The following is a 113,987-nucleotide window of genomic DNA, read 5'->3' on the forward strand; positions in this document are numbered from 1 at the left end:
AAAAGTGTAAATGATAGCATAATTTGAGGACAATGGAGATACACAGGTTATCTTGCAATTGAACAGTTACAATTGTTACCAAATTCTGTGGATGAACATGAGACAGTTCAGTATCCAGAGCTTGGGTCCTTCTACAGGACAGATGGGATGGAGAAGCAAACAATAAAACATTTCAAGTAGTTGTATGTGAATTTGAATGCGCTCAATGAGCACATCTGCTACAACTGTCACTACTTTATTTTTTAACAGCCATACTTTTTTTTTTTTAAAATCCAAAGTGGATGTTTTTCAAAAAAAACTCATGCTCTTGTTCAAACAGAAATTAATACAGGAATGTCCTATGGCCTGTGTTGTACATTAGTCAAAACTAGATGATCCCAACTGGGATTACAATTCATGAGTCATATATGCTGCACCTGACTTTCAGTCAAGGTGTTGCCTAATAGATGTCTGTTTGGCTTTCTCTCTCTTTGTGGCACTTAATGAACACTGTGCTCACAGAAGGCTGATTCAACCCAGGTTATTCTTGGGAGCTGATGACCCTTTTTCATCATCTCCCCCTCCTAGGCTGAGAGTGGAAGAACATAAGAACACCCTTATTCATGTTCAAAAGATGATTTAGAATATGTAGCTAGCCCTTTGCTTTTCTACATTTCTAAATAATTTATTATGTGCCACCCTGCCATGGATTGCACACGGGTCAGATTCTGAGGAGACAAGCCACAATAGTGTCAAAGCCTGTTAACGGTATGAAGATGCTATGGTGTGAAATAAGGGCATTGTATGGCAGACAAATTCAGGTAACTGTACTAGAAGATTTAACTACTAGGCCAATGCAAATATTTGATAATGAACTCCTCAGTGTAGCAGACAAACATACAACAAGATCTAATGGGTGGAAGTCAAAACTGGACAAATTCAGAGCAGAAAGAACATGTAAATGTTTAGCAATGATGGTAATTAACCCTTTGCTTATCGTAGATTCAACATCATTGGAAATTTTAAAATAGAGATTGGATGTTTTTCTAAAAGATCTGCTCTGGCTCAAACAGGAGTTATTTCAGGGCAATTCTAAGGTCTGTGATACACCAGTCACACTAGATGATCCCTTCTGGCCTTCAAATTTATGGCCCAGATCCTCCAAGGTATTTTGGCACCTAACTGCCACTGAAATCAATGTCAGCGAGGCACCTAAATACTTGGAAAGCTAATTAATAGCCCGTGGGTTCCCTACTTTTCCAATAGGGCAGCTGAGAGATAAAGGGCAATGCTGGAGTTTGAAGCTTGTAGTTTAGGAGTAGGATCATGGTTTTCCATAGAGCTAGCTGAGTAAACATGGCACACACACTACAATGGGCTTGGGAATGATGTCAAAAGGCTTCCATCACTAAGGCCTGGTCTCCACTACACGTTTAAACCAATTTTAGCAGCGTTAAACCGATTTAACGCTGCACCCGTCCACACAATGAGGTCCTTTATATTGATATAAAGGGCTCTTTAAACCGGTTTCTGTACTCCTCCCCGACGAGAGGAGTAGCGCTGAAATCAGTATTACCATATTGGATTAGGGTTATTGTGGCCGCAAATCGACGGTATTGGCCTCTGGGCGGTATCCCACAGTGCATCACTGTGACCGCTCTGGAAAGCAATCTGAACTCGGATGCACTGGCCAGGTAGACAGGAAAAGCCTCGCGAACTTTTGAATTTCATTTCCTGTTTGCCCAGCGTGGAGCTCTGATCAGCACGGGTGGTGATGCAGTCCCAAATCCAAAAAGAGCTCCAGTATGGACCATACAGGCGATACTGGATCTGATTGCTGTATGGGGAGACAAATCTGTTCTATCAGAGCTCCGTTACAAAAGACGAAATGAGAAAGCATTTGAAAAAATCTCCAGGCTATGATACAGAGTACACAGCACAGTGCTGTGTGACAAGCATAATGGAAAGCCAAAGAATCAAATGGACGCTCATGGAGGAAGGGAGGGGGTACTGAGGACTCCAGCTATCCCACAGTCCCCGCAGTCTCTGAAAAGCATTTGCATTCTTGGCTGAGCTCTCAATGCCTGTAGGGTCAAACACATTGTCCGGGGTGTTTCAGGGTATATGTCATCAATTTACTCCCCCTCCCCCCCATGAAAGAAAAGGCAAAAAAATCATTTCTTGACTTTTTTATATGTCACCCTATATCTACTGCATGCTGCTGGTAGATGCGGTGCTGGGGAAATGAATAGCAGCATCCTCTCCCCTTCCCTCCCCAGTGGCAGACGGTACCGTACAAAAGGACTGATAGCTGTCCTCATCATCCTGTGAGTGCTCCTGGCTGGCCTCAGGTAAGGTCAGCCGGAGGCGCCTGGGTAAAAATAGGAGTGACTCCTGGTCACTCCTGGTAGATGGTACAGAACGGCTGGTAACCGTCCTCATCATAGCAACTGGGGGCTGAGTTCCATCAGCCCCCTCCTTTCATGTTTAAAGAAAAGATTCCGTACTGCCTGGACTATCATAGCAGCTGGAGGCTGCCTCCTCCTCATTTTCATCTCACTAAAAAGTCAGTTTTTCTTATTCCTGCACTCTTTCTTTATTACTTCATCACACAAATGGGGGGACATTGCCACGGTAGCCCAGGAAGGTTGGGGGAGGAGGGAAGCAATGAGTGGGGTTGTTCCAGGGACACCCCCTAGAATGGCATGTAGCTCATCATTTCTGTGGGATCTGACACAGAGCAGCTGTGCTCTCTGGTTCTCTGATACACTGGTTCTCTAGTACACTTGCCCCATATTATAGGCAGGACTGACTCTATTTTTAGATACAACATAAAGGAGGGAATGACCCCCTGGGTCATTCCCATTTTTGTCCTTGCGCCCCCGGCCGACCTCAGCAAAGGTCAGCCAGGAGCACCCATGACAGCAGCAGACAGTACAGAACAACTGATAACTGTCATCTCATCGCCAATTTACAATGGCACAGCAGACAGTACAGAACGACTGGTAACCACCTCTGCTACCTTGGAAAGGCAAATGAATGCTGCTGCGTAGCGCTGCAGTACCGTCTCTGTTGCAGTACACATACGGTGACAGTGACAAAAGGCAAAATGGGCTCCGTGGTTGCCATGCTATGGCGTCTGCCAGGGCAATCCAGGGAAAAAGGGCACAAAATGATTGTCTGCCATTGCTTTCACGGAGGAAGGAATGAGTGACGACATTTACCCAGAATCACCAGCGACACTGTTTTTGCACCATCATGCATTGGGATCTCAACCCAGAATTCCAATGGGCGGGGGCGACTGTGGGAACTATAGGATAGCTACGGGATAGCTACCCACAGTGCAACGCTCCAGAAATCAACACTAGCCTCGGTACAGGGACACACACCACCGAATTATTGTGCTGTGTGGCTGCGTGCACTCGACTTTATACAATGTTTTACAAAACCAGTTTATGTAAAATTGGAATAATCCTGTAGTGTAGACATACCCTTACTGACTGCTCCTTGTCCTAGTACAACAGTAATAATGGTGGTGATTGGGATCTGAATATTGCATTGTAGGTGAGAGGATGTTGAGTAGTAATGAACGAAGTGTCACCGAGGCCTACCATCTTCCAGTCCTATGAACAACCACGAACACAGGTCCATCTCCTGCTTCAGTTCCAGCACTGTATCTGTATCACAATGAGCATGATGGCTCCCTTTAATAAATGGTATAAAGTATTTTGGGATGTCCTCTCGCAAAGAGATGGAGAGGTAGTAACACTGGCTAATCCCATAATACGTGAGTGGAATGCTTGTCATGCCAGTAAAATGTAAAAAAGGAGAGAGCTTTCAGCCATCTGTCAGAGGTAGGTAAACCTGCCCAGCATAGGATTGCAGTGAGTTTGGGGTTTTATTCCATGGCTATTTGTCTTTAGTGTCCATTACATTAGTGTTCAATTGAGGTACAGTCCCCAGCCCTGGCATATTTTGCTGGTCTGTTCCCACTTTAAAATTGAACATTGATTCTGTAAGAAAAAGGAAGAGAGATGAAGTTACCTATAACAATATCACATAATGTCCCTTATATTTAATTTAATTATAAAAGCAGTAAGCCAGAAGGCGGGCTTATGTTCATAGTCACTGCCTGAAGAACTTTCATGCTGAAACTGTATCTGTCAAAACATGTAAGGGTCTGACAGGTGGCAGGACTCAGTACACTCTATAAGCAGTTGCCATCTCTTAGACAAATCAAATATTTGTGAGAAACTCTTCAGCCTGCTTGGAAATCAGATGTAGAAGCTTAATCCATATGAACCTTTGGCTGTCTCACCCAGCTTGGGCTTGTAACAAAACAAAAACAAAAAACCAATCACCATTTATTTTTTTTAATTAAAAAAAAAAACAACACGAAAAAGCCCAACAACATAGCTGGTGATAATCAGCCTTTTATTTCTATACTATGGAACAATGCAGTGAAAATACGAGGTTTTTTTGGAGGCAGTTAGAAACACTATTTTCCAGCATTGGTCTGTCCGCATGGTGTTTTTTTTGTTTAAGTTTGACCAAATAGTTCTAAATGTGTGTGTATATTATATATATATATTCTATGACATCAGTCTGTATAACATCTTCTAGTACCCTGTACTACTCTGTGTATATCAGAGTCCACAGAAGTGATTTCTATGAAAAAGGACACACTACCACCATTTTTACACAACATAGTATAAATTAAATAGAACAGTTTAGAGCAATGATACTCAGCCTGAAGCTCATGAGCCACAACTGGTTTTTTAATGTGTCTCCTGTGGCTCTTTGCAGCATAATATTAAAACACTGTGTGATTTCATTACTAACCACTCAGGATGCTTTTACTATGTTATTAACCAATTGCAGCTGATAAAATATTTGGTCAGTCATTTTGCTTGAGAATCTCTCTCTCTCTCCCATACATACACAAAATGAAACAATGATTTCATACTACTGTGGCTCTTTTAGGTAATATTAATTTCGAATTTGGCTCCTGAACCACTAAGGTCTGAGTATCACTGGTTTAAAGTAATAGTGAAAGTTAGTGGCATATATAGCCCACCCAGGGGTAATGCCATAACGTGGTGTGGTCTCCCCAACATGTTTCAGTCTTTTTTAACCACCAGAAGCCACTTAGCTAAATTGTAAAAGTACTTTCATTTTAACTGTCTTATAACATGAGCTGCATAAAAAGAAGGCTGGGCTGCAGGTTGAAAAGAAATTGTACAGTGACTGGCTGTTGATTACATTTTAAAAATATGCATCACAGAATTTATCTTCCCAATTTAAGTCCTTGAAGACATAGTGAACCATTATGCCAATGAATTAATATAACTATGCACAAATGAAACATTTACAAGATGCTACACATCAGTCTAAAGCAGTAGGGAACATCTGACATTGCATTACCTGATACAGGGTAAAGATCATGAAGAGATTGGATTGTAATGCACATGCACAAGGGGGCAACCTTGCCCTGGTTACTTCCCAACTTGAAAATATAATTGTGCAGCCTAAATATTCTGTTTTATTACAGAACATGCACACTAGGCAGAACTATTTTATTTCAGAATCAAAATATTAAATACTGAAAACTTACTGGGTTTCCATTGCTTTTATCATTCTTTCCTTTTATCATCCTTCACACTTCCTTTCCTTTCTTCTGTTATATATCCTAGTGTTCTTCCCTCTGCTTCTCTACACTTTTCCAGTCTCCCCCTTCAAAGAATGTTTTTTCCTCCTTTGTGTACTTACTTTCAATTTCTTTCCCTTGGCTTCTCATCTCAATCTATTCCCCATTTCTTTCCTTTCCCCTCATCTTCTCTAAACCCCCACATCCCAAAACCCACTTATTCTCCACACTCCCAAACCACCCTTTCTATCTCTATGACACTCCACTGCCCCAGGTCCATTCCCCTAGTACTAATCCTCCCACGGCCTCCAGTCTTTTCACCTCTCCACTGCTACTTGTCTCAATGTTCAGTGGGGTGCAGTGAGGGGAACAGGCATGCACATGGAGTGAATCCAATGACCTCTCTATTTTCCTGGTAAGAGAGAAGAGAAGGGTTACTCTTCACAGCACATTCATTCCTAAGTAAAGTTAGTTTTCTCTTGCTTTGTGTGCCTACAAGGGTTAGCTTGGGGCAGGTGAGCGGGGGAGAGGAGGAAGCCTGCGATCCTTGCTGTTCCTGGAGCACTCTGCCTCTCCAGGGAGTTCTTACTCCTATTGGTGTTCCATTTCCAGACAGGGTAGATGTGAGCCAAGGACACTGTCATGTAGAGATGCATCATGTGCCTTTTAAAAGACTACAGTTTTATTAGCCCCTTACTAAAAAACAAAACCTGTCTGTCTGATATTTCAAGAAGGCGGGGCGGGAGGGGGCCAGGGGAGAGAAGGTACATGCAAGCAGCATCTCTGTTGCCCACTAGAGGCCTACGAACTATAAAGATCACCACTATGCTGTAGCATATACTACTCCAAAGACATTAATCCCCTTCCCCCCCACAAAAAAGGTAAAATGTATCACAAGATAAATGCACAAGAAATGCATCAGTCACAGGAAGTCAAAAGCTAGGATGGAAGCTGACACCACACAAGCCTTACAAAGGACAAAATGCACCCAGGCCTTTCACAAGCCATGGCTTCAGTGAGGAATACATGAGAAGTGAAGATAACATGTCACATCTACGAAGAAAATTGCACTGCCTTCTCTGAGGAACTTGGGAACTTATGCTCTAGGACTTGGGAGATGGTTGCCATGCTTGTGCTAACTTCTGAGTGACAATGATCAAAGTAGAAGTATGAAGAGAGAATGCCAGAGAAGATTGGCTAGAACTTCTACCACTTTCTTGCATGCTTATAGCTGCAACATCTCCATCCCCAATACAGTTATAAATCTGGGGATAAGGCGTCACTAGTTCTTTGCTGAAAGGTTCTGCTCAATCACTATAAGCAAGGGTTAAATCATTTAGCACGCCTTCTCAAACTTCTACATCGCATGGACTCGACTCTATTACCGAGTATCTTGTAGGCCGCCTGCCCATTTATGACAACATAACATTCCTCTGGCAATTACAATTGGCAACATATAAAATTAAAAGTAAACTTGCACCTGACAATAGACTATAGCAACTGAAAATGGAGAAGCCAACATCATGTGACCAGTCAGCTCACACTCAGACCATCAGCGGATCACAGACCATACTTTTGGAAACGTGTTCTAAATCCTCCCTCCCGACAAAGCAATTTTCTTCATATTAAGAAATCCATGGGGAGGAGGAAAAAAAAAAAAAGAAAAAAAAAGAGAACCCAAGTGGGCTTTCCCCTCTAGTCATAAGGAAGATAAGGAAGTCACAATGTATTGCTAAGAAAAATAGTGATCCCCCATCTCCACTCATTTACCACAGATATTGCCTGCTAAATAGTAGGGAGTTCCAAGCTACCTTTTAGTTTAATATAGCTGAAGTGATACCATCTCTGAACTTTCCACAGGGTCACTCAGTAACCCCTTCTCTGTATGTGAGGAAGACAGAGCTGAGGACTCAAAAAATAAAATATATCCCAGATCCCTGAAGCTAGCAGTGCTAATCCTTTGCAGGAACTGAGATGGTGGCTGAGCATAGTGCCCATTTGGTACAACACAGTATGTTAGTATTTATTTCTGCACTCCCCAAGCTAAAAATAATGAGGACATGCTGAAAGGCAGGTGACAAAAAAATACCCTCCTCAGCTGAGGTCTTTAGCAGTAGTGCCAGGCTCACAGGAGGTACAAAAGGGCTCCAGCATCTGGTTACTCTAAACAGTAGTCCCATGAGGAAGTAGAACCTTCAGTACCTGTCCCCTACTCTTGGAGAAGGCCAGAGGAGAAGGGACTATGCCAGGGGGCCTTTAGAAAGTATTAGTCTATCATCCATTCTACAATACCAGTCAACCGTCTGTGCCCCACCTGTCCAACCATTTATAGAACTTGCTCCATTTCTCTGGCAATGTCAGGTTGGAAAGGAGGACATGATCGGCCAGCACGGGTGGAGAAGACTAAGTGAGGCACCTGGACAAAGGATTTTTTTTTTTTAAATGGGGGGAAAGGTGGTTTAGGGGGAAATGTAAAAAAAAAAAAAAAAAAAAAAAAAGTAACTAATGTGAGATTTTGTTTCTCTGTTGCCTGTTTAGTTAATTCAGACTGTAAACTTTTCAGGACGGGGAACATATTTTTCCATGTATATAGAGCTAGGCCCAGATTTTTTATTGACACTAGCCAGTGCAGGGAAGACAGATAAATCTGAGACAATGAGGTACAAAAAAAAAAAAAAAAGAGAAAAGAAAAAAGAAAAGAAAAATCTCAAAGTAGGTGAAACATCTAGGTCCATAGTTCACAGGAGCAGAATCTCTTTCCAATTCCTTTCTGCCTTTTCTTCTTTTTCCCTCTTAATATGGGAAGAGACATCAAAAGCAGGAAATGTAGTCAGTGGTGAGGGTTAAGCTATATACTACCAGAGATATAAACCCAAGTACACTGTTGAGAATGGATGGAATATGAATTTAACCCTACTGTCAAGCAGCTGTTAGTGTTTTAGCTTCCAAGTAGATATTCATAAGTTAGTGGAAGTATCTTCTTGGAATGGGAGCAAGGGGAGACAGCAGCAAGGCAGGAATAGGATTTTGACTGGATTCATAGTACTACCATCTGCACGCACTAGCAGCTGAGTCACTGACTGTTTTTAGGGAGGCCTTAACTGTAGTGATTCATGCGTATGTAGTGTTTTGGCCCCACAGAACTTCCCAGGATGATTTTTCATGGAAATGAGCCAACAGTCCTGTTTCAAGCATAATTTCCAATAATTACAAATAGCAAGTGTAAAGTCAACATGAATTATCTGTATTTCTGTCTGATCACGCAACACATCACAATCTCCTGTGTGCTAAGAAATCTCAAACTCACCTGCCAGTTTCTCACAGCGGGCTTCAACATGTAATGTGACAGCTTCCTCAATCCTTATTTTCAGTGTAGAGATGCCACTACCACACTGCAGTGAAAGTAGGATCTTCCAATTTGTCACATGGCTAAATCATGTAATGCAGATGCCTATGTTTTGTTTTACGAGTCTCTGAATAACTACCATCCTACCAGTTTTAAATCAGACAAGTTGTTAAATCTTTGCAGAATGAAAATAAATGTGTTTAATGTGTCAGTTGTAATTTATGATCATTTTCTGAAACCCCACACATGCAACCATGTTTATCTATTAAAATGCCAGCCATACGTTATACATTAACTAAAACCATTCTGTAACTTTATTGATATATTTTGTGGAGTTCACATATTTTTGTACAGCAAACATAACACTGTAGCTGCAGAACTATTGTTTAATAGCAGCAAGGTATATTTTATAATCTGGGTATGTGGACAATAAATAGTCTGTTTCTTTGGATGTGAATGTTTAAAATGAAGTTCTGCTGCAGCTTCATAATGTGATTGCTATTTTACAGAGCTTATACACAAAAATATATATGCAATCTTTTTGTCTATATTTTATACAAATACAACAGTAGTTTGTGAATACATTTTAAAGTACATATACATGATAAGCAATTCAATTTCTCATATCACAGGATAGCAATTTTAAATGCAAGAAACATATACAAATTCAGTCTGGAATGCAGGGGTGGTTTTCTTTGTTTGTTTTTTTGCTTTCTATTTTTGACTCAATCTTTATCATTAAAACATTTTAGCATACAAGTCCAAACATTTTTTTCCCCACTAGCCAAAAATACAATTTCAGCAATCCAAGTCAGGTTCAGGTGCGTCATCCATTCCCCAATATAGTTTTCCCAGTTTTTGTCTCAATTCAAAGGGCTCTTAGCAACATACAGCATGTTCTTCACTCCACACCATAGAAAAAGCCCACATTTCATTTTAATTAACAGTCATTCTCTAGTTTTGTGAACAAAAGTCGGGCTTGTCTGGGTATACATTTGCATGTCCAAGATTTTCCTTTTGCAAGTGCATATGAATACATTGTGGTGTTGTACAAAGTTCATTAATGACAAATTAAGTCACAGTATAAAAATATATTGTATACCTACAGGTCTAGTATAGTCCTTTTTCTAGGGGTAAAAATACATCTGAATGAGACAGAAAGGTTTGTAGCACCATGAGAGGAGTTGTATCCCGAGTTACATTAGCAGCATGATCCAATATAACAATATTGCAGGAGTGTTTCTGAGAAGATAAACATTCATTCTGGTTCAACTGTACCACTGAAGCTTATACTGAAAAGTGTTTACATATGATTAGCAATAGTTCTGTGTCACTTCCAGGGCTAGATAACTGCTATCAAAAAACACTGCCTTCCAACAAAGTAAGACACCCTTATTGTATAAGGGCTTTGGGACTTTCCAGATATACTTTTGAACTAGAATGCATTACTTTATTTTGACTTTCTGTGTAATGTTAAATAGGTGGTAGTTTTAATTGTACACTAGGAGGATTGCAGGATGGGTAGCTGAGTGTCTACACAGTTTATAGCAAAGTACATTTCATAGGCCTTCTATAGACTGAAAAGTATGTAGAATGAGCTGCTAAACCAGTGTATGAGACAAGCAGACATAACCAAGGGTGCAGCCCTGCTTCCCTTTAATTTAATGGTGTAAGATCAGGCCCTATGTTTACTTCAGACAGCAGCATAGCTAAGATAGGATATTTTAAAATTCGATGACAGTTTACCATCCAAAACTCCAGAGTGCACAGTTTATAATTGGTGAGGAACGCATGACTAATTTTTTTTTATTGGTGTTAAAAATGGCAGTAGAAGACAGTGTAGTTTGAAACATGTAAACCTAGTAAAAAACCATTGTAAAAGCCTTAAGAAAGACACACTGGTTTTGTGCAATATAGCAAATTGATAAGAAAACACTGTAAAAATGTACCTGTTTAAAATTACGTCTACCATTTTGTACACAAAGCATTATACCAAAGTCCTACATATATGTAATCTAATGGCACTTGAAACAAGTTATAATAAGTTTTTATAATAAAAAGCATAACCTGTAAGAAATTTTCTTAAAAGGTTTAGGGTTTCTTTTTGAAAGTGCTATATCTTGTAATATGTGTAACATAGAGGTTGAACAAGCTTTATTTTAAAAAATATTGGCCTATAATACATGTATAGCTCACTAGGCAAATGATCCTGAAAATATGTACTCTTAACATTCATTATTAGCTTAATAAGCAATCAGCTCTGGCTCATGTTTCAGTCAGTATATGGTTTTTAAAAACCGCTACTGTGAAATTAACAATAAATCACTCTATTCCACAATTTACTACTAAATAAAGCACAAGCAACAAGTACACAAAAATATATGTATTTAAAAAAAAGACATACTAGAAGTTTAAAAGTTGCACAAAGAGTGGTGCATGATCAGCCAGCCTCCCTCCCTCCCCTCCCCTGAAAAAATAAAAATCAACTCAGTAACAAGAAAGTAGGGTTTAAAAAACTGACATTTTAATAGTGGCCAATAATAATTCTGCCTAAAATATACTCTAAAGCACTAATGTGTTAATATTGCTTACAGTGTCAATCTGCTTCCACATATTCATACATCCTAGTTCAGTAGCAAACATACATCATGTAGCCACCAACTGAAGCCCTGACTGAATGAGGTTCAATATCTTGTCTGAGGTCCCTATTTCTGAAGTGAAATGTCAATCCCTTTTTACAAAGCTAAGGCACTACCATTAGTAGTAAAGATTCTGGTTATATACTAAGAAAAAGGATGCTGGCAAAAAAAAAATTTCAATCAAGTCTAATCAGAACTAAAACTGATAAACAAATGGCACTTTTTCTAAATGCTAGATACACACCACTTCCATCCCCTTAAGTAATGGGATAGGTCTGTCAGAATGTTCTGTGTTGGCAGTTAAGATTAAACTAATTTGCAACACTAACAAGTGGCCTTCCCTGCTGCCAGACTAACAATTCACTGTAGTTCTGAAATTGGTGATATGCATATTCATTTTCCAACAGCTGCGTATATTGACAAACACAGCCTAATGGAATTGTCTGTCTCCAATTGCCTTTTCTGGGTGACAAATGTGGCTATGAAGGGTATGATTCTGTGAGATTCTGTGCACCCAAAACTTTTCAGAAGTTGAAGATGCTCAGTTCCACATACAATATGGCCCATTAAGGGAATGGAGTCCATTTATCTTCAGCTCAAACTGGTTAAACAAGATCCAGAATAAAGTAACTTCTTTCCACTTGCTTTTTATCTTATGCTTGCTGGTTTAAACTAGTATTAAAGTGTTTCTGTTCTGTTTATTTTGTGCTCTTTTCACACAAACTTTTTCTTTCCTTAAAATGCTTGGGGTGGAGGGAGGAGGAAGCAATACTGAACACATCATTCAACAAAAGATGTAGGTAAGCAATCTGTTTCATAGAAACTAAAGGAAGCAGTCATGAAGCAGAGCTAAAGTCCACTTTGAGATAATATGCTCCTAAACTCAACATCTAGGAGTAGTTTGCAGAATTTGAAAAGGTATTATCCTTATTAATACATCCTTATTTTAATGCCTTTGGAACAAAAACACATTTATAAAAACATTATCTTTCAGTAATAAAATTTAAATACATATAAGTATAAAATAGTAAAACTACACCTGCATATTGCTCCTAGAGAAAAAAAAGTAGGAGCTAATGATAAAGTATTGGGAGCAAAAGCTCCTTCAATGGGAGCAACTTTTGTTTCTGTGAAGTATATTTATTTTAACCACTTAAAACCTCGTAAGCATCCTCACTACTGAGTGATACTAATGTATTTCATTTTTATTTTTTAATTCCTTATCCAAAAATGACAAGGAAAATGAATATTAGTATTGCGTTAAAGCAAATCTAGCTTGCATTTACACATCACAGTTATTTCTCTTTTGGTTATTAGGGGTATATCAGATTAGGTAAAAGTGGTGTAAGCAATATGCTTTTACTTCACTCCTAAGAGTCCTGTCTTTAAACCTTGGCAATGGGCAAAAAGTCCCCAGCCAAGTACCCAGGTGTAGTAAGTGTGATTAACATTTAACTTGTCGCTTAGGAGGACATAACACACCACGTCACACAACTGAAAAGATCCACTCCACTTTAAAAAATGAAAATTGATATCTGCAAATTTACATTCACACTCTGACTGCAGACTCACATTGAACTGACACTAGATATAAAACTTCTGGCTGGACTTGACCCACACTTTGGCTGTGGCAGCTGGGAAAGACTGATGCCTACAGATGTGAATATAAAATCTGAAGACTCCTATGCAGTACTTTTTCTATACTACTCAAAAGAAAAACAGCAAGTTAAGAATTAAATAAAAAATTGTGACAAAATATTCTGCACTACTAAATTACAACACTCCTATATTTCAGGGTCAGCCATTAATTTTGCCTCTTTTCCCTTCACCAGCGTCACAAGAACACAACACAGTTCCAATTTTAACTTGACACATTGGCCAATTAAGCAAGAATAATTTTGTCGATGAGTAATTAAGTTAAATTGCTTCTCATCCAATCTTGATACAGGGAGCAACAATTTAAGCCAGAAAATAGTAAGTTCTTAATACCTTTCATAATGACTTTAAGTCAAAATGAAAAGTATGTACACATTTCCAACAAGGAAGTTTGAATTCTATATTAATTTAAAAAAATATTTCAGATTATGGACCAGATAAGATACTACCATTTAGTTCATTTGAAGATCTTCAGGAAGCTGTGTGTAAAATTAAAAACTAGGATTCTATTACAAAATGCACAAAATGTAAAATGGTCAAGCTACCATTTACTTGACAAAACAGAATGACTGATACATTTGAAAAAAGTTTTAAACAAGGGGTGTCTGTCAAAGTTTAGTAGGAATTGCTTTCTTTTTTTTTTAAATCAGTGTGTCAATTAGCAGTGAAAATTCAAACAATACATTGAGACATTTTTAAAAAACCAAAGTAAACACAGTTGAGAATAAAACACTTTCAAAACATGTAAAAGTTAATTTAAATTTCTTACTGGCTTCATGAGATTGGTACTGTACAAAAGCAAAGGATTTGTAATGTCTTATAGTAGGCACTAAGTTAAAAATGATTACCTAAGGCATTTCTACAAATAGACAGTAATAAGCCAGCTTTGTACATCCTATTGGAAAGCTTGATGAAAACGTGGTAGGGTGGTGGTTGTGCTTAGACTACTTGCGAAAGCTGCTGACAATGAGTGCAGGGACCCAAGACCTATACTATTGCTAGGATCGTGAGGATCCTGTGTTTGTGGTGGAAGTTGAGCCATTGAAGAATGTGCCTCCTCCTGTGTATAACTCATTCCAAGATTTCCCACTGAAACAGAAGGGTTATAGGGAGGGCCATTTACTGGTATGAAGCTGAACAACTGAGAAAAGTCCAACGGTTGGGTATTTAGAGATTCACTAATGGAAACAGAGCTTTTAGAAAGGGAAACCTCCCCAGATCCATCATCTAGTGGCCCTACTTGAGGATCCAACCCTAATTTAGATGAAGATGCTTGAGAATCCTGGGATGAAGACGGTATACCACTTTGCAACTCCATTAAGTAACTTTCAATTTCCCCTTTCAATGGCTGTTCTTTTTCAGGCATAGAAATTGCATATGAGGTAGAACTGAGTGGATATTTCAAAGATAGTTGGTGAGATGGGTGGACAGACTCCATATCTATTGGACAAGGCATTCCCAAAGGTAATGATGTGGTGACCATTTGGTGTGCAGACGCAGAACTCTGCATGGACTGAATTTGAGTGTTGTAGAGATTCAATTGCAAAGTGTTTGTAAATGGCTTTGATGTCAGCTCACTGGAAGGTAAAGACATCACTGGAAGCAGCTCATCCTTTATAGGCACAGAAACATTGCAGGTAAAGGGATCTAGAAGGTCCATTGGCTCTGTTTTGACCTTCAAAAGTTCTTGGTTGTGACTTTTCTTCATATGGCGTGTTAGGTGATCTTTCCGCCCGAATCTCTGTGCACAATACTGACAGAGGAAGTCCTTTCTTCCAGTGTGCACTACCATGTGTCTACGGACATCCTTTCGGGTGTAGAACCGACGATCACAGTGTTCACACTGGTGCTTTTTCTCCTTTACTCCACCCGATGACTTGCCTGCATGAGTTTTTAGGTGCTCCAGCAGCACTCCCGTGCTTTCAAATGTCTGCAAACATACCTTACAGGTGAGGTCACCGCTTGTTGCGGCATGCAAAGCCAGGTGACGCTTAAACCCAAGCTTGGTATTGTAGTTCTTTCCACACTCTTCACACTTAAAGGCCTCTTTGTTGGGATTGTGTGTATGTAGGTGATTCTTTAGGTGATCTTTTCGGTGAAACATTTTCTCACAATAATTACACTTGTGGGTTTTCTCAGGAGAATGAGTAGCCATATGCCTTTAAACACAGATATATTCTGTAAGTAATTATTTTGATCAAAAAGTACAAGTGTTAATGTTTTTAATGGCAGCTAAATACTACACTAACGTTTCTTCACAACAGAATCTTTTTTTGCTGACAGCAGGACACTACAAAGATAGTTTGACAAATTTAAATATAGAAAAACATGAACATTACATTTAAATTGACACTTTAGTTTTTGGTGGTTTTAGCTACTGGAACACGGATATGGGCAAGTATGAAAGTACTTGTGTAAATGTCCATAGCCAAAATTTTCTCAGTCCATACACTTTTCTTGTTGCAACTCCTAATACAAATGAAAATTCTATTCTCATTTATAAAAACAAACCCAAAGACATTAACTGGTAAACTTACATACTGTAATTTAGAATTTTATAAACAAACCAATGTCTACTTTAATTAACATTTCCTCTCTGTAAATCAGCTGAAGAATGCGTACACAAATATATACTTTTACAAGGCTTAAAATGGCCAACATAAAATAGATAATATAATCTGAAAGATAAATAGAGTTTAATACCTTAGTAATTTGTACTTAGAAACAAAGGCCTTGGTGCAGTCTTGTTGTGTGCACTTGTAGGGCCTCTCTCCTGTGTGAGAGTATGAGTGAACCTTTAATTTCTCAACACTGTTAAAGGCCTTGTCACACAGTTGGCAAGGAAAGTTTTTTCTTGGTTTGGTTTCACCACGCTTACGTTTCCCTGAAGGGACTTTCTGGGTATCTCTTACTTCTGACAAATCACCAGGAATGACAGTGGCCATCGCAGCCTAAACCAGGCCTTCTTGTTGGACACTTGGGAATTGCCCAACTCCACTAAATGATTTAGCTTTAGATGGCTTCTCAAGTTTCATGTGGTCGTAAAAGAAAGCAAAAGGGGACTGGAAAAAAAAATAAGAAACAACTAGTTTGTAACTAAACTTAATTTTGAAGTTTACTTGCTATGTGATGCTTCTGAATAAAATTTAATAAAATTAGGTTCAGCTGGTCTAATGTAATACCTGTTGGCTTCTTGATGCTATTTGCCACAATTCTTAAAATGCATTGCTCAGGATGAACAGATCCACATGTGCCCCGACACTACACGTTGTAACTTTTCCTTAGGGCACTGATGGAGAATATCAATGTTTCAGAAAGATTACAGAAGGCATCAAAAATAACTTTACTCAAAACTACACAGATAAAGCTGACTTTTGGCAGCTGCAGATTTCGCAAGGGATTAAACTGTACTTGTGTATATATAAATAAAGTATACACGTTCCAGTTAATGCCTAGTGAAATTTTCCTGCAACTGTATACTGTACTAAGTCAAAATTGATATGGATAAAGATATCTATAAATTAGGCTTTTTCAGCTCAACACTGGAAATATCCATCCTCCCCAAATAATTCCTACATCATAAAATAGAGAAAATGTTGAGAGAGTTAGATTAGATCAAGATGGAAACACTTATTCATTCATTCTAGAAGGATCACAATCTAGCTTGAGGTATTAAGATCTGTGAAATACATGAGAAACCCACTCAGGAGGAGGTCTATCCCATTGAAATTGTCTGTTGGAAAGAGTAGCTCTGAATTCTTAATCTGGTAATACACGGTAGCAACTGATTTTTGGTGATCTCACAGTGTTTTACAATCTTTTATTGCCAAAAGTACTACAGCACTATTTTAAACATCAAAACTCAACTGCGATTTGAAATACCAAAGGATCCAGTGTGACATAGATCAAAAGCTGGATCTACAACAGCATAGTAAAAGGCAGCATGAGAGAACCAGAATGAATGACAGAGTTCAATATAAAAGGTAGGCAGGATCTGAAGGAGTTGAATTTGGCATTTCTATTGCAATGAGTAATTTCCAGTTTTTGAAAATCCAATGCACAAGTACCATCAGCTCAGGAATTCTGGCTGAGCAACTGTTCTAGATGCAGTTTTGCCACAGACACCAGAGGTCGATGCCAGTAGCCTGAGCTGATGGTTTTGAAGTGCAGCTAGCTCTCTGTTGGCATTGGAGGGCACTATTCCCAAGCTTGCTGCCTCTTTCAGTATCTCAGCTCCCTGCTGTGTGCTTCTGCATGCTTGTAGCTTAAAAGAAGCAGCTGTTGGGACAGGTGGGGAAGAGCAGCCAGGAGTCAGGCAAAGAGCACCAGGCAACAGCTGCTCCACGCTAATGCCCCCTCCCCTAGTGAACAAAATGAACTGTCCCTAGCTGGCGGTGAAGGGAGGATAGCTAGCTTCCAAGGCAGCCTGTCCCCTGGATCAGCTGTCCTCTCCTCCCCATTGCCACTGGGCTTCCATTTAGGGGACAATGAGGTAGCAAACATTGCTTGGAAAGAGGACTTGAGAACAATCCCCAAGTTAAATGGGGTTACAGCTTGAAGAGAAAAGCAGAAGGACCTTGCAAAAAAGTGTACAGGACATACCACTTAGGAGAGCCGGAGAGAGTGTGAAGGAAAGTCTCTCTCCTGTTGGTCAGGAGGAAAAGAAAGAAACTGTCCTCCTTAAAATGTGTGTTCATTTTATGTACATTTCAGATTGAATTTTAAACCAAAAATGCATTGAGTGTGTCTGCATATGCCTCCTCTCTTAAAGGGTAAAAACATGAATTGACAGACCAAGAAGGTGGTATTCTATTTTTTAAATCTCATATTTTTGCTGTTGTGCTTTTTTAATTTGAAGGATTAGCAACACTGCAACCTTAAACCATCAGACTGAAAGTTTATTATAAAGCTGTATCAGTGGTTATCTACAGCATTATTTTTTTTAAGTTAACCAGTAACAGAAGAGAAGTGTCTTCAAGAATGGTGATTCTTCAAGAGTTGCCTCCATACATTCACACTCATGAGATAGGAGCATGGGGAACCAATTCCTGAGTGGGAACGTACGTAGGCATCAAAGAAGAAGCTTAGTTTCAGCCCTCCTCCCCTATCAAGTGATGAAATGAATCAGTCAATTGGAAACTTAAGGCCAAATTCTTCTTCACTTACATAAGGGTAAAAGCCCAGACCAATTTTTCCATGACTTAACTGAGTTATTTCTGATTTATACTGATATGAGAGGAGGTTCTGGCCCAGCAACTTTAAAGTTAAGTTAAATTTGTGGACAAAGAGATTTACCAAAGTCCCTTTTAATCAGAATTTGAGAAATAAAATTAAACTAACTTCACTGTAATTGAAGTCACTGATCCTCTATATGTACTATATTTCTCCCTCCCTTCAAAGCCTCCAGTTCTCTAATCTCTGTTTCAAAAATAAATCACAGAAAGCTGAAAAGGATCAAGCAGAGTTAATAATGTTTAATTTTCCTACGATCCAAACGAATTAAGATGATTTTGAATTCATTGTGCTAAAAACGTACCCAATATGCATTGTTAAAACAAATTAAGAGTGAATTTGACCCTATGATTAGGATAGTGATTTGTTTAAAAATGTTGTTCTGATTGCTATTCAGAGGGTATTTACAATAGTTAATGAAGAACTTCAGAATTATCTTTCAATATAAAAAAAAATTTCACTTTTCACTTGTGGATGTATAGATTGAGCAATGAAGACAAAGTTTAAAAACACTGATGCTCAAATATTACATTTTCCAAAGACCAGCTGAACGAATTTTATATATGAGTAAAAACGCCTGTTTGTGACTCAACATATCACTCAAAATTCTCACTCTCATTGGTGCTTTCACAACTGTAGGATGAATGATGATATACACTATCAAAATCTACTGCATTACATACATCATACATTTTATATAATTTTAAAAGAGGTGCATACTTAAAAATGAATTATGGTAGCCTTTGTTTTAATGCACACCTGATGGTTGCCCAGTAAAGTCCTCAGATTTTGGTCTTAACCAGTTCCGCTGACTCTTCTTGGAGGAAACCAGAATCCAGTACTTCCCATTTTTGCTGGCCTGAAAAACAAGGAAGAATGAATGAATAAGACTTTAGTGAAACCAATATATTCAGAAAGGCGGAGGGGCGGGAAGAGGGACGAAAGGGGAGCACGGGGTACAGGAAGGGAAAATTAAAGAGGTAGAGAAATAGCCCAAGTATAGAATTGGATCTAATGCTGATTAAAATTGAATGGATTTATTGCATAACAAGTATCAATTAATGACTAAGATTTACACAAGTCCACTTACAGAACTTCAGTTAGTTCTGCATTTGGTAGTAACAATAAAAAGAAAAGATTACATATCAGCAAAGGATTTATCTAAAAAGTAAAAGACTACTATGTATGAATGATTTGGAAATTAAGGCTGGGCCCAATATTTGAGGGATTTATTTAAAGTCCTCACATAGTACTAATCTTAAAAAAAAAAAAAAAAAAAAAAAAAAAAGCAGCTATCTGAGAAAGGACTTCTGGTGAGCCCAACAAATCATACAGGAAATATCATCTGCTTAGAAGTTAATCTGCAAAGGGAGGAAAAAAATAACTCATTCTCTTTTTTGCTTCTTTATGGTGTATATAAATAAGCTATGACTTTTTTTCCTACGGATGTCAAGCAATTAAAAATATTAATTGCAATTAAATGCACAATTTAATGCATTATTGTTCAATAATAGAATACCATTTTATTAAATATTTTGGATGTTTTCTACATTTTCAAAGATATTTATTTCAATTACAACAGAATATGAAGTGTACAGCGCTCATTTTATATTTATTTTTATTACAAATATTTGCACTGTAAAAAACAAAAAAAATATTTTTCAAATCATCTAATACAAGTACTGTAGTGCAAGTCTCTATCATGAAAGTTGAACTCACAAATGTAGAATTATGTACCAAAAAACCTGTATTCAAAAGTAAAACAATATAAAACTTTAGTGACTACAAGTCCAATCAGTCCTACTTCTTGTTCAGCTAATCACTCAAACAAGTTTGTTTACATTTGCAGAAGATAATGCTGCCTGCTTCTTCTTACAATGTCACCTGAAAGTGAGAACAGGTGTTTGCATGGCACTGTTGTAGCTAGCATCACAAGATATTTACATGCCAGATGCGCTTAAGAGTCATGTCCCTTGATTTTTCAACCCCATGCCAGAGGATGTGTCCATGCTGATGACGGGTTCTGCTCAATAACGATCCAAAGCAGTGGGGTCCAACGCATGTTAATTTTCTTCATCTGAGTCAGATGCCACCAGCAGAAGGTTGATTTTCTTTTTTGGCGGTTTGGATTCTGTAGTTTCCACATTGGGGTATTGCTCTTTTAAGACTTCTGGAAGCATGCTCCACACCTCATCCCTCTTAGGTTTCAGAAGGCACTTCAGATTCTTCAATCTTGCGTTGAATGCTGTAGCTATCTTTAGAAATTTCACATTGATATCTTCTTTGCATTTTGTGAAATTTGCAGTGAAAGTGTTCTTAAAAACAGACATGCTGGGTCACCTGAGACTGCTATAACATGAACTATATGGCAGAATGTGGGTAAAACAGGGCAGGAGACATACAATTCTCACCCAAGGAGTTCAATCATAAATTTAATTAACATATTTTTTTAATGAGCGTCATCAGCAAGGAAGCATGTCCTCTGGAACGATGGCGAAAGCATGAAGAGGCATATGAATCTTCAGTGCATCTGGCACGTAAATATCTTGCATCAGCAGCTACATCAGTGTCATGTGAATGCCTGTTCTCACTTTCAGGTGACGTAGGCAGCATTATCTCCCATAAATGTAAACAAACCTGTTTCTCTTAGTGATTGGTTGAATAAGAAGTAGGACTGAGAGGACTTGTAGGGTCTAAAGTTTTACATGGTTTTGTTTTTGAGTACAGTTATGTAACAAAAAAATCTAAATTCATAAATTGCACTTTCATGATAAAGAGATTGCACTACGGTACTTGAATGGGGTGAACTGAAAAATACTATTTCTTTTGCTTATTTTTACAATGCAAATATTTGTAATAAAAATAAATACAAAGTGAGCACTGTACACTTAGTATTCTGTGTTATAATTGAAATCAATATATTTGAAAATGTAGAAAAAACATTCAAAAATATTTAATAAATTTCTATTGGTATTCTATTCTTTAACAGTGTAATTAATTTTTTTAATTGAGATTAATTTTAGTTAATTGTCTGAATTAACTGTGATTAATCGACAGCCTTAGTTTTTTCCTTATAAATATCAAATCTCTCTTCCTGTTTCTTACTGCAAGGCTTCCTGAATGATAATGATGTATTGCAGTCAATCCCTAACTGTAAGGACGAGGTATTTAATCTCTTCATCTGTTTTAGTTAAGTAAGTATAAAGCCACATGTTTTCTGTGGCACACTGGCCCTGAAAATTCTGTGACAGGAACCCCAGGAATTATGTAGCACTGTCTCATACCAAACCTTCTCCCTCTGTACTACCTTGTCCACTCCAGTACAGTATTCTTTATTCAGGTATCCAACTCAACTTCACACAACCTCAGCTTTCACTGTACTGCAAAGTTTCGTATGGAAAATGCATAACTGCATTAAAAAGTACTGGGGGGAGGGGGGGCAGGGCAGAGGAGAGACTGAAGGTTGCTGACACCCAGAAAGGAATATTTGGGGCGTTTCATATCCAGGAAGGTGGGAAAAGCATTTTGGTATGAAAAGGGCAGCTGAAACTTTTGATACAAGGGAGGGAATACAGCTCTTCTTTCCCACTCTTTCAAGCACAGGTTACTTTAAACGTGGCGAGCAAAATTTAAATTCTTCATTTCCAATCCATGTAGACCTTTACAACCAGCTACTCTAACTTTACCCTGTATCAACATCTGACATTACCACAAACCAGGAAGAGAGTACATCAGAGGGAAGAATAGCTCAGTGGTTTGAGCATTGGCCTACTAAACCCAGGATTGTGAGTTCAATCCTTGAGGGAACCACTTAGGGATCTGGGGCAAAAAATCAGTACTTGGTCCTGGTAGTGAAGGCAGGGAGCTGGACTCGATGACTTTTCGAGGTCCCTTCCAGTTCTATGAGATAGGTGTATCTCCAATTATTATGAAAAAAATTATAATCTACTAAAATGAGCAGCAGTGAAATAGTTAACATTTAAGATAGCTTCCTCACTGAAGTGAATGGGGCAGCTCTCTGCTATCAGAGCTATTGTTTCAAGCTGTCTGCAGACAAAAGCAGATATAATTGTATAGATTTACAGAGAAAATAAAATGCACTTATGAAAGTTGTTGGTACACCCTCACCTTAAGTATTGTGCTCAATTCTGGTTACTCATCTAAAAAAGTCCCAGCAGAAATAGATAGGGTTCAGAGATGGGCAGGGATAGACAAAAATTATCAGAGGCATGGGAAGGACTACCACACCAGGAGAGAGTGAGAAGACTATAACTGATTAAATACATCTGTCATGTCCTGATTTATTAAAGTAGTGAATGGTATCGAGAAGGTAAGTCAGGTGCACTTATTTACCCACTCTCTAAAGAACAAGAGCAAGGCAATGTTCCTCCAACAAGAGGAATATTTTTAAATTAGGGCTGTCAATTAATCGCAGTTAACTCACAAAAATGGATTGCGATTAATTGCAGTTTTAATTGCACTGTTAAACAGAATACCAATTGAAATTTATTAAGTATTTGGGATGTTTTTCTACATTTTCAAATATATTGATTTCAATTATAACACAGAATACAAAGTGTTCTCACTTGATATTATTTTTATTACAAATATTTGCACTGTAAAAATGATAAACAAAAGAAATAGTATTTTTCAATTCACCTCATTCAAGTACCATACTGCGATATCTTTATCATGAAAGCTTTGATTCTAGATCACAGTGACAAGGCAAATTCATGGAGAACAATTATGCTGCAACATGCATAGCTGCACAGACACATTACAGTAAGGGCTTTGTCGGAGTGTTAAACAAAAACCCTGATAATAAAATTAACTTATCTCAAAATTTACCAGATTTTACTTTCTTGGCACTGTGATGCTATAATCCTACTAGTTCTCCAATTTTTGAGAATCTTCCCAGGCAGAAAAGACTTGAATTTCTAATATTTGTATTAAAAAAAAAAAAAAAAGATACAAATCCCTGTCTGCCCTTTACAGGTAACTTAACAGTTTGAAAACTAATTGCATTTTAAAAACATTTTTAAATGACTTGAACTCCAAAAATCTAGCCCAAGACAACTGAATTATTTGATTGAAGTATCAGACAAGATTCCTCAATAGGGCTTGCAGCCTAAATTATTATTTCCATAGGAATTTGAATTATGTTACAACAAATAATTAGTTTCACCATTTCTTTTAAAAACATTTATTTATTTTAATATAATTAGTGAGGGTTAGGTCTCCTGAATTTATGAAGGGATCTAAAGGAGATGAAAGAACCTACCAGTTTGCAAACTAGACTTCAGCAAGGGAAAGATCCAGGAAACATTAATTAATTAGAGGTATAATAAGGATGTAATTAATTATACAAATAATGGAATTATAGTGACATGCCATATTTGAAATATTTTTAATGGTCTGAGGAACAAAAGGAACCACTAGTTAAACAGGTTGACATATTTTACTTGAACATCAGGATTCCTAGATATGCTAAAACCTTGCTTTTGTGGATTAAATACTAGTTAAAAAAAAAAAGATAGGTGAAACTGAGGTAAAATGGCAACATACATATGGGTTGGAGAAAAGAAAACAAAATCCAAGCACATGGGGAGGTGAGTGGTATATGAAATTCATTGTAGAACAATTAAAAGATCTGAGTGAAGAATGAAAATATATTCAATGATCCTAACAAAAAAAACAGGAGAATGACCTATAAATAGTGAGAGATCAAATTTATGCTTCAGGCAAACTACTTAATAGGTAACATTCCTCTTCCAATTAGGGAATATATAAACATAGGTATCAAAAGTAAAACAGAGAAAATCATTCTAGAATTATATCAGGAAGTAGTGAGAGCATGTTAGCAAGTACATTACTGGATGCACAATTATGGTTGTGCTATTGTTAGTATAATATCAAGTTAGAGAAAGTACAAAATACAGGGATTTTAGAATTTCATTAATTCAAAATTACAGAATTTAAGCCTTTATTACTTGGCAAAACAGAAATTCACAGTGGACAGAAACAGGTTGAAGTGCACAAAGTTTAGAAAGAATAGTAGCTGTGTCTCTTTCAAGCTAATGACAAGTAGCAAGAGAGCACCTCTCTAAGCTAAGGAAAAAGCTGGATTCAAAGTGGCAAGTAGAATTTTTTTTTTCCACAGAGTTGGTAACATGTAGCTCGGGCTACCAAAGTTAGAATAGAAATAATCTTACAACTGGTAGTAAAGCAAGCATTTGCCTCCAAAATCCTAAAGTTTTCTATCCTAGCCATGAAAGTATTGGCAAGTTTAAAAAAAAAAAAAAAAAAGATACTAAGCTTGTTAAACTACAGAGCACCATCTTTTTTATATTAGAAAATAACTCATTTTTACACTATGTTATAACAGCGTAACAATGAATACTAGCAGAATGGTGTACATCACCTTTTCTGAACACAAAGAACATAAAAATTTTGCTATGCATATCTTATTTAGTTTGTGGACATGTAAGAAATGAACTTACCAAACTACCATGAGCTAATATGTTGTTATTGAAAAAGCCATAATATTGAAATCTCTTTGTGTGCTTTCAATGTTTAAAATGGACCTAAGTAATTTGAAATCTTCAGAGCTCAGTTTGGGTTACTAGATATCCCAAATTATATACTGAATTAAAGGAAATGAGTTGATTATGGTTAACCAATCTGATCCCTGCAGCGTGTTATGTGGTTTTTTTTTGTTTGTTTCTAGGATTTCTCTGGCACCACAGGGATGCTTTTCTGAGAATTTTGCAAAGACTATGGTGCAAACAATTTTGGAGCTGTAAACTGAACTCCTGTCAATGTGCCTAAAGCCTATATACAAGTGAATTTTTATATTTCAAGATCAAAATAAAAATAATTTGCACAAATTCATGTTTAATATGGTGGAACTTTAATTCTATAACAAAGGCAAAGAAACTGCTACTGCATGTTATTTGCATGTATGAAAATGTCACTTTACATACAGAACACATGATAGGCAATGGTGAGTTTTGTATATGCATAAATTAGCATAACCAGAGTGCATAGTAGTAATATCAGAATCAAATTCATTTATGTAATTGATATCATTTTCCATTTATTATCTTTCACAAAATGTAATACAATCTTCTCAAAATCTCTTCAGATTCTAATAGCCATAAGCTATTCATTTCAAAAGAAATTTTATGTACCTGTATGTTTGAAGTTTACTGTTTAACAAGTATAATTAGGTTGCAGAGCAAGGCAAAGTGGTATAATAGGTTAGCAATAACTTTTCACTTCTTGTGAAGCGGTGTTCTACTCCTGATCTGGTGCTGAATGCATTCAGCAGTCAAAGTCAAATGACATTTTGGTTGTCAGGTTCTAGTCCATTGGTAGAAAGTGAAAATGAAATTGATTAACTCATGCTAATCTTTCATTCATGCACTTTATGGCATATAGCAATAGTGTTCTTTTGCTTTTTGTTTTGTTTTTATTAAATAATTCAGCACAACTGACATGTCTCTTCTAGAGGCACCCAGAGCTGGAATTGCATGGAAAAATGCAGCTCCCAGTCCTATCACTTCTCTCTGTTATTTTGAACTGCATTCACACTATGTGCTGAAAAGTAGAACGTACCAATGAGTTTAGCAATTTCACTTTGCAAGTCTGCTGTGCAGGCAACACAAAGGAACTGGCTATGCTGGAAAAGCTAGCAGGATGCCAAAAGGCAGGGCCAGTTTTTAAGTAGCATGGTCTGAAGAATTAAGCATGGGACTGGGAATGAGAAAGTCTTGAATTCTAATTGCAACTCTGCCAATGATTCACCATGTGGGCAAGTCACATAATCTTTCTGTCTCAATTTCTCCAACTGTGAAATGGGGATAATATTTACCTTCCTGCTTAACAGGGACTAGCTAGTGTGAGGATTAGCTATTTAATGACCACAAAGTACTATATAAATGCTAACTAGTAGTATTGAACAAGGCAAGCACAGTACAATGCCCTACATGGGAGAGGTAGACAGAAAAAGTTCCCATAGATTTGGGACAACTGTACAATTCACAAGTGATAGAAATAACGCTAACAAATAGAAATTAGTTTTACAACCCATGTATTGAATGTACATGATACATATAAATACAACAGTCAAAAAAAATGTATTAAGGGCCCAGTTCTGCCCTACGTCAGATGGCAACTGACTACTTCTCTGACTTCACTAAGACTTGATGTACGCTTAAAACTTACACTGACGGTGCTACAGTGCTCAGACTGTGAAAAATCCACAGCCTGAGCACTGTAGCTATGCCCATTCAGAGTGCTGTAGCTACGCCAACATACACCCCAGCGTAGACACAGATAGGCTGATGGAAGAATGGTTTGCTGATCTAGCTACTGGCCCTTTGGGAAGTGGAGTTCCTACAGCAATGGAAAGCCCCTTCCATTGCTGCTGTTTGCGTCTACCCTACGGGGCTATGGCAGCATAGCTATGGAATTGAAGCTATGCCCCCATAATGCAGACATGGCCTATGACTGCTTGGGGTGAAAACTGGGGCAGGATTTGGAGAATAGCCTTGTATTTTAGTATGTTTTCTCACTGAAGCTATTCCCGTTAGAACACTGCGGGAGAAAGGGTGTATGCGTGTCTAAGATTTTCAGTTGCTATGCAGCAGTAAATGTCCTAGAAAACACTCCACTCTCCAAGAACCTGCTATTCTACCCAAATAGGAAATAACTTTATAGAAAATTGATGATTTATATTAAAGAAAAATTTTCACTTACATTTATTCAAGATGGCCATTGCTACTACTGCGGAGCTCTGATGCTGGCTGAGTATATCAAGTGACCCTATGAGCTAAAATACAGAAGCCTTAGGAGAGCATAACTAAAGATGCAGCACACTTAGGACAATTCCCCACCCCCGCCCTCACCCCACACATTTTGAAAGAGTTCTCATGGCTTTTGTTGTTTTAAATCTCAAGTAATATTCAATTAATAGTTTAATTATTTTTTCTATTAAACTTTCGTGGTTTGAATGGGGATTAAAGGGTAGGGCTTGTAAAGAGGCTCAGGTTTCTGCTGCATGCTAAATTGCCTTTTAAAAAGGTGAACAAACCACAAAGCTGGTATCAGCAAGCCTTTCTGAACAACTCAGAATACAGTAAAATTTTGGCGCAATTCAGTCAAACACATAAGTAAACCATCATCCCTATTTTCAAGCAACCACCACTCTCTTCAGCTGCTAGTTATATCACCTGTGCACCCGTTTTGAAGTCTGTGAAGAAACAAAAAAACTACCAGTTGCCCTAGTGCATCTGAAGGGCCTGGGAATACATAAGACACTGCACTGCTGAGAAGAGAACACAAATTTGGGTTTTAAACAAACAAATGACAAATGATGGATATTTTTCACGCAGCATTTCTTTCTTTGGAAAAAGCCTTCATCCCAGCACGCAACCTGAATAAATGAACTGTGCTGTGGAAAAGCTATGTAGGAGGTGAAGGAAGTAGAGTCACTCACACTCCCAGACTTTTGGATCCACTTCATGACCACTGCTGCAGATTGAGGGCTACTGTAGCCACAGCTTCCTGCTGTGCTTCCTCTGTTCCACCAAGTTGGGGAGCAGGATGGTGGAGGGATCCACATATATTAACAGATCCACTAGTCCCTGTCACAGCCCCACCTCCTAAATCCCTCCATGACTGAGCACAGAGAGCCATCGCTAAGAAGTGCTGCATGGCACACAGTTGATTCTGGCTCCCTGCCCTTTCCTGAGAAGCTACATCCAGTCTGGCTGCACCCAGGCTGCATCCTTGTTAGGAATCCATTCCTGCTTAAGCCTGAACCAGGAACCGTGGGCTCCTAATGTGACATTGCTACCTATTTCAGCCATTACAAAATCTTGACTGTTCATCATTAGCCATGGCACCGGTATGCTCTTCAAAGTTTTCCACCACTTTAATACAGAGATCAATGCAATAGCCCTCAATCTTGAATTGCAAAAGCCTATTTCCAAGGCTAGAAGCCACTTGTACATCCAGTATTTTTTTTTGTTTTATTTTGCTATTAGCTTTTATAACTCTGGGATAAACACTGAAGTTATAATGCTTTTATATAATTCAGTGGTGTGCCTTCACCTAAAATACAGTGTGCATTTATAGTCACACCATCTCCAACAGGCTCTAGCAGAAACAGAAGAGACTGAAAGCCAGGCAATAGAATGAGGTGGTGCATAAAAAAGAACAGTTCATGTTAAGAGACTGAAAAGATTGGGACTGTTTATATTAGCTAGGAGACATGATAACAGTATAGACCAAAACCAAAGAGTCACTCAATGAAATTAAAATTCAGCAAATTTAAAATAATAATAAAAAAAACTTGTTCACACTAAACAAAATAAGCCTGTGAGTTTTACCACCACAGGATATCATTATGATCAAAAGCTTATTGGGATTCAAAAAAGATTGGACATTTACATAGATAACTAGACTATCCAGAATTATAACAGTAAGGATTGTTTTAAAAACAAGTTTTTTAAAAGGGCTATAAACTCTCATGCTTCAGGACATAAACCAAATAAATGTGGGTAGGGAGGGAACTTTCCCTTGGGAAGGTTATCCCGTAACAGCCTATTGCAGGGTTTTTTGTATCTTCCTCTGAAGCATCTGGAACTGGCCACTATCAAGATAGGATGCTAGACTAGATGAAACACCAGTCTGGATTCCTGTGTCATATAATATCAACAAGCCAAATCGAAGGAGTAATACCATGTAAACGTATGCATGGAACCCCAAGTAGCAGCCTCGTATCTCCCTGGAGTTCCTTTTGAGACATGTAGTTGAACCTGCCTTGGATATAGTTGAATACGTTTTAAGACCTCAGGCACTGGGACACTTGCCAGATGACAACAAATATGTATACATAATCTCATCTATTTAATCTTTCAGTGGAAACACTCTGCCCTCTAGATGTATCCTTGTAAGCTATGAACAGCACACGTGTTTTACAGAAGACTTACTCCTGTCCAAGTAATAACTGAGAACTCTTCTAGCATCCGAACAATGCAAACTAGCTTCTCCCAAAATGAAGACTGAATGAAGATTGAAAATATAGATAAATTACTTACTAAACACACTTGAAGAGTTGCACAGAACCATCTTATTCTTATGGAACAGCTGGGTGGAGGCGGGGGCATGGGAGCTTGGATCGTGCACTCTTCACACTTATGTGATAACTATCAAGAATGCAGCCTTTTTAAAGCAATTGTAATGAAATGAATACAGGAAATCAAAAACTGAATCAGACCAGTGGTCCATCTAGGCCCATATCCTAGCCAACAGTGATCAGTACTGGGGAGGAAAGCATAAGAAATTCTTGAGTGGACCATTGTGGGATAATCCATAATGAGATGGCAATGTTTTTGCGGATAAGAAAATTGTCTAGGATTAGAGAATACTGTGACAAAATGCAGAGGGATTTAACAAAATTAATTGAATAGGTGGCAAGATGGCAGATGAAATTCAGTGTCTATAAAATGCAAGGAAAGAAATAATCTGAACTATTCTCATACCCATTCATGAGTTCTATATAAACTTTAGCCAGCGTGACAAAGTTCCTCCTCTACCTTGGTGGGTCCTGCGCTTATTGGCGGATTTGTTCGCCTCACAGCCTCACCCTGTGGGTCGGGAAATAGCCCAGAGACCTTCCCTTCTGGTAGAAGCCACAGTCCAGGTCAATTCCTCCTGTGCTTGATCAGGAGTAGGGAGGTTTGGGGGGAACCCGGGCCTGCTCTCTACTCTGGGTTCCAGCCCAGGGCCTTGTGGACTGCAGCTGTCCGGAGTGCCTCCTGGTATAGTTCCGCGACAGCTACAACTCCCTGGGCTACTTCCCCATGGCCTCCTCCCAACACCTTCTTTGTCCTCACCACCAGACCTTCCCTCCTGATGTCTGATAACACTTGTACTTCTAAGTCCTCCAGCAGTATGCCTACTCACTCTCAGCTTCTTGTACGCCTCTTGCTCCCAGTTCCTTGCACGCACTTCCTCTCCTCTGGTTCCCTTTGGCCTGACTGGAGTGAGCCCTTCTACAGCATCAGAGGGGCCTTAGAGTCAGGTGCTTAACAGCCTCACCTTACTCTTAGCAGGTTAATTGGAGTCAGGTGTTCTCATTAGCCTGGAGCAGCCCCTGCTCTGGTCACTCAGGGAACAGAAAACTGCTTATCCAGTGGCCAGTATATCTCCCTTCTACTACTCTGCTGTTCCCAACTGGCCTGGGTCTATCACACCAGTCAGAAGAAAAAACTCCAGGGTGCAATTGTGGACAGGTCAGTTAAAACATATGCTCAATATTCAGTGGCAGTCAGAAGAACAATCAACGTTAAAATGTACGAAGACTGTGAACAAAATAAGTCTATATAGAAATCTATAATGCAGCCTTGCTTGTAATACTATTCAGTTATGGTCACTCCATCTCAAAAAGAAACATCAGAAATAGAAGGGGTCCAGAAACAAGCAGTGACAATTAGAAGAATACACAGATTTCTGGATAAAATATTCTCCATCAGCACTACATTTCTGCCCCACACAGGTCCACCTAACTATTAAAACCACCTAGAAAATTAATACAACATACTTTTGTTCTGAAGCAAGGAACATTAAAGGCCTAAAAGTACATACCCTCTTCTCCTTCAACCATACCATTACCACAACTATAGTACACACATTACAGACCACATCCTGCAAACTTAATTCTGCCGCCAACAGATACCAATCTTTAATCCAGTTAAGTTCCTTTCACCAACACAACACCAAACATCCACAACTATTGTGGAAAAAAACCAATCTTATAAAGGGATGCATGCAAAAGAGGCAGAGATAAGGTTATCAGAAGGAAATGAAGAGAAAGTTCAGTGTTTATAGGAGGAAAAGAAACAGAGGTCTGATGATCTCAAGGTTATCTTTCTGAATGGTTTGTCTTTTCATTGTACATATGGGCCCTCAAATGGAATGTCCTTCAGAGAGGCCTCTCTCTTAAATGAGACCCCAGAACCCATCAGTCACATTGTTCACCTGCCACATCCGCAGGTTTAGTCAATCGCAGCTCTCACAATCGTTGCTCCAGGACAATGGGGGCGGCGGGAAGCAGCGGCCAGCATATCCCTCACCCCACGCTGCTTTCTGCAGCCCCCATTGACCTGGGACGGCAAACCATGGCCTGTGGGAGCTGCGACTGGCTGAACCTGCGGATGCGGCAGGTAAACAAACCGGCCCAGCCCACCAGGGTGCTTACCCTGGGGAGCAGCGTGCCAGAGGTTGCTGATCCCTAGTATATGGCATATCTATTCTTAGAGGCAGAGATGCCAATGAAAGTTCATGGCAAACCGATGCATCAGGCACAATCGGGGATCCAAGTATAGGATGTGAATGGCATATTCAAAGGCCCTCTCAGGGATAGAATAGATGGGGTCTGTCCTCTTGGAAGTAGATATGACTTCAGCAGAGTTTAGTCAAAAATACTCTACAGGTTCTAAGATGCTTCTATTATTTGGAATGGTCACCTGCCTACATTGTTTTGGTTACTGTGAGACTCTAGATCAAGCATCTTTGAAAGCTGTCCCAAGATTTCCTCCTTGAAGCTTCTGACAGCATTAGATAGGTAAGTTACACACTGCCTCATCCTGGATGGTTAAAGGTGATGAACCCTCAGAAGACTCTTGCATTGCACCCCTCTCCTCTTCAGCCTCCCATAAATCTGATCAAAGCCTAGAGAAGAAAACACCTGGGAAGACAAATCTGGTGGAAGGCAACTCTTTCGGTTATGAGAATCTGACTGAAGTCTCTTTTGTGATTTCTCAGGAGGCCAGTGTCTAAGCTTCTGACCTCAGGATTATTGTGCTCACATTGACCAATATGGACAGCAGTCCCTGTTGACATGGGAGATGAAAAACAGAGACACCTCTCGCCCCTCTCCAGGATCAGAAGATTGCTAGGCAGTTACATGGGTCTATTGCAAGACCAGAATACAGACCATCATCCTGACCAGAGAAAGCAAGTCAGGAGGCATAAGCTGCACCTGGCATCTCCAGGTAGTAAAGGACCCTAGAAAGATCTTCAGTGTCTATCATCCAGGCAGTTCTTGACACAAAATCTAGTCTTCCTTCAGAAGAGGACCCACAGTCAAAGTTTGGATTGTAGAAGTCTCCCTGTTCAGAGTAACAGAAGATGAGGAAGATAAGAGCCAGATACATTATATTAAGGAGAGCGTTGCTTCACCATCTGTTAGGACACCTCTGGGACAAGACCAGAAGAAAATATCAACGCCAAAGAACCCAGTGCTGAAGGCTGACACCTAGGCCTCAAGAATGGTTGAGTCCAAGGAGAGCAATACTGTGACATCTCCCACACTAATGAATTGGTTTTGGTCTTTTTTAATACTGTGGAGCAATCCAGCATTGACAGATATGGCACAGATGATCACTGGATCCTCTGCTCTCAGAATGGCAACAAAGCCAAAGAGGTTCCACATCTGATATTAAAGCTCTCTTTGCAAAAGTCCATGTTGAGGCAGCCTCAGTATAGACCGCCTGATCACCAGTACTGGACTTCAGCGCAAAGCTGCTCATGACCAACTCACCTCCTCACCTTAACAACTGCTATTTAAACATCAAGAAATCCCTTAACACTGACATCACCAATCAGCACTACAGCTAGCCAACTAGGACTTAGGCCACATCTACACTACAAACTTACATGGGTATTACTACGTCTTTCAGGAGTGTGAAAAATCCACACCTCGGAGCTATGCAGTTATACCAATCTAACCCACAGCATAGACAGAGCTCTGTTGACGGGAGAGCGTCTCCCATCGACATAGCTATCACCTCTCAGGGAGGTGGATTAAAGTACACCAATGAGAGAAGCTCTCCACTGGCATAACAGCATCTTCATTGAAGTGCTGCAGCTGTACAGCATTTTAAGCAGAGTTTTAAGTGTAAACCTGCCCTTAGACTCTTTAGAATCCCTATATGTTGATCACATCAAGGGTTTAGCACTGGACTGGAATGAAGGAGTCTTTAAAGCTTCCTTAAACAAAGGCTTCTTGAGGCACCTTTGTTTGGGGAGTTGTAAGGACCCATAGGGATTATATCCCTCACCACAGTAGATCAAGCACTGGATTTACTCACCTGTCACCAACATTATAGCTTCAGATGATGCACTGATCTTAGCAGTGGACATCCCAGCTGCTGAGAGCTAACCAACAAGGCCAAACTAAGTCCACATCAGCACAAAGTGTATGTTGTCTAAAATAAAAACAAAACAAAAAACGATAAACCAACTACATCAACTGCTAAGCCTAGAAAACCCTAACAGATGCCCAAGAGATAATGGCAACGGAGAGTCCTCAGTTCCAGCTTGCTGCTTCTAAGGCTGTAAGAAAAGACCAAAAGCTTCCATGTTTCTATACTGAAGGCAGGCAACTACAGAGCATGGATCTCAATACAGGGAATTCTCAAAGGTATTAAGCTTTCATTAAAATAAATAATAAAAAAGATATCTAGATGAAGAAAAGCTTCCAAAACATGAACCAAGTGTAAAAAGATGCAGTAGTGTCTTCTGTCTGCAGACAACTTAGGCCAGTGCCTTTACTGCTGCTCATAGTCTAGCCAAGTAGCAGCAATGCAATGAAATTAACAACTCGTCAGTTTCACAGATGTTACGGAAAGCCTAGGTGTTTGTGAAACCCTCAGTCACTTCAATTTCTTGTTGTTTCTGCAAACTACAGCAGATGTGCTAGAGTTATTCACAGGGGAAGGAGACCCAAAAACAGGTTTGAGAAGAGGAAGAATTCCCCTATAGCCGCTAGAAGTGCATGGCAAGTGGAGAAAACTCCTTGTTCCTTCCAGGAGCCAAAGCAATAAGTGATATTTGACCAACTTCAAACATCTAGTAACCAGAGTGATAGAAGAGACAGAGCTCCCAGGCAAGAACCAGGGACAAGCACACTGTTAAAAAGCCAGCACTTTCTCCATTCACAAGACACCATGGTAGCAGAGAAGGGAGACAGGGAGCTCATTAGTTATGATTCCTGAACTTCACTGATCCTGGAAACCACCACCTAATATTTCCCATCTTTTCTATCTACTTAAGCTAGGAGTTCGAAAAATATTTTTCTTTTAACATATTCATAGTTAGGACATTAACGAAGTAAAATTATATTCCATAGCAATAGTTCATTAGGACTAACTACAAAAAAGTGAAGTCCTTAAAAATAAACACCTTGAGGCTAAAAGTTACTAAAGTCTCACCTTGATTATGGTAATCTGCTAATCAGTATACATCTTTCTCAAACTGACAAAATCTCACTGAAATAAATACCAACAAATTCAGAAATTAATACATTAAGAACCGCTTACTTATAACACTCAAACAATATCCAACGTGAGAAAAGGCATAATGAACAATTTGAAAAAGAAATATTTTTAGTTAAAAAACCCAAACAAAAAAGTTACCCACCACAAAAATTTTGTAAAGACCCAGTTTGTTCTACAACAGAGCCTTTATCCATAATTACAAACGTATTTGCATGGTGTCTGATTCAAGACAAACATTTTTGCATGATAATAAAAAAACAAAAAACAGTGTTATTGTTTTTTAATTAGCCTAAAGCTGGAAATAAACTGAAGCTTTACAGCCAAATGACACAAATTCCTGACTTAAACAATGAAAGATTTTTACACTGAGAATGTGTAGTTTAGTTATGCCTGGAAAATGTTTTATGTCCTATTTGTGCCTATAGGCTGCAAAGAGTTTTTCTGAAGAAACATCATTCAAAATGAACATCAACTGAAAACTTTTATCAATCTTAATATGCCTTTGAGAATCAGTATATTACCATTTTAACCCTATGCTTCTAAAATGAAAGGGACACTGTGTCAAATGCAGCACTCAGAATGGTTCATTTAACACCTTGATCTCACTGGACATTTCACTGCCAAATGGAAGCAATCCACTAACAGCATCTTCATGCAAATTGATGTGACATACTGGGAAGAAATCTGCTGCTAACCTCCTCACAAGCTCCGTGATGACAAAAAAGTGAAGGTGTTCTTCTGGGGTGGGAACAAGTGTCATTGGAAGCCTTTCCCATGCATGTGGGTGTGATGAGAAGAATGCACTCCACTAGTGGTCTCCACACAAATATTAGGGCTGCAGAAGATGGAAATGGATAGCTGGCAGTCTTCTCAAGTGAAGTGGACTAACAGTAGCCAGCCTGAGGTACATGAAATGGATAGCAAAGGGATTCAACATGTGGCCATCTCAGACACCAATGTTATCAAACCATATTAGGTCCCAAAATTCAAAGAAAACGGTTTTGATTTTTAAAAATTTCCTATTATAAGACATTCCAGGCTTTCATCAATCCAGTAAAAAAGAGTGGTGTGAAATGCACTGCGCTTCATCTTGCCTCCTAAGCGGATTGATAAGCCCTGACAAAATAGCTTGTTAAATTTTAACTAAAAGCAGGACAATAATTCTTATACACCTCTACTTCAATATAACAATATAATGTCCTCAGGAGCCACAAAAATCTTACCACATTATAGGAGACATTGCGTTATATCGAACTTGCTTTGATCCGCCAGAGTGCACAGCCCACCCACCCCCTCCCGGAGTGCTGCTTCACCGCATTATATCTGAATTTGGGTTATATTGGGGAAGAGGTGTACTATCTTACACAGAATTTCACACTCAATAATATTGATTCCACCTGCCACAGGCTCAGAAATATCAACCCACTCTATTACAGGCTTATTAAGATTGCCTGGCACTTCCCATTATAAGACCCTATTTTTAGTTTCTTTTAACTGTTAAACTGTATGGTTGAAATCTTCCAAAAAATTAAGCCTGAAGGCATACACCCAGCATGGCCAATTTCAGCCAAAGCAGTTCAGACATTTCCAAGAACGAGGCTACAGAAAAAAATGTTAAAATTCTGGTGCCTTTTCTTTGAAAAGCTCTTAGCATTCCTATGCTTGGTGTAGGGAATTGAAATTTGGCAGAGCATGGTCTTTGCACCAGTGATGTAATCTGATATAACCCCCTGGCAATATGCTCAATTTGATCTAGTGATAAACCTTTCAAAAGTTACAGTTCACCCATGATCAGTAGAGACTTCTTAGATTTTAAGATCTGAATTCCCTGAAGATTCTGTCTCCCCTCAGGCTGTTCCAGCCTGGGGATGAGCAAGACTTTCCCAGCAATTGCAGGTGTCTGCTATAGGTAGGGCCCTACCGAATTCACAGCCATTCTGGTCTATTTCACAGTTATAGGATTTTTAAAAATCAGAAATTTCATGATTTCAGTTATTTAAATCTGAGATTTCATGGTGTGGTAATTGTAGGGGACCTGACCCAAAAAGGAGTTGTGGGGAGGTGGTAAGGTTATTGGGGGGTGTTGGGGGGGGTGTTGTGGTACTGCTATCCTTACTTCTGTGCTGCTGCTGGCGACAGCTCTGCCTTCAGAATTGGGCACCTGGAAAGCAGTGGCTGGGAACCCAGCTTTGAAGGCAGAACCACCACCAGCAGCAGCACAGAAGTAAGGATGGCATAGTATAGCATTGCCACCTTAACTTCTGCACTGCTGCCTGCAGATCTGGGCCCTCAGTCAGCAGCTGCCACTCTCTGGCCACCAGCTCTGAAGACAGCAGCACAGATGTAAGAGTGGCATGGTATGGTATTGCCACCCTTACTTCTGTGCTGCTGCTGGTGGGGTGCTGCCTTCAGAGCTGGACACTAAGCCAACTTCCACCACTCTCCAGCAATCCAGCTCTGACAGTAGCGCAGAAGGGAGGCTGGCAATACCACAAACCCCACCTAATAAACTTGTGATCCCCCTGCAACTCCCTTTTGGGTCAGGACCCCCAATTTGAGAAACGCTGGTCTTCCCTCATGAAATCTGTATAATATAAGGTAAAAGCACATGACCAGATTTCATAGGGGAGACCAGACTTCATGGCCCATGACACGTTTTTCATGGCCTTGAATTTGGTAGGGCCCTAGCTCTGGGCCATGCCAAGCCTCAGCTCACAAAATGAGAGCTGGGACACACCCCAGAGTGATGCAAGTCTCAGAGCTGTAAAGTGGCAGTGTAGACAGTACACCAGCACGGGGAGCGGTAGCTACTCCCCTCATGGAGATGGGTTTTTTAATAGCACTGTGAGCTCTCCCCCAGCACTGGTGCCGCGACTACACAGCCATGTTAAAGCGCTGCCGAGGCAGCACTTTAACACTGGTAGTGAAAACATACCCTAAGTGACTGAGCACTCCTCAACTCCTAATGATTTTAGTGGGAGCCACTTTCCAGATAAAGCCCTTACCATTGTATTCTTAAACACAAGATGTTTTCAGTCAGAAACCTGAAAGAATGAAACCAACTAGGAACATATATTCATAAAAGCAAAGGGGGAGGTTGTGTTAAAATACAGAAGACTAGTGTTGATATCAAGAATCATAATGGACAAAAACAGACATTTACTTTAGGACTTTTCTTTTGTTTAAAGATCCTTTATTTTATTCAGAATTCAGTTAACTGGTTTTAGATGTTTTCTTTTTGATTTAAGTTGTTTAATATCTTGTCCTAACAGGTAACAATGTCTAAAGTTCACCGGCAAACAATAATGGTAACAATAGCTTTAATTCCTATGCCCCAATTTATTGTGGGTGATTATATAATGTGTTAAACCTTTATAACTAGACATTAATAAAATTTGCATCACTAACTAAATCAAGTTAGTTCCATCAGTGCAAACTCTTAATGCAGATGGACTGCTCTTGCACAGAGGGGGGGCATATATCACCACCGCTTAATCTGGCAGTCAATTATGTAGCTCCACAAGTGCAATTAAAAAAATATTTTAAGGCCTAACTTCTACATGCTTTGGTGATGTAGGCTATAGAAATTAAGAGTTAACAGATAAATGTGCCATGAACTTAAGTGATAAAATTATAATGCAAATGTACATTTTAAAAATAAAAAATGAAGTCTCAAAATAGCATTTACTTTTCCATGATAGAGGAACTGAAAATGTCTGAATTCAGTAATAGAGGCTGGACGTGATCTGCTTTGCCTTCATTCCGCACTAGAGAAGGCATTATCGGAGGCCACTGAAGGTCTTTGTAGATCAGAGATTGGCAACCTTTGGCACGTGGCCTGTCAGGGAAAGCCGCTGGTAAGCCAGAACGGTTTACCTGCAGCATCTGCAGGTTCGACCGATCGCAGCCCCCACTGGCCGCAGTTTGCCGTCCCAGGCCAATGGGGGCTGCTGGTTGCCCTTCCTGCAGCCCCCATTGGCCTAGGATGGCTAACTGCACCAGTGGAAGCTGCAACTGGTTGAACCTGCAGACGTTGCAGACAAACAAACCATCCCGGCCCACCTGCAGATTTCCTTGATGGGCCGCATGCCAAAGGTTGCCAATCTCTGCTGTAGACCATATTTTACCCACTGGTGGCATTTTTACTTCAGCCACATCCAAGCTAGTCAGTCTGCCTCTGAATGGAACAGATTGCTAGTCTCTCACTTTTGGGGGGTGAGAAGCAGGACAGAAGAGGAAGAAGAGGGGGAGATGCTACTAGTTAGATTACCTCAGCACTTCCCTAAGTGCTAGATGTGCCCCCCCTACCAAATGTTGTACAAAAGATAAGCTGGGGTATTCTTAAAATATATAAATTAAGACAGGTAGGCCTTAAACAACACATGGTACAGTTGGGGGAAAGGGGAGGATTGTGTGTGGAATTTGTTTCATTTTCCTGAAGAGAGGCTCACCTTTCAAAACATTTGGAAAACACTGCATTGTTTGAAGCAGCTTGGTTGACTGAATATTTCAGTCCCTGTTCTTTTCTAATATTTGCCAACATGTGAGAGGTGAGGTATAGCATATCATGCACAGAGTTATATGTTGCAAAAAATAATTTAAAAAGTAAAATCATAATACGGTGGATTTGCATACAACACAAAAACAGCTCCTTCCTTGGGGACACTTTCTCTGGGGATTTCTTCTTGACCCTCCGTAAAACTGGGTTGCCTTCTGATAGAAAGATATTCCTAGCATGCCTTTCTGGGAATATCCCTTACATTTAGAAGGCATAGCTGCAGCTTGAAAGCAGCCTTTTTGCAACTATCTGTTTGTTTCACTTCACCCTCTTCCAGTTGATAAGTACTCTTGAAGAAATGACATTTTTTGAGAATGCGCCACATAGAAAAAAATATTTTTTCTTCAAAATGCTCCTAGATTTGTTGAACTTATGGGCCCAGTCATCCTGTCAGTTGACCTCAACAGTTGTTGTTCAAGCATAACTGATGGAATTATCAGATCCCTTAATTAAAAAATTCCTGTCAAAATGCAATAGAAATTTGATTCCTAAAAACCAGAAGTGCCATTCACTTGAACCTTCAGGCTCAGTCTTGCCCTGCACAGTGCATGTGCACTAGGATGTTTTTATAAGAGGATAGGATGCAGAAAGCCCAGGGGAAAGGACAGACAATCAAGCTAGCTGGTGAACCAAAGCTCCAGGGAAATATGTTCTGTTGCCTAATGGGAACAGTGAAATCCCAGTCAACTACTGCACAAGCTCTGATCTGCAGCACACCCTCGATGGGGTTCAGGCTGTTTCAAGAATCATCTGTTCACACCCTACTGTATATCTTCCCTCATAGCCTGGGGTTTGACAACTTGGATGTTATCTTTTTTCTAGAAGTGACTGAATTCTCACTTCTGACGTTGCTTGTCTCAGCAGACCATTCTAGTTCTTCACATCAAAGTTTCCTTCCAGAAAATTTTTTGTTCTGAATCCTGTCCTGGTGTCAGATGGGAGGAATGATGGTTTAGCTGTGTATTAGTCAGGGATAGCTGATTTTATTTATTTATTAAATTTTTGGTAGTTTCAGTAATTGTCAAGCAGTACAATTACTATACAAGTACTGTAAGTACTTTATTACCCTTATCTTTCTTCCCCATGTTTGTTGCATCTAGTCTCACGATTACACTGTAGTGTGACGTGTGCGTGTTTTTGTACAGCATCTGGCACAATGGATCCTGATGGGGGCCTGCAGGCACTATCATATTAAAATAATAAAGGATTCAAGCCATAAAGCAAAGGAGAATAGGTGTATCCATATTTACCACACCCACCAATGTGGTATTTGAGTGTCACTTACACTGGAGAACACCATTCGAGACTATTTAGTCCAAAAAAGAGGATACGTCCTTCTGATTAAGAAACCTGAAGTTTCAAAAGTATTATTAAATAAGTCATTTGAGAGTAAACAATGAGTTAAGAAGTTATTTTTTCCAATTTTAGTGGGATTTTCCATATGAACGTGCAACAGGGATCACCACACACGATTTATCTGATTGTTTGCATGATGTTCTTGGCAATTACTCTATACAGTAAATTGGGTGGAATATTAGCTCAGAAGGCTCACAGGACTTGGAACTAGGTGAAATGATTTTGTGGCCCATACTCATAAGAAATGGCAGTAAAAAGTCCAGACAGCGAGCAAATAAAATAAGAATGCTTATTACCTTCAGGTACAAATGATGAAGCACACGCAAGGCTAAAAATTAACATTGATGTAAAGGCACTTCACACTTTTCTGAGCCATGATGTGCACAAGGTGACACAGGCAGCCCACAGGGTGGGGGGGTGGGAGGGGTGGCACAGGGAAGAAAAAAAAAAAGACAGTTGTTGCTCTCGAATTAATGCTGCAACACCCTTGTGCAAGCTCACTGTGACAGAAGCACTATTACTTCCAAAAGCCAAACAGGATTTTCCTGGTCTCCATATTTGGATTCAGAGCTGAAAAATATTCTCTCCAGTGGCACTCTCTGGACATGCTGGGACCAATAGCAACCAGGTGATCACTTTACATTTGCTGTAATCAAAATGTCATACCACGATTGGGAACAGCTTGCTGATGTCTGCTTCACTGCTGCTCTCAGTAGGTAGACTAAATGGTTAACGCTTTCTACTAGATGGTTTACATCATCATCTGCCATCTCTTTGATGATGGCTGTTTTTGTGTGTGCATATTCATATTTTCTGGCAATTTCAAAATTAGGAAACGCAATCTTATCTTAGATTTTCTGAAAACTGACCGTCACAACTGGCAAGTTACGCCTGATGAGGAATCCTGTTACCAACATTCTGGTACAGAGCATGCTGTTGTCAACTTCCATGGTGAAGAACTGCTTTATATCTGTGCTCTCCTAGCTGCTGTTTTTGCAGTTTCAACATGCTTTTTCATGCCAACGTGAATTTTCGCATAGTTATGACCAGCATGTACAACAGTTTCTCATGGGACAAAGCTGACAGTACACATAATCACTGCCCTTTATTGACAGCTTAATCACATTTGGTTGTATAGTTCATTTTTGAAATTCTGAAACCTTTTTGAGTGTTTTTTTTGGCATATTTGGCTCATTTTTATCACTCGCCCAGTCGTGTGGTTTTACTGCCACTTCTTATGAGTGTGGGCCACAAAATCATTCCACCTAGTTCCAAGTCCTGTGAGCCTTCTGAGCTAATATTCCACCCAATTTACTGTATAGAGTAATTTCCAAGAACACCATGCAAACAATCAGATAAATCGTGTGTGGTGATCCCTGTTGCACGTTCATATGGAAATTCCCACTAAACAGTGGTGGTTACGCTTTGGGGCAAGTAGGGTGTAGAAACAAAATCTTGCCTACTTGCCCGCATGGCACTACTCTCACCAGAGATGCAATCCAAATTATCCCCATTGCACTCCTCACCCCAAACAGAGTGAAGGGGAGGATTGGTCTCAGGAAAGCTGCCTTGCTAGGACGTCTGGTGGAATCTCCAGTGAGGTTTTCAAAAACAGGTTAGACAAACACCCGTCAGGGACAGTCTAGTTATTACTTATTCTGCCTTGAGTGCAGGCGGCTGGACTAGATCAGTGGCTCTCAACGTGGGGCCAGGGGTCCCCTGGGGGGCTGCAAGCAGGTGTCAGGGGGGTCACCAAGCAGGGCCAGCATTAGATTTGCTGGGGCCCAGGACAGAAAGCTGAAGCCCCACTGCATGGGGCTGAAGCTCAACCCTGAGCAACTTAGCTTCACGGGACTCTATGCCGCATGGGACCCTGGGTAACTGCCCTGCTTGCTGCCCCCTAAGGCTGGCTCTGGCTTTTATAAGCAGCAAAACGGTGTGGAAGAAGTGGGCCATGGAGTTTTTATAGCATGGCGGGGGGGAAGGGACACTCAGAGAAAAAAGTTGAGAACCCCTGGACTAGATGACCTACTGAGGTCCCTTACAGTCCTACACATCTATGATTCTAAGGAGGGAGCCTTAGAGGCGTGCGTGCGGCTCCCCCAACCTTCCTGTCAAAGGCCAAGCCCCCGCACTGCACCCTAAACCCCAAACTGAAAGAAGGGGAGGATCGGTCCTAGGAAAGCAGCCCTGCCATGCTACCTAGGTTCCTTAATTACCTTGGCCAGCCCCAGGCCCAGACCTGCTTCCCGGGATGATCCTCCTCTTCTCCCTCCAGTGTCCCATTCCCTCTCTCCTCCTCTATTACAACTGCCTCCTTCTGCCCTTCTGGCTTTTCCTCCCACACAGACTGCACAGCAGCAGATCTGATAGTAGGCAAGCCACAACGATTCTGAATTGAGTTTGGGGCACAGGATTCACCACCCAAGTCACAGGTGGCGTGTTGTGCTCTAACTGCCCAGGGTGCATCCTGCTGGCAAGCTCTACAAGGTATCTAGAACACATTAACATAATCCAGCAATTGCACACAGGCAGCTAAAGTGCAACACTCAGCCTAGGTGATGGATCTGGCACATCATTAAACTCCATTCAAAACAGCCACTGCTTGCCTCCTGTCAGACTTCTCACTGCGCTGTCTGTGTATCTGCCATAGGGCTGGTGGTGAAGAATGGCCCCTGCAACACTATTTGCTGTGTTCATCGGACCTGGGTCATGGGGAATGATACAAAAGTCATAGATTTAAGACCTGAATTCATAATTATATATAAAAATTGGGAAGACAACAGAAAATTCAACAGGGCTAGTATCGCCACTATTCCTAACCTGCCGCCTCCTATCCATACTAAAGTCTTAGCCCGTTTCTCTGACATCTCCTTGTGGAGGTCTAGCCGTTAGCTCAAGCTCAGCATGACTAAAACAGAGCTCTTAATCTCCTCAACTAGCCATTCCTCGTTCACTCTGAACCTCATCATCATTATACCTATCACTCTGGCCCATAACCTTGGCATCATCTTGGACTCTGACCTAGTTCTCACATCCAGACTCTGGATTCTTTATGCATAGAATTTTTAAAATATGACCTCTCCTCTCCACATAGCTAAAACTCTCGCCCAGGCTCTCATCTCGTATCTTGATTATTGCAACATCCTTTTCTCTAGCCTTGACAAATGCAATCTTGCCCTGTTCATATCCTTTCAGAATGCTGCTGCAGATATCATTTTCCTAGCACATCACTTTGAACATGTCACCTCTCTCTCTGCATTCCTCCAGTGGCTCTCTCTTCTCTATTGCATCAAATATAAATTGCTTGTCTTCACTTTCAGGGCCCCTTCGTGACCGATCATCCATCATTCACTATCAAGATATCTACTCCCACTTTGATTGGCCCATGATTAACTCATGCAATTATTTTAAAAAATTAATTGCTATTAATCGCACTGTTAAACAATAGAATACTAATTGAAATGTGCTAAATATTTTTGATATTTTTCTATATTTTCAAATATATTGATTTCTATTGCAACACAGAATAAAGTCTACAGTGCTCACTTTATATTATTTCTATTACAAATATTTGCACTGATAAAATTAACAAAAGAAAGTATTTTTCAATTCATCTCATACAAGTACCATAGTGCAATCTCTTTATCGTGAAAGCATAACTTACAAATGTAGATATTTTTGTGTTACATAACTGCACTCAAAAACAAAACAAATGTAAAATTTTAAAGCCTACAAGTCCACTCAGTCCTACTTCTTGTTCAGCCACTTACTAAGACAAATAAGTTTGTTTACATTTACGGGAGACACTGCTGACGACTTGTTATTTACAATCTCACCTGAAAGTCAGAACAGGAGTTTGCATGGCACTTTTGTAGCCGGTGTTGCAAGGTATTTACGTTCCAGATATGTTAAACAATCATATGCCCCTTCATGCTTTGGGCACCATTCCAGAGGACATGCTTCCATGCTGATGATGTTCGTTTACAAAAAAATAATGAATTAAATTTGTGACCTAACTCCTTGGGGAAGAATTGTATGTCTCCTGTTCTGTTTTATCCACATTCTGCCACATATTTCATGTTATAGAAGTCTCGGATGATGACCCAGCACATGTTCATTTTAAGAATACTTTCACAGCAGATTTGACAAAATGCAAAGAAGGTACCAATGTGAGATTTCTAAGGATAGATACAGCACTTGACCCAAGGTTTAAGAATCTGAAGTGCCTTCCAAAATCTGAGAGGACTGAGGTATGGAGCATGCTTTCAGATATCTTGAGAGCAACACTCTGATGTAGAAACTACAGAACCTGAACCACCAAAAAAGAAAATCAACCTTCTGCTGGTGGCATTTGACTCAGATGATGAAAATGAACATGCTTCGGTCCGCTCTGCTTTGGATCATTATCAAGCAGAACCCATCGTCAGTTTGGACGCATGTCTTCTGAAATGGTGGTTGAAGCATGAAGGGAAATGTGAATCTTTAGCACATCCGGCACCTAAATATCCTGGGGTTCGCATGGCACTGTTATAGCCAGCATCGCTGTTCTGACTTTCAAGTCACATTGTAAACAAGACGTGGGCAGCATTATCTCCCACAAATTGTAACCAAACTTGTTTATCTGAGTAATTGGCTGAAGTAGAACAGAGTGGATTGTAGGTTCTAAACTTTTACATTGTTTTATTTTTGAATGCAGTTATTTTTTGTACATAATTCTACATTTGTAATTTAACCTTTCATTATAAAGAGATTGCACTGCAGTACTTGTATTATGTGAATTGAAATATACTATTTTGTTTTTTATAGAGCAAATATTTGCAATCAAAAATAAAGTGGGCACTGTACACTTTGTATTCTGTGTTGTAATTGAAATCAATGTCTGAAAATGTAGAAAACATCCAAAAATATTTAAATAAATGGTATTCTATTGTTTAATCACACAATTGCGATTATATTTTTAATTGCTTGACAGTCCTAGTTACACCATTAGACTGCAACAAAAGCAGCTGTACTGCTCCTACAAAAACCCCAAAACAGTACTGCATAGTGTTTAGCACTTTTTACACACACACACACACACACACACACCCCTACTTCTCTTTTACATAGCACTCCTATGACAGGTAGCACTCTGGAGCTAAGCAGAACAGAAATCAGGGCCCTAATGTTTTTCTTCTGAGAGGTAGGAGATAATTATACTCTCTATCTGAGCAGAGGAAAGAAAAAATGAGATAAGCAAACTCTCACAGGAAAAAGATATACATTAAACACAAAGGTAATAATGGAAAAAAGAAATGGAAACGGTGAATAATATGTATAGAGAGAGAATATAAAGGATGAATTGAGGAATAAATGGAAATTTACAAAATCAAATATTTCAGAGAAATATTGAAGACATTGTTTCTTAATGATTATATCTATGTAAAAGGATGAAAAGAGAGATCAAGAGGAGGAGAGGTTTTTTAAAACAAAAATTCAAAAATCAATGGATGATGTTTTGAAAGGGCATTTTAGGCACTGACGAAGTTTTTGGACGGTTTTACCCTATTTTATCATTTTCCCTGCTTAGTATATTAAAGGTATGTATGCAACGGTCAAGGAGGAAAAGGTAATAGGTCTTGGAATAAAGCATGAAAGAATAATAATGTATGGAAAAGAAGTCGTCATTAAATAAGGAAGAAAAAGAGGGAGAAACTCTCAGAAGCAGCGATTAAGTAGCAAAGAAAGAAAAGCGACCTGTTCAATCCACATTAAAAAAAAAAAAACACAAAACAAAACAAAAACTAATTTGTCTTCCTGGTGTTCCCTCACTAAAATATGTTTATTACAGACTTGAACTGTTGCCTGTCATGTCTTGTTTAAATATAAACTTTTTCAGTAAGTAGACTCTTGTCTTTAAAGCACAGTTCTGCTCTGAAAATGGAGACTAAAAATAGCATTGAAGCCTCCCATTCATGTCCTGTTTTCTGTCTCAAACTTAGTCAAGTAACAAGTAAAATTATGGGTTTTCCCCCTGAGCTGCTAGCTTTTTTTTTTTTGTTTCTTGTGCTGTTTTTTAACTGCAAACTCACCCTGGACTGTGACAATCAAGCTATGTCTTGACTGAAATTAGTTCTGGTGAGGTGTACAGCAATGGATTAAGACCATTATTACTTGTACAGACATATGTAACAATATGGCAATTTGAGAATAAACCCACAAATACTAAATTAAAAATCTATACTTAGTTGCAAAAATATTAGATATAAAGGGCAAGATATTGAGAAGTATTTAACAGTTTTCCTAGGAAACAAGTTTCTTAATAAAAATGATTTTTTAAACTATGATATTTTAAGGCAAGGAAATCTTGAGGAATCTCTGTAAAGATAATACATGTTATACTAGCATGGATTAATGTGTCAGGTAACTTTGAGGACACATTAACCTCTTAAATTCATACAGATTGGGAAGCCATCATGAACAATACTTCTGCAAAGTAGCAAGTGAACAAGTAAAAAGAATCTGTTTATTTTGCCAATTTTTGGATCATTTTAATAATATTTCACGATTTAAACATACTGTAAAGTTTTTTAAAAAAAAAAAACCAATCAAGTCTTACTATTAAGAAATCTAATTCGCTACAGCGGTCGGAAGTCTTTCCTGGTTGGCAGAGAGACTGCTATTTGCATGAATTAGCGTCTGCAAATAAGCAATAGTCTGCTTTAATTTTATATAAGATTACTGAGAGTGTTTGAGAGATGACAAGAGTCCGAAAGAAGCTCCTGAGAGAAGTGAGTCAGTCTTAAGTTTCCTAACACCTCCTGCACCTCAACAAAAACAAAGTAACCAACAAGCCAACCAGACAGATAAACCTTTAGCTACCATTCTAAGTGTATCCAATATCATGCTTTTATTGAGTAAATGCACTTTGGTTATTTTTGGGGAAAGCTTTGATTTAGCATTTATCCTGTCTGCTTAGTAAGGGAATGTGCATACAGTAGTTCTCTGTAATCTTGCTGCAGAGCTGATAATTGAGATAACTCCACTTGCTGCTTTAGGGAGCTACATATACACCACTTACTAATATTAGGGTTTGTCTTCAATGAAGTTAGTTCAAGGTATAACTTAAGTGTTGCCCTTAACCCAATCCTGTCCACACACAAATATCTCTAACTCAAGCTAGCTGGACGATAAAGGAGCATAGGCTGAAGTTTAAGCGCAGATGACACTTAAGCTAGTAATGCAGTTGGGTCACGGCTAATCTCTACTGTTAATTCAATGACACTGTGCTGCTTGAGTGTTATTTTGCAGTATGGCCAGTCTCATTTTAGCTAACCTAACTAGAAAGGAGTTAATTTTAGTGTAGATTACTGCAGAATTAGCTTGAGTTAAGAGATAGTCTTAGAAGAATCAAACATCCTACTTGCTAGAAAGGTTAGCTGCACAGCTTTGAAACAGAACAGCTTAATGCAATGGCTTTCCCATCAAGGCTTAAAATTGTAAATGTTCAAAATGTGTATTGGTAATAGTCTTAGGCCAGGTCTACCCTAAGAATATACATTGGTAAAACTACACCACTTGTGTGGCTTTTTCACACCCCCTGAGCGATGTACTTATACTGACCTAACTCCCCAGTTTAGAAGAGTGCTATGTGAACGGAAAGGCTTCACTACCTCTTGCAGAGATGGATTACGCTCTCCCATTGGCGTAATACTATCGTCACTGAAGCACTACTGCTGCACAGCTGTATGTGTAGACAAGTCCTATTTCAACAGCCTATTTAAAGACATCTGTCTTTTGCTATTCTTCTACTATACAACCATGATATTGGTTTATAAAATGACTAAAGTTAAAAATATTTAAATTATCTATATCCCTCTCAACACAATTTAATAAGTATTTTCATATATAACTGATACAAGATTACAGCAAAATACTTCTTAGAACAACATTTCTTAGCTTGTCATTTTCTCAGTATAGGAACTGCGGCTCTACCTTTAAATGTTTATCAATACTTCTACCTCATCTCCCAGGTTTTCCCCAACCCTCACAGTTCTGTGATTCCTAACTGAGTGGCAAATGATTGTGGATGAAGGTGATCACTAATTCAACACACTCATGCTGTGAATGTACGTGCAGCTCTGAAATAAAACAATAATGTAACATTGTTGAGGTGGTTTTTTTTGGTTTTTTTGTTTTTTTACTTATTAGCAAAATTTGTAAGGCTTATTTGAAATTTTCTTCAGTTTAAAAATTCACTGCTCTTATTTCAAAAGGAGTGAGGTACATTAGTATGCTGTATGTGTCAAATTCATCCTTTGTGTAATTCTGCTGGTTTCTGTGAAGTTACAATAGGGCTGAGTTTGGCTCGACAAGCTCCTCAGACCTCTTAGCAATAGCACATCATTGGGGATAATATGACAGCTCACCAATTAGGCAGCAGGAAGACTTCCAGGTTTACTCTGGGGGAATTCTGCACCACTGTGCAATGCAGAACTGGAACAGAAATTAATGTTTTTTGCAAAATTTCTGCCCCCCCTGAAATGGGCTGCAGAGCTGCTGACTGCCACTAGGGGGCAGTGGACCCCGCAGAGCCCAGCTCACAAACAGAAGACACTGCCAGGGGAAGGGGGAGGGAGCTGGAGGGTTCCTGGCAGCTGCACTTCCCAGCACGCCCTCAAGGAACGAGAGGGTGGCGCCACGCAGGTAACTCCATACAAGCCCAGGACCCAGCATCAGGCTGTTTCTCCCCCTGGATCCCTGGGCTCGGAGGGTGGGGGGGGGGAGGGAGAGAGAGGGGGAAGGGGTGTGAGTATCTGGGCTGGGGGCCCCACAGATGGGCTATGAGAGGGAGGGGTGCAGGAATCTGGCCTGGAGGCACCCCGCCGCTGGGCTCTGAGTGGTAGGGGGTAAGGGGTGCAAGTGAGTGTTTGAACTGGGGGAGAGGGGGACCGTAGCTGGGCTCTGGAGGGGAGGAGCTGTAGGTATCTGGCCCTCCTGCTGGGCTTCGGGGGGGAGGGGGTATAGAAACAGGAAGTGGGTTGTCATAGGGGTTTCATTAACACTCTAATCCTGGAGGAATTTTTTTGTGTCTGTGTTGTTACAAACATAGTTGCTGATAGGTATTCTGAAATATATTACCAAAATAATTGACACTGGTGTGATTATGTAGTGTTATTTTGACAAATAAAATATGCAGAATTTTGCAGAATTTTAAAATATTGTGTGCAGAATTTTTTATTTTTTGGCACAGAATTCCCCCAGGAGTAAAGTTATGTACTTTAACCTGTGATTTAGTATGACTAAATCCTACAGACACCCTACTACTACTATCAAGTAGTAATAACTAATTGAACATTTCTCAAATATTCTGCCTTTTGCTGTTAGAGGATAATTTAGAATGAAAACTGTTCTTGCTAAGCTCCTTCAATAGACTTTGCAATCTAAATTAATTTAGGTACATGCTAATGTCCTTGTATTAAACAGCTTAATATCTTGCAGGTTCTAGTTTAAAGGGACTGTCATCTTAAAACAGAAAGGCACACCAACCTCATTTTTTAAATTTACTGTTGTTACAAGTAACTTAAATTACTGAAGTCAAAAGAGGAGGAAAATATCTAATTTTGTACTTTATGCATTTCTCAGAATTTTGTGCATAGTCTGTTTCACTGTTTCCCCATGATGTTTGTTGAGGGTATTTTATACAGCAACAGAAGACATTTTTACAAAAAATTAAAAAGAGGAATACGTGATTGAAAGAAACAAAAATATGGAAGATGATCTCTGAGCAGGATCAGTAACTCTACTTTAGATGAGCATCCAAAACTAATATTTCTGGAAAAATTTTAATATACAATATAAGACATTTGGTTTCAGGAATATAACTCATTTAAAATAAAACAAACACTTCACTGCTCATCTGAGAGAAGGTACAAATAGTGGGCAGAATCTGAGTGTCTACCAGCAGCAAGTTGCTATTTACAAATTTAGCTTTTAAAAAATACTGGTTTTAATAACAATTTTGTTTGCAATATCCAGAATGCCTTAATGTAAGTCAAACTACGCTGAGCTATACATTTCATACAATTCCTGGAAATACTGTTTAATTGGCACTACCACTCACTGCACCCTGTTGAGACCCTGTAACACAATTCTATCCCCATACAGTTCAAATGTTATAAGTCTATTTCTGTAATAATTTGAAACCACTCAGACAAACCGTTGTAAGAGACAATTGCCTCAGTTTAAAAACATTCCACACAGAATGATGTATGGTTTAATAGATTAGCACATTAGACTTAAAAGCATAATCTTTGATGTGGCTATTTTAAAGTGGTTTTAGCAAAAGTATAAAATATTAATCCTGTTTTCCAATAAACATAACTTTTGATCTGCTGAATCAATCATGCTACATACAATAATTAGAGAGGGAGGACAATGTAATTAAATTCATTTGGGGAAATAAGACATTAGCACAATGCTGTATAAACTAAAAATGATGCAATCACAGAACAACATTCCAGCAAAGGCAAATACACTGAGTACAGTAATTTTAACAAACAGAAGTTTTTATTTTATGTCCAATCCATAGTATTGTGCAATCAATTCAAGCTATACAATACATATATTAGAATTTGCTTAGAAAAATACTGAAGAGTATATATAGTGTATTTGTTAAGTGTTTCTAACTTTAATAACGCCACTCAATATTTCCTTTTTATTCTGAAATTTGAAAAAAAATCTAAAATGATTTCAAAAACAATATTAAACTTAAGTATTCATAAAATACAGCATTAACACATGGCTAGACAAGGTTGCTGTAGCAATATGTAGCTTCAGAATTCAGCAAGTATTTTTTAATTAATTAAATTACTCTTTTTAAATAAAACAATTTCAGGGATATATTTGCTAAGGGAATTATGCTGTTTTGGTTTAATTGTGATGGTTTTCCTACTGAAAACTCATATACTTTTTCTTATTTACAAAACCACCACATTCCTAAGAGCAGTTCCCTACCCATCACTGGTGCCCTCCTAAGTCATGCCTGGCATTATACCAAAGCTGTTTGGTGCAAATGGCAGGAGGTGACCCAAGTTCTCTGTGATAAAAAGATGCCAGTAATTTGACCCACCCTAATGTACAGAACGGAGAGAGATGGACAGCCACAAAAAAGAAATCAGTATGCCCTCCACCACAGAAATGAAGATGTTCAGATGATCAAACGGTTGGACACTCCAATATAGAAAACAAAATGAGATTGGGAGGGCCTGCTGCGGCTCGCCCCAATTGAGGTCAAGTTGAGGAAGGCGAGGCTACACTGGTATGGATATGTCCAGTGGAGACCTCGAAGTTATATTGGTAAGATGGCCTTTACAAGCACTGTGGACAGAAGATAACCAAGGGGGAGGCCAAAGACTCAGTACATGGACTGGATATCAGCAGACCTTAGAGACACTAATTTGCATGGTAGCCAGGCATACAATTATGAGTTTTGGAAGAACGCTATAAAAGTCACCACTGAACAGGGAAGTGGCAAGAAAGAAGAGTCCCTTGCTCATCACTGTGGAAAGAGGTAATCTGTTAAATTATTTACTAAACAAGTTGAGGTGTTATGTTGTTGGAAGCACATGACACCAGTGTTCCTTGATTTGCCCTGGCTGATGATTAGGTTCACAATGTAGTCTGAAGTACTGGTATTGACCCATAAAGCCCTAAATGACTTGGTTCTTGCCTACTTGAGACAAGACTTCTCTTCTCATGTCAACAATCAGAAGACATGCAAATTGGAGTCCCTTTGGTATAAAGAGAAGGGGAGCTGTCATTAGAGTGTTCACTATTTTGAAACTAGTCCTTGGACTGAAAAAGCATGAAACTGTTGATCTGCAGGGCATACTGTAATGACTATGAATTTACTTAGAATTTGGGAATGAAAAGGGGAGAGGGCTTGTGAGGTAGGGGAGTACTGGTTGGTTTTAATTGTAGTTGGATTTTTTTGGCTTGCAATGAAGAACAGCTGCTGGCTTTACTGCTTGAGGGGACGAGGGGAAGCTACGTATTTTTTGTCTACATGTTCTGTAGATCAGACCATATATTATTCTTGCCACTGCACCCTGTAAGCAGTCACAAGAAACAAAACAGTTTAAGCTACTAACAAGCCTATCGAATGCAGAACAACATATGAAATAGACTCATATCTAAAGGCAATAACCTCAGTTCCCTGGGCAAAAGGGCAGGACAACTGGGCTAAAGAACTGGGCACGGTTATACTGTGCATGGCTGCACACAAGAGGCTGTGGATATATTTTGTTCTCTGTCTTCCAATATAAATATCTCAGTTGACATGAAGTCATAGCATGCATTTACAAATATGTATAGCACATTAAAACTAAGAGAGATGCAAACATCTTTTTGTCTTTAGTTCCTTTAATTTCTTGCAAAGGCCTCTGATTCAGAAAGGCTGGATATACATGTTCTGGGGAGTCACTTTGTGCAAATAAAGTGCCTTTAAAGCTTTTTTTTTGGGAGGTGGGGGAGAAAAAGTTGGGAGCCACCTATTTACCATGTGGTGGGAGGGAAGATTTCACAAGTTAGCTAAGCCCTACATTCTGCAATGCACATTTCCCACAACTGTCATGAGAGCTGAATATAATTAAGTTTAAGTACTACTTAAGGAGCTAGTTTTAGAGTATTCCACTTCTACTCAAAGAGATGACTGTCTTATTCTTTACTAAAAAAACATAAATAAAGTTATCAACCCTTTCACTAAAAGGACAGCTTGATAGAAATGATTATTTCATCATATTCAGGCACAGCTTAACAACAGTCTTAACCTGAAACTCTGGACATAAAAGCCTCTGTTAATTCAGAGAATAAAGAGATTTATCACTAAAATAGGTTATCTAACATAATGAGTTAATTCCTTCAGAAAACATGTACATATATCGGAAGAAAGCTTAATACTGTATAATCTATATCAACGAAGAGGTGTCCATCTGCTTGTCATTCACCCCATGAGGAACAAAAAATACAATCCTAAAGTTATTACTGAGACAAAACTCTTAGTGACATCAACTTGCCCAAGCAGGGTTTGTGGACTTTGACCCAAGCTAACTGAATATATTGAGAGCTTTATGGCTGTAACTAACAGTGTGATTGAAGTAGTAAAAACTGCTGGGCCTCATTTTTCTCAAAATGTCTATCCCTACCATATTAAATAGCTAGAGTGCCCCTCCCATCAAGTGTCATGAAAAAAATCCAACCTCTTTTTATATTCAAGATTTTTTAAACTTCCATGAAAATATCTTAAAAATAGAAGAGACTCATAAATATGCCAAACAACCCCTACTTCTTTTGCAAACAACTGAACTAGTAAACTCTTCAGTTAAAGATTACTCAAAAATCAACTTTCCTTTCAGCATATAAATTTAACCAAGAGAATCACGTTAGATTTACATGAACACACTGACTTTTTAGTATCATCTGTATCTACTTGTTATTCAAGATATATTTAGCTTACTTTCTCTCTTTAAAAAAAGTATTGTAGAGTGGTCCAGTTTAAAAAGGTAGAAAAATTGATTACATTTCAGGGAAACAAGTTACCTATACAAATGATACTTACCAAGTAATGTGTTTCACAGTGCATCTTTTTTTAAAACCACAATCTATTTTTCTGTTTGCTTTCTACAGCAGTTGGTACCAATGAGTATGCTCAAGCATTTCCTATGGGAAATGATAATACATCATATTTGATTGCAAAGAATACTCCAAGACTGCAAGAACTCACAACTCTTTCTCAGAGGCTAGTATCAATGTTCATCCAGTTTGGGCTTCCTTCCATCACCCAAATACCAGTGACAGTTAGTCTTTCATTTTAGCTTACCATCCAATTTCTATATTTGTAATAGTATCAGCACGAGTGATGTCACGCGTAGGAAGAAACTAACAGAGAATAGAAGTCAAGACCACTTTTTGACTTTGATTTCAGGACCACAGAGAAACATACATGAACTTATTTTACAAAGTAACATCTTCAAAAATTATTATAAGGAAGCAATTACATTTGAAAAGCATAAAGAAAGTGTAACACTAGATTATTATTTTATATGCTCTTTATGGCAGTTTCTACAGTCATGAACTTTACATCATAAAGAACAATCTGAACAACTAGATTAACATAATATGCTTATTGATAACATTTTAAGTAACAAATCACGAAGTTTTATCACTTAGGAATAACTTTCCTCTCAATTTAATTGTATTGGTATGCTTATACTTGTATTTAAACACCATTTAAAACATTATGTAGTAATATCATGCACTCATATGTGCAACAATATTTTTATTACTCTTTCTGAAACTGAAAAGTAGCCCATAATATATTAATTAGAATGGTTTAGTCTATACATAATTCCAGTATTAAGACACTAAAGAAAATTATGTCAAATCACTAAGAAAAATCCACCAGATTCAAATTAAACTGGCACCTATTGCGATCAGCCATGTTTGAGCTGTTTTTTAAGCTCCATGGTTCAGATTTTCTTAAAGTCTCCTGGATGAGATCAATTAAATCTGCATTAACTATAATATCTTCCAGTGAACAAAATCAGCTTTGACAATATCTGTATTTGGCTTTCAGACAAAGTGACTAAATTCTAAGGGCTTTTTCATGTATTTTGTTCTCATCTGGCTTAATATTCATTTTGTTTAAAATACTTTTTGGAGGAAATGGACGATAGTAATTGATAATATTCAGCAATCAGAGTATATGAACCCCTTTGTAGTATACCATTTGACTAAACACACAAGAATAGCTGCGAGTTGTAGAAGTTAATTTTTTCAACTTTAGATATTGAGTATGAAAATGTAAATCCATACTTACAAGTGATGAATAGTGTGCTCGCTAGAGATTAAATAATTTTATTAAATGTACAATTAATATAAATAAAAATTCCTAAAGTGATACTAAGAATTTTAAGAAACAATAAAAATTTACCAAGTCTTAAACATATTTTATTATTAAATATACAGTCAAAGTTTATTAGTAAACTGCCAGTACTCCTTAACTTCTGGGATAGATTTTTTTTTCTTTTTTTTTTTTTTTTTTTTTTAAATGGCCCTTTTCAAAAGGTCTGTCTTAGTAGTCTGGAATAGTTTCCTATATTACACATAACTCAACTCCTGCAACATCCTCCCTAACAGATCAGAAAAGTCTCATTTTTAAAGAAATTGGTAACAGTCATGATGAATACGTATACCACACTAACCACTGGCTTATTAAAAGTAGTATTGTAAAATCTCACTAATTTGCATACAAGAAATGGTCTTTGCACTTCTCAAAGGCTTAATAGCATGATGTTGTAGTGATGTCTCATTAATTCAGACTTGAATGCTTTCTCAAAATATGTTACAGAACATTTACTAATAAGTTAGATACACCACAGCATGCACTTGTCAAATCAACAAACAAGATGAGCTTTGTGATGAGTTATCCTTGCTTTTTGTTTGCTTACTTTATGATTTGCACAATTCAGTAACTGGGAATGGGATCCCTGGTCAATGTGAATAAGCAAGATTCTACTACGCAAATTTTATTAATGAAAAATTTTAAAGTTGTTGACAGTCTAAAAATATTAAATTTGACCCCACATTAAAAGACATAAGACTGTGTATGTATTACATACACAGAGTAGAACTTTCCATTAATTTTTTTTAAATTGTAGTATATGAGATAGTAAAGATTTGAAAAGACATTTTTTGAAAATCCTAGGTCACTATTAGCATGCAAACTACACAACTAGATGACCTGTTTTTACAGAAACATGAAATTATTTTTAGTTACCCTAACATTACTCAAAACAAGTATGACAAAATTCCCATTAAACACTTTCTAATCTGATTTCTAGGGGTATTCTCCTCAGAGAGGCATTTGGCATGTTAAGTGCAAAAGAAGATTATAACAATTCAATTTACTGTAACAGACACCTTTTGTATTTTCCAAGTTCCTTTACATATTCATTTCTTTCTATGGTCACATTAAACTTTGCTCTTCTAGTTCCCATTTAACTTCTTACAATTCAATAAAGTTAGTTTACTTCATAGTTTTGAATGACTGTTCTATGCATTATTAACTACCTTGGGTACATTCACTTGTTTTTCCTATTCTAGTCTTCGTTTTTATGCTATATTACTTTGACAACTCTCGCCATCACTTTTTAAAAAAGAAAATCACGAACATCGGATCATACTCTCCCCTCATTTATATCTATGCAACTCCACTGAAATCAGCAGGATTTCATGGAGCAGCTGAGAACAGAATTTTATCCATTTACTTTTTATTAAAATATACTGGAAAAATTTATTCAGATTCTAAACAGATAAGTGTACTTTAAAGGTAATAAGAGATATTAGGAAAGCTTACAAAACAAATTAATTTATCCTATTAACAGGAGTATAATTGCATAAGCTCTCTCACTTCTCAATGATCAAGTATGCACACATACTTCATATGTAGTCATCTCAGATTCCCCTCACTCACTGTAGGCAGTTTTAATACCATGATCCAGCAGACAAGTTGTCCAGGGACTATTTAAATATTAACAATTTTAATATATTCTGTGAGAATGCCTCATCTTTGTAAGTAGTGTCATATCACGATTTTGGGTTTTTTACAGTATTACTGCATGTCTTGTCAACTTTTTTTTAAAATACGAAATTGTACTTGGAGTTTCTGCGAATATGCCCTAAAAGGATGAGAATGACAGGTGTACACTTTGAGGGTGGAGGGAAGAAAAGAATCCAATTAGCAGATTAATATATTTGAAAACAGAAATTAACATGGCATCATTATGATCAAGTCTATTCATTATTAGGTTCTCATAGTTGCAGATTTCTAATTATTGTAATGCAAAACAATTAGAACTCTTTTCATATTAAGTGTAGTTATGTTTGATGTTCTGTGGACAACTGGTCATTTAAAATCCATGATTAATTGCAATCTATTCAACTGCAGATAATAGATAATTATGTTCCCCATTACATTAAAATAATTTAAAGTATAGGAACCTGCATGAGCAAGTCTAATGAGTTATAAGTAATATGTTTTAAGTTCAAGCCCCAAGTTTGCACAATTTATAAATCAATAAACATTTGACTAAGTCCTAGATGTGATTTTTGATTAACAGAAAAAGCACACATTATTTTATTAGCAAGATATTTTACTAGCTAAATGCAGCAATCTTCTGCCATATGTTAGAACTCCAAAATACTTACTTCACAACTGATCAATATAAAATGTTACTTTGTTCTCATATTTGAATTATTTTGAAATAGTTCCCTAAAGCTACCTAAACATTTGGTAATTGGTTAAAGATGGTCAGCAGTTCACTGGGCTGATAGAAATATGCAATATCAAAAGTAAAGAAAGTTAAAAGTTCACTATTCTATTTCAAGAGGATATTCTCACCAAGTATTCTGTCACCTCAGAAGATGCAGTTGCTAGTTCCTTTTAACACTACAATGCATCTGAGGATGATTTAAGCACTGTTACATGTTTTACATTTTCCAGAATATTATCCTTTGGTAAACAAATTAACTTGTTTAGGACACCTTCCTAACAATATTTCTCTAATCATGAAAGCTAGTTTTTAAGATCTAACATGCTACAGTTATCAGATAAAAACCTTAGGTTTTAGATTCTGAAATAAAACAAGTCTTTCAGTAAAATCATTTAAAACTATTACAATACTGGTTAATACAGAACTTAAGTAGTCACCCACTTTATCACATTCATTTTATAAAACATCTGCACTGCACTGAAAGGCGGAGACTTAAGGGCACCATTTTGGCTCAATAGCTCTGGAGATGGATGACCATTTAAAGTAGTTGCACTTTGGATGCAGTGAATTTTTGTATTACATAACGTGAAAAACTTGAAAAAAATTGTAATTTAAATTTCAAAGATCTATGCTCAAGGAAACTCATTTTTCAGGCTAATTTACTAAATAAAGAGTGCATGCCAAGAACCATACTTAGATAAAGCATGCAAGAAAAGTTTAATGTATGAGAATCTATATTCTCGCATTTGTTGAACAATTTTAGAATCAGTGTAGCTAGTAAAAACTATGCAAACATTATCTGATTGGATAGATAAATGCCTACAAAAGCTTGTAATGCATTTAGAACATTCTAGTTTACCTACAGAAACTAGAACAACTTTACCAACAACAAACAGCCCATGAACATTTATTTCCTTAGGTACTTAAAGGACAAATTTTCAAATGATTTATCATGTATCAAGTCAGAGCTATAGATATTAGAAAAAGGAGAATCTAAATTCTAAAAGCTTCAGTTCCCTGAAACATTACTTTTATTTCTATCAAATATCACCTCATCACTCTAAGAATAATTCAGTATTCTACAAAATGAGAAAAACTAGGGATATAAAGAATACTATCAAGTAACATTTACCATATAATCAAGTAGAATAATAGAATATAGATAAAACTCAAATTAGAAAGTGTCTGAATATCTTCCCCCACTGAATTTTATACTATACTTGGGTGGACTAGATTCACTTCACAATAAGCAGCAGTGAGTTAAGAAAGATACTCAGCAACTGTTACACCACACTTGATGTTATGAACAATGCCTATATCTATATCCAGGATTACAAAAAGTAAATGATAATTTAACTTCCCAAATAAATGAAATGTCTTACATTAAATACTTCCAATTATCATCAATGCAGCATTAGTTTAAATTTTTTAAAAAAAAAAATCTTGTTTTCAATATAATAAAGTTACTTCTGTATAACTAAAGAACTAAAAAATTGCACTACACTAAACAAACATAAGACACTTCAAGAATTTTGTCAAATTTCTGTTTTTTTCAAGTCAGTATAACTTTAATCAACAAAAAAGGAAAAGGTTTATGGAAAAATAATTGGAGAGGCCCTTCTAAATTTGAATTCTTTTGTAAATATATGAACATTCTCTAAAACATGGAAAGACAGTTTTGTAAAAATGTACAATTTCATTCCTTCATGCTAACAGATTAATCCTTTCCCCTTAATGAGCTTTTTTCTTGCCTAAGAATAGTTGGTGTGATTTAATTTTCAAAGCTGTGAGTCACTGGAAAACTTTGTGATTTCTTCCAAATCTGTAACCACAAGCCTATCCCAGTCAACAATAGTTTTATAGTCACATTTACAATAAAGGTACAGATTACTTGTAAGCAAAGGCTATTGAACACAGTGGGCTATAACAACTTATATTTAATGTCTGTGCGGTAAAAGCAGCCATTTGCTGAAAAGGCTTCCCTACAAATTCAGCCCTTCTCCTATCTCTGGAAGTGGATTCCTTGGTATTTAAGTTTTAATTTAGAATTAAATATAAAGGCTACACAAACAAAGCAATTGTAATGAAAAAATTAATTTCTGATAAAGATATCTAATTAGTATATTAAGAAGTTATGCTAAGAATTTTAAAAGTTAGATGTCTTACTGAGAACTAAAATACACACAAGATAACAGACATAGACAAGTAGAACAATTCACATCATAGTAGTTAAATATTTACAAATTAAATATACAGCAGGAATCTATACCAATTACCATACTGATGTTAAATGTATACATATGGAGCTTGAGTGTCATTAAGATTCTGTAAAAAACTGAAGGTAACTTTTCAAGAGATGTTATAATTACACAACTAAGGTGTACATGTAAAAAGTCCCTAGTCTGGCCAATTAAAAGCAAACAGATACTGCACTATTTTCAAAACCTTTTGGAACTGTTCACAGGTTTTAAATACAGAAGAAGCTTTGCATTGCTTTTCAACAGACAGTTATATGTCCCCCATAAAGCTGAAATTACTCAAAGTTAAAATTATGCACTTAATAACTTTTTACAGGATGGCTATGAAATTTTGTTACATAATAGCCTTTAGTCTCCTTTCAAGGAATGGAGAAGTAGAAGTAGTATACTATTTTTATATTAATAATGTTAGACTTTTTAATTTCTGCAACATCCATTCCAAAATAGTTTCCAAAACACAGCATTTTAACTAATGCATTAAGAAAACTCTCCTGAAGACTTGCTACAACAAAAGAAATGCTTGGATCCAAACGAATCTGCAAGTTTATCCCTATTATGTGGCATTAATTTATCATACACAAGTCACTTTAATGTCTTTATCTAAAAAAAACCAGAACCACCCCTTTGCTTTAGGCAGAGGTTCTACATAGGTGATAGCTATAAGAAAAGAGAAGCTGTCTCTTTAAAATGCCCTGCTCTGTCCCTGGTCCCACGTGGAACCAACATCAGCAGCACTTTCGCATTAACTTCAATGTGATGCAAGATGAGGCATCATTTTATATAAATAAAACGAGAAGGCTGCTGAATACATTCTTTATGGGACACAAACAGGTGAACTAAGCATGCCAGTGAAATCACCAGGCATCTCCAGAAGAGGTGCCCTTACTCTGCGCCCTCTACGCCAGAAGAGGTGCCCTTACTTTCTCTCTATGAGGAAATGTTCCAATCCAACGCTACACTGAAGAATCCAGTTTAAACAGAGGATGGAGTCACAAGTAAAATTTGAATTTCAAATGCAACGAAAATGTACTTTATAAACCGGAAAGGTTTACCCTTTGCTTCAGACATCCTAATTAGATCAGGAAAGTGACACTACAAAGGCATTACATTCCGGCCAAAAAATAAGAAAAAAGAGAAACCAACCGCACACAAAGAGCATTAAAAAGGAAGTTATAGAGGAGCAAATATAGCATTTATCTTATCTAAAAATCACTCCACATTACCCCAAAGTTATGTTTCTGCACTACCATCTCCCCCTACCTCTCACATCTGAATGGGATTTTCACGTTTTCTTATTGTCGGTGGCGAGTTATAAGAGGCTTTTGCCTTTCCAAAGAATTCATCAACAAAAAAAATAATAAATATTAACTCCTTGCTCCCTGAAACGTTAAAAGGGGCATGCGAGGACACGGGGTTTATTCCGTTACCCTTAGGAAGAAAAGGGGGATCAGCCCCGCTTTTTAAGTATTTTTCGGAATTTTTTTCTAATTTTTATTTTGTTATATGCCTCAGTTCTCCCTCCATTTTGGTTGTTTATGATACTGACAACAAGCTGTCCCTGCTCTCTCTCTCCGGATCTCTCCTGCTTTCAGTTAACAAACCCCTCTCCCCAATGCAACACCACTCAGCACTAACTTGGATACACACTTTCCTCTAAACATATTCGAATGAGGGAAGTAAAAAGCTCCTGGGCGACTCGAAGGGGGGAGAACAGATAAATTATTTTCTTTATTATGAAAGGAAAAACTTTAGTCTTCCCCCCACAAAAAGAAAAAACCCGAAGGAAAGGGGGGCTGAGTTCCCCAAAGTGACTCCAGATCCCCCCAAAAGATTGAGCTGCCTACTTCCTAGGACAAACTCTGGAGAGTGGGGTCCAAGCAGGAATTTTTTGTGCAAAATGCGCCTGGTTTGATAGTTTGGGTGAATTTATATTAATTTTTCCCTCATTTTTGGGCAACACGGTTTCTAATGTCTTCCGCTCCCTCTCGCTGCTGTCACTCTATTCGCAGCAAAGACCCTGGAGAAGGAGGGGGGGTGATAGAAGATGGTGGGGGACTTCTGCAAAAAACTTTTCAGAACTCCCCAACGAAGCTAAGGGGTGGGGGAGAACCCTTCTCCCTCCTTAAGTTCCCCAGGCAAACTTCTCTCCCTCTTTAACTACTACGGTGCAGGAGGGAAGAAGAGGGGGGAGGTGGACTAAACTCCTAGGATATATTTTTATAAAATACATTTTCCGGCTATCTATTTTAATCCCCTACTTTCTGCCTTGGGGTCCCCAGAATAATGGTGGGGGCAGCTCAGAGATGAGAGGGGGCGCGATTAACACAAACTTTTCCTTGCCGCTGCTTGCTGCTCCTCTCTCCGCTCCCCCCTCCTCCTTCTCCTCCTCCCCCTTCATAATTTAAATAACCCTGATATTTCCCTGCTAAACCCCGGCGCCTGCCCCCCAAACCCGCAGCAGACTCACCGCGGGAGCCTCAGCATCCCCTCTGCGCCCCGTTTCCACCCTTTACAGTGTTCTCCGATTTTTCTGTAATTTTTTCCCCATATTTCGGGCTGGACGCGGCGGGCCTGGAAATTGTTTGCTTTCCCCTCTTTCCAGCAGCCATTGTAGTGTATGCGCTGCGGTGCAGCCCAGCCTGCCGCACACGCCGCGCCCACACCGCCCGCCGCCCACACGCGCCGCGGGTTGGCCGCCCACCCCCGTCACTCAGGGCTCCGGCCGCGCCCCGCTGGAGGCGCCTGCGGCCCGCGCTGCCCGCCTGGTTGGTGGAAGGTGACGCCGCTCAGGCCGGCGGGGGGTGGGGCCGAGCGGGGATTGGCGGCCGGGCCGCGGGCTCGGCGCTGTCACTCAAGCTGGCCGGGGAGCCGGGAGTGGGCGGCGGTGGTGTCAGTCGGGGGGGAGCCGCGGGGCCGGGAGCGAGCTAGGCTGCGCCCCTACATAACTGCTGCAGCCTGAGCCGCCGCTGACGTCTTTCGAATTGGAGATGGAGCTCGCGCGCCTGCTTAGCCGCCTGTGAGGTAAGTGCAGGGCTAGGGCGCCGCGGGCCGGTCTCCCCCGCCGGGACATCCGCGTCCGGGTGTCCTGCGCCGCCTCCCCCCCGCAGCCTGGCCCGGGCGGCTGCTGGGACCCGCCGCTCCGGGAGCGGGGTTTTGCCCTCCCGCCTCAGCGGGGGGAACAGGAGCGGGGCCCGCTCGCTTCCCCTCGGTGGCTGCCCTGGCGACAGGGGGCGCCCCCGGCAGCTGGGCCCGGGCGGGGAGGCGAGTGAGCCTGGGCCCGAGTTCAGGCCTCGCTGTCAGTGAAACGGGGCGGGGGGGTGTCCGCTGGCCGCAGCCCCTCCACTGCGAGCAGCGCCCTGCCCCCCCCCCCCAGCGGCGCCGGCCCTCTGCCGGCGAAACGGGGGAGCAAGTGTGTAAAAGACCCCCGGGTGCCCAGCGTGTGTTGCGTGTCCCCGGGGCCTCCCGAGACCCGCCAGGTGCCCGGAGCGCAGCGCCCGAGAAAGTGACTTGCCCGTAAGCAGATTTTTGGAGGCACCTTCCTGTCCCCGCTTTGAGACGGGGGAGGGGCAGCCCCCAACCCACTCTCAGCCCCCTATTGTAACCACCTTCTCTGCTCTCACAGATCCAGGTGTTAATTCAGCGCTCCTCCTCAACGACAGTTTTAGGGCTTGACTGTACTAGTTTCTGCTGAAACACTTGGCAGTAGTGGGAACCCTGGAAAATAGCTTGATAGCTCTTGAACTGAAAGTCTGCCCTAGGGCTAAACTGTACTAGGAACAAATATTTTCTGTCTGTGCTATTATTTACAACTGTTCATTAGTTTAGTAAAATATAATTAAAAACTGTAGTATAAACAAACCCTTGATGTGGTTGTGGTTGACCCTGTATTCGTAAAGCAGGAGAGTCAGTCTGTGAATGTGTAAATATCGGGGGGGGGGGGGGGGTGAGAGGAAAGATTACTTCCTGTTACCTTAACTAAATCAAATATTAGTAGCATTTGCATGTGACCTACCTGCCTGTCCGGCTAGATAGTAGATTATGCTCCTAATGTTGTTGAAGCACTTCATAGAAAATTCAGTTCAGGAGCCATCAGATTATTTTCCACGGTGTCCTTACCTGTGAAGTATTTTTGTAGTAGTGCTTAGTAATTTTGCAAATAGACAAGCATATTTAAGTGTTTGCACATTCTAAACCAAATTACTAAACAACTTCATAAGAACAAAACCTACTTTTTAAACATCAGGTTGACAAACAGTACACTTTCTACATTTCATTGTCAATTAGACTCGACAGGTTGACAGGCACTGGAAATATCTCCGCTTTAAATCAGCTATTAGTCATTTGTATACTGACTGACATTCATAGTGTAAACTCTAGACAAAATCTGCTTCCAGTAAGTGACCTTTGGCCTCTTCATTGGAAGGTCACTTTCATGGAGATTGCTCACATATTTTTGAGACTATGTGTCCTTATTGATCCTGCTTTTCTAAAATAAATGCAACGCACCAGTTAAAAGTAATACTTGGGCAAACCTCTGAAATTTCATGTTAATAGCAATTATGTAGATAGGATGTACCATATGTACCTGTTCATAGGCTGGATATTTTTGGTGTAAAAAGTGACGCATCAAAGAGTGGGGATCGGCTTATAAATGGGTCTGCACCAAAATTTGATTATTTTAAACTCTATGGAGTCATTGAATATCTAATACATTGTCATTTTGTTTACTTGGAGCACCTGCAGGCATGGAGCCCCTCAGCTCCCTGTGGCCGCAGTTCACTGTTCCTAGCCAAGGGGAACTGCGGGAGCCACTTCCCGCAGCTCCCCTTGGCTAGGAACAGTGAACTGCGGCCACAGGGAGTTGAGGGGCTCCATGCCTGCAGGTGCTCCAAGTAAACAAAATATCCCAACCCACCAGCGGCTTACTTTGACAGCTGGGAGCCAAAGTTTGCCAACACCTGAAATACAGGGTCGGCTTACAAGTTTTGCTGTTTTTACCTAACCGTCTTAGGGGGTCGGATTATAAATGAATGGGCTAATGAATGAGTATATATGATAAGGTTCTTTTGGCCTTTTCTGCAATCCCTGGTAATCTTAAAAACTAGCATTAGTGTTAGTATACATCCATTTTATTTTTAAACCCTGTGTGATTGAAAACACTTGCTCAAGCTAAGAAACAAAATATTTAGTTCCAGATAGCAAAGTTACAATACAGCTAAAATGTCAAGCTCACTGTGATAACAGTTGCTTAAAAAAACTTCCAGTATGTGAATTAATATTTTTAACTTATATGCTGTCTTCCCTCAGCACTAACATCTGAGAGTTCAAACAAACTAGGAAACCAAATTCTGCTCTCAGAAGCACCTGGGCTACCTAGTTTTCAGAGAGGCTGCCCAAGTGTAACTAAGGGCAGAATTTGGCCTGCAATTGAAACTTAATAGTTCAGTTTATTTACAAAAAGTAATAGAATCCCATTACCTCCTATGTATTGGCTCTGAAGTGGTAAGAACACTACAAAGGACTAAATAGATTTGTTACTGATGTAAGCCGAGTTAGTACAGGGTGCTGTTTTTACTATAGATACTCTTAAATGACATTTGTATTTCTAAGCTTGTCTTTAACAGCAGCTTTTTGCAGAAAAATATTTGAGATCAAGTAGGAAGCTGTGTCAATCTGAAACTAGTTTTCTACTCTATTTCACACTGGTTTAGCAATTAGAAACTAGTTTCAATATTCGTATGTAAGCATTGTTTAAAAATTTGATTTTTTTTTTAATGTGGGTTAAGTAGGATATAAGTGGACATTTCCCAAAGGAACCATTTTTGTGTGTCAGACATGTCACTAATTGGTAATATAGTAGTAGGTCTAGATGTTTCTGTACTCAAAGCCTAGTTTATATTATGGCCCTGATTCTTGTAAACTGGCCAAGAAGCGCTTGACCCAAGCTAGGAGGGGTTTGCATGTGCACATTACTCCTTTTCAATTCTGTGCCCTCTGGGTGCTGGTCACCAGTTAAAATTAGAGCAGTTTGAGAGCTCTCTAAATATGCAGTGGCTGTTAAAAGTCCCCAGGGCCTTTTGTAGTATCTGGGAAGTTTGGGGGTGTAGGACTGTGAGATGTACTCCTTTGCTCAGCCTAATCCATACGCTAATAGTCAGGAGTTGGCATAGGAGCTACTATGTAGCTAGGAAAATGGAATTCTAATGGCTTGCTAAACTGGTCTGAGTTGCTTTGTACTATCAGGGTAGCATGAAGCATCCTAATACAGTAGAAAACCAAACAAGTTTCTATATTCCTGTCTCTTCTAAATTATATGTTTAAAAAAATCTCTTCCAGATCTTGCATGTATGTACTGTGGTAGAGGTTTCTGTGTTAAACCACTTAAAATGGAAATTCAAACTGAGACTCTTAACATTAATGGCACTCATGGGTCAAATATAAAAAAATTCTTTCTTTCCTGCTTCTAGCTGCAGTAAGACATTTTAGGATGTCCAGAAATGTGCAGCGACTTAGAGACCACGATACAAATCCATGTCTAGCGGTAAGATTGGTCAGTTATGATTTAGTCTGAAGATGCATTACTGTAGGGGTATGAAAACTACCGAAATAGTTCCTTGTAAATGCAAGTAGTTTATAATGCTTCATCTTCCTTCTGAAGGGGTGTGTGTGGGTATAAACATCAGAAATATTTGGACCTTTTTAAGTTGAAAATATTAAGTTCAGAAACTAATAGCTCTTCATGATTGGATGGGGTACGCTTCTGGTTATCAGGTTTGGAATTCTGATTGTGGTTTCAAGGACAGACTTAAATCCTTGTAGCTTGGATTTGGTCCCCTCTCTTTTAATTACTTTTTTTTTTTTGAGGTATTTTGCAGTTTACTGTGTTGGATACCTTTTTGAAAGAACCAAACAGAACTTCTGTGTTCTGCAAACAGATGACTTGATTTCCTCCTCCTTTCCCCCCCAATGTCCCACCAGGTGCTGAGCAGCCACAACTCCTAGTTAAAGTCTTTGCTTTCAGATTCCTTGGCCCTTCTTGTAAGAGCAGGAGTTTGCCCTCGTATCCTTGATGCAAAGTTTCTCATATTTCCCCAACTATTGTTTGTAGCACTCAGACAACTTGGCTGCCTCCCTTAATCTTAATTTATAAAATACTTGGGGATTTTTTTAGAATGAAATAATACACTAAAAATGTATAAATATATTTATCCACACCAGCTCTAAGTGTGACATGTCTTCCATATTAAAGGAAACAGATGCCTCTAGACAATGTATGGATGACAATAACTACAGAAAGGATATGTGTGCCTCTTATTTTTTAAAGTACAAAAACTGCAGAAAATTTTGGGTAAGTAGGCTTGAGCAAAATTATCAATCAAACAGAATATTTTTGTTTAACAAAACAGTCCATTGGCTTTATCCTGGTAACTAATGCCTAACACTAATCAAACTTTGCACTGATTATACCAGTTTATACTGTCAATACTCTGACATGTATTGAGGGTCTAGTATTTTCATTTTAATAATGCTAAAACAGTAATGAGAGAACAAAAGTAATTTTAGTTTTTCCTCAGTGTAATTTTAAGAACAATGACTATACTAAGTAATTTTCAGAAGTTAAAGTAATGCATATGTGCAAATCTTAAACTGCTATATTTCTCCTTTTTTTTACAAATCTGAGTGGGTCTACTCAAATGTTTTTTGCAGCGTTAAATACGCCAAGTGTCCTTCTGAATCCTCAGAATTTAGTACTGGTACTATATCCTGACCCAAATCTCATCGATATATTAGAACAAAAATTTTAAACCATGTAATCAGAGTTTTCCTTCCTATGTTAACTTCCCTCACCATTCTATTCACTTTGGCCTGGTCTACACTTTGGGGGGAATCGAGCTAAGTTTAGTCACGTAGCTGAAGTCAAGGTACTTAGATTGACTGACTTACTGTGTTGTCTTCACTACAGTGAGTCATCTACTGCTGCTGCTCCTCCGTTGACTCTGCCTGCGCCTTTCGCTGAGCTGGAGTACAGGAGTTGATGGGAGAGTGCTTGGAGATCAATTTAGCGCATCTAGACTAGACGCGATAAATCAATCCCCACTGGATTAATTGCTGTCTGCTGATGCGGCTGGTAGTGAAGACATACTCTTTCTCTTCCCTGACATTGTTCTCCTATACTTCATTTTGCTTCCTATTAATATATCTTAACTTCTTTTTTTTTTTTAATTCCCCCTCATGGGATGTTCTGCTGCTGCCACTTACGTTTCCTTCTAACTCCAGCTTTTTCTTGTTCAGACAAAACCTTCTGCAGTGGGAATAGCAGCAGAGAAATCGCTCCTCCTATGCTCTGCTAGCAACACCCTTTAGCTAATGACTTTCAATAATACTTGTCTGCAAACAGTTTTTTGGTGGGTTGCACTATTATGCAGTTAATCTGACATTGCCAGGAGAATACTGTAGTTCTTTAAAAGTGTTTGCTTTTGCTGTCTGCTGAAACGATAAGGTGGATTATCTGATGTTACTTAACTAATACCAGTGCATTTAACTGAAGTTATCCACTAATCAGATTTTAAGTACCTAGTTTCCACTATAATGTACTTCTGAGAAGTACATTCACTATGAGCTAAATCAGAGGCAGAGACTTCTGAGAAATCAGTGTGTTCTCATACTCGCTTTCTTCTGTTTACAGCATGCCATTATGATACAAAGGAGGAGAGATGATGTGAAACCAAATATGCCTACAGCAGACGAGAGAGAGAATATATTGAAGTCAATAGGAGGAACACCATACTGATCACATAATCTTTATTGTTTACTATTTAATATTATGTACATATGAAGATTTGTCAGCTAGGCATTAAATTTTTTTAACCTTGCCTCTGTTTATTTAATCATAAGATGTTGCCAACTGAGAGAGAACATTACCTTAGATTGTAAAGCCCGTTGAGGGACATGGTGCGGCAGGGACAGCTTTTCTTCTGTTTGTACAGTACCTAGCACAACGGGGTCCTGGTCAGAGTAGGTTTTCTAGGTGCTACCATAATGCAGATAAATAGTAATTACTATGTGCCTAAAAGGGTCACTACAAACATGTACAAAGATGGCGTCAAGGCAGTTACAGAAGTAATTCTTAAGCTTCCACTTAATGCTGAATACTGCATAACTGGCCTTGATATTTGATGACAACTTCACAACAAGTTTTCGCATAGACACACATCTGTGGCAGGGGACAGAGCAGCTGCCTAGAGTGAGAATTACAGAGGAAGAGGAACTAAGAAGACTAGTTTGATACAACTTAATTAATAACTACTATTATTGTTTTGCATAATGGTTAAAGTAGCAGACTTTTTTCTGGGTTTTTTCTTATTTATGTACAAATACCAACGTTGACATGAGTCACACTTGTCACTGCTCTAATTGAAGGCATCTGCCAATACAGTTACTGAAGTTACAACTTAAATACACCCTACTATTGGAAAAAAAATACATAAATGGATTTCAGTGGAAACTAAATTCCAGTTAAAGCAAAAAATAAATCAGGTTTGTACAGTGGCCATCTGCTTCTCTAGGGAAAGGCTTGTGAGGGAAGACGTTGAACTCCATTGCTCTTAATAACGTGCTTTCTGACTAGCTGTTTACCTTTAATGAAATACTTTTTTATACCGCCACCAGTAGTGGATAGTAGTAGATATTAACAAATAACTGACTAAAAATGCTTAACCTACAATTATTGTAAGATAAGATATTAAATCTATTTTGGGCATTTAATAGCACTGTGAGGCCACGTCCAGACTAGGAATTAAAATCGATTTTAGATACGTAACTTCAGCTACGTGAATAACGTAGCTGAAGTCGAATTTCTAAAATCGAGGTACTCACCAGTCTGGACGGCGCGGCATCGATGTCCGCGGCTCTCCATGTCGATTCCGGAACTCCGTTCGGATTGATGGAGTTCCGGAATCGATGTAAGCGCGCTCGGGGATCGATACACCGCGTCCAGACTAGACGCGATATATCGATCCCCGAGCAATCGATTTTAACCCGCCGATGCCGCGGGTTAGTCTGGACGTGCGCTGAGTAACCAGTTCCTCCTCTCTATGGAACCTTCAAACAGGACCAGAAGCACTTTAAAAAAAAAAAAATCTATGAAGCCACAACTTGAGTAGGTATAGTACATAAAAGCACCTGCCTAATCAACCACCTTCTCTTACCACATTAAGTAAATCCCCCAGTGTTGGATTTAAAGTGTGAGCCATGATCCCATTCTGTCAGAGGGAGCAACTTCTACAATGTGGAATCATTCATTAAGGCTCTTGTTGCAATGGACTTAGCAAGAATATCTTGGCTGACTTCCACCCATGCTGCATATGTGTTCCAGTTGATAGGATGGATGCTTTTGTCTGTAATGTAGTGGACTAGTGTATCCTGGCAACACTTCGTGGTCTCCAGCTTCTCCCTGCAATTGGCTGCTGTTTCTCAGAGCTCTTCTTCATCCTGGCTTTCTTCACATTTGCACGGTTAGTGCCTGTCTGATATGTCACACTCAAAGGCACAAAAAAAATGGATTGGTGACCCTTGCCTTGTCTTTGCTAAGCATTGCTCTTACTGTGTGTATTTCCTTATCACTTCATGTTCCTGGATGCTGCTTGTTCCTTCCCTGCATTTGTCTGTCTGGGGATGGAAAATAACGGATGTGATTGAACTAACTAGTCTGCAGCTCTTAATACCTTTCTCGCTGCCTTTTCTTTTAGTGCTATTTACCACATGTTCCGCTGCACTTTGCTGCCTCCTCACTCCCTGGTATCCCAAATCCACAGTTGTTTGCTGTTACTAAGTTGTAGAGCATTTCTGCTGAGAGTCCAAGCTCCCATACAGCCTTTCTGCCCTATAAGCTTGCCTTTTTTTAACCTGATAACGCTGTTCCCTTTCTAAACAAGTCTACTCCTGCATCTCTTCCCCACCTTTGACTCAAACTTCACCATTTTTCACAATAGTTTTTAGGATAGAAGTGACCCTATCCAGAGAGTTCTCCCAGTTGTAGTCTACCACCACCTCCAACTACATTTTAGTGTCCTTCCCACTTACTAACCTATTTTTCCCTGCTTGTTACCAAGTTTGTATCCAAAGAGGATACAAGGACATATTTCTGGGGGCCTATGTGGCCTCTCCAATTGTTGGACCATTTCCCTCTTGTCTTCAGTGTGCTTGTGCATGTTGCATACGTGCTTTAATACTCACTATCTTTCCCTCTCTTGGTTTACTTGAGAGCTGGGTTCTGGTCCCTTTGCTAGTCACACTTAACATTAGCACTCTGCCTCATGAGGCAAGGGCCTTGGGTTGGTACTAATCTTCCTGTTTGTCCACAGTTTTGAAAGAGTTGACTGCTCCTCTTGGCTTTGTCACGTAAGCTGCCCTGGTCCACTAAGCTCTTAACCCATTTCTTCAGTGTTTAACTCATCTTCCAGTGTGACCACTAGCATTTTGTCATGGCTTCTCCACTCTGTCTCTTTGGGCAAGATGTAACTGCTCTTATGGCTTCAGCTACTACTCTCTGCACTTCCCTCTTCCAGTCAGTGCAGTCTTGTGGTTTGAATTGCCTCTTTGCTGTCATCCACTATGTTTTACTAGAATTTTATAGTCAACATAGTCTTTCCTCAAAGAAAGACCAGGACACTTTTCTCACCTATGTCACACAACTTTCTTCCTCATTCCTATAGCTTAAACCCCTTTCACTAAATTATGATGATCTCTTACCTCTTCTCTGCCATCCTGCCTCAGTTAATACAAAACCTTGCTACCCATCTTACTCTTCTTTAAATGCCATTATTGATTTCTTCTTGCCTTTTGCATGAAGTTCAGCTTTCTCATAGTTGCCTTTACCCCCCCCCGACTTTAAAAAAAAAAAAAAAAAGCTTGAAGTTTGGATCTTCAGTAGCTGTTTGTTTCCTACCATGCGCACAAAGCTTGACAACTGAATTTAAAAAAATCAGACATAAGAGACAGATTGTTGAGAGAACATGCTCCTCTCTCCCCACCCCCACCCCTTGCCAATTGTACTTTTTTTGGATGGCTGGAGACATGACCTAAGATGGCTTTTCAAAACTGAATAAAATACTCTTCATGATTTGTTGAATTAAAACACCAACTGTAAAACTGTGTGGTGTGGGTTTTTTGCCAAGAGCTATATATTACATTTTAAAGTGATTTGAGCAGGAGTAGTGTCTGCCTCTTTCTCTTCAGTATCAAGCAAACCACTGCTTAAATGTTTGCTTAGCTCTTTTAGGACTCCACTAATAAATTTGTTTCTAGTATTACATCGGTGTGCTAGGTGCTTTCCAAACAGAAAAGAATGTGCTGACGCTGCCCTGAGGAGCTCATACAACAAAAGGCAGACACAATGTGATAGGACATAAGTGGCTGGTTTGTTTATGGTAATAAAAGGTTTGTTGTAGACATCCCAATTATCCATCAGCTATCCATTGTGGACAGCGTAGCTTCTTGAAGGTGTCATGGATCTACAGGTAAGATTTGAATGCAGAGACTGTTTCTACAAATGGCCTTGCAGAAGAGAGCCAGTCATCACTTCTAGAAATATGATATAGTGATGCATTGAGGTGTCTACCACTAGTTATTGTCAAGAAATTGCCCAGCTTTTTTATATGAAAACTGCTTGAAGAAATCAAATGCTTTTACATTACATTATGCCTTTCAGTAGTTCTCCATAAGTTTAGTCTCACTTGTGATACATTTCCTCATCAGGGGCTGCTGTGTTCGCATTTAATGCAGTAGACTGATGAATTATGAATGCAAAACAGCCTTTTGTATGCAACAGTTTGAGTTTTTTTCACTCTTTTGTTATGTGATTAGCTTTGATGGTGAGCCAAGGATATTGGCCTTTTCTTTACATCACAAAGCTTACATTCCATTTTTTTTAATCAAGTGAGTTAGGGCATAGTGTTGGGGGTGGAGGGTTAGCTTTTTTTATATAAATATAAACAGAAATAAAGGGCCATAGCATGTTTGCCCCTGCTTTTAACTGTCAAGTTCTAGAAGTGTGTTTTGAATTTGTAGTGCTAAACCCTCAAGGTTGTTCTTTGTAGTCTATTTTTACTCTGAAGAGTTATAATCATGTCTAGAAACTGTTTTGTTGTGCAACAGCATTATCCACCTATAAAACATAATGGTGAAACAGCTTAAGAAATATAAAGCAAAGTCCTAATGAAACACCCTTTTATATTGTAGTATTAACTCCTTAAATATGCTTCCGCGTCACGTAGTGCAAGGCCTCAGATGTGGAAAGATTATACGCTGGAAATAGTGATGCATAAATTGATAAAATGTCAAATTTTAAAAAACCTCAATGTGGACAAAATTGTAGATGCTCTAAACATTTGTGGTTTGTGTATGACATGATTAGTTTAGCAAACATTCCAAACCGGTAAAACCTTTTTTAAACTGGTAAAAATCAAAATGATCAAACTTCAAAAGGGAAAATAAAAATATGTTCAAGTAAGCTCTTTGTTCTACAGGAATGAGCCTTCATAGCACACCACTGTAGGCTTTGTATATTGTTTAAGTTAATATCAAACTATAGTAAGATATTTATCCATAACTGATTAGGACTAGATAAAAGCTGAATTAGGCCATCTTCACAATGCTTAATGAGTAATAGGGAACCATCAGCTTGGGTTCTGTCTCCTCTTTACATTCTTATTTCTGCATGACCTCATAATTAATACATTTACAGTGATGATCCATCAAATCTCGGTACCTCTGACTTCTTCCCCTCTGTTTAGACTCAAGTATGTAGCTATCTGTGATATTCCTTCTTGGATGTCCAGTTGTCAACAGATGCTGAATATAGTTAAAAATGGAATTCCATGTCTTTCCTCTCCCATCTTCTCCATCATTTTTAGTAATTCTACCTTTTTCATGACAAAATCATCTTTCCTATCCATGCTCCTTCAGTGGGACTGGTGCTAAATTCTGCCCTTCTATGCCATCCCATGTGCTAAAATATGGGCTTTCTTGCCTCAGCTACTGCAACCATTTCTGTTCTTCTGGTTTCTATATTATATCCCCAGTAGCTGCATCTGTTTAAATATACTACAACCAGAATTGTTCTGGCCTGCCATTGCAGCTGCCATTCTTTACCTTGAATCCCTTTATTTCCCTTTGCATCAAATTCAAGCTTCTTATCCTAGAGGTTCTGCTGCTGCCTATACCTTGCCTTTTTCTTCCCTACTGTTCTTTTTGTAAGCTTATATGCAATCTTTTAAAGCCATCTCAACATCTAATATGTTTCTGATACTCTGTTCTGGAACCTCATTTTTCCTTGTTCATATCCCTCTGTGGCTTTTTTTCCCCAACTAGCCTTACAGCACTAATCTCTGTGCCTGCGCAACTCTGCTCCTTCTAGCTAATATGTGAACATTATAGTAGCTTTAAATTTTTATAATAAAAAATCCTATTTGTATCCATGTATGCATACAAAATGTTAAATGTGTGCATAACAAAAGCATATGATTTTTTTTATTGTTGTAGCCCTCCTACTTAACCAACCTTCTGCCCTCATTTGTCATACCATCTGGGTCAGTCGGCCTAATCTGGATTGTCAACGCCTTAAACGAGAATCTGCCATTTCTTATTAGTTTGTAAAGTGCCATATATAGCTGTAATACTGTAGAAAAAATTAAAATTAAGTACGCTGAAGACTGGAACACATTTCAGAATCTTTGACATTTGCAAGTAATGGGTCAGAGATCTGGGTGCTTGTTAGTGGTCCCTCCAAGGGAACCTTGCAAAGAAAAGAAGGTGGAAATTATATTAAGTGCTCTCTCTCTCTCCCCATAGTCATATGGAACTGTCTGATTCAATTGAAAAAACTATTCTTGGGAGTTTATGCAAGTTTAAGAGCTGAAATAGCAATAGCATGTCCCATTTACCATAAGCATGTAGGTAAAACTTCAATCTTGGTTTTGTTTTTGAAGCTGTTAAAAATTCCACCTAGCACTTACACAGTAGACTTACTTTACGGAAGGTCATTTTTGTATGAATTTCTATGTATTATGTATTCAAGATTAATTTTTTTGCTATTACTGAGTAGACAGCTTATTAAGAAATTTACAATAACTCTTCAGTCTTTTTCTTTAGAGGATCATTCATATGCAGAGCCCATCAGTTTGAGTAGTGAGTTGTTGTTTTTTTTGGTAATTTCTATTGTTACCAGTTAAATTTCATCTGGATGTATCTGATGCCCAAATCCATCTGGCATTTTTCCAGAATGCTCAATTACTACCAACACCTCGAATTTATCATTTGGAAATTTGATGTAGTCACTGTACTTTTTCTCTAAATGATTAATTGAAATGTTTTTAGAAATCCCAATACCATCATCCAGGTTACCTATCTACTCAGATAAGTAGTAAACAGGTGTTTGTTTCCTAATGTTTAATACATGACAGGACTTGGATCCTTACCATTGTCCCATATGGTCCTTCAGAAAGATAATCAAAAATCATTTTAATAAAGATACTGTCCCCAGAGGGTTGTCTTTATTAGACTTTTTTCCAAAGTTCAACAGGCATAATTTTCCCATTACTGAAGTCATGCTGGCTATTAGAATAATCTTGTAACTATCCAAGAGTTGTACTACTGTATTCTTAATTACATTGTCATTTCCCCTTAACTTAAGTGAGACTCCATGATATAATTTCTAGGATCTCCACTGGTTTCTTTTTCTGAAGATGAATGCCATACTAGAGATGTCTTTAGGAACAGGTGCTGTTTTTAAGGATTCTCTCATTCTTGCTATTTCACATCTCCTTTAGATTTCCTTAGTGGGTTTCACCCGGTGCTAATGATTCAACTGTTTAAGTTGCTTCATAACTTCAGTTTCTGTTAAAGCCATGCTCTGATTTCACGTGAAAAATGTCCTTGAATATAGACTAACCATTTATGGTAAACACTGCTACAAAATTGCATTCTCTGCTATCTTATCATGTTCTAATTGTTCCTCTTAGTCCTTTCACTCCTTTGTAATGAGGAGAGCTTACTACTTCTAGTATGTATGTATGTATTTATTTATTTAGGGATTTTTTTTTTAAAATTAGCTCTGGCTACCTATTCTCTGTTTATCTCTTTGCACTGTGTATTTTCAGTATAGTGCTACTCTGATATATTGTGTGTTCTGCTCTCAATGGCTACTGAGGAACAGTTTTTGCTTTTTGCAAGGTGTATTTTTAACAGTTAAATTCCTGTATGTTAGCACTTAACTATGCTGTTTTTTGTAAACTTCAGATGACAGTTCCCCTGCACAAAACACACACATACCCCTTGTGCCAGCAAAGAACATTGCCACTGCTCTATAAAATAAGCCTGACTACCATCCTCACTGCAGTTAGAAACTCTCTTTGACTTAGCCAAAACCACCTCTTTCACTTAGCTTAGTGGCAGCAACCTTCTCAAACCTAGCCATATTCTCACACTTCATAGATTTTATTTTAAAAGAAACATTTAAGGTTTTTCCAGCCCTGCCAGTAAGAACAGAGAATTATTTTGATTTGTTTCTCCTGGAATGCACTCAGATACAAGATATAGAATGTAAGCTCTACATAGATGGATAGCACTTTGCAGCAGGGCTAATCGTTTCATTATTTCTGTGTATCATTTCTACAACAATGGGGCCCTGCTCGGCATGGGCTGTATGTCCAGACAATCTTGTGTCACATAATGGCTACAGATGACAAACTTTGAAAATGCACACGCGCGCGCTCTCTTGATAATTGTTCCCAAAAATCAAAAACAAAGGTGAATAATAACTCTACATGCAGTACTTTTTTATCCTGGGCAAAAGCAAACAAGCAACTCTTATGTTCTGTGTGCCCAAGAAGAATGTTGTATAGATCAAAGACAAATTAAATATAGTGAAGTCAAGTAATGCCTCTCAAACTAAGTTAGAACAACAGTGGAAATCAAAAGCATCATCTTGAGCTTGGATGTTGTAGCAAGCATGAGAGAAACTTCAGTATTTTCCTTTGAAGACAAAGAACTGCAGTTGGTTTGTCAATAGCCTCACCTAAATTTGCAGATAATTGTTCTCATTAAAATATTCAGGTGTAATTTTTTTTTTACTATTGTAGGTCACCTGTAGTAATGTCTTTATGTCATCAAAGTATGCTGAGTCCTACACAATCTTAGGCTCTATTACTGTATATGTCTATGTGAGGAGTCCCACTGAGAGCTAAAATCGTAGAATTTTGGTTTAAAAAAGTCTCCATGAGACTGGTTTTCACCCTGACTGGCTACATCTTGCACTGCTGGTCTGTACACTTTACAGTAAAGTATATACTTCATTCTATGGGTAATAATAGTTGAGGTTAAGGATAAAGAGCCAGATTTTGATGTAGGACATATACTGGTGTAAATCTGAAGTAACTCCATTAATGTTAATATTCAGTTCCTCAGCTTTAAGAAATTTAACTACAAGTGGATTAAGTTAGGGCGAAATGATTGTCTGGAAAGGACAGCAGTACACTAGCATTTTATATCCAATGGACTGATGGAAGCACTTATTGTGAAAAATGTATTTTTAATTAATTAATTTTAAAGATAATCCCATGATGGTTTCTCAAGTCAATACGTATTTTTACCTGCTGCAACCAACAAAAGCGTGATCAGTAAAAAGCAGCATGAGATGTATTGAAAGGATCCACCTGTACATGCATCAAAAGCAGTTTTCAAGAGTAAATATTTGCCATTTCAATTTTATTTTTAAAAATACTAGACTTGATTACACCAAAAAGTAGAACAATATCTCAGTTGATTTGTAGTATTGCAACAACAACAAAAAGTTTGCAAAACGTTGTTTTTACATGTGTAGAAAAATTGGTAGCCAGGGACTGGCAGAGTGTATCACAGTTGAGCTCTGCCCCTCTCTTTGCCAACTGGCCCCCAATGTGCCCACTGCAGTATGAGCTGGGATAAAGTTTGCTGTTCTGGCTTTTAAAAAGGCAAAGATTCCCCATGCTCAGAGAATCCATAACTACCCTATTTTGCATTGGTCCAGTAGGACAGGGTGACCTGTTGTGACTATTGGGCATACAAGGTGTACCTCTATTGTAAGTGGTATTGAAAGTTCATAAGATGTTACAATAATCATGAAAAACAGTCAAGTTGTTTATCACTGTTGAATACTGTTACAAGTGCAAAAGACCTGGACAAAAGAAACTGATTAGTCTAAACCAAAAAGGCCCCCTGCATGTAACCCAAGGACTGTTAAAATTATGTTTGGTAAAAAGAGAAAATGTGGAACTAGAAATTAATAGACCTAGATTGGTGTGATGAATATTAGGCCTAAATGGAGGACAAAATAATGAGGGAAATGAACTGACTACCACTTCCCCCCCCTTTTCGGGTTCCTTAAAAACAGACTTTGAAAAAAGACATGATCAATTCAGATCAACTCTCCCTCTCCTCCCATCCCACCTTGCATCCCAGTCATTCCCGCCTCCCCCACCCCCACCCTCCCAGCACTGCAATTCATCTCAACTCATCTAACAGCCTTTTTTCCTAAGAAGAAGGCTGGCTGGCCTTAGTCTTGTTCAAATAACTTTGTTTTCATCAGTGAGTACTGAAAGTCACCACATCATCGTGACCCATCAGTAGGGAAATCTAAGTGCCAGCACTACAGAGGCATGTAAGATCCTGCATTGTTTTCCCTTTCCTTGTGTTGTTTTCTTTCCTTCTACCCTATCTTTCACTCTCTTGGATTTTCATGAAATCCTGAAGTCAACTATTCATCCAAGCTTGTCTTGTCTAAGAAGAAAAGATCCAATCAAGTGACCTCCCTGACCAGATCATAAACCAGGATCCAAGCAACAGGTGCTGGCGTTGACTTGCCAACCAAAAAACATCCCCTTGTAACTAAACGGTGGTCCAGTAACTCAAAGATACCAACAAAAGCTGTATTTTGCCCATCTTTTCTATCCTGCCTCTCCAGCTTTTGTCTGTCTGTTAAGAACAGGATAAGTAAATAACCTCTATGCATCGGAAGAGAAAGTGAAATGAACCCTTTCCTCTTCATCAAAGAAATGTTAGTCTGAAAATAAGAAACAGATTTTGCTTCCAAAACGAGAGAGGCTTTAAAGGTTTTGATTGTTTACTTTGCATAATCACTCAACACCAGTCCCAACAAAAATGCCTGTTTTGATTTCTTGGTTTTCTTTCGTTGTTGTTGTTTATTCAATAAACTTTTAATGTGAATGAGTGCTTTTGGGTGTTTCCCGAGTAACTGAGTAAAACCCTAAGGTCTCTTGTTTTAAGTGATCTGGAACCTACCTATCACTGTTTAAACTTGGATAGGAAAAGAGTTTAATTTTAATTGTTTGAGCCTTTAAAATCAATATCCATAAAAATATGTTAGGCTAGATCCCTGGCCCTGTTTATTTTATGGATATTTTGTCAATCATTATTATTGCAAAATGACCTCCTAAATTAATAAGCAGTGACAGACAGACATTGTTCCTGTTGTTAGCACACACAGAAATTACCTGCTTATTTGAAAGACATTGCTGGATTAAATTATGGTTAGGCTTGGCAGAATGTGATTTTTATTTTTTTTATAATTTTGTCATAGTATCTGTTAGTTTAATTTTAATGGATTTAAATTTTCACAGTTGTGCAAAATTGTGGATTTTAAGCATTTTTTGTCAATTTAACTTTTCACAGTTGCAGGAAATTATGGGTGAGTCAAACAATGGGGGGAGGAGTCAGAGTAATTTATTTAATGACAGTAAATGTTGAGATTTAAAAAGTTAACTTTTAATAGTTATAAAACTTTATCAACACCACATATCAAAATATACAAAGTAAATAGTCTTAAACTAAGTTCTCAAGCAGCATTTTTTTTAACTTTGCCTGTCTGTAAATTTTTATTATTATCGATGGAAATAATTTTGGTCAGTTGTATCTTCACTGAAATTGATGGTTGCCAACATCTGCCAATAAAAATTTAATCCTTCCGAGCCTAATTATGTTTTGTTTGTGTCCCCTACTAAGTGCAGTTGCTTGACACTTGTATTGAATTATTTGGCTTTATTTTTTTATAATAGTTTATCTTATTTTTGATGATTTGTTTGCAACAGTCTCACTTTGTGCTAGTTCTATACAATCATAAGAAGTCACATTTCCTACCCAGTAAAATTTGACATTTATGATAAAATGTATTACTTAATGCAGCAGGTTTGCAAAAGTTCCTAAAAAAAAAAAAAAATTTTTTTTTAAGATTCTTTATACTTTCACAATATATTTGATATTACAAATAAATACTGTATATGTATTCAACCAATTGTAGTAAATTTAATAAGCCACTGTTCATCAATTTACTTAAGGCAAATTAAGATAGATTAATTAAAATTAAATATTTAGTTAAAAGGCGTTTCTTTTTATTAGCAGAACATTATGCAATCATTGAATAATTTGTCTCAAGCATAATATTCTTGAATTAAAAGAGCTTCATTGTCCATGTTTGGAGATTTCCCACCAAAAGGGGCCATGATCTGAATCGCTCATCTAGAGGGTACTGTGTAGCATGCTTCATTCATCTTGTCATTACCCGATGATATCCTGGTACGTGCTAAGTCTTTTGAACAGGAACAGATGCATTTACAAATGGTCTGTGATAAGGTCAAGAATGCCAATTTGAAAATGAACCCAAAGAAATATGAGCTATTTCAAGTGCCCAGATCACCTTTTCCAATTGATTAGCGGAGCAGGAATTTTGATTGACAAAAAGAAAATTGAGGCAATACTGGCTCAGATGTACTGAATTTTCGAGGGCACTGCTCCTATTAAAGATTTCTTTCTGGTTTTGCTAACAGCACAAATCCATTTCCTAAATTAAATGAAAAATAAACCACATTAAGCGGGTATGGATGCAGTTTGGCATTTGCAGAGTTCAGAGCTGCTGCCCTTCTTTCAAACCCCTTACATATCTGAAACAGATGTAAGTGCTTTCAAACTGTGAGCAATTTCTCTGCAACCCCAAAGAATCAGAATAGCTGGAAAAGGTAGTGGCCACATATGGCCAAAGCATCAGTTCTGCAGAGAGAAATTATTGCACTATTGGAAAGAAACTTTAGGCAGTAATTCCATCTCAGTACTGCTTTCACCAATATTTGTATAAGGGGAAAATTGGGTTCAGAATGGACCACTGATTTTTACAGTGGCTCTTCAAATCTGAGACTGCTGTTGATATGCTTAGTGTGTGTGAACAGAGTCTGTCAGGCACCAAACAGATACTGTTTACTTGACACTATTTAACCAAACGGCCTGATGTTGACCCAGTAAAAAAATATAGCTAGGTTATAATTATAGGTGAAGGACACGTACAGCTTTATAATTTAAAAAAACAGATCTGATAGGTTACACACAGATGAATTTTCTTTGAGAGATAGATCCCCCTCTTTTTGCCTAGCAGGCATTACAGACTATGTAATTTACCTGGCCTTGTTTTGTGTGGTGGCAGGATTTTGTTGTTGTTGCTATTTCCACTTCTATTGTGTAATGTGTGAAAGATCCCAGCAAGCACCCCTTCCTGGTCAGCCTCTAGAATAGCTGTGAGGGAAATCCAAGACTCTGTGCTCTGGATTCCCTGAGGGTGTTTTAAGCTCCTGGAGCCTGAAGAGAGTCCAGCCACTGCCCCAGTCTCACAGTTACTAGGCACAATCTCAGGGCATAGACCTTCTTACTAGCACCCCTCCTTTCTGAGTATTGAACCTACTGTCCAGCTACCTAGTCCCTCTGGGCAGAGTACTGACCCTTCAGATTCCCCAAAGCTCCACCCCAGAAGGTATGATGCTTCTGGTTTACAGTTTAACTCTCTCAGGGGTATGCACCAGTTGTGAAGCAGTCAATGCACGCACACGCTCGTGCTTGCGCGCACACACACATACGCGCACACACACACACAAGCATTTTGTTCAATCTATCAACTTTATGTTCTTTACTTAACAGATAAAGCACAGGAGAATACAGCTCATACAACACAACAAAACATCCTAAACACAATGTCCCTCACTAGCTCATCCTTCCCTTGGGAGATCAGCTGCATTCTGGCAGACAGGCTCTTCTGCCCTTTGCCTGCCTTGCCCTTGTAGCAGACTCCCTCATTTTAATCTGGTGCAAAATGGCACTCTCTCCCAGTTCCCCTCTGTAAGTCCCTTTATAGACCCCTGCTGGGGTCACCTGTCTTTTTTGTTCTATTTGGTAATTTTCCATTGCTCCCAAACCCCCTCCCTTCAGATAAAAGGAGGACGTTTTTCTCCCAGGTAGAGCAAACTTATTAGCCCGAATGTGCTTTACTTTGAATAGAGGATAGCTGAGCACTGATCATTCACCATTGTCTCTGGCTTGATGAAGACAATAGATGCCTTACAGTGAATGAGTATAGAGGGCTCCATGCTCACACATTGCTTATTAAACATTTTCATTTTTATGGTCCAGTGTGGCTTTCAGGCGCTGCAAAGCAGAAAAATCCATAGATTTAATCAAATTTGCTATTTGTATGTGTTCTCTGCCTCCCTGTCTTTCTAAAGTACTTGGGAATCTTGAGTTTGTATTTGGTGTTTTGTAATTTTCTCAAAATATTTTAAAAATACAGATTACAATATAAATCAGGGGCCTGATACGTGTCTGGGTGGGTTTCCGCATGTTTTGGTGCCATTCCAATGGTAAGGTCTCGAACAGGTCCTGTACAACCATGACTAAATTCTGCTGCTGAGTGTTTACCTAGGGCGCTAGTACAGTCAGGACCTGGCATTACTTTTTTAGGCTGAGATAGCAGCTAAAAGTACCTTATCTCTTTATTTACAATCACTTAAGTACCTGACTTCTAGCGCCAACCGCCAACCCAGTCAAGTGGGATGGGGAGCCATCCTGTTCAGCTGGGTGTAGTACTAAGTCTTGCTTGGCATTCTGTGGAATATTGAACAACTATGCTCAGTTCCTCCAAGCGCTGAACACACAATATTGAGCCCCCCTCTCTCCATGTGACTGCAAAGAAACATTCAGCAGGAATGTCAGTAAGATGGAACCATACGAAACCCTTCCGCTGAGAGCAAGCATTATTTAAGACCAGGATTTAAGATGTGTGCAAGAACGCCCCATTTATGCTTGAGCATCAGAGCGAAGCTGTAAATGAGCTTTGAGGCAGTTCACTTCCTAGAGCAGGATATTGTCTGTAGGCTTCCCCTGCCCCACAATAAAAAATAATCATACAATTTACTTTTTAAAAATAGTATCCCTTCGTTAGAACTACAAAGTATAGGAAAGACACCAAGTTGAGAAGATTTCTTTAAAAAGGATTAATTTCTTCATTTTATTGGCTGTACTGGCCACTCATGAATAGTAAGCTATTGAAATGCAAATTGTGTTAGAGGACTGAAGTTATACTGTAAAATGCATTGTGTCTTGACTAGAGCAGTTTGCAGAGTTTATCTTTGGACTTCTCAACATATACATTCTTCTGGTTGTTCCATCATTTCCTGACTGAAACTGAAACAATGCTTTTTTGTTCCTGATCACATGGTTTTTATTAAGAGGGACCTTTGATTTTGTTCTCTGAAAAGCAGAAGCATGTTTTGATTAAATTTTAGTTATTTTTTAAGTTTGAAAGTTATTTTGCAGAGTTGCTAACACACCCTCCAAAAGGAGACTTTAGAGGGCCCACAGGTCTTGTAAAACAACAAACAAGCATAAAAAATCTTTAAGCAGAGTCATTCTGGTTTACTTTCTCTCCTGTCTCCTTTGAAAGTGGTGTACCTTACTGGAACTTCTCACTGTATTGGGTTACCACCTTTATATCCGTGAATGGTTTTGATTTATTGGCGCTTACATTTGTATTCCTATGATTATAAATCCTAACTAAGGTCCTGACCTTGCAATGTGTACTCACACAAGTAGTCTTTATTTGTACAGCAAGTCTCATTGACGCTGATGGGTCTACTTGCACGAGTGAGGATTCTGCAGGATTGAAGTTTTATTTATGACTCTAGTAAGGGCAAGTTTACTGTCATAAAATTAATGCAGAAAATTAAACCCACCAAGAATATATTAATGGTTTTTAAAATTGTATTTATAGTTCAACATGGAAACATGAAAGGAAAACCTGCCCAAGGTTCTAGGCACCCTGACAGAATTACCTTCCAATTAAGACAGAAATGGCATTAGCAAGCTAACAACTTTTCTATGCAGAAAAGAAGCCAGTCCCAACCTCAGCTCCTGCAAAGCGCTAATCTCCCACCTGAAACCCCCACATCTCAACACTCGCTAAACTCTGACCCAAATAGATGAGTATTCTGCAAAATACTAAATGTTAACAAATCTGGGCTATTTTGGAGAGTAAATTCCAAAACCATCAATGGACTCTCACAGAAAATATTCTGCCAGCAGCTCCCTCTGTGATACGCTAAGAGAATTCCAACTCTAGCACCTCTATGCATCTCAAATGTGGCAGGCTGACATCTGGAGAAAGGCAGTTTCTTAGGGATGTGGATGTATCAAATAATTGGTGGCTTTATAGGACGTAATGAGGCTTGGCAGAATGTGAATTTTTTATAATTTTAATGGATAATAAAATTGATATTTAAGACTTTAAAATGCTGGCAGCAGAAAACTGCTTGCTTATTTGTTCACTCTCTCTGTCAGATAGAACAGGTCCAGAAGTTGCTTTAGAACTTGGCAGTGGTAAGTTCACCATGTCGAATGCCACCTGAAAACCAGCAAGTAGCCAATGTGCACACTAGAGCACTAATGTGCACAAGGTGAGATACACCAATTAATGAGCAGATCACCACTATCACTTACTTACTAAGCAACCTCTGGATTTGTTCTGTATGACACCGAGAGTGAACAAATAAGCAAGCAGTTTTCTGCTGCTAGGATTTTATTTACTTCAGGGAATTCTACTAGCTCCATACTACCCAAACATTTTTTAATGCATTTGGCAACCGCAATGTAACAATCATAGGACCTGATCCTGTGACTGACTGCATGCACATACACTTCTGCATCACTGCAGAGCTCCACTGAAATAATTGGTTACATAGGCCCAGAAGCACAAAGGTATTTAGGTATTCAGTGGAAGTTAGGAGCCAAAATACCTTTGCAGATCTGGGCCTCAGCAAATTGCAGGACTTGGGTCAAACTAGGGAGGAGACAACACTAGGCTTCTGTAGGGATTTACTACACTACAAGCTAATTATTTGAAAGTTATATAGCCAAAGTGTACCAGGATATGGTAAACAGAACAGGGTGTGGTGCAGGGATGGGGAGACAGAAGATAAATAGACAGAACATTTAATGAACTTTTCAGACTTTAAAATATATAATTTTTTAATGAAAACGGAACTGTTTTTCTTTAGTTTAATAATGTGTGTGTGTGTGTGGGGGGAGGGTAATTAAGTTTCACTTTAATTTCATTTTTAAAGCCATACCAACCATATTTATATTATTTTATAAACAGTGCAAAATACATGTAGTTAAGATGCAAGTGAAATAAAGCAAATAATTCTCATAGGTAATATAAAAATGGAATTGTCTTTAAGTTCCACCATACACTGGTACGTTCCAATAAAGTGACATCATTTGAAACTCCTTTTTTAAAAACTAGCTCTAGTTAATGCATTTGCTTTTTAAATGCTTCAGGTGACTTTTTTGTGATGTCTTTCTTTTATAAATTGGCTTATGCCTTTCATTAAGAGTATTTTTATTGCTGCTATAAAAGCCAGCTTTCTTCAAAGATGCGTATCTAGGCTCCAATCCCACAAACGCTTGTCTACTTGAGTAACTTTAACATACACGTAGTCCCAGCAAGTTCCAGGAAACCGCTAGTGTCTATACAATTACTCAGGTGTGCACTTGTTTGTAACATCGGGACCCAAGGTTGTATGATAGCAGATAGGTAAACATTTCAAGATTAGTGTATGGGTGAAATATTTCAGGCCACAATTTTTCCTGTTTCTATCATCTGAAAATGCTACTCTTTGTTTATTTGTATATATCAGATCCATGATGATCTCTCACTTCCATTTTCCTGCATTCATCAAAGCCCTGCATTGCAGTGACTTTCCTTCCAAAGGAGCACGGCTCCATAGAAATCTGTGTGTCCATCTATGCTATTTCATGTGTCTTCCAGTTAGAAAAATCTTTTGCCACCATCTATGTGCCTTTGCAGAAGTGGAACAAAGCTTACAGCACTGCAGGGTTGGGAGCCAGGGACCCAGTTCTAGCCCAGGACTTTTGTTTAGTTTGAATCTTTATTTGTAGAAAAACTTTACTGTGTATTTAATTTTTTTCATACTAAAAAACTCTGTTCTGAACCCAAGTCATTAGCCATGAATGTTGTGTCTAATAAAATGCAAAGGAGGTTCTTTCCTGGTAGGAACTACAGAGCAACAGAGATTTTCAGTGTTTACTGCTTTCTATTGTATTTCAGAACAGTGGTTCTCAATCAGGGGTATGTGTACCCATAGTGGTATACAGACGCATACTCAACTCATCTAGATCAGTGTTCTTTAACCTAGTGGTTGCAGCCCCCAGGGGGGCTGTGGGATGGGTTTATTGGGGGGTTGCAAGTGCAGGCTGGCATTAGGGGGTGACAAGCAGGGCTTCAGCCCTGTCGCCTGGGGCTTGGCCTTCAGACAAGGCTCACAAGTGAAAACCAGGCTCAGATATTACACTGAAATGTAAGTACAATATTTATATTCCGACTGATTTTTTTAGTCATCTGGTAAAAAAGAGAAAGTCAGCATTTTTCAGTAATAGCACGCTGTGACACCTTTGTATTCTTATATCTGATTTTGCAAGCAAGTAGTTTTTGTGAGATTAAACTTGGGGGTACCCAAGACAATCAAATTCCTGAAAAGGGTGGTCTGGAAAGGTCAAGAACTGCTGTTTTAGAATACCTGGTTAAATCATTGTGTGCATTGCCAAGGAGGCTCCCAGAATTTGCATTCGCTGCACCACAGGATTAATGAATAATTCAGCGTACACGTTTACTTTCAGTCTGCTGGATAAGTTGATATTTGATAGTTTGTCTCACCAGAAAAAAACCTCATAACATTGTATATTAACAGTGAATTACTCTCAGATGTCATGTTCTTTTTTTAAAGAATGTGTCTTAAATAAATAAGATGCATACGCAACAATTATGTCATAAATAATTCCATATAACCCTAGCAAATCATTGCATTACAAAAATAAATATTAAAGAAAAAACATTCATGAGATATATTTACTGAAGCTGAACCCAGAACATTAATGAGATTTGAAGAAAACAAATGATAATAATTCTAACAAAGAATCTCCTTCCACACTGAACTAAAGTAGCAACCAGCACTCTGCACACAAATCCAGCACACTGCACAGAAATCTGGGGGCCTTCAACTGTAGTCCCAATCCTGAGAACACTTACGCATGTTTCATTTTACTCATGGGAGTAGTCCTATTAGCTTCAATTGGTCTATTCACTTGCACGTTTACAGGATCAGGACCTATGTTGTGAAGATAATAAACACAAACTTAGCTCACGGGCCATATATTCTGTGGCCCTGAATTCTATGGGAAAGTGGCACAGGGACATAGAAAATTATTTTAAAACTGAATTCTATATAACAGGATGGATTGTGTTTTGAATCTATTAAAAGCCACTTGAAAGGGTGTTTCCTCCCCATGTTTCAGGCTGCCACTTAATTTCCAGTTTTCTCCAGAATGACTGCGTGCCACGAAGCACCAAGGGTGTCAGGGGTGGGGATGGGAACGCAGATGGAGTATAATGGGACATGGCATTCAGACAGTGGGTAGGAAAGCAGCCCTGAGTAGAAGTGGGAAAGGGCCAGGAATACAGAAAGAGGAGCCGTTTGGAAGGGGAGCAGAGCAAAAGGGAAACAAGGAACTCAATGCTAGTCTTCACTAGAAGTGCTACACTGATGCAGCTACATCACTATAGTGTGTCTGGTGAAGAACATCAGCTTAATAAAAGCATCTCTGCAAGTGGCAGTAGCTATGCTGGTGGGAGAAACTCTTCTGCTAACATAGCACTGTCCATACCAGCGCTTGGATCAATGTAACTTACGTCGCTCAGGCAGCTGGCTTATTCACACCCCTGAGTGACATACGTTATGCTGACATAAGTGGTACTGTGTACCGGCCCCCAGGGGATGGAGACATAGGGCAAGTCTACACTACAAAATTGTAAGTTATGTGGACATATGGCCATTGCAGTAATTAAATTGCTTTTACACATTCACACTATGCTCCTTGTGTCAGCGGTGTTTGTCCTTATCAGGAGCACTTGCACCGATTTAACTGTCAGTGTGGGGCATTGTGGGACAGCTTCTGAAAGGCAGCAAAACTCGATGTAAGCAATGCAGTGTCTACACTGACACTGTGTCAATCTAACTACGTCGCCCTAACCGCTACACCTTTCGTGGAAGTGGAGTTATTAAGTTGGTGTAGTGGGCAAGTTACATCAGCAGGAGCTACATTTTAGTGTAGATGCTTAGAGTTAGGTCCACATAAGGCAGCTTACATCAACCTAAGTCTGTAAGCTAAACCAGGCGATAGAAAGGCTTCATGGAGCATGAAGGTAGAGAGACAAGATGGGTGAGGTGATATCTTTTATTGGACCAACTTCTGTTGGTGAGAGAGACAAGGTTTCAAGTTTACGCAGAAGCTCTTCTTCAGGTCTGTGAAACTAACTCCATGTTACTCTATGTCACAGCTAAATACAAAGTGGAACAGATTGTTTAGCATAAGTAGTTAACACATATTTCAAGGGACCATTCAAGGTGAAGTGGCCCATTAACACCCTTTCAGTCATAGGGAGGAAAAGAAGAAGGTCGAGGGAGGGAGGGAAGAGTTGTCAGTGTTACAGATTGTTGTAATAAGCCAGGGGTAGACAACCTATGGCACACGTGCCAAAGGCAGCACGCAAGCTGATTTTCAGTGGCACTCACATTGCCCGGGTCCTGGCCACCAGTTCAGGGGGGCTCTGCATTTTAATTTAATTTTTTAAATGAAGCTTCTTAAACATTTAAAAAACCTTATTTACTTTAAATACAACAATAGTTTAGTTATATATTATACACTTATAGAAAGAGACCTTCTAAAAACGTTAAAATGTATTACTTGCATGTGAAACCTTAAACGATAGTGAATAAATGAAGATTCAGCACACCACTTCTGAAAGGTTGCCTCTGTAATGAGCAATAAATCCAATGTCTCTATTCAGTCCATGGTTTTTAGTGTTCAGCAAAGTTTTGAATTTAAATTCCAGGTTCATTTTTTGAAAGTGTTGTACACGTTTCCTTTCACGATGAGGACTGAGAGGTCAGATATAGTGTGATCGCTTTGTGAAAAATGTTCACCCACAGGTGATCTGGTGTTTTTGTCTTTTATCATTATCCATTTGAGAGCACAGTGATTGTCTGGTTTCACACACATGGTTGTTATTGGGGCATTTAATGCACTGGATGAGGTACATCACATGTTGTGAGATGCATGTGTAGGTCCCATGGGTCTTGAAAAGTGTGTTGTGGGGTGATGCTGATTATTGTAGCAGTGGACAACTGTCTGCAGGTTTTACATCTGTTGTTCTGGCAGGTTCTGGTGCCACTTTGAGTTGGTATGGTCTGGTCAGTGGGAAGCTTCCTTCTGATGATGAGCTTGGTGAGGTTGGGGGGTTGTTTGAATACCAGAAGAAGGGGTTCAAGAAAAAAATCTTTCATGTGGGGGTCCTCATCAAGAATGGTTTGTAGTTGTTTGATGATACCCTCTATGGGTTCCAGTGTAATGTGGCAGGTGACAACTCGGGGTGTGTGGTCGGAGGGGGTTTTATTTCTATATTGAAGCAGGTTCTTTTGCAATATTTGGGTATCCAGTCTATGATGGGATCTACTTCCCTGGGGCAGTGTCCTTGTTTGTTGAAGGCAGTTTTGAGTGTATACCTTAGACTTTATCTGTTGAGCATATTCTGTTGTATCTGAATGCTTGGTAGAGTGACCAGACAGCAAATGTGAAAAATCGGGACAGGGAGTGGAGGGTAATAGCCTATATAAGAAAAAGACCCCAAAATCAGGACTGTCCCTATAAAATCGGGACATCTGGTCATCCTAGTGCCTGGCTACCTGGAAGGTAGACAGTCTAGGAATGGGGGCTGGCCAGCAGTCACAGAAGTTTCTCTGCCTATGCAACTTCTCCAGCCTTAGGCTTATCACTGATTAGTGATGACTCACGGACATTAAAAAGAGTTGAACTCCTCCTGGAGGAAGAGAGAGGTAGACAGGCAGAGGAAACCAAAATTGCAGCAATGGTTAGATAAAGCTGAATTTCCAGGAAGACTAGATTTCTGTAGCTGGGGAGATTTCTGTGCTCGCTAGCCAAATGATAGATTTTGCCTATGCAGAATTTAGAAGAGCTGGCTAAACACCCTCATCTGTATGGAATATATATTTTCCATAGAGATAGTGAAAAATCACAAGACTCACTGAATCATTGAATAATCAAACTCGTCCAGTGCAACTTCTTACTCAAGATAGTGAAGCCAAATGTGTACTATATGGCACACTAGATTGTTCTTAACAAAACAGCAACCCTTGAATAAGTTGTAATTGGAGAAGGTATTATTTTCTACGTGAACTCAAGGTCCTTTGTGATTGCCACTTAAGAAATCAATGTTGAAATAGCATTCTGAGAATTGGTTATTCCACTCATTCAGCTTAGTTTTTGTTTGTTTGGTTGCTCTTGTTTTGTTTTTTGGGCATGGGGGAGGGAGGACTTGAGAAAACGAGGGAAATCTCAGTCAGGTCCTTTCTTATGTTGAAAACTTGCTTGATCATCTGACTAGGGATGAACAACTGATAGCTATGGAAAAAAGCAAGGAGAATATAATATGATAATTATGTAATCTCCCCAGGAGCAAGCAACTGCTCTTTGCTAACAGAACAGCAGATCCAGAAGAGGGCTACTACAGCCATAGCTCATTTCTAACTAAATGTGATCAAGGCATTGGTGTTTTTCATGGACCACCTCCATCACAAGCTATATTTTCCAGAACCAGCAGAGCAGCACCACCCTAGTTAGCTGTCTGTCTTCAATAGTGGTGATACTGACTATCCCTGCTGACAGATCAGCAGATGTTGTGAAAAGTTACACAGGATGATCTCTAGGTCATTCAGCTGAACCTGCAATCTCAGGAGCAGGGAGTGCATTCTGATCTCCATCTACCAGGTGGAAAAATCACTGAAACCTTACAAGGGGACAGCAGTTAATTTTTTCACTTACTGGTTTTGGAAGGAAATTTGGTCAGCACGTGCAGCCTTAGCCACTAAATATCTTTGCTACCCACTGTCCACTCTCTGCTCCAAAAGACTTATTTGTCAGTGACAAAAGAACAAGACTGAAATTGGAAAATGTGCAGAAAAATGTACCTTTCTGAACATCGTTTTCTATTTTTGCCTACCAATGACTTAAGGCCTCAATCCTGCAGGATGCAGAACACCCAGGCTCCGATCCAGCAAAACATGTCTACTCTAGCCCATGTCTTCACTATTAAAAGCTGTCTGTTCCATGGTCTGAGTAAGTGGCTTTGAGAGTAGTCACTGTAATGATCTCGGGGTTCATTAAATAACAAGCCAGTGAATCAATAAAACAAGCTGGAAAGCTTCTGCAGTGAGCTGCTGCACACAGCCATGTGATGTTCCCAACCTCTGCCTCTGGGGCACAGCTCCAAATTCCTATGTTCACAATACTGTCCTTATGAAGGAGCATCTCTAAATGATAATCTCCTGCAAACATATCTCCACATCTTCCTGCTTAAAGAAAAACAAATTAACTATTCTATACACATATAAAAACAGCTTTCTCCTTTGTGCGCTGACGATAACGGATCAGTTAGATGGGAAATGCCCGAATCCACATCTACTAGCAGTGTGTTGGAACTTTCTGGGATTACTCATAGAGCCATTTGATTACATCAAAGTGGTCCCCCTGGTCTGTCTGGACTACATCAGACTTTGGAGGCAGCTATTCTTTAATCAGGGCCGGCTCTACAGTTTTCGCCGCCCCAAGTAGCTCACCGAATTTCCGCCTCGGGAGGCGGGGGCAGTCCGTGTGCCCTTTGGATGGCAGGTGCGTTTCCACGGTGGCAGCAATTCGGCGGCAACTTCTATGTTTAGAAGCTGCCCCTGAATTGCCGCCACAGTGGAAACGCGCCTGCTACCCTAAGGGCATATGGACTGCCCCCGCCATCCGTGGCGGCAATTTGGTGCCCTGCTTGGGGTGGCAAAACCACAGGGACTGCCGCCCCTTGGAGAATGCCGCCCCAAGCAGCAGCTTGGAATGGTGCCTGGAGCTGGCCTTGTCTTTAATGGTACCCCTTTAGCCCCAAGTATTAGAGGTGTGATTCTAAAGGCACACTCTAGTATCTGGGTTAAGAGAGGGTCCTTTTGTCAAAATAATATTTCTGCTTCCACCTATGATTTTCTTTCGTCTTCCATAAAGTTTCATTGCTATGAGATTTCAGCAAGTTATCAGTGATTGGAAAATCAGATCTGATCCTTCTTCCCATTAAGAGGTAAGCTGGAAAAAGCCATTCTCCAGGGGTGTTCTTCAGTAAATCAGTAACTAAGGCCTGGTCTATGCATTAAACCGATTTAACACTGTACCCGTCCACACAACGAGGCCCTTTATATCGATATAAAGGGCTCTTTAAATCGGTTTCTGTACTCCTCCCCAACGAGAGGAGTAGCTCTAAAATTGGTATTACCATATCGGATTAGGGTTAGTGTGGCCGCAAATAGGCGGTATTGGCCTCCGGGCGGTATCCCACAGTGCACCATTGCGACCGCTCAGGACACAATCTGAACTCCGATGTAGTGGCCAGGTAGACAGGAAAAGCCCCGCGAACTTTTGAATTTCATTTCCTGTTTGCCCAGTGTGGAGCTCTGATCAGCATGGGTGGCAATGCAGTCCCAAATCCAAAAAGAGCTCCAGCATGGACCGTACGGGAGATACTGGATCTGATCGCTATATGGGGAGACAAATCTGTTCTATCACAGCTCCATTACAGAAAAAGAAATGCCAAAGCATTTTAAAAAAATCTCCAGGCTATGATACAGAGTCCACAGCACAGTGCAGTCTGACAAGCATAACAGAAAGCCAAAGAATCAAATGGACGCTCATGGAGGGGGTATAGAGCACTCCAGCTATCCCACAGTCCCCGCAGTATCCGAAAGGTATTTGCATTCTTGGCTGAGCTCCCAATGCCGGTAGGGTCAAACACATTGTCTGGCGTGGTTCAAGGTATAGCTCGTCAATTTACCCTCCTCCCCCTCCATGATAGAAAAGCGGGAAAAAATCGCTTCTTGACTCTTTTATATGTCACACTATGTCTACTGAATGCTGCTGGTAGATGCGATGCTGCTGCAGTGAATAGCAGTATCTGCTGCCCTCCCCTCCCCGGTGGCAGACAGTACAATATGACTGCTATCTGTCGTCATCGTCAGCCCGTGAGTGCTCCTGGCTGGCCTCAGCTGAGGCCGGCCGCGGGCACCTGGGTAAAAATAGGAATGATTCCTGGTCATTCCCAGTAGATGGTACAGAATGGCTGGTAACCATCTTCATCACAGCAACTGGGGGCTGAGCTCCCTCAGCCTCCTCCCTTTCATGTGTAAAGAAAAGATTCTGTACTGCCTGGACTATCATAGCAGCGGGATGCTGGGCTCCTCTCCCCCTGCACCATTTAATGTCCTGCTTGGACTAATAGCAGCTGGAGGCTGCCTCTCCCTCATTTTATCTCACTAACAAGTCAGTGTTTCTTATTCCTGCATTCTTTATTATTTCATCACACAAATGGGGGGACACTGCAACGGTAGCCCAGGAGGGTTGGGGGAGCAGGGAAGGAATGGGTGCAGTTGTTGCAGGGGCACCCCCTAGAATGGCGTGTAGCTCATCATTTCTGCGGGATCTGATACAGAGTGGCTGTGCTCTCTGGTACTCTAGTACATTTGCCCCATATTCTAGGCAGGACTGACTTTATTTTTAGATACAACATAAAGGAGGGAATGACCCGGGGAGTCATTCCCATTTTTGTCTTTGCGCCCCCGGCCGACCTCATGGGGCACCCATGACAGCAGCAGACAGTACAGCACGACAGATAACTGTCATCTCATTGCCAATTTACAATGGCACAGCAGACAGTACAGCCTGACTGATAACCATCATCTCATTGCCAATTTACAATGGCACAGCAGACAGTACAGAATGTCCGATAACCATCTCTGCTATCATGCAAAGGCAAATGAATCCTGCTCTGTAGCACTGCAGTACTGCCTCTGTCAGCGGCATCCAGTACACATACGGTGACAGTGACAAAAGGCAAAACAGGCTCCATGGTTTCCATGCTATGGCGTCTGCCAGGGTAATCCAGGGAAAAAGGGCGCGAAATGATTGTCTGCCATTGCTTTCACGGAGGAAGGATTGAGTGACGACATTTACCCAGAACCACCCGCGACAATGATTTTTGCCCCATCAGGCACTGAGATCTCAACCCAGAATTCCAAGGGACGGAGGAGACTGCGGGAACTATGGGATAGCTATGAAATAGCTACCCATAGTGCAACGCTCCAGAAATCGACGCTAGCCTCGGAGCATGGACGCACATCATCGGAATAATCCCGTAGTGTAGACGTACCCTAGATTGTCAACTTTCTAATCACGCAAATCTGAACACCACTGCCCTGCCCCTTCTTCAAGACCCCACCCATGTCCCACCCCTTCACTGAGGCCCTGCCACCACTCCCTCCGTCAGTCACGCTTCCCCACCCTCCCTCACTTTCACCAGGCTGGGGCAAGGGGTTGGGGTGCGGAAGGGGGTATTGGGTCTGACTGGGGTATAGGCTCTGGAATGGGGCTGGGGATGAGAGGTTTGGGGTGCAGGAGGGGCCTTTAGGCTGGGACATGTGGTTGGTATGTAGGAGGGGGTGTGGGGTCCCGGCAGCGCTTACCGTGACTCCAAGGAAGTGGCCACCAGGTCCCTGCGGCCTCTAGGGACATGGGGGCCAGGTGACTCTGTGTGGTACGTGCTGCCTTCGCACCCATAGACATTGCCCCCTGCAGCTCCCATTGATAGCAGTTCCCGGCACTCGGGACAGGGGATAGCACATGGAGCCTCCCAGTCCCTGCCCACCCTAATGTCTAGGGGCCACAGGGACCTGGTGGCTGCTTCCGGGAGCTGTGCAGAGTCAGGGCAGGTAGGGATCCTGCCTTAGTCCTGGGCCCCTGATGCACCACCGACTGGACTTTTAATGGCCTGGTCAGTGGTACCGACCAAAGCTTCCAGGGTCCCTTTTCAACTGGGTATTCCAGTTGAAAACTGGACGCCTGGCAACCCTACCAGTAATGCTGTATACAAATCACTCCCACTGTCAAAAGTCTTTTTCATAAAGTTCTTTACTGTCTGTATAGACCTTTCCACAAGTCCATTTGACTGGGGGTAATTTGGACTTGATGTTTTGTGATGAAAATCCCAATCGATGGCAAATTGCCTAAAATCTGCACTGGAAAATTGTGGCCCATTATTGCTAAAGACTTCATCTGGAATTCCATGTCTGGAGACGATTTCCTTTATGCTGGCAATCACTTACTTACTATTAGTACTGTGTAGTGTGCATATTTCTGGATACAGAGAATAATAATCTGTGACTGTGACAGGATCAATGGGGTGCAGCCTGGGAATGTGGGAACACTGTGCCCCCTTAACTCTCCAGCCTGGGCTGTCTCTTGCAATGCTTTGCTAGTGACAAGCAGCAAACCTGTCCAGGTGTTGTTATCACTCAGTACAACAGATTGTGGAGCCCCACAACCAATTAGATGCATGAATGCTCCCAGAGCTACTCAGGAATCACACAGAGAAACGCACTAGCCAAATCCCCCCAATTCTCAGCCTTGTACCTCAGGAATATACCATTTTGCAATGCTCATCTTGAGCAGTGCAAGTTTATTAATTGGTTCACCACTTCATCAATGGAAAGTGGATATAAACAAGCCTTTGCAAACCTGAGCAAAGACCCTTACCAACATGTCAGGCAACCTCACTGGTAAAGATAAACAGTTAAACAAATTTATTGATTACAAAAGATAGATTTTAAGTGATTATAAATGATAGGCAAAAAGTCAGAGTGGATACCAAAATAAAATAAAATATAAGCATGCAGTCTACACTCTCAACCCTATTAGACTGGGCAACATCTAGATTAAGCAGTTTTTCTCACCCCTATGGATATTGCAGTGCATAATACTCAGATCTCACCCCTGAAACCGGGGCCAATCTCCTCTGTTGGAATTTTCAGTCTTCTCACTGTCTTTGTTGCTTGCAGCTTAGGTGGGGGAAGGAGAAAAGCCAAGCATGGGGCCCCCATGTTGTATTTTATACCCTTAGACCACGTGCTTGGAAAACACAAGTCCAGGCATGTCTGGTGGGCATTACTGAGTCACAAGGTGAAGCAATACCCCGGTGTATCTCCTGTGAGTGAGTGAGTCATTGAATTGTAATTCCTCTGGTGGACAATGACTGGTGATGTTTGTTCAGCACCCTTCTGGGCACTGGTTACCTCTTCCCTTGTCATTGTTTCTGAAGAGCTAGTATCTGGGCACTTCCCAAACCCACAACATATTTTAGTGAAACCATACAACATAATACTTATCATTTCATATGCATTAATGACTTACATATTTAGACAGAATAGTGACTTTCACAAAATCATAACCTTTCCCCTGATACCTTACATGACATGCTTTATATGCAAGATCGCAATTATATATATAAATGAAGAATATGGGGGTTACAGGGCGCTCCCCCAAGGTAAAGAATGTCACAGTGACTACTGAATAATCCTTTGACTGCTAGGTAAATAAGTCTTTGCCTTCTCTTAAGGCCTTTGTGGAACTGAGTAAGAACTAAAGATGGCCATACTGGGTCTGATCAATGGTCCATCTAGCCCAGAAGTCTGTCTTCTAACAATGGCCAATGCCAGGTGCTTCACAGGGAATAAACTAAACAAGTAATCATCAAGTGATCCATCCCTTGCCACCCTTTCCCAGCTTCAGGCAAAATTCATGGATGAGGTCTCAGTGGCTCTGCCTGCTGGCATGGCTTGTATTTCAAGCATGAAAGGCAGTTTCTTACCAAATTAGTAATGTCATGATTGATCCGTGGCCAATACAGTACCTCTCACACTCACTGTTTGCACTACTTAATTCATAAAATGACCCTCATGGATCTTCCATAGCATTTCTTTATTGAGGCTTATTGGAATTACAACTGTACTGCTCTTGAAAATCACCCCATCTATTACAGTAAGGTCATGTCTGCAGTTCCAATCGTCTTTTACTTGGACAGCAACTGCTTATTTCTTCAGGCCAGCCCTTAACAATCACTGCTTTAAGGATTCCCAACAATTCATCTTTCTCCATTTCCTCTCTTGTTTGTTACAGTTTCCTGTTAGCTATGGGAATTGACTTTATATTCAAATCTACATAGGCTTGCATCCAGGGCCGGCTCCAGGCACCAGACGCGAAAGCATGTGCATCTGTAGTGAACCTGAATTTACCGGGCATGTAGGTCACAACCAAATCATACTTTTGCAGCATTATAATCATTCATTAAATCCTTAAGATACAGTCATTTAGTGGTTTGCTAAATAACCCTCACAGGGGCTTTTTGGTCCATTTTAACTTCCACTGCCTGGCCAGAAATATACTGATTGAATCTCTCACAGGCAAACAAAATTCCTAAAAGCTCTTTGTCAATCTGTGCCTCAGTCAGTGATTGGGATGCATATGCCAGTGATTGCCAACAATCCTCATGCTTCTGTAAAATCACTGCACCTAGCCCAGATTGTGAAGCATCTACTGAAATTGTAATAGGCCTTCCTGGTGCACAGAACTTCAACACTGGTTCTTGTATGAGTAGTTTTTTTAAATCTCCTCATAGTTCCTCCTGTACTGCACCCCAATACCATTCATTTTTATTCTCTAGGAGTTCTCAAAGATGTTTTGGTAGACAGATAAGGTATGAATTTTCCAAGATAATTAACCATTCCCAGGAACTGTTGGACATCTTTCATTGACTGGGCTTGTGACATAATTTCAATGGCTAAAATCTCTCTCTTATTGGGTTTTACACTTTCACTGGAAAAGAAGTCCCCAGCAAAAGTCAGTTTTGTAACCCCTAAATCACATACCTTCCTCTTTAGTTTGAATTTGCAGCTCTAGTTGCATCCAGGACTTCCCGAAGTCTGGCCAGGGTCCTCTTTCATTGAAACTCAGAGGATTATGTCATCCAATGAGGTACCAACAACATGAATATGTTCATAAACTATATGTATGGTTTTGTGGTACACTTCTGGTGCTGAAGCTATGCAGAGGGGTAAGCGTAAGAATCTCTATCTTCCAAATGGGGGTATTAAATGAGCATAGAGAGATATGTGCATAGGGAGAGATTCCAGAGGACTGGCAAAGGGCAAATACAGTGCTCATCTATAAAAAGGGAAATAAGGACAACCTGAGGAATTACAGACCAGTCAGCTTAACTTCTGTACCTGGAAAGCTAATGGAATAAATAATTAAGCAATTAATTTGCAAACACCTAGAAGATAATAAGGTGATAAGTAGCAGCCAGCATAGATTTATAACAAAACACACACACACACACACAACTGGTCAAACCAACCTGATACAGGAGAACCTCAAAGATACGAACACCAGAGTTACAGACTTACTGGTCATCCGGACACCACATGGAACTGGAAGTAATCAATCAGGCAGCAGTGGAGATAACCCGCCCTTAGCAAATAGTGTGTTGCCTCGCGGCTTTAGCCCTGGGGTTCAGGGCTTCAGCCACAGTGTGGGGGCCCCTCAGGGCTTCTACCTCATGAGTGTACCAGGGCTCAGGGCTTTAGATCCAGGGGGAGTGCTGGGGCTCAGGGCTTCAGCCCCACAGCTCCATTCCCAGCTTCAGCCCTGTGGGCTCAGGGCTTTAGTTATGAGAGGAGCGTCGGTTTCAGCCCCAGTGCTCCCCCTGTAGCTAAAGCCCAGAGCCCTAGCGTCCCCCATGAGACTGAAATTGGGAGCAGAGCCGTAGGGCTGAAGCTCCAAGCCCCAGTGCTCCCCCCAGATATAAAGCCCTGAATCCTTGTGCTTCCACAGGGCGGAAGCCCTGAACTCCCCACCCAGAGCCAGGGGCGGCTCTAGGCATTTTGCCACCCCAAGCACGGCAGGCAGGTTGCCTTCGGCGGCTTGCCTGCAGGAAGTCCCCGTCCCATGAATTCGGTGGCAGCCTGCGGGAGGTCCACCGAAGCTGTGGGACCAGCGGATCCTCCGCAGGCATGCCGCCAAAGGCAGCCTGCCTGCCACCCTCGTGGCAATCGGCAGAGTGTCCCCCGTTGCTTGCTGCCCCAAGCATGTGCTTGGCGTGCTCGTGCCTGGAGCTACCCCTGCCCAGAGCTCTGGTGTCCCAGGGGCTAGAAGCCCCCTCCCTTCCCAGAGCCTTAACACCCCCCATCACAGCTGCAGACCCAACCCTCTGTGGTTGAAGTCCGTAATGTCTTGTCCAGAGTTACGAACAACCGCCATTCCCAAAGTGTCCGTAACTCTGAGGTTCTACTGTAGCTTTCTTTGGCAGGGTAATAAGCCTTGTGGCTAGAGGGGAGTGGTATATCTTGACTTTAGGAAGGCTTTTGATACGGTCTCACATGAACTTCTCAGAAACAAACTAGGGATATACAACCTAGATGGAGCTACTATAAGGTGGGTGCACAATTGGCTGGAAAAATCATTCCCAGAGAGTAGTTATCAGTAAGGCTACATTTTAGTCATGGGTATTTTTAATGAAAGTCATGGTCAGATCACGGGCAGTAAACAAAAATTTATGACCCGTGATCTGTCCATGACTTTTACTAAAAATACCTGTGACTAAAACTTGGGCAGGGGACCGCAGGTGCTCGGGGGGAGTGGAGGGCGGTGGTCCAGGGACACTGTGGGTGTCAGGGGAGGTGGCCCGGGACCCCGCTGGTGCTGGGGGGGAGAGGGCTAGGCTGCAGCACACAGCCCGGGGTTGATGCTGAGGTGGGGAGGGTTGACGGAGCTGGCAGGCACTCCCTACCCGGCTCCACATCCCTGCATCTCCTACATGGCGAAGGGACACAAGCGCTAGCTGCCACAGCTCCCATTGTTTGGGAACCACAGCCAATGGGATCTGTGGGGATAGGGTCTTTGAGTGCAGGCAACGTGTGGCACGGCCTCCCACTCCACTGTCTAGGAGCTGCAGGGCCATCCTGGGGAGTCCCCTCACCCTGCAGTAAATAGCAAACCAGGGAATAAGAAAGGAATAAAACTTTAATAAAACAAACTGGAGAGCTTCTGTAGTGAGCTGCTGTGCACAACCATGTGGTGTTCCCAACCCCCACCTCCAGGACACACTTCCAAATTCCTATGTTCATAATACCGTTCCTTACGAGGGAGTGTCTCTCTAAATTATAATCTCCTACAAACATATCTCTACATTCATCATTTGCAAATTCACAGATAAAGTTCTGCCACATGACAAAATCCCTGACATCAAAAGGAAAGTGTGGACACCCAAAATACTCCCACAGAAACTTGGTGCATGGGAATGCATTGCTTCTGTAGTAGCACGTGGCAGGGTGTACTTAAATTCCATTCTATTCTTGATATCGCTGCTGCCAAATGATTTTTTCAGTGGTTGACACAATACATAAAGAAATCTCAGATTTGCATAAGTATAATTGACAACCCACTGATTATGATGTCTTTTCTGCCTTTCTACCTTTGCTCCTTTTCAAGCTGTCAACTGCTTTAGCAAAGGGAGTCCACCTCCCAGCTTCCTCAGTAATCTACCACAGCCCATTCTATAAAGTCACTAGCTATCTTAAAATTACACATATATTATGCTTTCCTCCAGGCTGCCTGTGGTAGGTTTACACACACTTATTTTCAAAATAGTTATCTTAATTAGGTGCAACCTTTATTGCTGTGTGGGTTTACCAGCAGCTACTTTATCTCTTTCAGGAGATTTTATTACATTACATTACTTTACTTTACTTACACACACACACACACTCTTTGCTGGGTTTTCCTGTTCAGCAAGGGGGAGGGATAGCTCAGTGGTTTGAGCAATAGCCTGCTAAACCCAGGGTTGTGAGCTAAGTCCTTGAGGGAGTCACTTAGGGATCTAGGGCAAAACTCAGTACTTGCTCCTAATAGCAAAGGCAGGGGGCTGTACTCAATGACCTTTCAAGGTCCCTTCCAGTTCTAGGAGATACTTATATCTCCATACATTATTATATTTACAACCCAAATTTAACAGCAGTAACTGGATGACAGCCATAGAATTACCAGAAGCTTTGAGAAGGATTAGAACCACCAGTCAGACAGCATCCACTGGGCTGCTGAAAAATCAGTGTGGGACAATTATGCCCTTGGTTAACAGATATTATCAATGCCTACTACACAAAAGCAAACCTGCCAGTCTTCTTGAAAAATGTAATAGTCTTCCCTATAAAAACAAACAAACAAACCAAAAGTCCCCCCCAAACCCACTCAAAACACAACATACAGTGCAAAAGACTTTTCCAACTAATGTTCTGTATCTGACCTCCCATTATTCCTTGGCACTGGATTGGTTTTCACTTGTTTCACATTTTAAAGATTGTCTTCACAACCATTAGGGCTAGAAATATAATTAAAACCAACCAAACAACCAAGTATAGATTGTGGAGATCAGGCAGCAAAGGTTAGATTCAGAGGCAAATTCTGTATCTGTGAATGGCATGGGGATTATAACCAAATATATAAATAAAATGCATTCTTTCTTTAATAGTTTTTTGTCAGTTACAGAGGAAGATGCAAGAAACCCTACATTAGGCTGCTGTGGGATAGTCTGCCCCCTCATTAGATCTTCTCCTAAATCCTTTACTTAGAGGTTGGTTTAAATCCTTATACTGCAGTACTCTACTCACTGCTGGGTGATGCCACCTTCTGGCAATTCTGGGGATTAACTCCATCCAATTCAGCTTCTCTTCCACTGTGCAGCTCTCCTCTCGGGGTATGTCTACACTACCAGATTATTCCGATTTTACATAAACTGGTTTTGTAAAACAGATTGTATAAAGTCGAGTGCACACGACCACACAAAGCACAATAATTCGGTGGTGTGCGTCCATGTACTGAGGCTAGCGTTGATTTCTGGGGCGTTGCACTGTGGGTAGCTATCCCGTAGCTATCCCATAGTTCCCGCAGTCTCCCCCGCCCACTGGAATTCTGGGTTGAGATCCCAATGCATGATGGTGCAAAAACAGTGTCGCGGGTGATTCTGGGTAAATGTCATCACTCATTCCTTCCTCCGTGAAAGCAATGGCAGACAATCATTTCGTGCCCTTTTCCCTGGATTGCCCTGGCAGATACCATAGCATGGAAACCATGGAGCCCGTTTTGCCTTTTGTCACTGTCACCATATGTGTACTGGATGTCGCTGACAGAGGCAGTACTGCAGTGCTACACAGCAGCATTCATTTGCCTTTGCAAGGTAGCAGAGATGGTTATCAGTTGTTCTGTACTGTCTGCTGTGCCAGTGTAAATTGGCGACGAGATGATTGTTATCAGTCGTTCTATACTGTCTGCTGCTGTCATGGGTGCTCCCGGCTGGCCTTCGCTGAGGTTGGCCGGGAGCGCAAAAACAAAAATGGGAATAATTCCCCGGGTCATTCCCTCCTTTATGTTGTATCTAAAAATAGAGTCAATCCTGCCTATAATATGGGGCAAGTGTACTAGAGTATCAGAGAGCACAGCCACTCCGTGTCAGATCCTGCAGAAATGATAAGCTGCATGCCATTCTAGGGGGTGCCCCAGCAATAACCCCACCCATTGCTTTCCTCCTCCCCCAACCCTCCTAGGCTACCGTTGCAGTGTCCCCCCATTTGTGTGATGAAGTAATAAAGAATGCAGGAATAAGCAACACTGACTTTTTAGTGAGATAAAATGAGGGGGAGGCAGCTGCTATAATAGTTCAGGCAGGACATTAAACGGTGAGGGGGAGAGGAGCCCAGCATCCCGCTGCTATGATAGTCCAGGCAGTACAGAATCTTTTCTTTAGACATGAAAGGGTGGGGTGGGGCTGATAGAGCTCAGCCCCCAGTTGCTATGATGAAGACAGTTACCAGCCGTTCTGTAGCATCTGCCGGGAATGATCGGGAGTAATTCCTATTTTTACCCAGGCGCCCCCTAGCAAGCCAGGAGCACTTACGGGATGATGTTGAGGACGGCTATCAGTCATTGTGCACTGTACTGTCTGCCACCGGGGAAGGGAGAGGAGAGGATGCTGCTGTTCAGTGCCGCAGCACCGCGTCTACCAGCAGCATGCAGTAGACATACAGTGACATTGAAAAAAGTCAAGGAACGATTTTTTTCCCTTTTCTTTCACAGGTGTGTGAGGGGGTAAATTGACAAGATAGACCCTGAACCACCCCGGACAATGTGTTTGACCCTACAGGCATTGAGAGCTCAGCCAAGAATGCAAATGCTTTTCGGAGACTGCGGGGACTGTGGGATAGCTGGAGTCCTCAGTACCCCCTTCCTCCTTCCATGAGCGTCCATTTGATTCTTTGGCTTTCCGTTACGCTTATCACACTGCACTGTGCTGTGGACTCTTTTCATAGCCTGGAGATTTTTTTCAAATGCTTTGTCATTTTGTCTTCTGTAATGGAGCTGTGATAGAACAGATTTGTCTCCCCATATAGCGATCAGATCCAGTATCTCCCGTATGGTCCATGCTGGAGCTCTTTTTGGATTTGGGACTGCATGGCCACCCGTGCTGATCAGAGCTCCAAGCTGGGCAAACAGGAAATGAAATTCAAAAGTTCGCGGGGCTTTTCCTGTCTACCTGGCCAGTGCATCCGAGTTCAGATTGCTTTCCAGAGCGGTCACAATGGTGCACTGTGGGATACCGCCCGGAGGCCAATACCATCGATTTGCGGCCACACTAACCCTAATCCGACATGGCAGTACTGATTTCAGCGCTACTCCTCTCATCGAGTTGGAGTACAGAAACTGGGTTAAAGAGCCCTTTATATCGATATAAAGGGCCTTCTTGTGTGGACTGGTGCAGGGTTAAATCAGTTTAACGCTGCTAAATTCGATTTAAACGTGTAGTGTAGACCAGGCCTCACTCACCAAGTCTCAGTACTGCTACCTTGTGACTTGACTCACCAGCCAGGTCACACTGTAATTTCCCCTTCTGGGGAGAGCAGATCTTTCAAAGTTTCTCTGCACAAGCAGCATCAGGCAGTCCTCCCGCCCTCTGCCCTGACTATGTCACTCCCACAAAGACTCAGGCAGTCTTCCCATTCACTGCCTCTACCTAGGGTCAGCTCCAGCTTTTTTGCCGCCCCAAGCAGCAAAGCAAAAAAAAATAAATAAAAGCCGTGATCGGCGGCACTTGGGCAGCAGCTCTACCGCGCCACTTCATTCTTCAGCGGCAAGTCCTTCCCTCCAAGCTGGAGTGAGGAACCCATCGCTGAATTGTCACCAAAGACCCGGATGTGCTGCCCCTTTCCACTGGCTGCCCCAAGCACCTGCAACCTTTGCTGGTGCCTGGAGCCAGCCCTGCCTCTACCAATACCACTCTGCAGTGGTTGGTAGGGGAACCCAGGCCCAAACTAGTGTTGACAACTTTCTAATAGCAGAAAACTGAACACCCTTGCCTGTTCCTGCCTTGCATCTGTCCTGAGGCCACCCCCCGGCCTTCCCACTTCTCCGAGGCCCCGCCCTAGCCCTCCATCCCCTCTCCCTCTGTCCCTCGCTCTCCCTCACCCTCACTCACTTGCTCATTTTGACTGGGCTGGGGCAGGGGGTTGGGGCATAAAATGGGGTGAGGGATCAAGCTGAGGTGGGTCTGGGGTGCAGGAGGAGCTCCAGGCTGTGGCCAAGAGGTTCAGAGTGTGGGAGGGGGCTCTGGGCTGAGGCAGGAGGTTGGGGTGGGGAGGGGGTGTGGGCTCCAGGTGGCACTTACCTCAGGTGACTCCTGGAAAGTGGTGACTTGTCCCTCCAGCTCCTAGGTGGAGGTGTTGCCAGGGGCTCTGTGCACTGCCCCCCAGCATGGGAGTTGCAGAGCTGGTGCTTGGGGTAGGGGCAATGCGTGGAGCCCCCATGGCCGCCCCTTCACGTAGGAGCTGGAGGGACATGCCAGCCCCTTCCTGGAAGCAGAGAGCCTGCCTACCCTGCTGTGCTGCCAACCAGACTTTTAATGGCCTGGTCAGCGCTGCTGACCGGAGCCACCAGGGTCCCTTTTCAATTGGGTGTTTCAGTTGAAAACCAGACACCTGGCAACTCTAGCCCACCCTCTACTCTCAGTTCCAGTCCAGGGCCCTACAGGGAGCAGCTAAAGTCTGGTATTCACCAATCTCACTGTTCTCTTCCTTGGAGTACTTCCTACTGTGCTTCGTTAAGATTCTCCTTCATCAGCCTTCCCAGTCAGGACCCTCTCCAAGGTCTATTAGCTAAACCTGCTGGATTCCTATCCCCCTTCCTTATCTTAGGAAGGGAGACTGGAGGCTTCCTCCAGCCACCCACCACTGTTTCTGGCCTCCTGGCTTTATAGAAGCCCTGCCTGTCCCGTCACAGATGAGCTTCCTTCTAATTAGTGCCCTCCACACAGCCTAAATCTCCCCCTTTTGCGGCTTAATTGGCTGATTGGGCCCACCTGGTCTAATTCAACTGGTTGAGGGCAGTGTGAGGAATACATCCCATCACAATCATGAAGCATGAGATTTAATATTAATTCCAAAATTTATGTTAGCATTAACTATCATAATTATCTACAAAGTTGTGTCTTTCAGTGACCCATTTCACATTCGAATAGGCTCAATTTGAAAAATTCAGAACAAAAGAGACTTATGTTAGGGCAATGTCCACTAAAAGTTTATTCACATCTCCAGATACTAGCATATCAAGATAAAGAGAAGCCTAGATATATACAAGAAAACATTAAACGGATCTCCACACACTGAAAATAAAGCAACAATTCCTATTTTGGAAATGAAAATCTGTTGCTAATCTGTGACATACTGAAAAATAATGGCTAAAAGACTAGCATAGTCTCTGACTAAAGAGAAAAAAACAGTTACTCACCTCATAACTGTTGTTCTTCGAGGTGTGTTGCTCACGTCCATTCCAATTAGGTGTGCATGCACCACTTGCAGTTGTCAGAAAGTTTTTCGCTTAGCAGCTCCTGTTGGGTTATCTGTGGATCCCCCTGGAGTGGCTCCTTCATGGCACTGAATATATGCCCCTGCCAACCCGGCCCCTCCTCAGTTCCTTCTTGCTGGCTACTCCAACAGAGGGGTAAGAGGGTGAGTATTGGAATGGATATGAGCAATATATCTCAAAGAACAACAGTTACTAGAAGGTGAGTAACTATTTTTCTTCTTCGAGTGATTGCTCATATCGATTCCAGTTAGGTGACTCCCAAGCCCTACCTAGGCGGTGGGATCGGCGTAATCGAATCGCTGACTGGACCACCACTCTGCCAAATGCTACATCATCACTAGCGTGCTTGATGATAGCGTAATGAGAGGTGAACATATGCACCGAGGACCATGTTGCTGCCCTCTATATCTCCTCTATTGGAACCTGGGCCAAGAACGCTGCCAAAGAAGCCATAAGGGCTGGGGATGGAACCTTGGCTAGCTCGTAGTACGTCCGGATGCAGGAGGTAATCCATGATGAGATCCTCTGAGATTAGAAGCCCTTTCATCTGGTCTACAACCTTCACAAACAGCTGGTTCTACTTCCTAAATGGCTTTGTGCACTTAGTATAAAAGGTTACTGCCCGCCAAACATCCAGAAAGTGGATCCTCTGTTTTAGGACATTAATGTGAGGTTTGTCCTTACAGAAAACTGTGCAGGGGAAGGGGTTGAAAGTGAGGGCCTTTAACTCTGACACCCTCCTTGCTGAGGTAATGGCGACCAGAAAGGCTACCTTCCATGACAGGTAGAGAAGTGAGCAAGTCACCAGTGGTTTAAAAGGGGGACCCATTAGCATGAAGATGACCAAGCTGAAGTCCCACACAGGGAGCGGTTATCTAATTAGTGGGTATGACCACTCCAGGCCCTTGAGGAAATGGGCAACCATAGGGTTGGTGAAGTCTGAATGTCTGGCCGATCCAGGGTAGAAGGTCGAAATGGCTGCAAGGTGCACATTGATGGATAGTGCGAGACTGGGCTGTTTCAGGTGCAGCAGGTACTCCACGATGATTGGTATAGGCGCCTGGAGTGGAGGTGTGCAATGCTGAACACACCAGAATGCCAACCTTTTCCATTTTGCTAGGTATGTGGCCCTAATGGAAGGTTTTCTCCTGTGAGTAGGACTTCTCTTACCAGTTCCAAGCACAGGAGCTCCATGGGGTTTAGCCATGAAGTTTCCAGGCCATAAGTTGGGGTGGAGGTTGGGGTGATGAAGACCTGAGTGGTCGTGAGTGATCAGTTCAGGAAGGAGTGGCAAAATGAGCGGGGCATCCACTGACAGCTCCAGGAGCTTGGTGTACCAATGTTGGCGAGGCCACTCTGGTACTACCAGAACTAACTCCTCCCTGTCTCTGCGGACCTTGAGTAGAACCTTGTGTACAAGGGTAATCAGGGGAAAGGCATACAACAGGTGGCCTCCCCAGGGTAGCAGGAACACATTCGTGATCGAGCCCAGGCTGTGTTTCAGGAAGGAGCAGAACATTGGACACTTTCTGTTGCTCTGGGTGGCGAACAGGTAGACCTGGAGACAACCTCACCTTTGGAAGAGGGAATGTATAACATCTGGTCGGATGGACCACTCGTCATTCCGGAAAGATCTGCCGGTCGACTAGTGTGTTCTGGTAGATAGGATGCCTCCAGGTGAATGGAGAGGGCTATACAAAACTCCCACAGCTGAAGGGCTTCCTGACAGAGGGGAGAGGAATGGGCTTCTCCCTGCTTGTTGATGTAAAACATGGCAGTGGCATTGTCTGTCATAACTGCCACACATTGTCCTTGTAGTTGGGCCTGAAAGGTTTGAAATTCTCAGGGCCGGCTTTATGACCTGCGGGGCCCGATTTGAATACCTGGCAGTGGTCTGGGGGTTCGGCAGCACTTTGGCGATGGAGGATCTACTCCAGGTCTTCCACGGCACCAAAGGACCCCCCCACCACCGAAATGCTACCGAAGACCTGGAGTGGACCGGGTGAGTAAAAAAAATTTAAAAAATTTAAAAAGGTGCCTAAGGTGCGGGGCCCGATTCTGGGGAATCAGGCTAAAGCTGGCTCTGGACATTCTAGTCACACTGTCCTCAGCTCCTTGATATTGATATGGAGTGAGAGTTCATCCTGTGACCCCAGGCCCTGCGTTTGGAGGTCTCCCAAGTGTGCTCCTCGTCCCTGGTAACTGATGCATCAGCTCTGGGATAAGGAGGGCTGGGGGCTGTTGAAGAGGACTCCCTCTCACACTGCCTGTGGGTCGAGCCACCATTGGAGGGACTCAAGCACCTGTGGAGGCACGGTGACCACTGAGTCCAGGCTGTCACTCTCCGGATGATAAGCTGAAGCAAGCTACACTTGGAGGGGTCTGAGCCTCAGTCTGGCATGCCAGACCATGTAAGTGCAGGCTGCCATGTGGCTGAGGAGACTCAAGCATCCCCTTGCTGTAGTGGTCGGGTACCTTCTGAGGCCTTGAATAATGTCTGTCATTGCCTGGAATCAGGCCAGTGGCAGAAACGCTCTTGCCTGTACCGAGTCCAATACTGTCCTGATTAACTCTATTCTTTGGGATGGTGACAAGATTGACTTGTTCACGTTGATGAGGAGACCCAGTGTCTCGTACATGGCTCTGACCAATCAGACCTGAGACTTCACTTGCTCCCTCAATCATCGAGGTAGGGCTACACCTGCACTTGCCTCCTTCGGAGGAAGGCTCCTACGACTGACATGCACTTGGTGAACACTTGGGGGCTGTCAACAGGCTGAAGGGGAGGATCGTTAACAGATAATGTTTGTGGTCGACCACAAACCTTAGGAATCGTCTGCGTGTAGGCCAAATGGCTATGTGAAAGTATGCGTCTTTCATGTTAAGGGTGGGGTATCAGTCTTCCGGAGCCAGAGAGGTGATAATTGTACTTAGGGAGACCATGGAGAACTTCAACATGAATCTGTTGAATCCTCGCAGGTCTGGAATGGGTCTGGGACCCCCCTTGGCTTTGGGGATTAGAAAGTATCGGGAATAAAATCCACTGTCCCTGAGGAATCTCCTCCACTGCTCCTATGGCGAGGAGCGCCTGCACCTCCTGGAAAAGGTGTTGCTTGTGAGAAGAGAAGGGTCCCTGAAGAGAGACGGGGAAGAGGGGTGAGAGGGAGGGGAGGAGCAGAATTGGAGAGACTATCCCACTTCTACCATGCAAAGAACCAAGCGGTCCAATGTTATTTGGGACCTAGCACAGTAGAAGTGGGATAGATGGTTCATGAAACAGGGGGAAGGATCCAGTACTGAGGCAGGTGCGCCGTCCTCGGGTGCACCTTCAAAAGGCTTGCTTTGAGTCCGATGATGGCTTGGTTGGGCCCTGGCTCTGCCTGGGTGGGGATGGGAAGGCTTGTGCCTGCCATTCCTGCCCCTGCAACTGTAAAAGTCCTGCCTCAGGTGAGGAGGATCGGGGCATTGCTGCTGGGGTTACAGCTTAAAAAGCCTGCATTGGGTTGCCGGGGTGTGCGTAACCAATGATTTCATTGTTACCCGGCAGTCCTTTGGGCTGTGCAGTCTGGAGTCAATCTGCTCTGAAAAAACTCTGCCACATCAAACAGTAGGTTCTGCAGGGTGTGCTGCACTTCAGGGAGCAACCTGGAAGCTTGCAAACATGAGCCTCGCCTCATGGCTATTCCGGAGGAAAGGGTGCAGGCAGCAGAATCCGCAGCATCTGGTGAGCCCTGCAAAAAGGTCCATGCCATGGCCTTTTCTTCATCAATTATAGTCACAAACTCAGCTCTGGAGTCTGGTGGAATCAGCTCCTTAAACTTCAACATGAAGCCCATAAGCTGAAGTTGTATCTACTGAGGATAGCTTGTTGGTTGGCTATCCTCAGCTTCAGGCCTCCCGGAGGGTAGACCTTTCTGCCGAAATGGTCCATTCACTTTGACTCCTTCGACTTGAAAGTTGGTCCCTGCTGCCTGTCTCTCCTTCTTATTAACGGCGGCCACTACAAGGGAGCATTGCTGCAGATGCAAGAAAAAGTACTCGTACCCTTTAGAGCACGAAGTACTTACGTTCCACACCTTTAGCAGTAGGCAGGATCAATGCTGGGGTCAGCCACAGAGTCTTAATGTTGTTCTGAATTGTTTTTATCAGGGGCGGAGCTACCCTGGATGGCCCCTCTGGTGCCAAGATGTCCAACATGGGGTCATCAGGTTCCATTACTTCCTCTGCCTGCAACCCCATGTTGTGGGCGATCCTCCACAGTAGGTTCTGGTGTGCTCTGTGGTCTATCGGGGGCAGACCCGAGGTAGATGCACCTCCGAGAGATGAGGAAGACGAGGCCAGAGGTAGCACGGGGTTCTCCTAACCCGCTAGCAAATTGACCTCCTCCTACTCAGTGCCGGGGGCCTCTGCACTGACTGTTGTCCTGGTGGTTGTGTCCTGGCTCGGTGGTGGGCCTTGTGCTGATGCCATCTCGGTGGAGGCCTGGAAAAGGACCCCTGAGCCTGTGGGAGAGCCCAGGGGATCCAAAAGGGATACTGTGCAGATGGCTGCCACTGGGGATGTCAGGGTACCACTCCTGCCTCACTTCGGCGCCTGTCAGATCTGTGCCGGCTGCAATGGGAGTAAAAGGAATCCCATCAGAGTCCGACGAGACTGACCTCGACCATGATGACCACGGCGGTGCCAATGGGTAGTGAGCTGAGGACCGATGCCATGTGTCTGGTGCCGAGGACTGGTACCAAGTTCACGATGCTAAATTGATCATGTGGGTGACTGGTGCTGCTCCATGAGTGCTGGGGACTGGAACCGCTCCACCCTCACTGTTGGGGAAGAAGATCGTTGCCCCAGTGGTGGTGCGGAACCCCTGCTGGAACCTGTCCCAGTGAGCAGTGCCTTGATGATGGCAATTGGGAGTGGTGCAGCGGGGAGCAGTGCCAAACTGCAGAGGGCAACCGCCGCATCATGGCCAGCTTGCCTCTAGACAGTGCTGGTCATTGCAGCACTGGAGGCTTGTCTTTGACTGCCAGCGGCTGAAGTGCCATCATGGCAATCAGATCCCTGGCAGCTTCAAAAGTGACTGGGGTGGAGGGCAGCTCTAACTCCTCCACTGGCACTACCAGTCTGGAGAGTCACTGGGTGCTGGACTTGACGGTTCCCTCAGGGGAACTGAAGTCGACAGCACCGACTCCTGCGCTCTCGGTGCCGAGTGCTCCTGTGTAGGACGCACAGTTGTTGCACCTGCCTGCACTGCTGTCTTCGAACAGGGGAAAAACCCCTCAGTTTTCCTATGCCACTTGTGCAGCACTGGGGAGTGGGAGTGGTGCCAGGTTGTCTCTGCAGCCTGTAGTGCCGGGGAGTGCCGGTGCCAAGGGTCTCTTAGATCAGAGTCCTTCCTTGACACTGTGTCGTGTATGGAGGCCGGGGTGCTTTGCACGGACATGCTCAGTGCCAGGTCCTGACGGTCCGCAGCAGGCTGGGGGTGAAGAGCAGAGTCCATCAAGAGTTGTTTTAGATGGAAATTGTGTTCTTTCTTCATCCTGGGGTGGAAAGCTCTGCAAATTTTGCACCTCTCTGGTGTACCTTCCCCAGGCACTTCAAGCACGAATTGTGGGGGTTGCCTGTTGGCATAGGCTTGCTGCAGGCTCTGCAGGGCTTAAATCCTTGAGACTAAGGTATGCCCCGGAATCCAAAGGAGGGGTCAGGGATTGGGGAAACCCCATTCCCAAACCACCTCTGTCAACTATATAACCTATAACTAACTGTGAACTGGAAACTACAACTACAAACTAGAAGATACGCTAAGGGAAGCACTTGCTATTTTGCAAGCAACTGCAGTTCCGATGACTGTCACTGGCGGTAAGAAGGAGCTGAGGAGGGGCCAGGTGGGCAGGGGCATATATTCAGTGCCATGAAGGTACCATTCCAGGGGGCTCCACAGCCAACCCAGTGGGTGCTGCTAAGGGAAATACTTTCCACCGACTGCATGCGGTGCGTGCACACCTATTTGGAATAGATATGAGCAATCATTCGAAGAACTGATTTCAATATAGAAAGGTGCGGGTCCGCAATGATTTTAAAAATTATTACTTGCCACTCCAGGCTTGTATTAAACTCCCAAGGTTACAGCTTTTCTTTGACCTTGGCTTGGTAAATGCTGCCACCACCCAAATGCAAAAAAACCACCACCACCAACAACAAAAAACCCTTTGGACCCAGGAAGGAGCACTTGGGAATTCCTTCCTGCGGGGTACCCTCAAGCCCTTTCACACCACTCTCTGGGGAAGAGCTGAGAAAGAAAACAAAGAAAATTAGCTGTTGCTACCAGCTACTCCGACAGCAAGCACAAACCTCTTAGGACACCCAAAACCTAATCCTGTTAAAAAAGGTGAATTTTATTAAAAACAAAGAGAAAGAAAATATACCTGGAACTTAAGCTTTTGCTAGATTCCAAAAATTAAGCACCCAGAATAGCTTTCTTAGGGGTTCAGCTTAAAGGTTACAAACAAACAAAAGCATCTGGGGTTAGCACAGAGGAGATCCACAAGCCAAATAAAGAAAGAAACTTGATCGCATCTAGCTAAACATTCCTAATTTACTTACATATTTGGGGGGGTTCAAATAAGTAATTCTAGGTATGATCTGATGAATTTTCATACCTGGTTCAAGCCTTACACAGCATTCCGGCTTATAGCATTGCTGCTCCGTCCCTCCAGCCCAGAGAACAACAGATAAAGGGAAAGTTTCTTTCCCAATTTTAAAAAGTTTTACCTTCCCATTGGCTCTTTTGGTCAGGTGCTCACTCTTTTTCTTTTACCTGTGGGCTTGTTAACCCTTTACAGGCAAAGCAAGCAGAGAACAGGCACCAAGAGGGATTTTACAGCTAACTGGCTGGCTGGGTGTCCATAAGGGAGCTACCCCTTCCCCCTCTTCAGTTATCACAGATACTCACTAGGATTGCTTGTGTTGACACGAAGTGTGGTGCATGATGGGTAGGTATCCCAGTGCACCATATTCTACCCTCTGACACAATGCCTTTTGGGGAATTTTCACACTGCATTTTGGAGGACACACAAATCATGTAGGGTGGGGGGAGAGGAGGGAAGGAGGATCTAGGAGCAAAGGGCCAAATTTCCCAACATAAAACTGTCTCTGTCCCATAATGCCATTCTTAACCCATATTTTTCACACTTTAAAAAAAAAATGCCATAAACCTATGCAGCACCTTTCGCTGTCTGCCATCTCTGACAGATGCATGGAGCCTGCACAGCCCTGTAGTGTTATCATGAAATGCAGCTGAACTTGCCCTGAATTGAGACA

The 113,987-nt window shown here is 40.9% G+C and overlaps 2 protein-coding genes across 4 annotated transcripts; one reads left to right on the forward strand and one right to left on the reverse strand.

The window, feature by feature from the left end:
* Window positions 1-9,256: 9,256 nt before the first annotated feature.
* PLAG1 (PLAG1 zinc finger) lies at window positions 9,257-62,975 on the reverse strand. 3 transcript variants are annotated; one of them, XM_050938892.1, is made up of 5 exons: window positions 62,803-62,975; window positions 33,661-33,777; window positions 19,259-19,358; window positions 15,971-16,329; window positions 9,257-15,426 (listed from the first exon to the last, which is right to left on the reverse strand). In XM_050938892.1, the coding sequence occupies exons 4-5, from the start codon at window positions 16,210-16,212 to the stop codon at window positions 14,163-14,165; spliced, it is 1,506 nt and encodes a 501-aa protein (XP_050794849.1). In that variant the 5' UTR covers window positions 16,213-16,329; window positions 19,259-19,358; window positions 33,661-33,777; window positions 62,803-62,975; the 3' UTR covers window positions 9,257-14,162. The 3 variants fall into 3 exon arrangements, with proteins under 3 accessions (XP_050794849.1, XP_050794848.1, XP_050794850.1); XM_050938891.1 differs by lacking the exon at window positions 33,661-33,777; XM_050938893.1 differs by lacking the exons at window positions 15,971-16,329; window positions 33,661-33,777.
* A 259-nt stretch (window positions 62,976-63,234) lies between these two features.
* CHCHD7 (coiled-coil-helix-coiled-coil-helix domain containing 7) lies at window positions 63,235-69,208 on the forward strand. The gene is made up of 4 exons (XM_050938947.1): window positions 63,235-63,356; window positions 66,803-66,876; window positions 67,585-67,683; window positions 69,022-69,208. Exons 2-4 carry the CDS (start codon window positions 66,823-66,825, stop codon window positions 69,124-69,126), a joined length of 258 nt encoding a protein of 85 aa, XP_050794904.1. The 5' UTR covers window positions 63,235-63,356; window positions 66,803-66,822; the 3' UTR covers window positions 69,127-69,208.
* Window positions 69,209-113,987: the final 44,779 nt, after the last annotated feature.

This window comes from Gopherus flavomarginatus, chromosome 2 (assembly GCF_025201925.1).
Source record: "Gopherus flavomarginatus isolate rGopFla2 chromosome 2, rGopFla2.mat.asm, whole genome shotgun sequence".
NCBI classification, from domain to species: Eukaryota; Metazoa; Chordata; order Testudines; family Testudinidae; genus Gopherus; species Gopherus flavomarginatus.

Bases quoted from the DNA above. Each gene is read 5' to 3' on its own strand.
- PLAG1 (XM_050938891.1), bottom strand. From the start codon at position 16,212: ATGGCCACTGTCATTCCTGGTGATTTGTCAGAAGTAAGAGATACCCAG. The intron at 15,427-15,970 runs GTATTAAACTCT...CTGTGTTTAAAG, and splicing joins TCTAAGTACAAATTACTAAG to GCATATGGCTACTCATTCTC.
- CHCHD7 (XM_050938947.1), top strand. From the start codon at position 66,823: ATGTCCAGAAATGTGCAGCGACTTAGAGACCACGATACAAATCCATGT. The intron at 66,877-67,584 runs GTAAGATTGGTC...TCCATATTAAAG, and splicing joins ATACAAATCCATGTCTAGCG to GAAACAGATGCCTCTAGACA. The intron at 67,684-69,021 runs GTAAGTAGGCTT...TTCTGTTTACAG, and splicing joins AAAACTGCAGAAAATTTTGG to CATGCCATTATGATACAAAG.